The sequence below is a fragment of the Eleutherodactylus coqui genome, chromosome 11, assembly GCF_035609145.1.
Source record: "Eleutherodactylus coqui strain aEleCoq1 chromosome 11, aEleCoq1.hap1, whole genome shotgun sequence".
Taxonomy (NCBI): Eukaryota; Metazoa; Chordata; class Amphibia; order Anura; family Eleutherodactylidae; genus Eleutherodactylus; species Eleutherodactylus coqui.
Window position 1 is genome coordinate 123,277,781 of NC_089847.1, and position 144,179 is coordinate 123,421,959.

Below are 144,179 nucleotides of genomic sequence, written 5' to 3' on the forward strand. Positions count from 1 at the left end.
TTGGGCAGGGTGGAAAATTAAAAGACATGAAGTTATTATGGTATGGAGGTGTCTATATTGATCTGAGTATATGGATGACTTCCATCTGTCCATATCTGTATCTCATTGGTTGGAGAATATTGCAGTGCCAGAGGGCTCAACAATGGAGGATGTCCATATATCTCCTTCCTATCTGTGGTTGACCTCCAAATTCTCCAACCAACAAAGAGGTGGACCATATGCCTGCTTTCTTCCAAGAACAGCACTACTTGACCAGAGTTGAGTGTCTACAAAGATCATCTCTCTCTGAAGAACCTGTCCTGTATTCCACAGATAACCGATTGTCCGAATGGGCATTGAACAGCACTTAACTTCACCTGTGGAGGCACTGCAGTGAAATGGAACACTTACTACCGGGTTCTTCCACAGATTAGAGCTAATTGCTGGAGGTTCCATCAGGGAGCACTTCCAAAACAGACAACACATTTAATTTCCCCTTTGCAGGGAGCAGTTCTTTGGCGGGTGGTGGTATTGGGACACAGATTCAGGATACGATACCGCAGACAGAGTTACAAAAATATGCAATTTTTTTTTATGAACAAAGACATAAAAGCGTGTAACGTCATAATAATACCTTTTACTACAGATTTACCTGACACTAACTAAAGCTCAATGCACAATAACAATAATGTGGGAAACAGTATCAGTAATGCTGTATGACATGCCTGCTAACTACTATGTCCCTGACAGTGTGCACACCTAATTGTTGGAGGCTGACCCCACTTACGGTTGTGTTGCGTTGGGGGGTCACTACTTTCACTGCCTCACATGAGGAATACCTTCCACCGCATTGTTCCTGATGCTCTTGGTCACAGTCCTGATGTCTCCAGCAGGCTGTGGCTGTAGCATGGCTATTTTCTCCTTTTTGGAGCCCATTGGTCAGCGCTTTCTCTGGCTTCTGAGCCCTTTGGTCAGCGCTCTCTCTGGCTTCTGAGCCCTTTGGTCAGCTTCTCACTTCCAGGGATCCAGGCTCTCACTGTCCGTTTCCAGTCTTCCTCCGGCAGCATCTTCTCTGCAGACTTTTGCACCACTTCTCTGCACACTTCAGCAACACCTCACCTCTCATACACAGTCCCTACTGGCCTCAGTACAGCTGACACAGCAAAAATGGTCCTTTATATAGCCAGAGCTCCAGCCATCAGAAAGTTCCCAGTGAGCATGCTCCGTCCTTTTTGGAGCTGACATCTTAAGCCTGGTACACCCCGGCACTGCCATACCTTCAGCCCTTTCAGAGGCAGCATTAACCCCTTAAGGGCGAGTCCCTTACAGTTACACAGTTGACTAGTCTGTTCCTAGCTGACATGTGTAGGGCAGCTATAGCTGGCACTATAGATACAGTATCTAAAACTTACAGGGAGATCAGACTGGCACTTATTAGGACCCCTGGTTGGCACAATAGGGACACTGGCTGCCTACTAGAACTGCACCTTGTAATTATATGCACCTAAGACTGGCACCTAAGGGGTGCTGTGGTTGGCACAGTGTATTACAGGGGCCCTGTTGCTGCCATGTACAAAAATTATAGCTGCCCCTCATTGGAATAGTATCAGATACCTAAATTGAAATTAAACTGACTTTTCTGAGGCATTATGGTTGGCACAAAAGGGGTACTATGGTTTGCTCTCTTATGAGGGTACCGTAAGCTTTTTTTCCCATGGTGTGCCCATGTACGTGTCATGGAAGGTGGGTTATACCCATTTTTATTGGGAAGGTGTATATAGTGGGGCACATTACATGTGTAGCTGCAAGCAAGGTGCCCGTCTGCCAACTTTAAAGAAGGCAGTCTTCTTGCCGTCTACTAAAGGGATGATGCTAATGATTCCCACAGCGAACAATTACTAGCGAGCAGCGATCCGCCAGAGACGTCGCACAGATGACGGATTTGTTAGAGAAGTATGTGAAGCGCTCGATGACAGGCGGATTACCTGCTGGAGAGCGAGTGCCCACACATGGAAGGTGCCCCCGGTGTTTCAGGCTTCTTGGGCATCACTAGAGATGGGCACTGAGGCACCTTGTGCTGTCAGTCCTGAGGACTCTTAGAAATGACTGCAGACAAATGTGTTGACAACCTGTTTACTGCATGACAAGCTCAGTGGTGCAGCCCCTTCATGTTCGGTGTCTGTTTTTCAGGAGCTCCTGGGAGGTCCTGCTCTGGACGGTAGCCAGCGGCCCTGATTGATGAGTGTTTGTCAAACCTGAGGTCTACCTTGCCTGGAGCTTTTCGGCTGCATTGAGGTGAGCGACTCCAATACCCAACTAAGAGACTAGCCTGACGTCAAGTGTCTGGTGTAGTGGATTGTGTCAAATGCAGTTGGCACCCAGCTTTCCCAGACCCCTGAATGGTAACTCTGTCTTGTTGTGTAATGATAATGGAGTGCAGGGTGTATGATTGCAAAGGGAAGTGGGAAAGCGGAGTAATGTATGTACACAGTGACTCCACCAGCAGAATAGTGAGTGCAGCTCTGGGGTATAATACAGGATGTAACTCAGGATCAGTACAGGATAAGTAATGTATGTACACAGTGACCCCACCAGCAGAATAGTGAGTGCAGCTCTGGAGTATAATACAGGATGTAACTCAGGATCAGTACAGGATAAGTAATGTATGTACACAGTGACTCCACCAGCAGAATAGTGAGTGCAGCTCTGGAGTATAATACAAGATGTAACTCAGGATCAGTACAGGATAAGTAATGTATGTACACAGTGACTCCACCAGCAGAATAGTGAGTGCAGCTCTGGAGCATAATACAGGATGTAACTCAGGATCAGTACAGGATAAGTAATGTATGTACACAGTGACTCCACCAGCAGAATAGTGAGTGCAGCTCTGGGGTATAATACAGGATGTAACTCAGGATCAGTACAGAATAAGTAATGTATGTACACAGTGACTCCACCAGCAGAATAGTGAGTGCAGCTCTGGGGTATAATACTGGATGTAACTCAGGATCAGTACAGGATAAGTAATGTAAGTATACAGTGACTCCACCAGCAGAATAGTGAGTGCAGCTCTGGAATATAATACAGGATGTAACTCAGGATAAGTAATGTATGTACACAGTGACTCCACCAGCAGAATAGTGAGTGCAGCTCTGGAATATAATACAGGATGTAACTCAGGATCAGTACAGGATAAGTAATGAATGTACACAGTGACTCTACCACCAGCAGAATAGTGAGTGCAGCTCTGGAGTATAATACAGGATGTAACTCAGGATCAGTACAGGATAAGTAATGAATGTACACAATGACTCCACCACCAGCAGAATAGTGAGTACAGCTCTGGAGTATACTACAAGATGTATTGACATCAAAAGCTACATTAAAACCAAAATTCTGCCTTTGTACCTGTAATTTTAACCCCTTTACAGTAAAGTGTACGCTTTACTGTAGGATTCTGGAAAATATATTGCAGTCATAAGCTTGGGTCTTGAAGATTTTTGCTGTCCATTATATAGGTGAGACCAATGTCTCCTTCACACTGAACAGCGCCAGCCTTTATCTGATTTGGGACGGTGATGGTCACTCACATGTCTTAGACTTTTCCAAACTGTCACTATTAATAGTCGGAAGCACAAAGCATAAAACAAGCATATTGATACTGCGCACGTCCGGAGTCATATGCAAGGACTTCAGCTGTATTTAACGGAGTCATGAATGTAAGCAGGAAAGGCTTCAGGGACTTTCACCAATCATACCCTCATCACCAATCCTGCAGATAAGGGATGAATGTTACATTTGGCACAACCACGTCTGTGTGTCCTACTGTATTAGAGCATACTCCTGCCGTAGAGGAGGGGTGGTGCTGCAGCAAAACTGACTGGATGGGTGCCATATAATACCGCAAACTCCTGTAGGGGATATACATGGCTGCCGTTGGCTTCCATGACGATAACCGCTGATCCCCGAGGATTTCGGGTGGCAGTTGAACAGATGTCACTTAGGCGAGGAGTTGGGACAATGGCTTTAACAATGTCTATGGTTGACACGGCGGTGCAGGCATCTCAGATGGTTCAGCCCGGTTGACAGACAGATAGGTCTCGCCTTTGACAAAACACAGCTGAAATTAATGACCTCATGAAAGCCGAGCCCTACAAATGCAAAGGGATAATGGTCTCATAAATGAGATTTAGGAAGAAGTTGGAAAAAGATTGAGCAAGACTCCTGAGTGAGATATCGGAGACGTCTGAAAATGTCCAGAGCAAAGTGTTCTGCTTTGGTGTGACAGATTGCAGCGTCGCGGCCAGCTTCTACGCCGTGGTCACATACATTAGGGGAAGCGCAGCCAGCTGGCCTCATGACAGACATAACAAATCCTCTCCTTTCAGAGGGGAAAATAACTTACTGATGCAGGGAATTATTAGCCTGGACCATTTAATGGACTGTGGGACTCGGTGAAGGATACTAGTCACACTGAGGGAATGTACGAGAAGCTGCGGCTCGTTTTAAGTATGGGGCCAATTTGTATCTCCCGGACAATGGCCGATCCATCACTGTTAACCCAACCATCACTTGCAATAAAGACGTTGGGTTATTGAGATGAGACGGATCAGAGCTCAGCAAGAGAATCAATGAACAAGATGTTAAGAAGATGCCTCGAGTCGTGACACCAAGCCTACCCCTCTTCGAAGAAAGAGTTTTCGGCTCTGAGCTATCAGGCTTATAAAGACTTATGGATTAAAAAATAGATGTAGAACAGTAAGGAATGGCCAGTTTATAAGAGATCCCCATCTGGTAGCACGTTGGACCTCCTTTGGCCTTCAGAACCACAGAAGTTCATCATGCATCCAGTCGAAGGAATCAGAGGACACGGTGTGCTAAGAGAACATTCCCCACACCTTTTACTGCACCTCCACCAGCCTAACGGGAAGGGTCATTGAGTCATGTGCTTGCGCCAAATTCTGACTTCCCATCAGCAACAGAAATCTGGATTCATCTGACCTGGAGATGTTTTTCTACTGCTCAGAGATACAGTGTTTGTGCTGTTTTGCGCATTGGAGTCTCGCCTACCTGTTACTCTTAGATACAATGGCGCTGGAACTGGTCATCTGCTGTTATAGCCCATCTGTGCCATGGAACGGTCAGACACGTTAGTTGGCCCACCAACGCTGTGTTCAGCTGAAATTTGTAGTTCTCCGTACTCTCTCCAGTTAATTGCAGAAGCTTTTACAGGGATCCTCCCACTATCAGCATGTAGAATGCAACCGGAATAGATAAGCAGGGGTTGTTGGAAATGGACAACAAGTTTCCATATCCAAAAAATGATGAGTGCTTTTTGTTACAGTGTCTTCTTTTACACAAAGAGCATTTCAGTCCATTGCCACTAGAGGCAGTCACAAAGCCAGGCAAATCTATATATCTGCATTTGTGAGTAAGTGAGCCCTTTAGATTACCTGGACCTCTGCATTGATTACTAATCTGCTGTTGTATGCTCTGAAGAGTGATGTGCATCCCAGAAATATTGATGAACTGAAACATTTGCAGGGAGGAATGGAATGGTCCAAAAATGCACAAATCTTATTTGCAGCTACAGGAAAAATTTGGTGGAGCTGATTGTTGCAAAAGGGGGATTTACAAGTTATTAATTTCAAGGGTTCCCATACTGTTTCTTGCAACTCTCCACCTTTCTTCCTTCTTTCCTTCCCTCCTCCCTTTCTCGTTCCTTTTTTCTGTCACATCTCCTTCATACGTAAACTCGGTAACTCAAACGGGACTTGCAAACAGACATAAACCAGGGACTGACAAACACCCAAAACACTCACCTAGCATACCTGCACGCATAAACACATGGAGTAGATATGGTATGAGGTATTGGTTTGTATTTTGGCCAAGATACTTAAGCCCACGAGCCCGCCGACAAGGGTCCTTGTTGTCTCGTGGGTCCCTACTCTCACAAGACAATTTCCACATAAATCCTGCCTGCATGCAGGGTGATCATCCCAATAGGGATCGCCCCACACTGGAACCTAAGGACCTAACTTGCCCAGGATGAAAAACGATCCAGAGCTGAAGAGGACACAGTTCACACCAGGGATTGCATGCAACACAGAACAGGAATGTTTATACCTAATGTTTGGCACCCTGCACAGATACGCACCACACATCACTGTTCATACCTACATGCATGAATGTAAACACCAGGGGGAATGAGGAAACCTGCTACCTCTAGCCAGAGGGGCTGGTATTTATATGTAACAGACCTGTGGTGATTGGCTGGCTGAAGAACTCCCCACCCAGCCCGCACAAAAATGCCACACCCGTGGAAGTGTGCTCCTGCAAACCCATAGCACAACAGGTCCCAGCAGCACAACCTAACAGTTTCTTTCCCTTCATTCCCTTCTCTTTCCTTCCTTTTTTTCTTCCTTCTTTCTTTCCCTTTCCTTTCCTTCTTCCTTACTCTTTCCTTCCCTGCTTATTTCTCTTTTTCCTTCCCTCCTTCTTTCCTTTCTCTTGCCTTTCCTCCTTTCCTTCCCCTCTCTTTCCTTCTTTCATCTTTCTTCCTTCCTCTTTCCTTCTTTCCCCTTTCTTCCTTCCTCTTTCCTTCCATTCTCTTTCCCTTTCCTTTCTCTTTCCTTTCCTTCTTCTTTCCTTTTCTTTCCTTCTTTCCCCTTTCTTCCTTCCTCTTTCCTTCCATTCTCTTTCCCTTTTCTTTCTCTTTCCTTTCCTTCCTCTTTCCTTTTCTTTCCTTCTTTCCCTTTCTCTTTCCTCTTTCCTTTCTTCTTCCCTCTCTCTTTCTTCCTTCCGTCCAATCCTCAGTGAGCTAATCGGACACATTTTACTTACATTGCTACATTGTAATAACTGATGCAGACAGGTGAGAGATCTGTGCTGCTGTCGTCCTCCAAGATAACCGGCAGACATATTGGACGCGATCTATCTACTGTATATATGGGTGTATATGGAGATGAAGACGACAACCTTCTGCTGTGCAGTAAATGGCCCTGTGTTTGGTCCCCCTCCATAGTTTCGGGCCCCGTTGGCTGTGCCGCCGTTCCTCCTATAGACTAGATCTTGTTGGGTTGTGTTTATGGTTGGGTTATATTTTTATGCCCATTGCTCAGATGAATTATGTGTTTGTTTGGCGCTGGCTCCTTGTAATATAATTCCGCTGTCCTCCCGGATGAAAGGAGGTTTTTTCTCTGTAGATGAAGAATATCTCTGTCTGTCAAGCAGACCGGAGGCGACCTCCTTCCTCCCTGAGATGTGACGAAGGTGTTAAAAGAAGAGAGGCGGCTCGAGAACACCTCAATAAACAGGGATTTCAATGAACACGAGTCCTGCTGGCCATTACTATAGCAACAAATAAAACCCCTGACATAGAAAGGAGCCGAAAATAAGAAAAAGCCACCTATGAATACAGAGAGCTCTGGAGGAGTTGAGGACTTCTCCGGCCGCTTGCACAACCTTTCACCCTCTTAATCTACCCTGAAGGTTCTTGGTCGATATGGGTTTTCTCTTATGGTGCATGCAGTTAAGGGACAGTTATAGGGGGGGGGGGGGGGCGCACCAGGACCCAAGTGGTCTTCTGCCACATAAGACGACACCATTATGATAAATACCAACTATATGCAAATACTAGCTGATCCCACTCCTAAATCCGCGGCCACCACATTCTTCATCCTCGTCAGTGACTGTTTACGCGCAACCTTGTCTCCACTAAAGTATATGGAATGGGGAGAAATTGGTCAAATCCCGTTCAGCCAATCGGTGTGGATTCTGGAAGTGGTACCCTGTTTCCCTGAAAATAAGACATACCCTGAAAATAAGACATAGCATGATTTTCCAGAATTTTTGAGGATGCAAAATGATTTTTCAGGCTTTTTGAGGATGCTTGAAATATAAGACCTACTCCAAAATTAAGCCCTGCTAACAGTTAATTAAAAAAGTCAATTTAAATAGTGTCCAGGCAGCTATACATGTAAAAAAAAAAAGTTAAACCTTTTTGAACAAAAATTAATATAAGACACTGTCTTATTTTGGGGAAACACGGTAGTTATAGCATATCCGGTAAAGGATGAAATCACGTGTGGCGGCTGCGGCATGACTGAAAAGTGCGAACGATTTCTCGCCCGTGTTAACGGAGCCTTAGGCTACATTCATGCGGACAAGTATGATATGCGGGCAAGATATGGCGCTTGCCAACGTGCGTTTTTCATGGTGATGCAAAGCGTTTTGGATTCAGAAACGCCTGGCATCGCTTCCGTGAAGCCGCGATCCTCAGGCGTTTGTTTCACGCACATGAAAGGATCGGAGCCTAAGAGCGGCTTCACACGGTCGCATTTGCACGCACTAAATATGTGCGAGCGATACGTAGCGAATAGAACCCATTGATTTCAACGGGTTTGCTCACATGCGCCTATTCTCCGTGCGCATTTCTGGCCACACCAAAAATAATATCACATGCTCTATCTTTCTGCGCATTTGCGCACCAAAGGTCAATTGTTCATCCGAATAAAAAAATCGCCCGTCTGGAGATAACCTTAGACTGTAGCAGCCAACTGGCGACAGGGATGCGTCACGGGCGCCACGAGTCACATGACATTGATTGAATTGGCTTCTGCAGACGTGAAGCATGAAATGAAGTGAAAGCATCCCTATTAGAGCCGACAGATCGGCCGCGGTCATTATCAGAGTGTCGGATAATGGACGGTATGGCGGGGCGGCCGGGGTGAAGGGAGCAGAGGCGGTAAAAGCTTGGAATCTCTTAAAATGTTTGCCTTAGTCATCGTTGAGGCTGCCGTCTGCAAATGTTGATCTGCGGCCAACAGGACAATCTGCTGGCCATTATTCTAATGGTTTCCATCATGGCCGCTCACCCTATTACATGCGGTGACCGGTCCGCCGGCCCGTGGTTAATGCTCTGTGGGTGTCATGGAGCAGCTGAAGACACTTTGTATCCTCAGCCATCGAGGGGATGGGATTAGTAAGGAGCGAGGGAGATACAATCATCTGGAACAGACTTGTTAATTACGACATGACTTCACTTTATGGATTGCGGTGAGGTAGTTCGGTGTTTCCGTTGTATTGGGGTTTGATCTATCGCTCGCTCTCCGGGATATGAATACTTGGATGCTCTCTGGAGATGAAATATCATTTTGATTACTCGTTTTTTCTTCTGTGCTCTTACGGTGACTACTCACTAGAGTTTGCGAATTTGCTGCGGTTTTTTTTCAGGTGTCTATGGGGCTTTCCAATGTCAAAAACGCATAGCGACAAATCGCGATTTTGCACGATGCGATTTTAACATTAACAAGTCCCATAGACGCCTGGAGAAAAAAAAATCGCTGCGAATTTCGCAGTGAAAAAATTTACACGGGCAAGCGTGATAGCGGTCGGAGAAACGCAGGCGATATTGCACGTGTAAAAATGTGACTATCACTGCAAGGGCAATGTGATTTGCAAGAAAATCGCGTTATTGGACATGAGATTTTCATGCGTGTGAAAAGCTTTCATCGCCTGAAATTCGCATGTCAGATGTACGTGCGATACGATTTTTAGCTCTGTTTTCTGCCCCCCTCCTCTTCGTTCTCCCTACCCAATTAATGTAACCAAGACGCAGGTATAGTGGCCCCTCTTACAATCCTGACACAGGTATAGTGCCCCCTCTTACAATCCTGACACAGGTATAGTGCCCCCTCTGCAACCCCCACACAGGTATAGTCTCCCTCTGCAATCCCCACACGGGTATAGTGCCCCCTCTGGCAACCCCCACACGGGTATAGTGCCCGCTCTGCAACCCCCACACAGGTATAGTCTCCCTCTGCAATCCCCACACGGGTATAGTGCCCCCTCTGGCAACCCCCACACGGGTATAGTGCCCGCTCTGCAACCCCCACACAGGTATAGTCCCCCTCTGGCAACCCCACACAGGTATAGTGCCCCCTCTGCAACTCCCACACAGGTATAGTCCCCCTCTGCAACTCCCACACAGGTATAGTGCCCCCTCTGCAACTCCCACACAGGTATAGTCCCCCTCTGGCGACCCCCACACAGGTATAGTGCCCCCTCTGCAACTCCCACACAGGTATAGTCTCCCTCTGCAACCCCCACACAGGTATAGTCCCCCTCTGGCGACCCCCACACGGGTATAGTGCCCGCTCTGCAACCCCCACACAGGTATAGTCCCCCTCTGGCGACCCCCACACAGGTATAGTCCCCCTCTGCAACTCCCACACAGGTATAGTCCTCCTCTGGCGACCCCCACACAGGTATAGTGCCCCCTCTGCAACTCCCACACAGGTATAGTCCCCCTCTGCAACTCCCACACAGGTATAGTGCCCCCTCTGCAACTCCCACACAGGTATAGTCCCCCTCTGGCGACCCCCACACAGGTATAGTCCCCCTCTGCAACTCCCACACAGGTATAGTCCTCCTCTGGCGACCCCCACACAGGTATAGTCCCCCTCTGCAACTCCCACACAGGTATAGTCCTCCTCTGGCGACCCCCACACAGGTATAGTGCCCCCTCTGCAACTCCCACACAGGTATAGTGCCCCCTCTGCAACTCCCACACAGGTATAGTGCCCCCTCTGCAACTCCCACACAGGTATAGTCCCCCGCTGGCGACCCCCACATAGGTATAGTGCCCCCTCTGCAACTCCCACACAGGTATAGTCCCCCTCTGCAACTCCCACACAGGTATAGTCCCCCTCTGCAACTCCCACACAGGTATAGTCCCCCTCTGGCGACCCCCACACAGGTATAGTGCCCCCTCTGCAACTCCCACACAGGTATAGTCCCCTTCTGCAACTCCCACACAGGTATAGTGCCCCCTCTGCAACTCCCACACAGGTATAGTGCCCCCTCTGCAACTCCCACACAGGTATAGTCCCCCGCTGGCGACCCCCACATAGGTATAGTGCCTCCTCTGGCGACCCCCACACAGGTATAGTGCCTCCTCTGGCGACCCCCACACAGGTATAGTGCCCCCTCTGGCGACCCCCACATAGGTATAGTGCCCCCTCTGGCGACCCCCACATAGGTATAGTGCCCCCTCTGGCAACCCCCACACAGGTATAGTCTCCCTCTGCAACCCCCACACAGGTATAGTCCCCCTCTGGCGACCCCCACATAGGTATAGTGCCTCCTCTGGCGACCCCCACACAGGTATAGTGCCTCCTCTGGCGACCCCCACACAGGTATAGTGCCCCCTCTGGCGACCCCCACATAGGTATAGTGCCTCCTCTGGCGACCCCCACACAGGTATAGTGCCTCCTCTGGCGACCCCCACATAGGTATAGTGCCTCCTCTGGCGACCCCCACACAGGTATAGTGCCCCCTGTGGCGACCCCCACATAGGTATAGTGCCCCCTGTGGCGACCCCCACATAGGTATAGTGCCCCCTCTGGCAACCCCCACATAGGTATAGTGCCCCCTCTGGTGACCCCCACACAGGTACAGTCTCTTTTTCTCTCCCTCTCATCTTAAAGTGTAGTGTCCTATTCTGTGCCCCCACAGATGTAAAGTGACCCCTCTGTGCCCCCCAACCAATGTATATTGCCCCTCTGTGACCCTCTTAGCCATTGATATGTAACTCTGGCCACTAGTAGTGAGGGAAGAGTCAGACCAAGTAAAGATGTGAGTGATTAAAACTACTAGACGTTGCGGTGCGGTGCCGAGGTTGGGCCATGGCGATGGCGGTCCTGGTTGACACAGTGGCGAGTGGCGCCTTTGGAACCCTGGCTTAGGGGCCCAGTCACAATTGCAAGTTATCCGCAGGATAGGGGATAACTTTCGGTTCAGTGGGGGTCTCACTGCTGAGATCCTGGCCGATCTGGAAAATGGAACCACCATGACCCGTTCTGCCTTACACTGTGGGGGTCTCTTCCCCCCTGCGGAGACATCACTGTGAATGGAGCGCAGATTGAGCGTGCACGATTAGCGCTCCATTCATTTGAATGGGGCTGCCGCTTGGCTATCTCCGCAGCCTCACTGACAGTGAACGGAGCGCAAGTGCGCTTGTGTGACCGGCGCTCCATTCATTCTCCTGACTGCGGGGGGGTGCAGTAACCCCACCATGATGAGGATGGGGGACCCCTTTTCTTGAGATGGGTGGGGATCTCATCAGTGAGACCCCCGACCATTAGGACATGCTGCAATATTTGTATTTTATTTTTTGCTTGGTCGCACGATTTTGTCGCCCATGTGACACCGGCTTCGGACAGATCCAGGTCAGATTCCGCTGTGTGAGCGAGGCGTGATAGTTCCTTGGCAGCCGTTATGGCGGTCATAGTGGTTGTCACCCAGCTTTCCCAGATGTGAATATGGGGGTCAATAGCCGTGACGGTCCATCCCATAGAGGGCGACTGGGCTGACTCTACATTTCCCCATGTGCCAGGATGACCCGGACCACAGATGGCGCCGCTCCTTCCCCGGCTCAGACACTCTGCTGTAACCCGATAGTATAATAAGTGATCTGACAGCGGTTTTACTGGCGCAGTAATCTCGCTGCCGACCAGCCGGCCTCCCTGACAGATGAATTTTGCACCTATTAACAGCTGACAGATGGGCCGAGTCACCAAACCGGGAACAAAAAGACAACTCCGAGAATGGATTAGGTAATTAAAAGTTTATAGAAGCCGCAGCGGATCCAGAGCTGTCAGCAGAAGTGACTGTAAAACGCCGGGCATCCTGGGAATATCGCGCCACTGTCACTGCTGCTTGGGATTAACTAATTCTTGCTGAACTTGGATGTGGGTGAAAAACATCATACGGAGAAGGATGCCAGGGGACGGGCACAAAAATACTCACCGCTTGCTGCACTGCGAAAGCTAGCCTGTATTGGGAGGGGTACGGGGGGTAGGGGGCCACAACCTGTATACCACCTCCACTTACACAGGTCACACACAGCTACATATCACATTGAATAAGTTGGCAAAACTTTTTGTTTTATATATCAAAAAATATACATTGTACTCCATTCACATCCAAAGCTGCATCCAGGATTCTACTATTACCAGTGAGGAATGCATTATGGGAGTCTATAGGAAACATACTTAGCACACCATACACTATACTCAGTGCAGCCTGTTTCCAAGGGCAACCTGTAAAAGTTTGAATGCAGCTCTGGAAGTGACTGGAGTATTAAAAAGTAGAATAACTTTAAGTATTGTATAGCTGGAAAAATCGCTTTCCGATCCTACACTTAGTCATGTTATACACTGGTGTAGGTGGGTCAATGCTAGGGGTCTTCGAGGCTTCTTGCAGGCAATCTGTGTGGGGGCCCATTTTGGTGCCCACCCTATCATTGTAGGGCACTGATAATAACTCCCTTTAAAACATAAAGGGATGGTCTAGGGTTAGAGAAACATGGCTGCTTTCTTCCAAACACAGTGCCACCCTTGTCTATAGGGTTGTGTGTGGTATTGCAGCTCAGCTCCATTGAAGTGAATGGGAGCTGAGCTGCAATACCAGACACAATCTACGGACAAGGGTGGCGCTGTGTTTGGGGAAAAAAAGCAGCCCTGTTTTACTGACCTTGGACAAACTTTGAACCCTTGAGTGGCACACCTGGAAATTTTCCGGGAGGAGCTCCACTGCCCATAGCTATATAGCCCGGAAGCTTTCTGGACTGTTTCACTATGGGAGCTGCAGAGCACATTGCCATTAGCTGTGGCAGTGTGCTCTGCCTGCACAGACCCACACAGAGCAGTGCAGGACTTTGAAAAACAGAAGCAGGAAGATATTGCCGATCTGCCGGCCATCTCCCGCTTCTATTTTCAAACTCCTGCACTGCTTTGTTTACAGGTTGCCATGGAGACCATCGGCTTGTCAGAAGCCAGGGATGGTCTATGTGGCAGGGAAAGCTGATGCTTGGCTGTCAGAGGATAGCCAGGCACCAGCTCTACACAGCAGAGAATGGAGAAAACCTCCGGTCTCTGCTGTGTTAACCCTTTACATGCCGCGGTCTATACAACTGCAGCATGTAAAGGGCTATGTGGTATCCCTGCATCGTAATGACCCAGAGGAGGAAGTTAGTACATTGTTTAACCCCTTAATGACGCAGTCCCTTTTTTTCACCCCCTTTTTAAAAAAATCGTAACTCCTTTATTTATCCATCGACGTCGCTGTATGGGGGCTTGTTTTTTGCGGGACGAGTTATATTTTTCAATGGTGCTATTACATGTACCATATAATGTACTGAAAAACTTTTACAAAATACTTAGTGGAGTAAAATGAAAAAAATGACATTCCGCCATCTTTCAGTGCGTCTTGCTTCTACGGCGCACAAACAGTAACAAAAATTACATGATAACTTTATTCTATGGGTCGGTACGATTACTACGATACCAAACTTGTATATTTTTTTTTTTGCTGTAGTGGTATTTTTTTTCAAGGACATTAAATTTTTTAAATTATTTTCTGCTGCATCTTCTGCGCGCAATAACTTTTTTAGTTTTCCATCGATGTAGTTCAGCAAGGCCTCATTTTTTGCAGGATGTCCTGTAGTTTACGATAATACTAATCCGGAATACATACGACTTTTTGATCACTTTTTATTGCATTTTTTCTGGGAGACAGGGTGACTGAAAAAGTGCATTTCTGATGTTCTTTATTTTTTTTTCGGACTGTGTTCACTGTGCAGGGTAAGTAATGCACTACTTTGATAGATCGGATATTTACGGATGCGTCAATACCAAATATGTATTTTTCTTTTATAATTTAGTTTTTTTTTATTATAGATATAGCAAAAGGAGGGCGACAATTTGGTATGGGCATAATCGTACCGGCCTGTAGAATGACTTTAAAGGGGTTGTCCCGCGACAGCAATTGGGGTTAAACACTTCTGTATGGCCAATTAAATGCACTTTGTAATATACATCGCGCATTAAATATGAGCCATACAGAAGTTATACACTTACCCCCTCCGGTGCTGGCGTCCCCGTCTCCATGGCGCCGACCAAATGCCTTCTTCTGCCTGGATTAGATGTGCTTGTGCAGTCTGCCCTCTTCTGTCCCGCTCCCGCGTGCTCGCGCCGCACAGGTCTTCTGCGCATGCAAGCGCGTCTAATCCAGGCAGAAGAAGGCATTTGGTCGGCGCCATGGAGACGGGGACGCCAGCACCGGAGGGGGTAAGTGAATAACTTCTGTATGGCCAATATTTAATGCACGATGTATATTACAAAGTGCATTAATATGGCCATACAGAAGTGTATACCCCCACTTGCTGCCGCGGGACAACCCCTTTAATATATTATTTATACTGCTCAGACAATGCAGTGAAAAATAAAAATAAAAAACGTGCCAGAATTACAGATTTTGTTAACCTTCCCCTAGAAAAAAATGGAATAAAAAGCGATCAAAATTTTACATGTTCCTAAAAATTAGATAAATGAAGACTGAAGTTCATCCGGCAAAAACCAAGGCTTTCTAGAGCGCTGGTAATGGAAAAAAAATAATACGGCTCTTGGAATGTGGCGACACAAAAGCAAACCTTTAAGAAAAAATGTTTTAAATGTACAAAAATAGCAAAACATAAAAAAACTGTATAAACTTGGTATTGCCGGAATCGTACTGACTCAGAGAATAATGTTATCTCTCTATTTATTCTGCACGCTGAACGCCATAAAAATGAAATCCAAAAAATAAATGGCAGAATTTCTTTTTCCCCCAATCTCCCTCCAAATTTTTTTGCAAAATTATGCAATACATTATATATACCCAAAAATGATGCCATCAAAAAGTACAACTTGTCCCGCAAAAATCAAGCCCTCATATGGCCGTGTCAATGGAAAAATGAAAAAGTTATGGCTGTTGGAACGCGATTGGAAAATCAGTTGAAATTAAATGATTGGCCCATTTAAAAAACCTGCCCCGGTGGGTCTGACGGGGGAGGGGGGGGGGGGGGGGGGAAGAAACCCGCCACTCAAGGGGTTAAAGGGGTTATCCAGCTGGAAAATGTTGATGAGCTGTTCTCAGGTAAGTGTTAAAGGGGTTGTCCCGCGCCGAAACGGGTTTTTTTTTTTTTCAACCCCCCCCCCGTTCGGCGCGAGACAACCCCGATGCAGGGAGGTAAAGAAAGCTCACCGGAGCGCTTACCTGAATCCCCGCGCTCCGGTGACTTCTCTACTCACCGCTGAAGATGGCCTCTTCCTCCGTGGACCGCAGCTCTTCTGTGCGGTCCATTGCCGATTCCAGCCTCCTGATTGGCTGGAATCGGCACGTGACGGGGCGGAGCTACACGGAGCTACACGGAGCCCCATAGAAGACTGCAGAAGACCCGGACTGCGCAAGCGCGGCTAATTTGGCCATCGGAGGGCGAAAATTAGTCGGCACCATGGAGACGAGGACGCCAGCAACGGAACAGGTAAGTATAAAACTTTTTATAACTTCTGCATGGCTCATAATTAATGCACAATGTATATTACAAAGTGCATTATTATGGCCATGCAGAAGTGTACAGACCCACTTGCTGCCTCGGGACAACCCCTTTAATCTTACCTGTGACAGCGCTGAAAGCCGCCACTCAGTGCATTGAGCAGCACCAGCAGTCCACCAGCTCTACTGTTAGAATGAGCGGATAACTTGGCACACAGCTCAATGCATTGAGCTGCGGATTTCAGAGCTGACACCGCAGAAACAACAGGGGTGGGGGGAGTATAACACTTACATTACCGGACTCAGCGGGACACTTACCCTGTTTCACCCAAATATAAGACCTACGCTGAAAATAAGCCTTACCCTGATCTTTTGGGGATTTTCAGGAAGGCCTGGAATATATGCCCTACCCCAGAAATAAGCCCTAGCTGCAGGACATAAAAAAAAGAAATACATTACCTAGCAGGCCCAATCCAGGTCCTCCTGCGACTCTCTGGAGTTCTGACACGCTTCTTGCAGTCCTTGGCCGCCCACAGAAGATCGCTTACCCACAGAGATTCCAGGAGTCAATGGCTCTGACTGGTTCTCGAGCGCTGCTCAGCCAAGCAATCAGCACTCGATGAACCAATGCGATGTATGTGATTGGTTCATCGAGTGCTGCATTGATTGGCTGAGCAGCGGTTGAAGAACAATCACAGCCATCATGTTGCGGAGGCAGGATTTATGAATTGGCGAATCAATGCCACAGCTCAGCCAATTCATAAATCCCGCCTCCATAACACGATGGCTGTGATTGGCTCTTCATCCGCTGCACAGCCAATCAACCAATCACATTCATCGCATTGGTTCATTGAGTGGTGATTGCTTGGCTGAGCAGTGCTTGAGAGCCAATCAGAGCCTTCGCTTTCTGGAGGCGGGATTTATGAATTCTGCAACCAGCAAGTGATCATCTGTGGGTTGCCAAGGGCTGCAAGAAGCGCGTCGGAGCTCTGGAGGGACCTGAACCGACCCTGCGAGGTAATTATACTAAGACCTCCCCCGAAAATAGGATTTAGTGCCTCTTTTAGGGCAAAAATTAATATAAGACAGGGTATTATTTTTGGTAAATACGGTACTTTTGCCCATAAGTTTCGCTCATAGGACTAAAAGCCGGTGACAGGGTCTCTTTAAATATTGAATAAAACTGAATTGTTACAAAGTGGCAAAAAATGTAATTATCACAAAATTTATGACATTAAAATGTGAAATTGCTTCTTTCTTGCTGCAATAAAACCGTTTTTGAGCCCTGCTGAGTCTTTCATGTTCAGATGAATGGCTGCAGACACACACAGACGGCTCCACAAGGCAAGAAGGCAGCAATTGGGCCTCATCTGGATCCTAATTGTTACAAATTGCAGAGAAGTTTTCTTTAGATTTCCTTTAAGATGTTTTATATTCTTTACACGACAAGTTCTTATTACACTGGGAGGCGGCAGCTCCGACCCCGGCCGGCGACCCCGCGTCCCTGTCTCCATTCTCCCTTATCTATACCGCTGATGGTCGCGGTGAGCCGTCCGATATGCGCCGTACAGATTTTATACTTTCAAATGTTTCTTTTTCCCGCATCATCGATGACGCCGAATCCGCGACCTATCCGTAATTTTAAGTGCGGAAGACCAGCAGGTCGGACGACTTCCATTGACTTCACTAGAAGCCGTCCGCACAGAATCTGCGCAAAAATACAACATGCTACGATTTTTCCCCCGTGTGGAAAATGCGGTTTATTTGTGCTTGTAAAACAGAAAAACGCGCCTTTCCATAGCATGTAACAAACCGTATTTGCTGCGGGTCCGCGGTGTGGACGCCCTCCGCAGATTCCGCAATGCAGATCCGTTCGTGTGCAGGAGGCCTTAGGCCGCGCTCACACAAATATATTGGCGCACAATGTACACACGCTGTAATTCACGTCAATAAAACTACCTTGGTTTTAACCCTTTCCAATCCACTGTCTGACGTCTCAAGACATTATGATTTAAGGCTGTACAGCTCCGATGTTGGAAGACATCCGTCGGGGTTCTCTTACTGTATATTGCCAGCCCCTCTGCTGTCGTAGTCTATCCAATGTGTCACCTCATGCAGTACTGGCTTTAGCCAGCAGATAGCGCCGTTGTATAACAGCAGAAAAAGAGTAAGCCCCCTAGGAAAACCAGGATACAAATTGGATTGGAAAGGGTTAACAGGCGGAACTAGATGGACATTGTCTTCATTCAACCTTACACACTGTTACTATGTATGTTACTATGTATGTTACTATGTTGCTTTTGATTGTTGCACTCACACTTGCGTATATTTACGACGTATGTTATGCACCTTTAGGGCTTAGTCACACGGGCGTTTATTGCCGCGATTTGCGCATGCGCATGCGTCCGGCGACTTTTTAAAACCATTGCTTTGCAATGGTATCGGACACATGAGCGCTTTTTATGCGCTCGTCCGATAAATTAGAGAACAGAAATCGCAGATCGCACCTATCTGCGATCTGCGATTCCTGTTCTCTTCTCTATATGCGCTCAACGGGGCCGGCGGCAGCAGCGCCGACCCCATTGAGAACATATAGAAGACAAATCATTCTTCTCTGCCACAGCTGGAACAGCTGTGGCAGAGAAGAACGATGTTTGCCCATTGAATTCAATGGAGCGGCAATACAGCCGCTCCATTGAAAGCAATGGGCTGCCGGCGTGCGCGGGGTTAATTGTCGGGAAGGGGTTAAATATATAACCCCTTACCTGCAATGCATCCTTAAATGTGAAAAAATAAAAAAAAAGGATGTTCTCACCTGCTCCCGGCAGCTGGAGATCCCGGCGGTCGGCCTGCAGTGGGTGTGAAGGAGGTGTGACTCAGGCTTGCCCCTGATTGGCTCAGCCTGAGCCAATCAGAGGCTGAGCTCAGTCACACCCATTCATGAATTCATGAATGGGTGTGACTGAGACTTGCTTCTGATTGGCTCAGCGCTGAGCCAATCAGGGGCAAGCCTGAGTCACACCTCCTTCACACCCACTGCAGGCCGACCGCCGGGATCTCCAGCTGCCGGGAGCAGGTGAGTACATCCTTTTTTTTTATTTTTTCACATTTAAGGATGCATTGCAGGTAAGGGGTTATATATTTAACCCCTTCCCGACAATTAACCCCGCGCACGCCCGCAGCGCTTGCATTCAATGGAGCCGCTGTATTGCCGTCTCCATTGAATGCAATGCGCTGGACAGCTCCGGCCCGTTTCTAATGAAACGCGGCTAGGAGCAGATTTTCGGGCGATTTTTGGGCCGATTTTTCGGCGCCGGTCACGCGATTTGCGCATGCGCATCCGTCATGCGATGCGCAAATCGCGTGAAAAAACGCCCGTGTGACTAAGCCCTTAGGGCAGATTCAGACAAACGTGGTTTTCTCCCGTTTTGTGGCCGTCATTATCAGCAAAACGGAACCACTGATGTCAATAGGATTCCAGTGGTTTGGTTTTACTAGCTCTTTTCTCAGCCATTCATTGTACGGCGAAGCACAGATAGGCCCCACCGTGCAGTGAACACTGCGTGCTGCAAAGATCCGGCGGCGCCTGTCTTCCTGCGGCTTTTTTCAAATTCCTTTGCTCCAGTGCGACTTTGAAAAGCGGGCAGAGGAGAAGAAATTCCCCTCGTCTAGGCGCAACTGCGCTGTATACCGGTCAGTGTATGTGTGCCTACACTCATCTGAAACCGCCTTTAACGTGTATTATGTGCATAACCTCTATTGCAGTGAGTATATGCAATTACATTACATATGTGCAGGATTATTACACATACTGCCAGGAGAAATCAGAGAAAAATTGGAAAAAGAAGACGCCAGGAAGCCAATGCAGGATATAGGGGGCAGTATTATAGTAGTTATATTCTTGTACATAGGGGGCAGTATTATAGTAGTTATATTCTTGTACATAGGAGGCAGTATTATAGTAGTTATATTCTTGTACATAGGGGGCAGTATTATAGTAGTTATATTCTTGTACATAGGGGGCAGTATTATAGTAGTTATATTCTTGTACATAGGGGCAGTATTATAGTAGTTATATTCTTGTACATAGAGGGCAGTATTATAGTAGTTATATTCTTGTACATAGGGGGCAGTATTATAGTAGTTATATTCTTGTACATAGGGGGCAGTATTATGGTAGTTATATTCTGGTACATAGGGGGCAGTATTATAGTAGTTATATTCTTGTACATAGGGAGTAGTATTATAGTAGTTATATTCTTGTACATAGGAGGCAGTATTATAGTAGTTATATTCTTGTACATAGGGGGCAGTATTATAGTAGTTATATTCTTGTACATAGGGGGCAGTATTATAGTAGTTATATTCTTGTACATAGGGGCAGTATTATAGTAGTTATATTCTTGTACATAGAGGGCAGTATTATAGTAGTTATATTCTTGTACATAGGGGGCAGTATTATAGTAGTTATATTCTTGTACATAGGGGGCTGTATTATAGTAGTTATATTCTTGTACATAGGGGGTAGTATTATAGTAGTTATATTCTTGTACATAGGAGGCAGTATTATAGTAGTTATATTCTTGTACATAGGAGCAGTATTATAGTAGTTATATTCTTGTACATAGGGGGTAGTATTATAGTAGTTATATTCTTGTACATAGGGGGCAGTATTATAGTAGTTATATTCTTGTACATAGAGGGCAGTATTATAGTAGTTATATTCTTGTACATAGGGGGCAGTATTATAGTAGTTATATTCTTGTACATAGGGGGCTGTATTATAGTAGTTATATTCTTGTACATAGGGGGCAGTATTATAGTAGTTATATTCTTGTACATAGGAGGCAGGATTATAGTAGTTATATTCTTGTACATAGGAGCAGTATTATAGTAGTTATATTCTTGTACATAGGGGCAGTATTATAGTAGTTATATTCTTGTACATAGGGAGCAGTATTATAGTAGTTATATTCTTGTACATAGGGGCAGTATTATAGTAGTTATATTCTTGTACATAGGGAGCAGTATTATAGTAGTTATATTCTTGTACATAGGAGGCAGTATTATAGTAGTTATATTCTTGTACATAGGGGGCAGTATTATAGTAGTTATATTCTTGTACATAGGGGGCAGTATTATAGTAGTTATATTCTTGTACAAAGGGGCAGTATTATAGTAGTTATATTCTTGTACATAGGAGCAGTATTATAGTAGTTATATTCTTGTACATAGGGGGCAGTATTATAGTAGTTATATTCTTGTATATAGGGGGCACTATTATAGTAGTTATATTCTTGTACATAGGAGCAGTATTATAGTAGTTATATTCTTGTACATAGGAGCAGTATTATAGTAGTTATATTCTTGTACATAGGAGGCAGTATTATAGTAGTTATATTCTTGTACATAGGAGCAGTATTATAGTAGTTATATTCTTGTACATAGGGGGTAGTATTATAGTAGTTATATTCTTGTACATAGGGGGCAGTATTATAGTAGTTATATTCTTGTACATAGAGGGCAGTATTATAGTAGTTATATTCTTGTACATAGGGGGCAGTATTATAGTAGTTATATTCTTGTACATAGGGGGCTGTATTATAGTAGTTATATTCTTGTACATAGGGGGCAGTATTATAGTAGTTATATTCTTGTACATAGGAGGCAGTATTATAGTAGTTATATTCTTGTACATAGGAGCAGTATTATAGTAGTTATATTCTTGTACATAGGGGCAGTATTATAGTAGTTATATTCTTGTACATAGGGAGCAGTATTATAGTAGTTATATTCTTGTACATAGGGGCAGTATTATAGTAGTTATATTCTTGTACATAGGGAGCAGTATTATAGTAGTTATATTCTTGTACATAGGAGGCAGTATTATAGTAGTTATATTCTTGTACATAGGGGGCAGTATTATAGTAGTTATATTCTTGTACATAGGGGGCAGTATTATAGTAGTTATATTCTTGTACATAGGGGGCAGTATTATAGTAGTTATATTCTTGTACAAAGGGGCAGTATTATAGTAGTTATATTCTTGTACATAGGAGCAGTATTATAGTAGTTATATTCTTGTACATAGGGGGCAGTATTATAGTAGTTATATTCTTGTATATAGGGGGCACTATTATAGTAGTTATATTCTTGTACATAGGAGCAGTATTATAGTAGTTATATTCTTGTACATAGGAGCAGTATTATAGTAGTTATATTCTTGTACATAGGGGGCAGTATTATAGTAGTTATATTCTTGTACATAGGGGGCAGTATTATAGTAGTTATATTCTTGTACATAGGGGGCAGTATTATAGTAGTTATATTCTTGTACATAGGGAGTAGTATTATAGTAGTTATATTCTTGTACATAGGGGGCAGTATTATAGTAGTTATATTCTTGTACATATGGAGCAGTATTATAGTAGTTATATTCTTGTACATAGGCGGCAGTATTATAGTAGTTATATTCTTGTACATAGGGGCAGTATTATAGTAGTTATATTCTTGTACATAGAGGGCAGTATTATAGTAGTTATATTCTTGTACATAGGGGGCAGTATTATAGTAGTTATATTCTTGTACATAGGGGGCTGTATTATAGTAGTTATATTCTTGTACATAGGGGGTAGTATTATAGTAGTTATATTCTTGTACATAGGAGGCAGTATTATAGTAGTTATATTCTTGTACATAGGAGCAGTATTATAGTAGTTATATTCTTGTACATAGGGGGTAGTATTATAGTAGTTATATTCTTGTACATAGGGGGCAGTATTATAGTAGTTATATTCTTGTACATAGAGGGCAGTATTATAGTAGTTATATTCTTGTACATAGGGGGCAGTATTATAGTAGTTATATTCTTGTACATAGGGGGCTGTATTATAGTAGTTATATTCTTGTACATAGGGGGCAGTATTATAGTAGTTATATTCTTGTACATAGGAGGCAGTATTATAGTAGTTATATTCTTGTACATAGGAGCAGTATTATAGTAGTTATATTCTTGTACATAGGGGCAGTATTATAGTAGTTATATTCTTGTACATAGGGAGCAGTATTATAGTAGTTATATTCTTGTACATAGGGGCAGTATTATAGTAGTTATATTCTTGTACATAGGGAGCAGTATTATAGTAGTTATATTCTTGTACATAGGAGGCAGTATTATAGTAGTTATATTCTTGTACATAGGGGGCAGTATTATAGTAGTTATATTCTTGTACATAGGGGGCAGTATTATAGTAGTTATATTCTTGTACAAAGGGGCAGTATTATAGTAGTTATATTCTTGTACATAGGAGCAGTATTATAGTAGTTATATTCTTGTACACAGGGGGCAGTATTATAGTAGTTATATTCTTGTATATAGGGGGCACTATTATAGTAGTTATATTCTTGTACATAGGAGCAGTATTATAGTAGTTATATTCTTGTACATAGGAGCAGTATTATAGTAGTTATATTCTTGTACATAGGGGGCAGTATTATAGTAGTTATATTCTTGTACATAGGGGGCAGTATTATAGTAGTTATATTCTTGTACATAGGGGGCAGTATTATAGTAGCTATATTCTTGTACATAGGGGGCAGTATTATAGTAGTTATATTCTTGTACATAGGAGGCAGTATTATAGTAGTTATATTCTTGTACATAGGGGGCAGTATTATAGTAGTTATATTCTTGTATATAGGAGCAGTATTATAGTAGTTATATTCTTGTACATAGGGGCAGTATTATAGTAGTTATATTCTTGTACATAGAGGGCAGTATTATAGTAGTTATATTCTTGTACATAGGGGTAGTATTATAGTAGTTATATTCTTGTTCATAGGGGCAGTATTATAGTAGTTATATTCTTGTACATAGGGGGCAGTATTATAGTAGTTATATTCTTGTACATAGGGGGCTGTATTATAGTAGTTATATTCTTGTACATAGGGGCAGTATTATAGTAGTTATATTCTTGTTCATAGGGGCAGTATTATAGTAGTTATATTCTTGTACATAGGGGGCAGTATTATAGTAGTTATATTCTTGTACATAGGGGGCTGTATTATAGTAGTTATATTCTTGTACATAGGGGGTAGTATTATAGTAGTTATATTCTTGTACATAGGAGGCAGTATTATAGTAGTTATATTCTTGTACATAGGAGCAGTATTATAGTAGTTATATTCTTGTACATAGGGGGTAGTATTATAGTAGTTATATTCTTGTACATAGGGGGCAGTATTATAGTAGTTATATTCTTGTACATAGAGGGCAGTATTATAGTAGTTATATTCTTGTACATAGGGGGCAGTATTATAGTAGTTATATTCTTGTACATAGGGGGCTGTATTATAGTAGTTATATTCTTGTACATAGGGGGCAGTATTATAGTAGTTATATTCTTGTACATAGGAGGCAGTATTATAGTAGTTATATTCTTGTACATAGGGGCGGTATTATAGTAGTTATATTCTTGTACATAGGGGTGGTATTATAGTAGTTATATTCTTGTACATAGGGGCAGTATTATAGTAGTTATATTCTTGTATATAGGGGCAGTATTATAGTAGTTATATTCTTGTACATAGGGGGCAGTATTATAGTAGTTATATTTTTGTACATAGGGGGCAGTATTATAGTAGGTATATTCTTGTACATAGGGGGCAGTATTATAGTAGTTATATTCTTGTACATGGGGGTAGTATTATAGTAGTTATATTCTTGTACATAGGGGGCAGTATTATAGTAGTTATATTCTTGTTCATAGGGGGCAGTATTATAGTAGTTATATTCTTGTACATAGGGGGTAGTATTATAGTAGTTATATTTTTGTACATAGGGGGCAGTATTATAGTAGGTATATTCTTGTACATAGGGGGTAGTATTATAGTAGTTATATTTTTGTACATAGGGGGCAGTATTATAGTAGGTATATTCTTGTACATAGGGGGCAGTATTATAGTAGTTATATTCTTGTATATAGGAGCAGTATTATAGTAGTTATATTCTTGTACATAGGGGCAGTATTATAGTAGTTATATTCTTGTACATAGAGGGCAGTATTATAGTAGTTATATTCTTGTACATAGGGGTAGTATTATAGTAGTTATATTCTTGTACATAGGGGCAGTATTATAGTAGTTATATTCTTGTACATAGGGGTGGTATTATAGTAGTTATATTCTTGTACATAGTAGCAGTATTATAGTAGTTATATTCTTGTACATAGGGGGCAGTATTATAGTAGTTATATTCTTGTACATGGGGGCAGTATTATAGTAGTTATATTCTTGTACATAGGGGGCAATATTATAGTAGTTATATTCTTGCACATAGGGGCAGTATTATAGTAGTTATATTCTTGTACATAGGGGCAGTATTATAGTAGTTATATTCTTGTTCATAGGGGCAGTATTATAGTAGTTATATTCTTGTACATAGGGGCAGTATTATAGTAGTTATATTCTTGTACATAGGGGCGGTATTATAGTAGTTATATTCTTGTACATAGGGGTGGTATTATAGTAGTTATATTCTTGTATATAGGGGCAGTATTATAGTAGTTATATTCTTGTATATAGGGGCAGTATTATAGTAGTTATATTCTTGTACATGGGGGTAGTATTATAGTAGTTATATTCTTGTACATAGGGGGCAGTATTATAGTAGTTATATTCTTGTACATAGGGGGCAGTATTATAGTAGTTATATTCTTGTTCATAGGGGGCAGTATTATAGTAGTTATATTCTTGTACATAGGGGGTAGTATTATAGTAGTTATATTTTTGTACATAGGGGGCAGTATTATAGTAGGTATATTCTTGTACATAGGGGGCAGTATTATAGTAGTTATATTCTTGTACATAGGGAGCAGTATTATAGTAGTTATATTCTTGTATATAGGAGCAGTATTATAGTAGTTATATTCTTGTACATAGGGGCAGTATTATAGTAGTTATATTCTTGTACATAGGGGGCAGTATTATAGTAGTTATATTCTTGTACATATGGAGCAGTCTTATAGTAGTTACATTCTTGTACATAGGGGGCAGTATTATAGTAGGCATATTCTTGTACATAGGGGGCAGTATTATAGTAGGTATATTCTTGTACATAGGGGGCAGTATTATAGTAGTTATATTCTTGCACATACGGGCAGTATTATAGTAGTTATATACTTGTACATAGGGGCAGTATTATAGTAGTTATATTCTTGTACATAGGTTGCAGTATTATAGTAGTTATATTCTTGCACATAGGGGAAGTATTATAGTAGTTATATACTTGTACATAGGGGCAGTATTATAGTAGTTATATTCTTGTACATAGGGGGCAGTATTATAGTAGTTATATTCTTGCACATAGGGGAAGTATTATAGTAGTTATATTCTTGCACATAGGGGAAGTATTATAGTAGTTATATACTTGTACATAGGGGCAGTATTATAGTAGTTATATTCTTGTACATAGGGGCAGTATTATAGTAGTTATATTCTTGTACATAGGAGGCAGTATTATAGTAGTTATATTCTTGTACATAGGGAGCAGTATTATAGTAGATATATTCTTGTACATTGGGGGCAGTATTATATTAGTTATATTCTTGTACATAAGGAGCAGTATTATAGTAGTTATATTCTTGTACATAGGGGGCAGTATTATAGTAGTTATATTCTTGTACATAGGGGCAGTATTATAGTAGTTATATTCTTGTATATAGGGGCAGTATTATAGTAGTTATATTTTGCACATAGGAGGCAGTATTATAATAGTTATATTCGGGTACATAGGAGGTAGCAATATAGTAGTTATATTCTTGTACATAGTGGGCAGTATTATAGTAGTTATATTCTTGTACATAGGAGGCAGTATTATAGTAGTTATATTCTTGTACATAGGAGCAGTATTATAGTAGCTATATTCTTGTACATAGGAGGCAGTATTATAGTAGTTATATTCTTGTACATAGGGGGCAGTATTATAGTAGTTATATTCTTGTACATAGTGGGCAGTATTATAGTAGTTATATTCTTGTACATAGTGGGCAGTATTATAGTAGTTATATTCTTGTACATAGGGGCAGTATTATAGTAGTTATATTTTTGTACATAGGGGGCAGTATTATAGTAGTTATATTCTTGTACATAGGAGGCAGTATTATAGTAGTTATATTCTTGTACATAGTGGGCAGTATTATAGTAGTTATATTCTTGTACATAGGGGGCAGTATTATAGTAGTTATATTCTTGTACATAGGGAGCAGTATTATAGTAGTTATATTCTTGTACATAGGGGCAGTATTATATTAGCTATATTCTTGTACATAGGGGCAGTATTATATTAGTTATATTCTTGTACATAGGGAGCAGTATTATAGTAGTTATATTCTTGTACATAGGAGGCAGTATTATAGTAGTTATATTCTTGTACATAGGAGGCAGTATTATAGTAGTTATATTCTTGTACATAGGGGGCAGTATTATAGTAGTTATATTCTTGTACATAGGGGCAGTATTATATTAGTTGTATTTTTGTACATTGGAGGCAGTATTATAGTAGTTATATTCTTGTACATAGGGAGCAGTATTATAGTAGTTATATTCTTGTACATAGGGTGCAGTATTATAGTAGTTTTATTCTTGTATGTAGGGAGCAATATTATAGTAGTTATAGTCCAATAATTGGCTCATGCCAATTGGCTCATGGATCTGTTTGCAGTTTATTTTGGAGTGAAGGCCACACATGTGATCCCGGTGTTGTTTCACTACTAGTCTATATGTATATACAATAGTGCTGCATCATTCTAGAAATAGGAATCTGTCAGGACACTTAGTACTGTACTTTGGGATGATCTTTGACATGCTGTCCTTAGGGTATCGCTCTCCATGTGTTCTCTTGGTCAGCTAAGTCCTTAGTACACTCCATACCCCCTTACTCTAGGTGATGGGTTACAGTTGGACGGTGACATCTGGCTTACACATACCATTCCCAAGAGGAAACATGCAGCTGTCAAGTCTTTTTTGCTCAGTGCCCCTCCAGACCACTCCGGGGGTCAGGGCACCATGACCAAGGGGTCCATGCAGAGTTCCAATGCTCATATTGCTAATCTATTTTCAGGCTTGTAAATAATAAGTTTTGTTTTAAGACTTTTAACATTGTATTGAGCCACCTCTGAGTTGTCCTGGCCTTTTACATTCGTCTGCCACTAGAGTGTGCACTTTCAACTAACCCTGCCCCTCCTCTTGCTCCATGTGTCAGTATAAACTGCAGACCTGGCATTCTTTTCATCAACCAGGAATTGCAGGATGAACTTTTCAATTTGCAAATCCCCCCAAATCCCTGTTCTTGATGCACTTGTAACTTTCTTTATGCGTTCAATCCTTAAATAATTTCCGTGATTTAGATTTGTTCTTGTGGATTTGTTAATGTTCTTAATCTTTTCTATTTTCCTATTCTCCAGAATTACTCCACTCTCCAGGTATATTTGTCTGGCATTTGTGCTCCGTGATTACACAGTACCAATTAAGACGTGCTGAGAGGCCGTGCTGCCCACTGTAATAGATTTGTTTTGTGTGTTACATAAATTGCCATGGAAACAAAGTATGTTCTATTCTTGTATCAAACTGCAAAAAGCACCTCCACTTAATTCCCGCCTTGGAGGACAAGTGCTTGAGCTCTTCGCTGCGAGCTTTAACCACGAGTGCTGCCTGTTAACAGTAGAGATGCCAACCTGAGTCTTCCAAAACCCAACTGATATGTGCGGCTGTAGTAGTGTATTCAATCTCCAGAGCCCTGCACAGGTGATTGATTAGGGGCGGGGTTACCTAATGAAGGTCTCACAAATTGCACCTGTTGAACTTTCTAAACAAGAGACTCATTGCAGGAGTTACTGCTGCTGATAGCTAATGAAAGCAAACAACATAGCGGCTGTTGGAGAGTGGAGATGTGTGCTTGATTTTAAGTGTGGTTATTTTATGTGTGTGTGACTTAAAATCAGTTGACTTTAAATTTAGGGGACTTTAGAAGGGAGTCACTTAGATCTATTTACCATCCCCACTTAGAATGTGCTTCATGATTGACAATGCCATCCATTGTACATTTCGTGGCGTGTATACAGTCCTTGAACAACCATTCAAGGGTGCATACTGCTGAACGAGATGTGAGCACGTTGCACATTTGGAAGCCCACATCCTGGATCTAAATGAGCAGCTTGCAACACTGAGATCCATTGGCAATATGGAAAGGAGTGGTATTAGTGTATCTTGACGCCACTAGCAGGATAGGTGGAGACAAGAGACACCCCCTGAACCAATGCCACCAACTGGATTGGCTGCCCAAGACAATGGGTGGCCTTTATCTCCCCTGTTGGCTCCCATGAAATACCTCTCTGCCGCTCGCCATTGTTCCCTTGCTGGCTCCTGCGCTGTCACTGTCCACTGTGCAATCATTGGCGAGGAGACAGTGGGGGAGCATGGTGGAGTGAAGGCATGCAAGTGCCACAGCAGCGGGACACAGCACCGGTGAGCGTCAGCAGCACCAACCAGCACAAGGCCCAGCAGAGGAGTCACTGATCAGTGGTGGGGAGCAGCGGCACTGGCAGAAGCCCCAGCACAGGAGTGAACTGAGCTCCGGCACGCAGTCTGACAGCAGCAAGACACAGCCGTGGGGGGAGCGTCTGCAGCGGCACCACACCAAGGCCCTGCGGAGAAGTGACCGCCCGAAGCTCCGGTGTCCAGTCAGACAATGGCGGAAGGGTGAAACTGGCGGCGTGTTCTGCAGAAGGAGGGCAGCACTGTGCCGAGGACAGTAAGCAGCCAGGAGCGGTGGGGTAAGCAGGGGGGGGGGCAGTGACATAGACACTACACTGCCAGCACTAGCGGTATTATTGAGCCAATTGGGAGCTAGAGGTGTGACAGGGCGTTCTTCCTGTTAAACCCCTAGCTTCTGGTGGCGTCAAGATACACTAATACCGAAAGGAGTTTGCTGCTCACTGAGCGGATGCTCGCAGGGGTAGTTTGGGAGAGCAAGAAGATCAGGCAGCTAGCTGGGTGACAGTTAGAAGCGGTAGAGGGAGGATAACCAGGGAGGCTCCTCCTGAACTGGCACACCCCAACAAGTTTGCAAAGTTGGTAGATTAGGGGATGCCATTACAGGATTAGTGGTGCTGCAGCACGACATGCCCTCTGACCACCAGGAGGTGCCTGCTCCAGTAAGAAGGGGAATAGGAGAGCAGGGAAGGCTGGACAGGTCCTGGTAGTGCGGGACTCAATTATTAGGAGGACCAACAAGGCAATCTGCCACAAAGACCGGAATGTCGAATGGTGTGTTGTCTTCCTGGCGCTCGAGTTCGACACATTGCAGATCGGGTTGACAGATTACTGGGAGGGGCTGGTGAGGATCTAGTGATCATGGTATATACATTGGCACTAATAACAAAGTTAGAGGTAGGTGGAAGGTCCTTAAAAACTATTTCAAGGAACTAGGATGTAAATTTAGGGCAAAGACCTCCAAAGTAGTATTTACTGAAATACTACATGTACCACATGCCACACCAGAAAAGCAGAGGGAGATTAGGGAGGTAAACAAGTGGCTCCGGAGTTGGTGTAAGAAGGAGGGGGTTGGGTTCCTGGAGAACTGAGCTGACTTTGCTGTTGGCTACAGGCTCTACAATAGGGATGGGCTGCATATCAAAGGGGAGGGTGCAGCTGTGCTGGGGGAGAAGATGGCTAGAAGTTTGGAAGAGTGCTTTAACTATGGACTGGGGAAGGGGGAGAGGCCAGGAGGTATAGGGGAAGACAGTGTAGTCAGTGACCAGGGACTAAGTAATGGAAATGGAAGTGGATCAGCGGGAGGAGTTAGTACAGTTAGAACTGGCAGAACAATTAGTAAGGATACACGTAACAGAAAACATAACCAAAACCTTCTAAACTGTATGGTGACTAATGATAGAAGTCTGACCAATAAAGTAGATGAACTAGAATAATAATGTCTGAGGAAAACTACGAGATATTAGGAATAACGGAGACCTGGTTGGACGAAAGCTGTGACTGGGCGATGAACTTACAGGGTTACAGTCTGTTCAGAAGGGATCGTAAGGGTTTGCCTCTATGTAATTCCTGTTTAAAACCCACATTACAGGAAGATATATGGGAGGGAGATGAGCTAGTGAAGTCTATGTGGGTAGAAATACATGGAGGGAAAAACAGTAATAAAATCCTATAGGCCACCGAATATAACAGAAGCCACTGAAAATCTATAACTGAAGCAAATAGATGAAGCAACAAATCATAATGAGGTAATTACTATGGGGGACTTTGACTATCCGGATATAAACTGGAAGGCCAAAACCTGCGGATCTCATAAAGGAAATTAGTATTTGTCAATAACTAAAGATAATTACCTCACTCCACTTGTACAGGACCTGACTAGGGGGACGGCCATTTTGGACATAATATTATCCAACAGACCTGACAGAATAATAGGGGTGCAGATTGGGGGCACCTGAGAAATAGTGACCATAATATAATAAATTTTAACTTGCCTTCCAAAAGAAGAATTTTATCGGGGAGCTACAAAAATACTAAACTTTAGGAAGGCCAAGTTCAACCAGCTTAGTGATGCCCTTAACCTTAACTGACCTTAAACTGTTCTTCAACTATATATATAGTAGAAGGATTAATACTGAAAGTGTTGGCCCTTTAAAAAGTAATGAAGGAAAAATAGTAGAGGGTGATGAGGAGAAAGCAAAACTATTAAAGTTTTTTCACCAGCGTATTCACTCATCACTGTTAGCGCTATTCCTGGCATCAGCGCTCGTATCCTGGTCACCCTGATGCCAGGAGATTTAGCTAATACTACATCTATCTGCAGGATATATGGCTGCACTAGAAGCTTCCTAGCTGCTGGAACCAACATCGGGCGAGCTACCTCTGGAAGGGCTGGTCATCCCCTGTAAATATCATATTAGTGTAAAAATCTAACCAACTTTGTGAATGTTACAATTCTGTTGGCCACTAGACGGCACTTACCGAAAACAAGATTGCTACCTCTCTCCTTGGATACAGTAGCAGCTATAGGAATGTGCATTCAGCAAGCGCTACAATAACTAGTGGTGACCGTGAGCCACAAGACTAATAATATGTTGCAGGATTGCCTCTTGGTGTATCCTGAGTCCTCTGATAGCTTTAGATGGACGCCACAACAAATTGCTGTGGTTCTAAAGGCCAAAGTAGGTCCAACATGGTACTAGATGGGGGTGTCTAATAAAGTGGCTATTCAGTGTACATTTAGAGCAGGTTACAGCAATGCTTAGACTTAAATAACATATTCGGCTCTGCTACATCTCTGTATAATAGCATTTTCCTTGCATGTATGTTTTTGTTTAGCAGCAGTCTGGTTTGGTTTAAGGTTTATACATCTTGTACCTTTTCCAACAAATTCGATCTCCTCTGGGTCTTGTTGAGGTTTTGTAAGCCCCATGTCTCATAATAGATCAATATAGGGCCTTTACATGGAGCCTCCTGGGACTGTGTAAGAGTCCTGAGTGCGTCCTGGTTATTGGAGGGTCAGATATTGATTAATGGAATATAGTAACTTGGTGTTTGTTATTTTTGGGTGCAGATTGGTTTGCAGTGAGATTGTAAAGCGGATTTAGTCACAGAATGCAAATGGCATAAAGTGATAGACGGGGATATTACAGATGATCCTCGCCATGTGAGACCCTCAGGACATTTAATGACACTCAGATACAGAAATTTAATATCAATGGAAACAAAATCTCAAAAAGTTTTGTTGCACAACATCAAAAATATTTTCCCCATCAGCGGAGATCAATGTGACCCCCTAATGGACACACATGGAGCCTGTAGCCAAGTTCCTGACATACATGTTGTAGTGGATCACAACTGACTGGTGCAATGGATTCCGGGATGTGTCCTCGCAGACCATAGTGGTGGTAAGGGGGGCATGTAGACTCTAACACTCCCCCAAAGGCACAGCAGGGTATTAGAGCCTCCATGTCACCCTTATCACGTCTTGTATCCAAGCCAGAGGCAATACAACAGGGTACTAGAGCCTCCATGCCCACCAGTATCACATCTTGTATCCAAGCCAGAGGCAATACAACAGGGTACTACAGCCTCCATGCCTGCCGTATCACATCTTGTATCCAAGCTAAAGGCGTAACAACAGGGTACTAGAGCCTCCATGCCTGCCTGTATCACATCTTGTATCTAAGCTAGAGGTGGTACAACAGGGTACTAGAGCCTCCATGCCCACTCGTATCACATCTTGTATCCAAGCTAGAGGTGGTACAACAGGGTACTAGAGCCTCCATGCCCACTCGTATCACATCTTGTATCCAAGCTAGAGGTGGTACAACAGGGTACTAGAGCCTCCATGCTTCCCCGTATGACATCTTGTATCCAAGCTAGAGGCAGTATAACAGGGTACTAGAGCCTCCATGCTCACCAGTATCACATCTTGTATCCAAGCAGGAGGCGGTATAACAGGGTACTAGAGCCTCCATGCCCGCCCGTATCACATTTTGTATCCAAGCTATAGGCGTAACAACAGGGTACTAGAGCCTCCATGTCCGCCTGTATCACATCTTGTATCCAAGCTAGAGGTGGTACAACAGGGTACTAGAGCCTCCATGTCCGCCTGTAACACATCTTGTATCCAAGCTAGAGGTGGTACAACAGGGTACTAGAGCCTCCATGCCCAGCCGTATTACATCTTGTATCCAAGCTAGAGGCGGTACAACAGGGTACTAGAGCCTCCATGTCCACCAGTATCACATCTTATATCCAAGCTAGAGCCGGTACAACAGGGTACTAGAGCCTCCATGCCCCCGTATCACATCTTGTATCCAAGCTAGAGGAGGTACAACAGGGTACTAGAGCCTCCATGCTCGCCTGTATCACATCTTGTATCCAAGCTAGAGGCGGTACAACAGGGTACTAGAGCCTCCATGTCCACCAGTATCACATCTTGTATCCAAGCTAGAGGAGGTACAACAGGGTACTAGAGCCTCCATGCCTGCCTGTATCACATCTTGTATCCAAGCTAGAGGCGGTACAACAGGGTACTAGAGCCTCCATGCCCCCGTATCACATCTTGTATCCAAGCTAGAGGAGGTACAACAGGGTACTAGAGCCTCCATGCTCGCCTGTATCACATCTTGTATCCAAGCTAGAGGCGGTACAACAGGGTACCAGAGCCTCCATGCCCACCCGTATTACATCTTGTATCCAAGCTAGAGGCAGTACAACAGGGTACTAGAGCCTCCATGTCCGCCTGTATCACATCTTGTATCTAAGCTAGAGGTGATACAACAGGGTACTAGAGCCTCCATGTCCGCCTGTATCACATCTTGTATCCGAGCTAGAGGTGGTACAACAGGGTACTAGAGCGTCCATGCCCAGCCGTATTACATCTTGTATCCAAGCTGGAGGCGGTACAACAGGGTACTAGAGCCTCCATGTCCACCTGTATCACACCTTATATACAAGCTAGAGGCGGTACAACAGGGTACTAGAGCCTCCATGCCCACCTGTATCACATCTTGTATCCGAGCTAGAGGTGGTACAACAGGGTACTAGAGCCTCCATGCCCAGCCGTATTACATCTTGTATCCAAGCTAGAGGCGGTACAACAGGGTACTAGAGCCTCCATGCCCACCAGTATCACATCTTGTATCCAAGCTAGAGGCAGTACAACAGGGTACTAGAGCCTCCATGCCCACCAGTATCACATCTTGTATCCAAGCTAGAGGCTGTACAACAGGGTACTAGAGCCTCCATGCCCACCAGTATCACATCTTGTATCCAAGCTAGAGGCTGTACAATAGGGTACTAGAGCCTCCATGCCCACCAGTATCACATCTTGTATCCAAGCTAGAGGCGGTACAACAGGGTACTAGAGCCTCCATGCCCACCAGTATCACATCTTGTATCCAAGCTGGAGGCGGTACAACAGGGTACTAGAGCCTCCATGCCCACCAGTATCACATCTTGTATCCAAGCTAGAGGCGGTACAACAGGGTACTAGAGCCTCCATGCCCACCAGTATCACATCTTGTATCCAAGCTGGAGGCGGTACAACAGGGTACTAGAGCCTCCATGTCCGCCTGTATCACATCTTGTATCCGAGCTAGAGGTGGTACAACAGGGTACTAGAGCCTCAGTGCAAATGTTCAGTTTTCTGCAATAAATTCTTCTGCTCTGATAGTGTAATTACTTTTATATACAATCACACAGAGAAGGTTTCATCCAACAACTTCTAGGGGAGCGATGTTACTGACAATGAGTATATATATATATATATACTCCTTCTGGGGGAGGGGGCATACTGACAATGAGTGTAAACATCGCTGTAGAGTCTCTATGGGAGGTCTGCTTACATCCCTCAATACAGACGACTCACTTGTATCACCTGTTGCCATTTGGGACGCCCCTCTAACATCTTCCACTGATGTACAAATATAAATAAGCGCATCAGTCAGATCTGGCATACGAGGCGCGCCTGCTTGTGGTCATCATTGATGGATTATTGCCTGCACGAGGGGCAACCAGGGGGTCATTGAGAGTATCTGAAGCTGTGGGGGTCCGGACTCGGGGTGCGGCAGAAGCCCAGTAGGAGTCATCTGCTATACAGACGTCATTCACATCGGGATGGTTGAGTTGATGTGACAGTAGTTCATGGAGTAGAGCTGAGGTTGTCATTTGGCTCAACTCATCATAATATCAGACGGGATTATGTGTAGTTTTACATGGGACTGCAGGTATACCTGCAGCGTTACCTGAACCATCACGGTACGACGGTGTGAACTGGGAGGTCCTAATGACACATTCGGCTCTGCTACACTGTGGCGTGTGGAGACCTTGGTATTTGTTCTCTAGGTCCATATCGACACTTCGTAGCCTTTTCTGTTTTCAATAGCGATCTTTGCACTCAGCGGGGAAATTTATTATTGCGTTTGCACCACAATTTGTAAATTACGGCACATGCCGCCCCAAGAATTTGTGACTTTTTGCTGGTTTACGCTTCTCTTACCCGTGTTCAAATGTGGTGAGAAAAATGGGCAGTAGGTGCGATGCCTCTACGGGCAGGAGGTGCGATGCCTCTACGGGCAGGAGGTGCGGTGCCTCTACGGGCAGGAGGTGCGGTGCCTCTACGGGCAGGAGGTGTGGTGCCTCTGCGGGCAGGAGGTGCGGTGCCTCTGCGGGCAGGAAGTGTGGTGCCTCTACGGGCAGGAGGAGCGGTGCCTCTACGGGCAGGAGGTGCGATGCTTCTACGGGCAGGAGGTGTGGTACCTTTACGGGCAGGAGGTGCGGTGCCTCTACAGGCAGGAGGTGCGGTGCCTCTATGGGCAGGAGGAGCAGTGCCTCTACGGGCAGGAGGTGCGATGCCTCAATGGGAAGGAAGTGCGATGCCTCAATGGGCAGGAGTTGCGGTGCCTCTACGGGCAGGAGTTGCGGTGCCTCTACGGGCAGGAGTTGCGGTGCCTCTACGGGCAGGAGGTGCGGTGCCTCTGCGGGCAGGAGGTGCAGTGCCTCTACGGGCAGGAGGTGCGATGCCTCTACGGGCAGGAGGAGCGGTGCCTCTACGGGCAGGAGGTGCGATGCCTCTACGGGCAGGAGGTGCGGTGCCTCCACGGGCAGGAGGTGCGATGCCTCTACGGGCAGTCTGGTTATTATAGTTTGTCAGGAACTGCGGTAAATTATAGCGCAAATCTGGATCTCAATTTTTGGTGCTTCCCTAATAACTTTGGCACACCTTATGGCAACATATTTTGGCTTAAGAACATGAAACTCCAGTCTGAGAACATCTTCCTTAATGTAGAATACTGTCACAAACCTGGAAGTGGGGCTATGCACACTGGGCCACCCGGGAGGGAAGGCTTTATCTCTTGGGCCCGTGCTACTGAGACACAAGGGGGTAGACACTTGCACTCCCTTCTCCTCCGGGTCCTCTGCTGTGTCTGACAGTTGAGGACCTGACCTGCTCCTGCTTGATTGCCAGGGCAGAGGCTTTAATACCGTGTCTTACATCTGCTATCGACTGGGATTAAAACCTAGGACCAAGCATCGTATATTTACCATGCTTGGTCCTTAAGGGGTTAATGGCCCTTGCAGTAATGGCATGTCACAAATGTCCCTGAAGAACCCTGGCTTCAAGGCCTCCAATTCACCCATAGTGCCTACCTCAGACACCCACATCTTCTTTCTTATGCTCCCATAGTGCCTTGCTGCAATAGATGCCCCTAAAGGTCTTCAACCTCAGATTCACCCCTAGTGCCAGTCTCAGCTGCTCCCATAATGTGCCCCTCCGCAAACAGGTTGATTTCATGAATTCATGAATGGGTGAGTGCTGCCTCTGATTGGCTGAGCGCAGGGACCAATCAGAGGCAGCTCTCAGCTGTCATTCAATAGCTGAGAGCTGCCTCTCATTGGTCCCAGCACTCAGCCAATCAGAGGCAGCACTCACTCACCCATTCATGAATGGATGAGTGCTGCCTCTTAAAGCCCTTCCCTGAAGAACAATTACAGGATGCCGGCAGCTGAATCCCCTACTGCAGCTATCATCCGTGACAGCTGTGGTAGGGAAGTCTTTATTCCCACAGGGATGAAGAATTCCTTTGCTGCATCTGTCACAGATGTGGCAGGTGCAGCAGGGAATTCTTTTTCATCGCGGGGATGAAGGAAACATCGGCTACATGCGGCAGATGTGTTCTTCATCCCTGCAGAGTACACGGCAGCAGCGGGCAGGTATTTTTTTAATTTTTTTTTTCTTTTACACTAAAATTCTTGTTTTTCAGGGAAGAGCTTATATGTAAAGCTCTTCCCTGAAAAACAATTTCATGGGTGCTGGCAGACCATTGTCTTCAATGGAGCGGCCGGCTGCAGTTGCTGCTCCATTGAAGGCAATGTACGGACCTGCATTCACGCTTGTGTGAATCCACCTTTATCCACGGGACGGCACAGAGGGACGATATTACTGGAAAATGTTCTACTAACGCAAAAGTTTACTGAGCTGACGTTTTGGAAAGGATAGGTACTGTAAATAGAAGAAAAACACCGAATGACCCCTTTATTAGACCCCCATCTAGTAGCGCGTTGGACCCCTTTGTCCTCCAGTAGCACAGCGATTCATCATGGTGTAGATTCCACTAGATGATGAAATCGTTCTGCAGGAATATCGGCCCCTGCGGACAGGAAGCTTCTTGTAGGCACGAAAAGTTAAGTTCTGTCACACTATCTGCAGCACCAGCATTGTATTCAGCTACAATTTGCTGCGCAGTACCTATTCATCAGAACAATTCCTGACATCCTCTTCCGACCCCTTTCGGTGATGAGTGGTTTCTGCCCTCAGGATCCCCTTTCTCTGTATGTTTTTTCTTGATCATACTATTCTCTGTTGGTTTGCGGGAAAAGCATCCTTTTCCTGTCAGTTTCAGGGATGAGAAATAGGACATACCACTTCATGTGAACGTGTTAAATTGAGTTCGCTGTCACAGCCCATCCGTGCTAGGGGAACGGCGACTTGTGCATTCAGGTATCTTAATTGGAGCAGCAACATTGCATTCAGCTGGAATTTGCTTGACTTGTGCAGCTCCTGTTCATCAGATTCCTGACATCCCCTTCTGACCCCTTTTGTCGGCTAGTTATTTCTGTTTACTGAATCCCCTTCGCTGGAGGATGGATGGATGATGGATGGATGGATGGATGGATGACCTGACCCGGTTGGCTCTATGGGCCTAGTTATCTGTAATCACGCCATGTGTTTGCTGGCAGATGGAAATGCACTTAGGATCATTATTACCAGAGTTATTGCACCATCCATGTTTTTGCCATCTACATTGGGCCGGCCCCCCAGCAGTAATAAGCCCCCTCCATCCCGCACTCTTTCATTAAAGTTTCTGTATTACCACTTCAGCCCCTCTGGTAAAAGGCATATAAACAAGCAGCTGAGCCGCCCGCCGCCGCTGTAACACACAATGTACCGTACTCTCCGACCTTCTGGGCTAAAAGCTTTTCATTACTGATGATGGAGGCCGGCGGTAATTACACGGAGTAGTCCCGGCTGCGGCTGCTTTACTGCATTGTTTGTTTAATGGAGGGGGATTTTATTGACTACTGGGTAATTGGATCTATTTTTCTGTTCTATGGGCTGAGCTAAGTCGAAATACGCTCCACAATAAAGGAAGCGGATGGCTTTAATTTTTGATATGGGCTATAATGGCGGAAAAGTTGCTCTTTGGTATAATAACTACTTATTATGACTTGTCATTGGGCTCTATGAAGGGTCCAGTTCTCTTCTTGCCCCTTGAAGAGTTTCTGATCACTTTTTGTACACAGGTTTGCTTTCCATAAGGTGAGTCGGACTGTTTGCCTCAGGCAGCACCCTTTTCTGATTGGTCAGAATAATGATGCCAAGGCAAGAGTTTGGTGCCCCCGATTTGTTCTCTGGGTTCATCCACAACATGTTTTGCACACTCTCCATAATTCTCTTCATCCCTTATACATCATATACGGTCGCCTTCCACATATCTGCAGCTTCTCTCCCATCTCCATATTTACTCACTTCATTCCCTTGCGTTGCACCTCTCCCCAGTGGTATCCCATACATTTTAGATAGTTGCTGGACGGATGCTGAAAGCTATTCCTCCTGACTCCTCCGATATACATACATGCCGGTACGGGCGAGTACGCCTCTGTTCTCAGTGGGGAAAGGCAAGAAAGTCATTGCAAGACACCTCAAACTTATCTTTACTGATTATAAAAAAAGAATTAGGCATGGCCGACTCTTCTTGTCCCCAACATCTGCCGTCAGGACTACACGTGCATATTAGATGGGCGGCCAACAATCATTGAATGTGTATGGCCACCTTTACTCTTCCCAAGCCTCATCCCAACAAGAGGGAACAATAGTAGAGTTATCATTCCGCACAGACCCCTATCCAGGAACAGGAAGTCACATACTGTTTTGGCTGCTGGTCATGTCTGACAGCATTCCTTACCTCCTCCTTCTGTCAGGCCTGGTCAGCGCCGTGTCCACTGTGTGGTCTGTGGCAGACACTGTCAGTTTCCTAGTGCCTATAAGGTGCAAACCTGCCGTCTCTTGAAAGATCAGTGTGTGCTCCCAGCTTTCCCATCTCTAGCCTTCACAGCCAGGCCTCTGGCTGTTTAAGGCACCCTTCCCACTAGCAGGTGTCTGAGCAGTCAGATTCTAGACTGTGTGAAGGTGCAAGTATGTTTCTTTATGATCTCCTGGCATTTGATCTGTTCCTGAGTGACCCAGCTTTCCTGGCCTCTTCAATCCTGACCTTGGCTCATTATTTAACTCTGCTTTCCTATATCTCCTGCCTGCCCTGACCCTGGGCAAGGTCTGTATTGTGAAAATACTCAGCCTGCCTCGAGTCTGTTCTATAACTATGCCTCTAAATACCCCCTCGGGTACCACATTTAAGAAAACCTCACCAAGTACATGAGCTGCCTCTGTTTCTGCAGAAACAGTCTGGGGTCCCCGCAGCAAATACTAAATCCTAATTAGTAGGGTTAGAGGGTGAAAACCTGGGAACCCATTTACACGGCCCACGAAATGTGCCGCTGCGGCACTGAAATACGTAGCCTATACTAATAAAACTTCAAAACCAACCACTGGGTTTCCTCCTCCTTTCTATGGCGCTCTGGTCAAGCAGCGCTGTCCCCCTTTTGCCTTCATCCTGGCTTCTGCTCTGACCTTTAGCCTGATGTACATTGTGAAGGTGTTCCCCCTGCCGTGGCTCCGGCTGTGCTCTACAACCACGTCCCTGTCTACACCCTTCAATACCGCATCATGCCAGTTCTGTCAGCAGCCACATAACCAGGACTATTTCTGGGGTAATGGTTTAAGGTCTTCCACAGCAAAGCCCAGATCCCAACTGGAGGGGTTAGAGGGTGAAAACCAGGGAACCCGAAGTGCAGCCTGAGATCTAGCTCTAAGCCAAATCAGTTTTATGATGCAGTGGATCCACATCCACTGCCATGACATGTAGATGAGCTGCTGACCGTGCAGAAGGGAAGAGCGGACTAACCCACAGCCCAACTCTCCAATGTTGTCCGCCAACGCTATTCTTCACTGTGCTTTCCAGCCTTCTGCCTGGCATTGATTGCCACGCTGACCTCTGTTGCATTTGCAGACTATGTATAATGGGATACTTTGCGCAGTAGTTTTAGGTTGGCATGGTAAGGCTTGGTATACAAGCGCTGGGGTTCTGCACTCCAGGTATGAGGGTGCTGTTACTTTTGCAGCTTCTGCAGCCCTCCTTGTGACTACACCATACAGAACTAGAGATATCTTGTGCTCGGTACCTGCGCCACTTTCCCTGCTGTTGACCCTACCTTGCTTCAGAGTGGAGCTGATTGGAGTGCGGCACAGGCGGCGCACTAGTGGGGTCTGTGCCCTCTTGAGTCTGTTAAGTGGCATTAGCGGGAGGACTTGATTACCATATTAGTTATCTAGGGCTCAGCTCCACTTGCTGTGATTGAAGTGCAGGTTTTATCGGAAGTCGCTCTCACCGCACTGACCTGCGTACAAGTACCAATCAGCCGTATCCAGCGCTGCCGCACTTTTCTGCTGCAGGTACATCGTACGGGAAAATGAATTGCTACATAATTAAGAGCTGGGTTCTGCTAATCAATGAGTAGCTATCAAGAGCTTTGCACACCAAACAAGTCCTCAAGTCGTCCTGTGCTGTTAAGATGTTGACTATTCTGTTCAGCCGTTATACCTGTTTGTAGGAAAGACAGCATGGCTGCCGTTACAGCGCCCGGGGTTTAGTAGAGTCCTGATGTGCCTAGCGATGTAGTCGCCCATCGATCTGACTGTGGGTGGTAGTATTTTAATTCACTACTATTCACTTCACTGGTGCTGAGCTGTAATACCACATGCAACCTGTGAACAGGGGTGGTGCTGTTTCTATAAAAATGCTGTCTTATATGGTGGCTTATATTATCGCCCAGATATAGTGTGTATATACTGATCTCCCTCTACATTGCGTATGAAATCCACTGACCGTTGACTTCTTTGCCGTTTGCAGGAGAACTGACAAGATGGAGGGCGATAGTCTGAGCTGCGTCAAATACCTCATGTTCATCTTCAACTTCTTCATATTTGTGAGTATCTGTGATCGCCTCCTATAGCTTGTATACGTTGAAGGCGTCTCCAGTTTGCACCCAGTTCACATGGCTATGCAGGCGGAGCGGGACACCGCTGCTATCCCTCGGCGAACAATACAGCTGCATAAACAAACAGCTGTATTGTTCGCCATGATTATACCTCATGTCCTGCTAGGAATCTTATCAGCGCTGCCCACTGTGATAACAGCCTGCACCGCTGATAAGAGTTCATCGCTCAATTCAAGAAAACTAGAACTGAGGGAGGAATGACACGTGCACGAAAACTGCACGGTCTGTGCATTTAGATGCAATGGTTATCGCTCAAAAGACGGCTTTGAGCGAATTTTGAGCGAGAATCATTGGGTCTAATGGGCCTTTATTCCCTACTCTGTGGATTGGGAATAACTTTAGATTTTGGGAAAACCACTATAAGTGTCAGATTCAGGCTGGAAAGATCTGATGAGGATCTGCTACTTATTTAAGCCTTGTGAATGAGGCCTATGGGCAAGTTCACCCAGCAGAATCCGACGCAGATATTTCTGTGCAGATTCCACCTCCAAAGCCCATGGTGGTAATCCACAGCCGAGTCATGAACTTCTGCCGCAGATCATCACGCAGATTTTAACCTGTGAAGTGGCAAAATTGTCAACTCGCATCCACACGGATTTTGCCCATCCATAGGGATAAATCTGCGTGATCATCAAAATATGCAGCAGAAATTCGCTTCTTAGTCAGATTTCTGCCTCGGTCTTTAGAGTTGGAATCCGTGTGGATATTCCGTTAGAAAACCCATTTTCATGCACCCTAGTAGGGAATTCTGAGTTACCAGAGGGGTTTCTTTTTGTAGGATCATCACCTCATGGGCAGAGTGGAGAACGGGAAAAGAGCGTCTCTCACGCTGGAGGACCTGCCCTGTCCTGTCCCATCCAGACAACCCATTGATATTAATGAGCATTGTGTAATGCTTTGTTCCTCCTGTGGGGGAGCTGAAGGAGAATTGAACAGTTACTGTCAGGTTTCCCACGGATCCCAGTTGATCACTGGGGGACACTTTATTATGAACTTATTGCCCAGGGACCCTTCTAACAACCCTTTTTCCATCATTTATTTCCCATTATTGATGTAGCAGCATCATATCCTGCTGTGCACAGGAACGCCTTATAGGTTATTGCAGTGTGGGAGGAACCGCCAGTATACCCGCATCCTAGGGGCAAATTCAAGCTTAGGATCCCAATTCTATCGATAAGGATTATTACACTACATTGACTGATATAAGAGATGTGATTGAACTGAATGGTATTTTCTTCTTCCCCCCTCAGCTCTGTGGATCCTTCCTGCTTGGACTTGGGCTTTGGGTAATCGTTGACCCCACTGGCTTCCGGGAGATAATTGCCGCCAATCCCTTGATGTTTATGGGCGCTTATCTCCTCCTTGCTATGGGTGCCATGCTTTTCCTGCTTGGCTTCTTGGGCTGCTGTGGAGCGATCCGTGAAAACAAGTGCCTTCTTCTCTTTGTACGTACGATGCCTCCACTTCCTATAATTTACCATTAAACCCAGTATACCAGTGTATGTAGCAGGCTTTCAGAAGTAGGTACAGCGACATTCCCATAGGTCGCCATTGGCCAATAGAGACCATTCCAAGCACTAGTACTAAGTAGTAGCAGTGCAGGTCGTAGGTTAGATGGTACCCTGTGCTGCATTATTTTTGAGGAATATCGGAAAAGGCGGAGCGGCACATTATGAAATAAGATGGAACTTTGGATGGAAACTTTTAGTTCAACATATAAATCAATATCTGGTGCAAGAAGTTGTGCGCTATTAACATTGTGTCCTTTCGTCTTGCAGTTTTTCATGTTCATCTTGCTCATATTCCTGGCGGAGCTCTCAGCGGCTATTTTGGCCTTCCTCTTCCGGGAGAATGTAAGTGACTTCAAGTTGGGTTTTAGTGGCTAATGCTGGATCCAAGATTGGTTAGGAGTAGAGATGAGCGAGTATACTCGCTAAGGCACATTACTCGAGCGAGTAGTGCCTTAGCCGAGTATCTCCCCGCTCGACTCTAAAGATTCGGGTGCCGGCGCGGGTGACAGGTGAGTTGTGGCGGGGAGGAGAGAGGGAGAGAGAGATCTCCCCTCCGTTCCTCCCCGCTCTCCCCTGCCGCTCCCCGCCCCCCGAATCTTTAGAGACGAGCGGGGGGATACTCAGCTAAGGCACTACTCGCTTGAGTAATGTGCCTTAGCGAGTATACGCACTCATCTCTAGTTAGGAGTATTAGTGTTGGGGTGTTGGGGCCTGTGGAGCACACTTCTACAGTGAGTGGCCCCATGTGTCCATAAACATCCATTATATTATCATTGTAGATTATAGTTGGGGGTGTATGGAAATACACCAGAATTATTCTATTTTTGCAACCATATCACAGATCCTTTCAATATGGCATTTAGGCTGCAATCAGAAGTTGCACATTATTAGTTTCTTCCCAAAACACCTCTGCTTCTCATCTCCGTTAAAGTGATTTGTGCTTAGCTGCAATACCACACCAAACCTGTGGCCAGGTGTGGCATTGTTTTTGAAAGAGATCAGCCTCCTTTCTCTAATCCTGTACAATGATGATGATATTAGCAGTGTGAATATACCGATTATTATTGGGGATAACTAATGGTCGTTAATGTCATCTTGTCTCTTATAGCTGACCAGGGACTTTTTCACCAAGGATCTAAAAAGACATTACCGGGGTAATAACAGCACCGATGTCTTTACAACAACTTGGAATTCTGTAATGATTACAGTGAGTATGACTTGTTTTGCATTATAATAAAACTAGAAATAAGGGAACCGCGATGGGGTCTGACATTACCCCAAAGATCCAGGGAAGGGATTGCCAGGTTAATAGATCTGATTACAGTAATATTCCTACTGGTAGGACTATTGTACAAATACTCATGAACTACTAATCTATAGTGTCTTCACATCCCTATACACAGATTATGTCTATGCCATTGGAACATTCTGAAGTCACCCTTGTTTTGCCTTCCCATACAGTTTGAATGCTGTGGAGTGAACGGACCAGAAGATTTCAGCGGTGCTTTGCATTTCAAAACCTATACAATGTATAGTATACCGGAGGCCTGCTGCGGAAAAAATGTCCTACAACATGATGGAGAGTTCATTGGCAGGGCAGAATGCATGATGGGAAAAGAAGTTAACAGACAGGTAAAGAGGAAAATTTACACTATCCATCCTTAGAGTTCATTAAGCCAGCCCCAAGATGTAGACCGCCCCCCATCGTTCAAGTGAACCAAACTTAGAACCCAATGGATACATCTTTGTGCCCGTCTTACAGCGGTCAACCATAACCAACAGTGTAATAAGTGTAAAAAAAAAAAAAAAAAAAGTTATTGATCACTAGTCACTCTTTTTTTTTCTAGGGCTGTTACTCCACGATACTCAATTCCCTGGAACCATATGTGTATATTGCTGGAGCATTAGCCATTGGTGTGTTAGCTGTTGAGGTAAGAAACATAAGGGGGGTAAACGTGGCATTCTTTGCTATGTACTTTTTATTGATGCTGTCAGTTAGGGCTCATGCACACAGCCGAGCCCTGTCCATAGTATGGGGCAATGCTTGTAGTGAAGAATACCTCCATGCAGACTTAGTCCAATGGAACATGCAACGACATATGCAGGTACAGCAAAGGGCTCATATACAACACAGTGCCTTATTACAGCCATGTGCATGAGTCTGTAGCATATCGGTAATCCGCACTGCGATCCTTCTCTTTTCTTCCTTGTACACTGAATGGCCACTTTATTGGAGACCACTAGTTGTGTGTTGGACCTTCTTTGTTCTTTAGAACAGCAGCGATTCGTTGTGGCCAATTGTAGCTTCCATTTGGTATTGAAATACTTCTGCAGGAATATCGGCCCATGCGGACAGGAAACTTCTTGCAGTTGTCGCAGATTAAATGGAGGTGTGGACATGTTGGGAACAGCCCCATTCTGACCCTCCCATTAGCGTTGCCTCCATGTTTACTTGAGCCCCCTAAGGCCCATTTACATGCAAAGACAAGCTTTCAAACGATTGAAAGATTGACAGTTTTAGCGATTGTTTTGCATAAAGAGTTAATGGACACTACTGTCCATTAGCACTTTATTAGCTTCATTGCGTGTAAAAGGGCCTCTGGGAGTTGTTTGCAGAACATAGCATGTGGTTTGAGCTCTGCATACAGCTCCATTGTTCTCGGATGGGCTGCCAGCAGAATACAGTGTAATCTCCAACTCCCGTGCGAACACAGCATGCGGTTCCTGTTATCTTCTCTCTAGCTAAACAATGGATTTTAGGCTCACCTTAAAATCACTATTCAGCCAAAGAGTGAACAATGGCAGCGTTTACACGCATCGATTATCGCTCATACGCCGTAGTTTGAACGACTTTTGAGCAATAATCGTTGCGTGTAAACGAGCCTTTAGTCATTTATAGGTCCTGCTGTGCCCCACAATGGACATTTATAGGCCCCCTGATTTATTTATAAGCCCTACTGTTCTCTCTGAGAGTCTGTGCCCCGGCAATAAAATGAAATAAACTCACTCACCTCCATCACTCTCACATGGCATCCTCTGCCTAAGATCAATGACATCATTGTACCATCTGCATGACAGCGAAAGTGCCGGAGAATAGAGAAGAAAACGCTCTACTTCCTGCAGTGCCGCTGTCATAGTCAGTTGACTTTAACACATGGATACAATTGAGCGCCAATCATGAACGGGCCGGTGGCTCTACGCATGAGGCCATTCAGTGTGTATATCTTGGGCATAGTATTGACTTCAGTAGAGACCTCCATAAGGAGCCTGACATCTTCCTTGCTCTGAGCATGCTCCAACCATGTCCAACATATGCTGATATATTGGCAATGCAACTTTCTTAAGCTTTTCCCTTTTTCCTCTTTCTACAGCTTTTTGCCATGATCTTTGCCATGTGCCTCTTCAGGGGCATTCAGTAGCCAGATCACCGCTCAGGAACACTGTGTGCCAAATTGCGAGGGTCTTCTAACTCCCCCCCCAAAACCAAGAAAATTGTCTTATCTCCAAGCCTCCACTGCCAGAGGGTCTTGCACTACCCCTTGGGCCCTCAACAGCAAAAAGTGTTACTGTGAACACAATTTCCGACAAAGGACCCCCTCGCTGTACCAGCGTATTAACTCTATGAAGACTCCCAGCTTGGGGATGGACACTGCACTGGAACTGAATAACCTTGCAAGTATCAGCAGAGTATACATGGATTAGCGCCCTCTGTCTAATATGTATATAAGAGACTGGTCAGACACGATGTTGTATGCCCCATGCGGCAGCGGAGACTGCAGGGTAGTAGAAGGCACTGTACTTTTCATCGTAGAGAGCAGTAGACGTTTAGGATCCTGCCCTGTGTTTTATAAACCTTGTTTGTAGATTTCCTGTAGGAGTGAATGATTGTGTAAATATGTCACCTGACATTTAGGAGGGCAGATAACGGGCGCAGTCACGCTCACTAATTCAAAGTTGCCAATCAGAGGAACGGAGCCAGCAGAAGTGAGCTCCTTCATCAGAAGTTCTGGACTCTTCCCCTTTAAGTGTTGCAGGAAGTTTGCCATGTTCCCCTCTCCGCTCTGCTATGGGTCCAATCACACCCTCTACTTCTAAGCCACCCTAATGTAAGTGGTCCCAGAGCCCTGATTCCGGACTCTTGCTCTGGAGGACTTGGCTTCTCTATACATTACACATACAGCCCATTGGTTTTATTAACATGCCTGTAATACTACGTTTTTCCTGCGGAGGCACTGCAGCGGAATTGAATACTTACTTGCTAACAGGTTTTCCTTCAGGCTATGGCTTATCGCTGGGGATCTCAGGAACGGGACAACTTGTGATCAGTTTATTAGAGGGCACTCTAATGTTAAATAGCTTGTCCACTTCAGAAATCCCTTTTTTTGCTAAACAGGTGCCAACTTCACGAGGTTTTCCCAATCCAATTTTTTTTCCAATGGTCTCCAATGGCATCACATCCTGCATTACCAATCCTCTAAAGCAGGTTCATACCTCTTGCCCTGCTTGTACACCCCACTATTACCATTATTGCAGCTGCTTTGTCACTTCCAGTTCTGTCTTTCGGGGTCATTACCCCTCTGCAGCAGTAGCGCTGGCTTCTGTGCCCGTCCCTTGTACATAGAGTAGCATTTTGTCCATTCCAGATAGACCATGCACGATGATGCCAATGTATCCGCAGCTCCGGCACATCTGGCCAGGCAATGGCAGCCTAGTGAGGTGGTGTACATTGCCCGGGGTGGAAGTACTAGTTGCTGCGTGAATGTATCATCAGCAGAAACTGTGACAGGGGCCAGGGTGACGGTCATGTGACGGGGCGTCTGATCTCAGGCCGTAGATACATTGTATAACGATTGGGTTTTCTATAACCGGTGAGTTGGGATGAGGTTGGGTGAAGTTGGACAACCCTTTTAATGAAGGTCCTAAAAAGTTAGGGGCGCTGGGACGTGCTGTAGGGGTCAGTGCCTCTATGCCAGTTGGCATCAGCTGGAGTTTAGGTTGGAGGGCTCTTTCAGTTTAAATAAAGGGCATCTAAATTACACCTCGAAGACTGCAAATAGCCTCAAAGTCAGTTTTCACAATCTGGCAATGATGGTTTGGAGAGCCAGACCCCGTTCAATCAGGGGACACCAGGTCAGATCCCAGTAAGTTATTGCTCCCACTGAAAGACCCCAAAGACTGCAGACTGTGTGATGTGGGGACCCCCATCAGTGGCGGAGCTGCAGGCTCATGCACCCAAATGCTAATGTTCAGCTGGGACCCTCCGTGCTGCTACTTTACATGGCTACCCGCCCTGGTGTTCCCCAAAAACTACCTAGACACATTCTATATCATTACACAGCCCACTCTTACGAGAACCCTTAGAGCGTCCCAGTCCAGTAACCTCTATATAATGCCATCACCATAGAGTAGTCAGCGTCCAGCTCTACACCATGATAGTGATGACATTACCTGTGATTACAGGAAGTAATGGCAATGTGATCTCCCATTGGAGCGGTTGACTTTCCCCTTGGCCGCCATGGTGGCATAGTGGCCCAGGTACAACTGCAACCCTCATCACTACACCAATGGCCCCCTTGGCTCATCAGCTCTAGGGTAAAACCCATAGTTGCTACATCCAGCTCATTGATCAGCGCTTCAAAGAACTGTTAGGCCTACGAATTAAAGGGGTTGCTCACTGTACACACACACACACACGGCTATAGGATATGTCTGGTCACAGGGACCGGCTCAGATAGAACCATCCTTTCCATCACCCCTAAACCAGCCCATTATATAACGGCATTCGGCTAATCCAACCAAGGCGATCATGGTGTTTATAGAAGAGAATAGTCCAGCTTCTGGCCACCATCAATCAGTGCAGCTTGGTGTACTACATGTCCCATGATGCCTCGTCCAGGAATCAAAGAGAGATCAGATCTATCACAATGATATAAAATGATTCCTAACCGTGAGCAGAGAGCGGGTATAGGGCCCAGGAGAGGCCCGCTGCAGCAGCATGGCACAGGCGGTGTAATCTCCAGCACACTGCAGGGACGGGCAGAGATGACCAACTGGCGATCAGCATCCAGAAAGAGATTCAGTGACTACAGCCGATTACACAAGACGATGCAGGTCTGGGGATGTCGCCCCGCGCAGCTTCAAATTTTGCCTTAACTGTTGAAATGCAACATTCTACCCCTCGTTTTAGAATTCAGACCTACGTGAGGCAGGAGGGATGTCCGATATGTGATACTGCGGTTATCACCAGAGTTCCCCCCTTACTGTAAGTACCCACAGAGGGGAATATGGCGGCGTAGTATAATACAGAGGAGTAGTTTGCTGCATTCACTATATGGCTCAGCGCACTTCTACATGGTCACCATGATATTCAACTCTGAACTAAAAGCATCCCCAGGGTTACCGAGAACTTCACTCTAATCTTGTGCCATGTAACCCATTGGTAGGACTCCGATTCAGGTAGAACTTTGGTAAAAGTTTGGCTTATCACGAACCCGAACTGAGCTATTAGCAAAGTACTGCCCAAAACAAGGGTGTAGTGGTTCGATTCACTGATCGCTGGTATAGAACATGGGCAAAGAGCCATAAAAGCCCCGTATAGCACACTGAGTATTCTGCAGAGCTTTCATGGCTCCTAGTGTCATCCACCACTTTTAGGGGTTCAGTTGATCTTCTGGTTCAGTTCAAACTAATTTGAACACAACCAAACTTTTTGCAAAGTTCAGCAAAAAGGCCAAACTGAACTTTTCAAAAAGTTCACCCAACACTATTCAACAGCGGTTTATCCATCTCTGGTAGGTAACTGCATTATTAACATCAGACGATGCATTATCACCACCTAGTGGTAGAGCTGCAGAATTGCACTGTAGGAGAAATTGTTCGGCATTTCTGTATCTTTTACCATGTAAAGCAGAGGTGTCAAACATATTTTCACAGAGAGGGACACCAGCGTTATGGGTGCTTCAAAAGGGCCGTTTATAAGGGCTCAATAGGTAAAATGAAAAAAGTTTAGCAAGGAGAGTGCAAATAAGGGAGATGGAATAAAAGCTCCACAGTGCCACCTATTGGAAGGTAGCATTCCTTCAAGGCAAAGTCAGACTATACAAGCCCTTGTAACAATGACCAGGAATTAAAAGCAAAGCCAGACTCCATGTACAGACAGCTGTTTCAGGCTATGAAACGTGCGCATTCACTGCATGAAGGTAGGAGAAATCTGTAGGACCTTCTTCAGTTTTCTTTGCACACATGAAAATGGGGTCAGAGCCGGGTAGAGGTGCGCCAGAGCTCAGAATCCAAGATGGCACCCACTCCTTGTGCTGGCACTGCCCCCTCTGCCAAGCGCTGGCTGCATGCTCTGGGAAAGTGCGAGAGCCGGTCCTTCTGGACCTCATCATGGGCCACAGAAATGAAGGGGCGGGCCAGATGTGGCCCGTGGGTTTTGAGTTTGAGACGTGATATAAAAGGAATCACTTTAATCCACTTTTCAATGTCCTTGCAAAAAAGAGAAGCCGCTGAAATTAGCAGTTTTCTAGTTTTGCGCGGCATCAACCGTGTTGGTTTCTGCTGTCGTTACACCAGCTTTAGGCTTCCTATCTAGAACTGTCCAATGCCCACTCTGCAATCTACCACCCTAGGTGCCAGAGGAGCATGTTCATGTAACCCCAATTGTCAGAGACCAGAAAGTGAATGGGAGCTGAGCTGCAGTACCAGACACAACCCACAGCGGTGCTGTTTTTGTAAGAAAGCAGTCGTGGTTTTCTAACCTTGGCAGCCCCTGTAATGACCGATCTCTGTAGGATTCTGTTCCCCGATGAGGAAATGACAGACAAACATCACATTTCCAAAAGATCTTACTGTGCGAGGAGAAAGCTCTACTTGTCCCTTTGCTTTACACTGCAGCTTTGCTTGCTCAGATTGACTGCAAGTAATTGGTGCATGTCGTCAGAGCAAACCACACCGACTAGTGATATAAGTAAGGGGCTGTAGTCTACATATGCTGAGGAAAGGAGTCACAATTAAGGGGGGGGGGGGGCTTTAAATTCTGCAGTAAACCCCCTTAGGTTTAGGGTAGACCAACACAAACATACTGTGCCTTACGTCAGATCCACCTTCACCCACGAACCTAGGTTCACCACTAGGCTGTAAAGGGGTTGTCCAGGTTTAGGAAAACATGGCTGCTTTCTTCCAAACACAGCGCTACCCTCGTTGATAAGATTGTGTGCGTTAATGGGAGCTGTGCTGCAATACCAGGCACGACCCCCGACAATGGTGGCGCTGTGTTTGGAAGAAAGCAATCACAGGTCAACCTGTTTATGGGAGAATGACTGAATTATCTGCAACTCAGGAGAGGCTGAAGTTATAGGTTGTGTGAGGAAAAAGTTCTGTGTGCCCCTCTGACAACACTTCCTGACCCAGACTCTGGCAGCTTTCTATACCAGCACCACCCAGAGCTGTTCTTTTATTTTCTCCCTTCTGGATGGCCGCCATGAGGTTCAGTGGGGCTGCTTGACACTTTTCTTCCCTTGTCCAGTTTAACGATGTAACAAATGTATCAGCTGCCACACCCGGGTGATACCTGTGTCCCATCTTTACATATGGCTGAGAGGGCGAGTTATTTTGTACACCTCTAGGATTGCTCTTTGTGATCGACGGGGCAATAAAGTTGGTTCAAATAATCTCGTTACAATTTTTGGCAAAAATTGGCAAAAAATGTCAGCGTGGTGCTTGGGGCAGGGGCCACAGGGGCGGTGGCTGCTGCCTTGCACTGCTGGAGTTCTAGGTTCAAATGTGACCTTAAGAATTAAGGCAAGGGCCTGCTACTTGGGATCCCTACCAATCAGATGATGCTCCAGCCTACTGGCAGAGCAGCAAAACCAGAAGGCTAAGAAGAGACTTTGTTTGCATTGAAGTCAATGGAAGCGATGCCTTCTAATACACCTACAGCTCCCCCTTGTGGTCAGAGCTGGAAGTGTAATAGAAGACATCACTCCCCTCGCTTCCAATGCTGGTAAAGCAGTCTATTACACTTCTAACTATGACTACCGATGTGGACATTCAGCCTGGTTGCACTAACAACAAGCAAGGTTAGCATGATTCAGAGTGGTTGACCCCCACCAATAAACTGTTAATGGACCCATCCTGAGTTTAGGTCATCAATACGAAATACCCCCTAGAAGTAGGGCCAGATAGAAGGTGCACCAACAGATAAGTGGGACCACACCGATGGTATATCATTACTAGTGGCCCCACCAAGTACTGGGGTTCACTAGAGGCAGGGGTTGGATGGTGAGTGTGCAAGAACAAGTTGCTGCTGGAAGAAGTCATCATGAAGGTCTGGGCTTGGATAGAGAAGAAAACAATCCTAATTGGCCCTCTTTGCATTGTTCAAAATGTAGGAGGTATAAATCACTGAGCTAACAGTGCTGCAAAGCAGAAAGTGTTGTCACAGGGAGATAAGCAATGCTAACAGCAGCTCGGGTGTCTCCTTCCTAGTGCATGGAGAAGGGGGTGTCATGGCGGGGGTACTGCAAGACCTAATCCTGTGCCAGCAGTACTCATTTGTGAACTTTGTCTTACTGTGAATCTAGTTCTGTGGTGTTTAGTGTTTCAGCTGCATTTGTAGAGAATCTTTACCTTGTGGGCACAAGAATCTCCTTCTATCTCCTTGGAGGCTGCAGCTGATTGCAGTACAGTGACTCAGCAGCACCCTCTGGTGGAGGCCTTGTTTACTGCCAGCTATAGGATTACCGTCCTACCTGAGAGCAACGAGAGGCCGAAAAACCTGACATTTTGTAACTGTAAATATCTGTTTATTGGGATTACAGCCGTGTTGCCCCGTGCGGCCGGCGTCTTTTCTAGGAGGGCTTTTCGTTAATGAGGTGCGCGGCGGCAGGACGTCCGGACACTTATTTCTGTAAAAAAATAAAAATTGTCAAAGTAACAAATGCGCCGGCTTCTTCATTTCAGAGTAACAATACGCACCGCGGCGCTGAGACACGGGCGCTAAAACCGTGCAAGCTAACATGTACCGGCACACGCAGTCACCATCCTGCAGGGGGCGTGTAAGCTTCACCGAGCGAAGACTGTTCATTAGTTGTTGGCCGGTACATCGTGCAGATGACCCCCGACGGGGTACTTTAATCCCGTAGTCACCTTCTCACAGAGCTCAAACAAAATATCGAATCCGATTGCCCGGGCTCAGCTGTTTGATGGCCGTGGATCGCAGCTATTTAACCTTTTACATGCTGGGGGCAATGTGGCTGCCACCTGCAAAAGGCTGAAAGAGGGAAGGGGCTCCCTCTGTCAATCATTGGGCCCCTACAATGTCATTGCAGGGTGTGATGCGGTGTTATGACACCCGGAGGCTTAAAGATGGCCTTTAGGTCTTCCATCGATGGAGGCCCATGAGACTCCACTGCATAGACTGATAATACACTGCAGTACTTAAGCGTAATATCGGGTTGAGTTTCACGGCTCTACATCGGGCACGGTCACAAACAAGGAGGTGGAGGAGTTGGCTGAAGGGCACAGAAGAGGAAGCACTACAAGCTCTGCTGGTCTGGATGCCATAATGGTCCCCCTCCACTGTTATAAACCCGATCCCCATCTGTTAAACTACAACTCCCAGCATGCCCTACAGCGGTGTCATTGACCCAGTAACACTATATGGGCACGCTGCCATCGTATCCGGCGGCACTAATAACCAGCAGGAGCTTCCAGCTGTAATACAGGTAAGGGAATAATAATTGCTGCCGTCCGCCTTGTCGTTATTACTGTGACCGACTAATCTCCAGCGCCTCCGCTCTCCTCACCCGCTGATTGTCGCCCGCTGATTGGCGCCCGCCTCGCCGCAATTACATTGTGACAATTGATTTCATAATAACATCTTATAAGAGGCCGCAGCGCTGATTAACGAACGATCAGCTTCCTGCTTTACCACCACAAGGCCGCCGCGACTCCCATCGCATCACAAAAACTTCTGCCACTTTCTTCAACTTTGTAGAAAGCTTTTGCCGTCTTCAAGATCCGTGCTTGTTGTCTGTGAATGGAAACATGAGCTTGTTTGTATCCAGACTATAAAACTGCATGCCGTTATGAGGAAGTAGATATAAAGGGTTACAATCGGGATGACCACCCCAAACCCCCATGGTCTCAAGACTGCGGGCTCCTGCATGCCTAGTGGTGGTTGAGCGCAGGCTCACTCACATCACTGTATGTGCCCCATGTATTACGCATATGTACAGGTGTATTTGCTGCATATATATTAAATCCACATAGCCTATATCGCTGTTTATTACGCACCCATATAGGGCATACTGCAGCTGTGAGGAGTCCAGTGAAGATCTCTTAGCACTGTGTAATATGTGGGCAACATAATACCGTGTAAATGAGCCCCAACTCCAGCAGGAGGCATGCACATACAGGGACCCCCAGGACCTCCATTCCAGGGATCAGCGGAGGGCCCAGTGGCCACGTCTCTCTCTTCTATAGGTGCCTAATTGTTTGGTGCAAATTACTATTGTCTGCCAACCCCAGCCATAAGATGCCAGTTATGCCAACATATTGGCACAGGGTGCTTCACTCAAAAGCGCCATCAGTAGTTCAACAATATTAGTGTTCTGGACAAGGATGCCCACCTCGCTTCTGGGGAGCGCAGAGTCATCACAGAAGTCACTGGAAGCCGCCACCGCAGACCTCCGGGCACTTATGGAAAAGGAGTACATGAGATACAAGCAAAAGGGCGGTGCGAGTGCAACACCCCGACAACTCACCACGTGGATGGACCTGTGAAATCACAGGTCACACGACTGATCCTAATCCACCATTCATCAGTCAATGTACCATCATCTACCACCAATCTTACAAGAGGATGAGTGATGGATGATCAAAGTAGAGAACTAATCATCAAAATCAACCATCCTCCATATTTAATAGTCATCCATCACACTCCATTCCATAGTCATCCACCACAATCAGCCATCATTATGTCATTACTAAATCAAGCATTATCATTGCTAGAGCAATATGGATTAGGGTCATTAATGATATTTCACCAATCCCCTTCCAACATGAACAGCGATCCACTAGAACCAATAATCATCATCCATAATCAATAGGATAATCACCAACCACCGTTTATATTCCATAATCAGCCTGAATTAAATGCCATTATAAATCAATAAAGGGCACCAAGGGTCATCAGTGACAACGCTATGTCAGTCATCCACTACAATAACCCAATCAATCTTCCATAATTATCCACCATCATTAATATTCATTGCCCGCCTTGCCCCTCCCCCGGCCTGCAAGCACTTTAAGGTGGATACAAAGGTGATTTTCGTGTACGATTTCCGTGCATTGCGCGGCGCAGACATCACACCTGATTATTTTAAACGGGTTTATTTAGAGGGGTCATTTTTCGGTCTAACCGCCCAAGATAGGACATGCTGCAATATTTCTACTTTTGGGCAACTCTGTTCCATAATCGCCCGTTAATTCCTATGGGAGGCAAGAACAAAAAACGCAAACAAATCGCATCGTCCTCTTATGTAAAGGTGACTCATGTGAGGGCAATGCCTTTTTTTCATTTTTATTACTGAAAAATGCAGTGTTTGCAGCTGCCAGAGGGGGGAGGAGAATGATTGGGAGCTTCCTGAGGACTATATTTACAGGCTCAAGTCAATCATTTGTATAGGTCAGACAAGTCTGTTTAGAACTAAACTTTATGCTATGTGTATGTTCAGGCCTTACTGACTCGGGGTGTCAGATTTGCAACATTGTTGATAAGGAGGAGACTGACTGGGATCTACAGTATATTCACAGCTACCAGAGGTAGGAGGAGACTGACTGGGATCTACAGTATATTCTCAGCTACCAGTCTCCTCCTACCTCTGGTAGCTGTGAATATACTGTAGATCCCAGTCAGTCTCCTCCTACCGCTGGTAGCTGAGAATATACTGTAGATCCCAGTCAGAGGTGGGAGGAGACTGTATTAGTGTATCTTGATGCCACCGGCAGAGTGGGTGGTGACAAGATACAGCGTTTTTGACATGCCAGCCACTTCCCCGTCAGGTCCTGGTAACAGTACCCAATAGACTGTAGGCAATAAACGGATAAATGGATCATGTGACACCACCCAGCAGCCCACCCACAACAGTGCAGATTAGCAGGGACCACAGAAAAAAAGAGCGATCATGAAAAAGGACGATTTTGTAGGTTCGTTGCCTTCCAGGTCGTTTCCTAAGAACTTCATTCATAGCATAAGCCTTTAAATGAACCCAATCAGTAGTAATGTGCTCCAGTGCCATCCTGTGGCCAAATAGTGCAACTACCAGAGGAGACCTATAAACCTCAGGCGTCGGCCGTCTGTTGCTGAATGCATATTTTATTATGGAAGGTACTGAGGTATTACGTTCTTAAAACACAAAGAAAAAAAATACAACAGTCTTCACAAGATCACAACGCAGCGATGAGCGGAGGGTAAGTGCTCCTACGGGCTACACCAGGGGGGCTAATGTGATGCTGCCTCTGGGGCCCGCAGGAGGCTGAACCACCTAAAAGCAAAAAAAAAAAAAAAATCTCCATTTTGGCCGCCGCCTCACTAGTGACAGGCAGTGATTTGGGGGATAGGGGGTCACTAGCTGCTGGAAGAGGAGGTCAATGCAGGATTAAGGAGACTCCATGTTCGGAGGAGAAAGACTCTGAAATTTTCGAGGGGCCGGAATGTTGTGACCGATTAACAAATGCAACCTTTAACCCTTTGCTGACAAGTGTCGGGGCGCTTAGCAAAAATAACCGGAATGGGGGGGGGGTAAGTCTTTTCCTCCCATGATAAATCATATCCGCAGCACTGGTGCCTTCTGGGAATTGGCCGGCCTGGACATTTTCCAGCGTAGATTTCCTGCTCATGTCAGATCCATCCTGTTACACATCCGGGCGCGGAAATATCCTCTTGAGGACACAGGAAGCAGTCCGGTCCGTTATCTCCGCCTCACCTGCACCTGCTTGTGTCCCATCCTGGGAAAACCACCGACATGTCAGCTAGGAATGTGGCCATCTGTGAAAATCCCCGACACCTGCAGTACACCCGTCCTGACAGGAGGTGGCGCTGTGTATCACCATACAATCAACTGCACTCAAACCAATTTTTTTTTTTTTTTTTGCGGGGGGGGGGGGGGGGGGGGGGGGGGGGGGGGGGGGGGGGGGTGCACATACTTACTTAGGAATGTAACTTAACCCCTTGGCTGCCAGAAGGGGTAGAAGGCACTGCTTTGGCAGGCAAAGTTGTAGTTTATTTTTTTCCGGATGCAAAGCAGATAGCGATAGCAGCCATTGTGAAGTCTCTTCCGTTAAGTTGTGAAATATTACGTTCAGCAGTTATGCATCTCCTTTAAGAAAGCTGGGTGCAAAACTAATACGGAGGTCACTGCAGCTTCCACCCTGCTTCCCTAGACTCCAGAATGGCAAGTCTGTGTAGGGTATAGGTGCAGAGGATGTAGGATGGCATGACTAGGTAGTTTAGTCATAGAGGAGCATGGAAAAGCTGGGTGATAAGGCCATATTGGTTGTGACCACCCAGCTTTCCCAGGACGACTCAAGATTCTTCTATTTACAGTTGATCTTGGTGGAAAATGCGGGCAAGGGGGGAGCACAAAAATGAGAAATGAACCACATTCTTTGGGATAGGGATAGTTACGACCACCAGGTGGGTGGAGACATGCTAAAAACTGGCTACTGAAAAGGTTAATATACAAAGAGGGATGTTTCACACTGGAATGGTGGATATGGTAAAATGTGCTGTGTGCTTCAACCAGTCCTGTATGCACAGCCTGAAATTACGGACCTGGCTCCGGCGGCTCCTTGTGTGAAAAGGGAGGGGAGGGGTGCGATCGAGTCTCTGAAGACCAACTTGGCTACAGTTTTTGGCTACAAATTAAAACCGTACGACCCCCCCTCCTCCTGCAAGATGAGAAAACACCGAAAATAAGAGGGCGTCCTGGTACCAAAAGTCTGAGATTCAGAGTTTCTTGGGTCTTCGGCCGACTTGATAATAGAAGTAGACGCTGACAAGAACGAACAGGAGGCAACTGCAGACGAGGATGGACGAGGCGACGCTCGTGGAGCCGCTTTCGATGACGGTCACCGTGGTAACTGCAAAAGAGAAGTTAAGTAGATTTAGTGACCAGCACTACGGATAAAGACTATCCCTACAGGCAGTGAGATTCCGATAGTCCGGCTCCAATGAATGGAGCCATTAATGTCCCAACGCAGTGGGATCGAATCACTTACTGCCCGGACAATTGGATGCCGGATTATCAGAATGTAGCGGTCAAGAAAAGGACAGATTAAGGCTTTCTTCAGACATGGCGTGAACACCACGCAATTTTCCGAAAGGGATTTCCATAAAGGCTGTGGCAGAAATCTGTGACATGATCAAGGAAGGCATTAGGGGCATTACTATAAGGCGGGCAGTATAGGAGGAGGGGCTTAGAATGTAAATGAGCACATGTCAACCAATTTAAGGAGGAAGAGATGTCCTCTTTCTCTCCCCCCCCCCCCCCCCCCCCCTCCCGAATATGTTGTCGCCAAGTACAACCATCTAATGTCACGGAATAAGTAAATTTGATAGTTTTGTTTTTTTCTGCACCCGAGACCAGCGCCACTTATGTCCACAGGCCTTGCCTGGTACTGCAGACCATCCCCATCAGATGAACCGCCTTCATTCCTTCTACCCCCGGGCAGCACTCACCGATGAGCTGTATACCGAAATAACACGCTTCCGTCAGCAGCGTCCACCGGATGATCACCTTCTCTGCCGTGTACATAGAATTCCATATAATTAAGGAGATACCTGCAAAACACACAGGGAGGTGCACAGTGGTCAGCGACTAGTAAGTGTTCTACAAGTCTTATAATCCCCCCCAGCCCGCACTCACTGAACAGGGCTCCGCCGTAGAGACGGGTGGAGGTCTTACTGCTCACGGTGCCGTTGTCAAACACAACTTCGTACAGCTGATCTGGAAAGGTGAGAGCCTGCGGGACAAAGGGAACAGGTGAGTGCCGAGGGTGGAGTGACCCCGCTGGTCGGTACAGCCTGACTGCATGCGGCACCTGCAACCACCCCACATCGGACATGGTTTTTCCACACTTTACGGGAAAAAAAATTGCTTGTGTGTAAATCCCACTTCAATGTGAGACTGTGGAAGGAGGTTAAAGCCTAAACAGATCTCGGTTCTCACTACTGTAACCGATAGGTGGCGCTGCTGAGATAAAGATCCACCCACTGAGCAGAGATGCTGTTAATGGGTTAATCCAGCGATACTATACATACACTGTCCTACCAGAAGTACTTGGACACCCGAGCAAGAATCACAAGTAGCATTTACTTCTATACCTTAATACTTAGTGGGGCTCCTTTGGCCCTAATGACATCAGATACTCTCTGTGGTATACTTTCTACTAATATCTGATACACTTCAGCTGGTATTTCCCTCCAATCATCCTGCAAATATCTGGCGAGTTCTCTCAAAGAAGATGGACACTGACAGATGTTCGCAGGATGAATGGAGGGAAATATCAGCTGAAGTGTAACAAGTGTTAGTAGAAAGTATGCCAGGGAGAGCATCTGATGTCAAAGGGGCCGAAGGAGCCCCACTAAGTAGTAACATATGGAAACATACTAGTTTTCATACTTGCTCAGGTGTCCAATTACTTTTGGTAGGACAGCGTCTAGAGAACAACAGAGGGTTGTTGGGATGCAGCAGAGCTCATCAGAAGAGAGGATACAGCAGACAGCTTCTTGTACCCCCCCCCTTTATTTTTTGCGTAAACCGATGTGCGAAAAGATCCTAATGACCGCGCCGTTCCACGGGGTTAATGGCATTTCCTCTACCATGACCCTGAGGTTTACAGCTACAACTAGGCACGTGAAGACTTCTACGTTGGGGTGGGCTGCGTCTGATCACCGTCAGGTGGGAGAGGTTCAGCACTGCATTTATAAGGAGTAGCAGCCATCCCTGCGAGAAGCGGCGCCTTTACCACAAATTAGTTTTGTAGCAATTTGTGGCCAGACGTCTTTCTTCCAGACCTCCACAGCCGAGAGGAACGAGGCTGAAAGAAGTAATTGGGGGACTTCTAGAAGGTCCATGATTGGCTGAGCCGAAGGATGGGCTCCCATAGTAGCAGAGACCGGGACCTGCAGTTCACTGCCAGCTGGGACTTGTAGTGTCATGACTGCTGGAGAGCCACCGCTATACAGGGACAAACCACTTCATGTCCTACACGGTAGTCATACACAGGGGGCGCCTATTCCCGCAAAACTGCCTGCAGACCATCAACAACACCCCATCACACGCAGCCTTGTCACCACTAGGGGTCACCTCCCTACTAACAAAAGCATCAGTCCTTTCTGAAATACTCTGTACTGCGGTGTCCATTCCAGTCACCTGATTGCCTTCAGGGTGCGGCCCATACACAAGTATATATGTACGATACAGGCAGCCTCACATCACAAGGTCCAGACACAAAGTGCAGGAACATCAGCTGTAAAGAAGTAACATGGAAGGATTGTGGACGGGACGAGGAATGCAATTACAGGCGTCTGGTCGGAGCTCCGGACACGGTCACCTCACTGACACAAATCGGCGTTCTGAAGAATTAGATTTCCCCTTACCCTGTCAGATAAACGTCCCCGTCGGTCTTCACTGTGGCGCTCAAATTCTATTCCTAGGGTCAATGGGCTTTACGTGTATTACAATGAATCATTGTAGAATACAAGTTCTGCAGGTCTTTAATACACTTTAGTGCAATTCCTTGCAGTTCTCAAGATCTCTGCTTGCCGTCAGTGAATTCGAATAGCCTGAGCCTGTAACCGAGTACAGACCTCCGCTGATAGCTTGTTACAACTAGCCGATCTACAGTTTACTCCAGACCGATACATTGTAACCACCAGGTAGGACAGGAGCCAATATAGTGCAGCCCGGCGCAGTGCAACGTGATGTGACAGGTTCCACAAGTGGGCAGCCGCCCGCAGCTCCGGGGTCTTCGTAGGTGCAGATCTCAGGTGTGATGGACCTCTCCACCACATCCCATAAATGCTCCATTGGACTCGTGCAGACGGCACCATAGGAACGCTCCAGCATGCTCCTTGGACAAATTCTGGACAACTTGGGCCCGATGGCAGGGTGCATTATCCTGCTGGAATATCCCATCATTTTGGGGTATATGAAGACCATGAGGGGCTGCAAATGGTCACCAAGCAGTGTAATGTAGAGGGCACCGGTCAATGATGGGTTTAGTCAGCCAGTGGGCCCAACCCATACAGTAGGAACACACCATACTCCAGTATGGAGCCACCACCAGCCTTGCTGGCATCTGTGGTCCGTGGCTTCATGGGGTCTACATCACACATAAACCCAACCATCAGTCTGAAACAATTGGTACTGTCACTCATTGGACCACAACACATGCTGTCAGTCCTGTAGGGTCCAGTTAGTAATGTCACAAGACCAGGTGGGGCGCTGTGCCCAGTGTTTGGTTGATAAGAGTCCTCTGGTGGTCTTCTGCCTCTACATCCCATGGAAGCAACAGAATGCTGCGCTGACCTGCGGGATACGTGTGGGGGGTCTCCTGCATTGTATGTGATTTCTGCCGGAGTTGCTTGTCTATTCGCACGGACAATCCTAGACAGACCCCGCTGGTCGCCACTGTGGCTGGTAATACCCTCTACGTTATTTTCCCGGTGCACACATGACACTGAATCAAGGAATATTAAATAGCCGCACAACTTCAGCAATGGAACATGCCATCCGTCTGGCGCCCACCATTACGCATCGTTCCAACTCTACGCTTCGCCATGAGCACGCTGGACGGTGTTCAACCTCAACGTATGCAGAGGGAGGCATCCCTGAGGTTACCCCACCTTAAAATGTATTTACACACTGCTATCCCATGACTTTTGGCATGTCCATGTAGAAGACGGTCTAGACTGGATAGTGTTTTACCCAACCCGCAGCGGTGAGACGTTCTCCGTCTGTTCGGGAGTTTTCAGCAAGAACTTTACCATTCGCCGGCAGCAAAAATCTTGCAAACGGCGAGGAATTGAAACACGAACTAGATTAGAAAATCGCAGAACGTGTCATCATACGATTGTGTCCGCTCCCCCATATGGCGCCTTCGCTCCTCCTTATTACAAACTCCCTTTAAGACTTTTATAAATGCTGCCAAGAAACCCGGCCGACATTTTGCTTCACTTGTCCGCTAACCCCCAGCAGGTTCTGAGAGACGGCGACAACCCAGATTTGCGCTTAGACGCCCGCGGCGCAGCTGGCACACAGGAAAGAGGGTTGTTTGATGCCAGATCACTGGGATCTGAAGTGAATTATTCAGCAGCGGCCCCGGGGCCCGGTTCCTCTTCTGTCCTCCGAGAGGTCTTCATTTTGAAAGTCATCAAAAAGCTCCAGAAACTACTGTAGATCCCACAATCCTCTGCTCTACGTTCTATTAACCCCTTCAAGACCAGAGAGCTTATCGTTCACTGCAGGGCAGGCTTACTCAGAGTAACTGCACTTTTCTCAAACTTTTCATATGTCAGACCAGCATGTCAAAAGTTTAGATCAGTGGGGCTCCTGCTGCTAACACCCCGCTGATCACTCGTAGGCGGCAGCGGGTGCAGCGCTGCCGCCTGCGGCTGTCTTCGTTGCTTACCAGCTTCTCTCAGTAGCTGAAGACCGATGCATACAGGTCTATAGAAGATGTCTGTAGACCTCAGTAGATGAAGAAGGGATCACAGAGCAGTGAGCAAGCAGCGAAGACAGTTGAAGGGTGAGCGCTGCAGCCGCCTCCTCCTAGCGATCGGCGGGGCGTCAGCAGCAGGACAACCACTGACGTTTTTGACCTGTCACGCTCACATGCCAAAAGTTTGAAGAAAAAAAAAAAAAAAAAACCACCACATTGCGCCATTGTTTGTGGATTCTGTTTTTACAGCATTCATGGTGCAATAATAATGTGCGCGGTATTCTGCGGATCAGAACAATTCCGGCAACAAAGCTTTCTTCAATATTAAACAAATATATCTGCTCCCCGCTGCCGTATTCTCTGACCCATACGTCTTAGGGTTTTCTCTTTACATTTTGGGGTGCACACAACTTCTCATTAGTTATTCTACTTTTTGTGGGAGACCAATTTACTCTCCCAAAGGAAAAAAAAAAAAAGTGACATTTTACGCCCCGTTCATATAGTGGAGCACGGCTTGGATTCTTCCGGGTGGATTCCGCCAAAAAAGAAAAACGCGGCAGATTTGTGCAGCAGCCATGCAACTGTAAAGCCGCGGAGCCGCACGCCGATTTAGTCCTTTTCAAGAGGCAAGTCCACATGCAGAACGCCCGATGCCGATTCAATGGGAAATCAAGAGGCGATGCAGCATATTGGACTTTTTAATGTTAGTCCATTAAAGGGATTCGGTCATCAGATTCGTGCTTCCTGAAGCATGGGCAGCATGAACCCAGGACAGGGACGCCCCGGTGGGTGCTTCACTCTGACAGACACACATGCATTTTGACTTTTAGTGTTTCTAAGTCTAAAAAAAAAACAAAAAAAAAAAAAAACACTTTTATCTTTTTTTGCTTCTGTGTCCCTCTTGGTGCTGCTCAAGATCTCTGGACAGAATCAGTCTCCTCCCCCCTCTGGCAGCTAACATAGTCCATTTTTACTACCTCTGTAGAAGTCTTCTCAGCTATACAACCATGTATTACAGAGGCTGCCCTTTCCTGACAAGCAGGAAGACATTTGTATTGGCTGCCCAGCAGTGCGCAGAAGGTCGCTATGCAGATCTCTGGCTGTTGGCGGTGACTGAGCACGTCTCCCCCAGCACACTATATACTGTGACCACTAGGGGGAGCCGCACTAAGTAAATAAGTAAGTAGCGGAACTCTTTCTGGAAACATTATGATCTATACAATAAATGTGATACTTGATGGCAGGACGAGTGCGGTAGAGAATACTGGGGCCATTCCAGCTCCCAGAGGTCCTGCAAGGACAAGCCGTCTAGTGGTTAAGCACTATGGAATCTGGGATGCATCACTGCCATTAAAGGAGTAGTCCAAGGTTAGCGAAACATGGCAGCTTTCTTCCAAACAGCACCACCCTTGTCTGTGGGTTGTGCCTGGTATTACAGCTCAGCTCCTCAAATGGAACCGAGCTGCAATACCAGACAGCCTACGGACAGGCACAATGCAGTTTTTGCGAGCGCGCAGATCCTCTAATCCTGGGCGACCGCTTTAAGGAGTCTTCTAAAGCCGCGCGAGACCCCATGTGTGCTGGAACAGCCGCCATACTAGTAATCTCGCTTTTGCAGATATGTACGGCTCAATAGAATTCTTTAGAGAACTCGAATGAAGACTATGACTCATCCGAAGAGACTGCGCCAGCAAAGCCGGCATTCATACAGAGACGGTGGAGCAAAGTATGTGCCCCCTCCTCCCTACCACTCCTAACATCCCATTCATAAAGGTCTTTGACCATAAGGAGGGGAGACGACAGTACGGGGAGGGGGGGGGGGGGGCGGCTCTCCGCTCGGTCGCTCTATGGAACAGAACAAAAAACACTCAGACTAAAAATCAAATTTTAGAGATAAAGTTGAATAATCCAAAATCAAACAATAAGTAGCAAAATGTATCAAAGGGAGCGCAGAACAGCGGGAGGAGCGGCGAACCAGGAGCACAATGTGTGCGATAGAATCCGGGGAGAACATCCAGATAGAGGCGGCTTCAATGGGCTTTATTATCCAATCAAGTGACTCATATAACCCGCCAATCCCTTCAAGAGGCGCCGAGTCACAGGAGAGCGGCTGAAGTTAGAGGGCATCACTGATCTTGCCAACGTGGGGTAATACCCATGTGCCACTTGCCCTATAGCTTTTTTTTGCCCTGCCTCATTAAGGCACACGTACGATCAGTGAAGCCAGCTCTATTAGATCGGGCTCACACAGGTAGAATGAGTTGCGGAGTCCGGAATAGCCTTTCGCGATAAGACGCAGCATTGAGAGACGCTTTTTTGATTTTTTGTTCACACGCGAATATGAATAGTGTATTCCGCAAGTGGAGGAAAAAAAAAAATTTGATTCCGCATGGAAGGCCCTCATTGAAGTCAATAGACGTGATTGTTCGTCGCCCACTAACATTACGCATGAGCGGCGGAAACGCTCGCAAGTTCAAAGGAAAACTAGATGGAAAAGCCGTAATGCCGGCTGCGATCTTCGGCAATCACCACAATTACTTTCCATGCACAATGGCAGGTCTGCCGCAGCAGAAATCCGGAACCGACCCGTTTGTGCGAGCCCGGCCTTGGTCACATGGTGCATACCGCCACTGAGTTTTCTGTGCAGAACCCACCTAGAAAACTGCAGCAGGGATCAGCGGCTATTCTACCGTGGTTTTTGCCGCAGATCAGTTTGCGGATTTAGCCCTGTGAAATGGGCAATACACGCGTGTGGCATTTCCAAAGGATTTCTATGCGGAGCCGCGTGAATTGACATGTAACGTTTTGCTCGGAGGCTCAGGATTCTGCATTGTCCCTCCCCTATGCTTTACACTGCAGCTCTTTTTCAGATTGGCTGCTGTGCATTCGCAGAAGCTCAACATGACGTCCGTACACGGAGCAGCTTATTGCTATTGCAGACGCTACTGTATTACTGGACATAAACTGATGAAAATGGACCTCAATGGGGAAATCGGGACCACCAATATAATTCGTTCCACCCTCATAGCCATTCAGTCTTCCTAGATTTCAGACATAGAATCTGCTTGATTAAAAGGTTTCGTCCGAAATTTGAAAAAAAAAAAAAAAAGCCTGTCTCCCAGAAACAGTGCCACTCCTGTGCGTAGGTTTTATCTGGTATTGCAGCTTACAATAATTCATTTGATAGCCCTGTTAAACAGGTTGTCCCACTTCTGTCTGTTTTGCTGCAGGAAACAGTCAGCGCCGTACATTGCGCACTGGCCCAAGTTCATACGGCAGGCTGAGTCCTACTCACTTCAATAGGACTCAACCTGCACTACCAACCTGAGCCACTGAATAATGTGCGGCGCTGTCAGTCTTCCTGCAGCAAAACAGCTAAAAAAAGTGGGACAACCCTTCTAAAGAGCAAAGCATAAAGCAATGATTAGGCAGTTTTGCAATTCTGGAGAGATTCCGTAAAGAAAACTGCTGAATAGAAGAGAAATAAAAGCAAAATTTCGGTTTACGCCCGAGACAAGTCACAACTCACCATTACAGCGATTGCGGTGAACATCGCAGCAGAAAGGAACTGCCATACCCTGAAATGGAAAAAAAAAAAAAAAAAGTTCCAAATTACTTAAAAAGTAGCAGATCGCGAAAAGTTTACACCCTGCAAAACAATTTGTGGCCAGCAGGTGTCAGTGTTGAGTTTACAAGTGAGAAATGCAAATTCTGGATTAAGATTAGTAAATTTTGGCCAAATTTAAAACGTTGATTTGACGTAATTGCAATAGTGGATCTAAACAATCCGTGTGCCGACATCGTGCTGGAATCTGTGGTTTCACAATAGCTGGGCGGCCCGCGGGCGCCGATTACTGCTTCAGTTGTGCTTCGGTTTATCCTGAAGTCATTTGCAGAACCCAGAAACTAATTGTAATATGACATAACGTTATAATCCGGGGAGGAAGCCTCGGGGGATCGGCGTCGCTCCTTACATAACACAGCGACTCGATTGGATATAAATAGCATTGGGCTCGTTTTTCAGATAAATCCGAGCGCGGCGGGCGCACAATGGACGCCTTTCATACAGATCTCTATGATCTTTATAAACTGCGTCTGAACTCCAGAGTTTAGCCCTCCCTTGTCTCAGTATAGGGGAAGTCCAATTAAGAAAACCCACATTTCTATATAAAACAGAGAATTCTGCATTAATAGCAGGGAAGGGGGTCCTATAGACCATCTTAAATGTATTATCCAGAGTGGCTACAAAGCTCATCTCACTCAGGAGGACCCGGCCCATGTGACATACAACAGATTTCAATAGGAACTACATGTGTAATACTGAATGTCACCTGTGGAGGAGCTGCAGGGAAACTGAACATTTGCTGCTAAGTTCCATCATAGAGAAGAGTTAGAGACCTCCAGCGATCAACTGCGATCAGTGTATCATAGAGGGATCCATCCAACAAAGTGGACAATCCCTTTAAAGCTAAAACAGAACATCTCAATTGCCTAGTCAACCTTTTCTAGCTTCCAGTTTACATATAGAATTATTACACAAAGTCACCTAGTTAAAGGGGTTTCCTTAGAAAATAGTATAGATGACCGATCCTCGGGACAGATCAATAGTATTTTCCCTGGAATACCCCTTTAATACATTACATTGGAGCGTTTTAGCATACACCCAACTTTAAAACAATGAAAAGAGGGACAAATTTTAATGTCATAGTGTAGCAAGTTTTCCAACTGGTCACACCCCTTTAATCCAAGACACACTTTTTATGCCCCTCCCTCACAGTAACCATATACCTCTAAATAGTCAGATAAGAGCTCTACACAGTGATGGCAGTTACAGTGCAGCTGCTTCCAGCGATCACTGGCGATGTCATCCCTGATAGACCATGTTTTTTTTTGCCTTCATTCTCTTTGGGCCCAGACCGCCATGAAACCTGCTGTCAGCAATGATTCTTCTGTACACACTCTTCCAATCCTGGCACTATGCCTAGTGTCCTACTCAGTAACAACCTCCTAGTTATACTGGCCCCCTCTGTAACTCCACTTAGTGACCCCTCTTATAGTACCCCCACTTCACTAACTACTTTCATCTACATGAGCAAGAGAGAAAAAGGAGGAGTGGAGCCGTCCCAACAGAGGTCGGTGCGGTAGGAAGGCGTTTATTCTTGTCCTAGTTGGATGTCTTGATGGTTGGAATGACACGTGTTAAGTGCATGAAATACCCAGGAAACGTACAATCCTTCGTGGAAAAATATAGCATGGAACGGTGGAGAACAAAAAGCTGGGATTAAGGAGCGACCCTTCGATAAACACACACAAACATGGCTGGATAAGTTTCTCCGTTTTTATTGATACCAGTTTGAAAAAGGTGTTTTGAGGCAACGCTTCATCAGTAGTGCTGGGGAGGGTATACATCTATAAGGAACACGGGAGGGTAGGGGGAGACATGAAGGGAGGTGGTGCAGGTGATGTCAAGACTGCCTGGCACCTTCAGACCACGCACGCATGTGGACTTGGGTATGTCAGAGGCTGGTTGGTGCATTAGGGGGGATAGGTGCTGTTGACGTGGAGAACGAGCGCTGCCTGCTGCTATGGGACCAAGCGTGGGGATAGAAGAAGAGTCGGAATAGCGAGGGTTGTAGTTGTAATATGAAGTATGTAGGTCTTACAATAAACCGCGGAATAACGAAAAACTCATCTGAAATGAAAACAGTAAATTATAAAATAATTGAGAAGGCATGAAGGGAGGGGGAGCTAAAACGGCAAGGGAGCAAGGGGTTAAATATAAAGTGCGGAGCGCGGACATGATAAATAATTGAATGGGAATACATGATTAACAGGACGGGTAAGAGGAGGAATAAATTACTGAGTGGGGACAGACCAGGGGGTGATGTGTGGAAACTGAGTAGGGATGACAACTGAGTGGTACCGCTAAGAACATTTGGGGTGGGGATGCGGGGAGATGGCGGCAGGGACGGGGATGTTTGATGCAGAGTAGATGAACTGTTGTGAGGATTGTAAATGGGTGCGGAAGAGACGGGGGGGGGGGGGGGGTATGTATTAATATGAAGGCAATGACTGGGAAATACGCAACTGTTGGGGAAAATACATATTTGCGCTGAAATATGTTTTTTTAGCTCAGTCTTTTGTTCCCTCCATGTTACCTATAACCCAAGTCTTCCCTTACCCTCCCATTTCCGTATAGAGGTATAGTGTATCCAGCATTGTGCTTCTTTGAAACGCGTTTTAAGCCGGTAGCAATAAAAATGGAGACATTTATCCGACTATTTGTGTAGGTTCATCAAAGTGTCGCGCCTTATTCCCAAATTTTCGTGCTCCACCATTCCATCCTTTCATCTACAGTAAAGGCAGCCGGCTCACCCGCTGGTCCTGGCCGCTCTTTGCACACAGACCGTATAACTTCACTCCTCCGTATCCCCCAGTGCCATCACTAGCCAGAACCGTGTGCTGCCAGGACCTGCGGGCGATGGCTGCCGATACAATAGCGGGACAGCTGCCCGAATCCAGGACTGTCCTGTCGAACCTTAGATGGTTGGGACCACTGCTTTTAGATCATCCCAGAATGCAAATCAAGATGAGTAGACCCTGAAAGAGCTAGGGATGCTGGGATTTTTGAACTCAGATTTGCTAACCAAATAGGGGACTGACCTTTAAATTAAAGAGGTTCTCCACTTGGACAATTCCTACCTGCTAGAAGGGTCAGACGTTAATAAACTAATCACAAGTTTCCCTTTGCTTAAGCTGCCTCAGCAATGAGCTGGGAGGTTTGGGAAAGCCTGGCAAAAAGTACTCAATTTGCCTGCAGCACCTCCACAGGGCAAGTGTAGCATTACACAATGGTTATTCACGTCAATGGGTTGTCTGTAAAGCGGGACAGGTCCTGTAGATAAAGATGCGGTTTGTAACTGCCCTCCCCAATATCCAAAAGATGAACTAGAACAGAGGAGCCCCAACTATTAACATGGGTTTTTGAAGTGGATGACCCCTTTAAGGCAAGGATCTTGTCCTTAGTCAACAGGGATGCTTGGTGAGGGGGGTGGGGAGGGGGATTTGGCCAACAGTACATGTCAGAAGACAACTTGCGTCTTGAGACTGGGGGTGTCCCATCACGAATGGCGTGGCGGTCGCATATGCATATGGCTGCTCCATTCACTTCAAGGGGTGTGTTGGAGATCGCAAAGGTCAAGCGCTCAGCAAGGTTATGGTCCTTGCAGACCAGTCGAACTTCCCAGTGCTCAGCGAGTCACTCACTTCCTAAAAAGTGTTGAAAAGTTACCCCTTTCCTACGGATATTGGCTTCTAGAAAACAGATATGACCACCAGTTGCTAAGAGGCGGTCACCCAGCTGTCCTAGAATGCCGAATAGCCCAGCATTAGCCATAGATGTATACCCAGTGCCCGCGTCGCTGACTCCACAGGTAGGTTCTTACCTCAGACCCAGAGGTTCCCGTACAGCAAATTTGATTTCATTTCCTAGAACTTGGCTGATCTGCAGAGGAGAGACAAAAAGGGTTAAGATTTCCACCCTATTAATATCTTATAAGAAGGACAACGAGGGGGATTGTTAGAAGTACTTGGCAGGGACTGCGCCATTTTCATTATCCAGATTATCGGCCTCTTCAGCCAATCACCATCACAATGATTTCAATCGCTGTACTTAAAACCCTCGGCCGCCCGTGCCGCGGAACGCAGGAAGCGGCCACTTTATCTTCATGCCAAGGAGTTTTACTTCACGGGCAGCACAATATAAATACTTAAACGCAGTCATTACAAGACTGCCAGCGCACTACCAGGGATGGGATGGTGCCTGCACGCCTTAAGGGGTTAAAAACAAAAACACTTCAGTGATGGAATTCATTCCGACAGCGTCTGAGGAGATCCAGAGTAAAAAGGCAGCGTGGAGATGAGCGAGAGGAACCTGATGGGGAAGCGCCATTGGAGCAGAAAATCCTACCTTCAGGGACGGTCTAGAGAGGAGTGGGTGATGGGGCGGTCTGGCGATGAGAAGACAAAAGGCTAATGTAAAAGCAAGGGGTGAGGAGCAGCCCGAGGCTGTGCCAACCAGCTACAGTCAAACAGCTGAGAGGATTAGTGGGGGAAATCGCTGTATAAACTTGGCGCCAACAGCAGCTTAAAGGGGAATGACATGTTGTAGCTTATAAAATAGGTCAGCGAGCCGGCAGCAGGGAGAGGCATAGAGAACCTCCGTTTCGTGAGCCGAGCAACAGAAGAATCATTAGGGGGAGTTTTAGCACCTAAATCAAAATCAGCAACACGGCAAAAGATGCCGATTGCAAGTCATGGGTGGATCAGTTTGCCCATTTCTAGCTGCATGGCATGCCTAACATTGGCATATACATTTTATAACATACGAACATATCCCAGCTTTAGAAGTTTTCTCCGCTACATAGACGACGTTTATCTGAAATCAGGGGTGGAGGGTTTCTATAATGTGACATTTCATGTTTAACTTCCTCTGCAATATATAAAAACAGACCTGAGAATGGGAGAAGGCATCAGTACCCTCTACCACCCTACCGGTAGTGCCAGAGGACGGGCAGGCTCGCTACTGTTGTCATCCAACTTAGAATAGAAGTGCTCACTGAAATAGTGCAGGAGAGAAAAGGCGAGCTGGAAGGGTGCCTTTACATGGGGGGACTGCATAAGTGCCCGACAGCCATCCCAAGACTTGCCGCTCCTGTGCTTTCAGAGGAGCAATAGTCATTTAGTGATTGGAGGCGGAGGGTGCAGACATCAATTCTGGCCGTCCGCCTCCATTCACAGTGAACAGGCAGATCATAGATAAAACAACTGCCTGTTTACACTGAGCAAGAACTCTCACTAGTCGCTCTATTTCAGGTGAACTGAAACACTACGGAGCGCTTTCACTCTCAGTACCCCATCGGGTCCCGTATTTGCATTAGAGACCACTGGTGTAAAAAAAAAAAAATACACCCAAACAACAATTTTGTTTTGGCCAATAGTTGGCCTGTGTAAAGGCCCCCTCAGCAGTACCTACAGGTTTGAGAAGGGATACATTGGGGCCAGTTCTGCCACTGGCACATCGCCCTTATTTTAAGGCTAAAGAATAGTTGACCCCAATGTAAAGGTAAACAGATGGGGAACGCACACTGATCCCTACGGGCATTACAAGGTTTATGGACGAGATGCTAATAAGCTGCCCTCTTTGGAGGCGGCAGTAGAGGGCGCAACTGTCTGGCGGTTATGGGCATCTGTAGGGCATTATGCTTCCCAACCAAGGTTGCAATAATGAATCATGTGAGTGATGTATGTGTCCGAACAGAAGAGATGAGGCCAATACTCTCAAAGGGGATCAGCTTTGAAACACCAAAATGCCTAGTTTCTAATGCGATGTCCCCCCTCGGCTCTGTTGAAAGGGTATATCTTATGTAGTCCCTTGCAGCCAAGTAATAGAAGGTCACATGACTCAGTTTTAGCCTTTTAAAAGGGGTTGTACAGAATTAAACAAAAACATGGCTGCAGACGTCTCCAAACAGCATGAGGCTGGTGTTACAGCTCAGCTCGATTTGAAAAGACTAGAGCTGCAACACCAGACTAAACCTGTGGGTAGGGGTGGCGCTGCTTTCGGAAGACAAACAGCCATGTTTTTATTTTTTTAATTCTGTGCACCCTTTTAACCCCTTCCCGCTCCAGGACGTAAGGGTACTTCCCACAAATGTACGTACTCTTACGTCATGTGGATAGCGCAAGATCAAAAGAGATCTCGCGCTATCGGAAGCAGGAGTCGGCTGTCACTGATAGCCGGCCTGCCGGTGCAACAACAGGGGTGCAACAACAGGGGTGCAACAACAGGGGTGCAACAACAGGGGTGCAACAACAGGGGTGCATCGGAGAAGCGAACCCTGCTGTTAACCCCATCCTTGCTGCCATCTATGTAGATCGCGGCATGAGAAGGGTTCACAGAGGGAGCGCATGCTCTGATTACATTGGACTCTCAATGTAATCAGAGAGCCCGGCTGGTTGCCATGGTAACAGGACACCACCTACTACCTATGATCGCTGGCACGAGCGGCGTTCTGGCTCCGCCCCCTTCTAAGCGTCATCGCGTAGCTCCGCCCCATCCCGTGTGCCGATTCCAGACAATCAGGAGGCTGGAATCGGCACACGTGACGGGGCGGAGCTACGTGATGACGCATAGAAGGGGCGGAGCCAGAACGCCGCTGCTGCCGGACAGACCCGAAGGCAGAAGACCCTTCTGCGCAAGCGCGTCTAATCGGGCGATTAGACGCTGAAGTTAGACGGAGCCATGGAGACGAGGACGCCAACAACGGAGCAGGTAAGTGAATAACTTCTGTATGGCTCATATTTAATGCACAATGTACATTACAAAGTGCATTAATATGGCCATACAGAAGTGTATAACCCCACTTGCTGCCGCGGGACAACCCTTTAATCTATGTAAATGGCCATTAATGATCAGGCGGAGTCTTGCTTATAAGGCAGGGGGTGGAGAACACTTTCTAGTTCTAACTGGCCCTCTGGGACCATTTTGTGGGTGGAGCCAGTCCTAGCGATGTGTTCTCTTTAAGGGCACGTTTACATCGGGAGGAGATTCTGCATCCAAAACCGTCAGTCTTCAGCGGGCGCCGACTGCCAAAGGCTTCGGGGGTGAGCGCTGTAGCTGCTACAGTCAGCGCGGGCACACAGTTGATTTGGAGTCTAAATCCATACCAACGCTGAAGATTGATGGTTTTGAATGGTGAAATGCTGCAGGATTTGCGCGGCGGACATGGCACAGCATTTCCACCCGTGTAAACATACCCTAAAGGTAGGTCTGCGATTCCCCTACAAAATAACTACCCGCACTGACACGCGCGCACTCACCTTGGACCTGTGCACCTCCCCGTCGTCATCCTCTCCCCCCACACCGAGGATCTTGCGTGTCTTCAGTCGGCTCACAAGATCGGTCTGGCTGTGCTTTTTCATTAACGGTGGAGGCGACTTGGCCGCCATTGTCAAGGCTGTCGGTCTCTCTTCAACTAGCAGCGGTCCTGCGGAAACACAAAGTTACGTGACGTCAGTGCCTTGAGAAAGCGAAAACACTCCTTTTAAAAAGTGGACCTTTTACACCAAATCGTTCTGCACAATCAGTGGAATTTGGCGCTACAGAATTCTGCACCCAAACCTCGTGGATTGTGATGCCGGATTACCAGAAGAATTCTGCCATTTTTTATTTCAGCATCAGCCTCCATATATCAGAAGTGCAGATTCTGGTGCCCAACTTTCTGCAGGATGGCAAACTCTGCTGTGCCCTGTGTAGCAAAGCCGCCCGTGTGAAAGGTCCCCAATTGTTCCATTCCATTAGTTCAGCAGTTGATACTCCGGATGTCCTGCCAAACCGGCATGCAGCACCCAGTCCCGTGCCGGGGGAGCAGCGATATATACTATATACGCACACATACATACAGAACAGCGTCCAGAAGTTTGAGATGTCCAATAATCCGGCACATCCTGAGGATGCCAAATTATTGGACCCGGGGACACTTCCTGACAACAACCATTATTTAGCTGATGAATAATCGTTCGCTCATCGCTGATTGGCTGCAGCTCTACGCGGGTCAGCGATCAGGAAAAAAATAAATCTGTTTCCGTAAATGCTCTCGCCCAATAATCAGCTATGAAGAGGGCCCTTAAAGGGGTTCTACCAAAATACAGTTATTCCCTATTCACAGGATAAGGGACAACTTCGTGATCAGTAGGATCAGTCCGCCAGGTAATCCCCCCGATCCCCGCGGCAATGAGGCAGCATCAGCACCACCGATCCCTTCACTTCAACGACTGCATCGGAAACTGCCAAATAGGCACGCCACGATCCCCGGCGCAGTCATTACAGTGAATGGAGCGCAGCGCGGTTGTACGAAAGCCACTTCATTCATGCAGGGAGTGTCAGGACCTTGATGGGCAGCGATCGCAGCGGTCGGACCCTCACTGAAAATTTCATTCCTAGCCTATGGACAGGGGGGGGGGGGGGACTTTACATTTTGGTACAGCGCCTTTAAGGGCGTCTTCACACGTCACTGATTTGCTGCAGATTTTGGGGCCACTCTGCAGCAGATTCCACCCTTTCAACTGAATACAAATAGATGGGGTGAAATGTGCTGCAGATCTGCGACCCCAAGAAACATGTAGAGAACTAGTCATCGTGTGTGAAGCCTTCTGGAATCGGTTCTGTTGGCTTCTTAAAGGGGAACTGCTCTTCATTCCACCATCAGCTTGCTGGGGATACAGAACTGAAGCCGGGCTCACATGAGCGTATCCTGTGCACGGACACCGCTGTAACCATCTCCCATAGGCAGCCATGTTACCACTCACACGAATGGCGCAAGAGACACACACAAGGAAAATTGCAGCGGGCCCCATCTTGGTGCGCTTTACACATGCATACACGCTAAACTAGTACATGGCAACGAGCGGCATGCAGCAGATACCCAATGTCATTGCGTATAACTCACCACCCTGGAGATACGGTCGTGTGAGCCTGGCCCAATACTTCTCACAGCTGAGGGTTTGCTACAATTGAATCCAGTCTAGACAATCAGTGACTCCAAACTGCTACAATGTAACGAGAGAGCCTTGTGCTGCGGATGTATTATTCTCACTGATTATCCAGACTGGATACAATGTAACAAACCCTCGGCTGTGAGAAGTATACCAGGAGAGGCTTCTAGGTGGGGCTGTCAGCGGGGGGCAGAGTTCTCCTAGGACTTGTACACGTACGGCCGTCGATCTCACGCTGCGGCCGGTAAGGAATGTTTTTGTGGGGAGCGTCTCGGTTCCTGCCAAATTCAACATGGACCGACTCCATCCCCTCCAGCGAGAACAGACGGGTATTGTTGGAGAAGTTCTGTATCTGTCATCCTATCACAATAAATGATTCGCCGCGATGCTACCGGCGCCATTGATGGCTGAGGCAATATTGGGAAAGACAGAGATTCGTACCATCACCAGCCTGAGCCTCGGCACGTAGTCCGAAAGCAGCGCAGCTCCATACAAGTCAGCGGGACTGAAGCAGCTAGACCAGGTACAGCACTGTGCCCGGTGGGCACCGAGGAGGCCGCGGCGCTCGCCCGAGCACTGACGTCACGGCAATCAGCTGATCGACTCATTTCAAGCGGTGGATCTCCACCAGTCAACTACTGATGACCCATCCTGGGACCACACCACCATTAGTTTAGTCCCGGAAACCCCCTTTTAGGGCAGATTTTCCACGAGGGGGAAAAAAAAAAAAAAAGGAAAAAACACACATTTGGTGCAAATTTGTAGATTTTTTTTCTCCCCCCCTGCAGAAACTCCAAGTGTGAACGGTAACATACAGACCATTCAGGAGGGCAGAATTCAGGAGCCGGGGACAGCTGGGTGCCTCTAATTGCAGCCTTACTGGTTTAAGCATCTTATCAAATTAACCAATATACCTAATTCTGCAACTCTTCAGGAGTACGGGATAAAGCTAGAGGGATCTGCCATGCAGAAGCCCGGGAAAGTTGTGTGACAAACCCTGCTGAACCTGTAATGGCAGCTACGTGGGTAATGACCCAGCTTTCCCTTAGTCCTACATGGAAAACCTGCTTAAATATGCAGGGACGTGCTGGAGATCTCAGCAATACCAGCCAGACCATGCCATTCAGGAGTCTGTGAAAGCTGGGTGAGGAGTGCACTTGGCCCTGTAGTCATCATTACCAATTCTTTCACCAAAACATTAGTTAAAGTGACCAGCAGCCAGTAAACAGAGGGGCGCCAACGGCAGCCAGACCCTGCGCCAATCACTGCTGCCGAGTATCTGGTAGCCTCCGTCGGCCGAAATCCCGTTGCGATGTGCAGCACGACGTAAGCGGAGGCGGTCTGACAAATAGAAGTCACGCTCAATTTGTGGCGCAAAACCCCGCGATGCAACGAGTCGATTCTGTGGCGAAAATCCACACACCGATTTTCGCGTGGATTTAGTCCACGTGTGCCCGCACCCACATCAGCGCACCCCCATTACATTCTATGGGGGCCGTTGGCACACACAAAAGACAGAAAGAGCTTTTTCTTCACGATCAAAATGCGGGCACAGAATTCGAAAATGTGAACAAACTGAAATCAGCGGGTTCTATTCTCTGCGTGCAAATTTTGCTTGTGCGATACGCCCGTGTGATGCCAGCCGAGATGACGTGTTGGGCACCTCAGCACCTGGCAGTCATCTCTGCGGTAATAGTTCGTGCGCTTTCGTATATAGCAAGGATCGCTCAACGAATGGCGGTAGAGCGGGGGGGGCAGAGAATTCCGGCCGGCCGCCTCCATTCAGTAGTTCAGTGTAAATCCCGGCAGCGGCTGAACGATCATTCAGCTCCCTGCGATACCCTGAAGGAGCGGCCGTGTACGGGGGTCTTTACGCCATTCTCAGGGGATACAGTCTGCATCCCAAAAGTCTGACCCCCATGTCTATGGAAGACCGCAGCATAAACCGCGTTGTCCGCAGCGGATCAGCATGCTGAGTAAAACTTCACAGGTCAGTGCGACATGTCAGAAGTGAGATCAGTGGGGGTCCGGGGGTCCGTACAGGAGCTGCGGCGCTCACCTGACTGCTGTGCCCGTTGGCGGTCTTCATGCTCTTGGCAGAGAGATCCATCCGTGAGGCGTTCGCAGGCAGCAATGACAGACTAGGCACTCTGTGCTCAGATGAGTGCAGCAGCCCCTTCCATCCAGCAGTTAGAGGGGTCTCAGCACTCGGACCCCCGCTAATCAACACTTGACATGTCGCTTTGACATGGCAAAAGTTTTTAAAAAGTGCAGTAATTGTAGTCGATGCCGATAACCCGCGTGCGGCGTCCCGACCAAGTGAACAAAGTGAAACGTTGCTTTTCCCAATGCGGATTTCAAATCTGAGGGTGGCAAAAATCTGCCACAGGCTACAGTGCGGTCTTCAATGGGAAGTGCAATACCAAGCCTCACCACTGCAGTGGGAACGGAGCAGTTTGCTTCCTGCAGAGATCAGCTCAGTGCATGAGCCAACCTGTCTGGTGAACGGCTGATCAGCAGGGATCCTGGGTGGCAGACCCCCTCATCCTACTACTGATGGTCTAACCCAAAGACAGATCAAAAGTTTAGAACCCCTTTAAACATTGGACCACCATTCAGACTGGGCTTCCCAATTCATCAACAGGCCACCATAATTTCAGTAAAGACCAAAACAAAAATGAAAAGAAAGGGGAGTGGGGGGGGGGGGGGGGGTATGAAACCATGCATAAGAATACAGTCATATGCCAATCGGGGTCAGGGGCACATTAGGTGATCGCCCCTATGGGCACTGGCACTTGGGTAACTGGCATCCTGTGTAGATCAATACAAATGCCTGAACACAATATATATGGTTATTTCTAGTGGAAATGGGCAATATCCGCTGTGCGAAGCCCGATTTAAACCAGTCCATTAAACACGTGCCCGTGTGCCGCTGGCATCACTTCATTTCTGCTCTCCTAACGACCTACAAGAATGTAACGGCCACGTGTCCTGCGTGCGTCCAACGAGCGCCGTATGTCTAATTAGACTCCCTGCGACGCTCAGTCTCTTACCCTTGTAATAAACCGTATAATTAGGCTTCACGCCCGGCGCCCGCGCCCCCACATAGCTGGGAGAGGCCAGCGGTTGGCATAGTCCTGCAGCAAAAAGCACACTGGCACCGGACCTTGGTAGAAGTAATGGCATTTTTCATCAATGCCAGTTTAATAACACCGAGTGCCCACGGGGCCCGGGAACGCAAAGCCGCGTTATTACAGCGACGGGAGGAAAAATGTGGAAAATGCATAAACTGCAAGGGAAAAAAAACAAAAACTTTGTTTCTAAAGCCTTTGCTTGCTGTCAGTGAACGAGAACAACCTTGTTTGTATGCCATAAACACTGGCCTGTCCTAGCTCTGCTCACAGCTGGAGGTTCGTTACAATGGATGAGTCCAGGCAATCCTCTGAGCTAATAGCAGCGGCACGAGGCTCTAATATCCTCCATGACGGACACTTAGGCGCAGACCCGGCACAAAATAGCGCAGCGTGCTGAAGGGCAAGACGGAACCCAAACAGACCCCATTATAAAGCAGCAGACCGCTCTGTCCGTATAACAGCGGCGCGGGTCGTTACTGCATCGAATACAATGGGAGCTGTGCCTGCAATACCAGCCATGGCCAATATAATATGGACAGCGCTGTCTGCTTCCGGCTCTGTGGGCAGTGACGGGGCTCAGCCAACAGCTGATCAGAATAGTTCCTATATAGCGGAGGCCGGTCAGCAGCAGTAAAGCCCCGGAGGACCCCTTAAAGGGGTGTCAGGAGCTCCTCTTTTCGGTAATAGGCCAGATCCATATTTCCCACTCCCATAGCAGAACAGAGCGGTAAGCCAGCTTTACGGATACACTGTGACAAACTGCATATGTGAATGGTTTGTAAGAGGGGTTTTCCTGAACAAACCCAATGAGGACTAACAGGACGGCAGAAAGTCCCAACAGAAGCGTGGACCGATTCCCGAGCAGCCTGTAATACGTCTCACAGCAGCGGGTTTGTTACAGTGGAGTATCCTCCACGCCGCCGGCTTCCCGGATACCGAGCCTGCCTGGAAACGCACTGGAATGCGCTGATGTACACTTAGTGGACAGCACATCTCAGCATACGGCGGTCGTAGGGGGTCACCATCCACTTCGACTTCTGCCCAGCCGCCGTCTTCCAAAAAGATCAGAGTCTTAAGTGATGCCGGAGATCAGTATCTGCTCTCAGCGTACAGGAGACGCTCCTCGCATCGGGTTTCAGATGTTCAAGCAAAAAAAAAAAAATCAATTTCCTGCCCCGGCAAAATCCAACACCTCAAGATATAATACACGAGCGGACGACCGCACAGCGGGGGGTACAGCACAATACTGGCACCGCTTAGAGTCCATCATGGACCTCTGCAGCAGCAGGGGTCTGCCATATAAGATCGCCAGTGACCAGCTGATCTACAAATCCGGTGTCCGTGCTGGATGCAGACAGCGCTGTATGTACTGCAGTGGCCATGATTGGTAGTGCAGCCGCAGCTCCCATTAAATTCAATGAGTACTAAACTGGGCGGCTGCACTACAGACAGTGCTGTCAGCGGCTGGCGGATCCTGAGCGGCAGATCCCACCGATCAACTATTAGTGAGCTAGGATAGGAAAAGTCCTGGACAATCCCGGAACCAGAATAGCAGAATGGGATTTGTGTTAATCAAAGATGTTCTGCAACAGCCAAGTAGTGTATTTTATAACCCCCTGCCTTAGCTGCTGCAGAACCACTTTATAAAAAAAGAATGAAGCGCTTTGACATCGAATTCAATAACATGACGACTGGACTATTACATTGCCGCAGCTGCTGCAGAACCCCTTTTAAAAGTTTCATATCAATCATAACCAACTGACAAATTCAGTACTATTCTGGGTAAAACCGTCGTTCCAGGACAAAGCAGCGGTCGCCGGTCATCATTCGAGGATTGATATACCCCCCCCCGGCGGGACTCCGATGGCTGCAGAGGGTGCATATAATTTAAAACCCTGGATAGAATTGAATGGGTTAACTAAGCTTAAAATTAACAAACCGTTAGTTACACTCGCGGCAGGAACCGCCGCCGGCTTAATACCGCCGCGGCTAAAAAAAGAACCAATTAAAATGACTTTAATTGCCTTTTTTTGCAGTAGCCCCTCCTCACGGCGGGAGATCAGCCCAGCTAATTGCACAACTCGCTTCGCTTTTCTCACCTGACGCGTTCCCTTAAACTACGCCTAAAAGACGGTTCTCTTTTTCTCATACCGCCGCCGCTGTATTTACCGCCCTCGCATGCAAGATAAGATACATTGTCCGTGCAAATGATTTCCGCCGCTCTAGCTTGATATTCCTGAAGCAGACAGCTCTGGATGAGCAGCACAGGCCCATCCGGGGTGTTCGCGTTCACGCAGTGCAATCAACATATCAAACAAGAAGCCTTCTGTCGGCGCGAAGGAATTGCGCGGTGAAAAATGTCCGAGCCTGACAGGTTGATTGACAGAATCCCATCAGACGCTCCATTTTCTACCGGTGTGAATCTCCGGCAGCGCTAAAGCGCCTAATGGGCGAGACGATGGAAAGGAGCGGATGACGGGGACTGCAGATTCGCGTGTCCTCGGTCACATCAGGTGAGGTGCAGCGGTGACATGTGACCTCGCAGCGCCCCACTCCCGGGACTCCATGGCAGAAAGCACACAAGTGCCATCTGTCGTGTTCAACGCGGAGGCCTGAAACGCGCGAGCGAAAATATAGAAGAGCGTGACAAAGAGGCGAAGGCGATCCCCGCCGGACTCCCAGCGATCCGTATACGGCATGGAGCTGTATATATAGAGAAGCCAGCTGCTAGACAACAGACTGCAGCAGGAAGCAGAAGACGTCTTGCAGCTTCAGTATAAGGAGTCTTAGATAGCACCCCGATACTAAGCAGCCCCCCATGTAGGATAGGGGTGTGATTGGCTGTTCGCCAGTACTTTGCCCCTCACCATATAGCATTTTGCGGGGAACTGGTGTAGCAATAGGACCCTTATCTGGGATTTCGGCAGGATGGCCGATTCTCGAATTCTAAGGGGGCTCCAGATTAATGAGGTCAGGGAAAAGTTTAAATTTCGACACCCAATCCTTTTGTCTCTCCTGAAAGGAAGCCGCTGCCAGAGGTGTTTGGCTACAGATTTTTTTATTACTGTCCAAGGTAAACACATTAGCATTCGCCGAACTGAGCCCTCCCGTGTCTAGGGGAGCAATAGCACTTGGACGAACAAACATCTGGCTGCCAAATTATACATTTTTTTCTTTATCCAAAAGGATAACTTTATAATCACGGGGGTCCAGAGAATAGAGCGGAGGTCCACAGAGCGGTCAGACCTCTACAGAGCGGGCAGACCTCCGCAGATCAAAGTTGCCCTCTATGCTGTGGATGACTTTGCAAACCCCTTCTAGGTGCCATTCGCAGTTTATCGGAGACCTCCAGTTTCTCTAATTTTATTAAACCCTTTTTCTAAATCCTAAAGTAGCGCCACTCTTGCCCATGGCGGTGTCTGGTATTGCAGCTCAAGTGAATGCTGCCGAATTGTAATACCAGATGCAGCTCACAGACATGAGTAGTACTATACATGTATATATCCCTTCTCCTGATTTTGGGCAACCTGGTTCTCGGAGAACCAGGGGAGGAGCAGGAACAGTCCTTGTACTAAGTAGTTGCCGCTCGTCATGATCGGCCGGGGCAGTTAAATTGCTGTGTGCATGCAGACACTCAGCGGTGTGGAGGGCTACAAAAGAGGGAGGGGGGCACAAAAAAAAAGGAAAAAAAGTAACAAAAATAACTCTTGCAAAGAATCAGCATAAAAACACAAGAGGGACAGATTGCGCTGCGAAGTGCCGGCGCCTCTCATACAACAGCCGCCGCTTCTCACGGACGGCCCACCATTCACACTCTGTAATTAGCAGCTGTCAGATTCTTTATGTTCGCAGCTCCACAACGAGCCTCATTAACATAATCCCAGCTCTGCGAAAAATAAAAACCCCTTCGTATCATCTCTCACTTTTCATCGCTGCAGCTGGGAAGCATCTCTGGCAAATCCCAGCATTAACCGTGCGCACAATCGGCGCCTTCCCGTACGGCGCGGACACGAGAGACTCGCTGCATCTGCAGGGTTATTATTGCCGGGAACAAGAGCTTCCGACCATGAATAATAAACAGGCGGACCGAGCCGCGGTCCAATATATCACGGGAGGGGCGCGGGTACAGTAACAGCCGCCTTTGGAGATCACTAGAAGAATGGCGCAGTGCAGACGAGTATGCTGCCTGCCTCTTAAAGTAGTGCAATTAAAAAAAAAACGGGTTTCAGAAACTTGTCCGAGTGTGTTTGATGATGAAGGTCTGAGTGTGACCCCGGAGTCACCAGTATGGGGGTCCGATAATCCAGAACCTGCAGTAGCCGACAGGTTACAGGGACCCTTAAGACCTCCAGAGAGAACGGGGCGGACAGACTTGGTTCCCCAACAAGTCTGGAGCATTTGGTTTCTTAGTGCTCCATGTTGTACTGTTCCTCCTGGAAATATATGACAGCTGGGCGTCACCATTCCATTTGACAACAGGGTGTGACAACCCTCCAAAATCTGGCAGTCATTAATGATTGGACAGTCAGGCACCGCCCCCTTGTCAGTGGAGCATATAACTTGTCAATTAAAAGGGGTTTTCAGGAAGTTACTACTGATCTGCTGTATGGCTAATCCTCAAGGCCGCTGTCTGGGAGGAAAGCCGCCTCCGAGACCTCCAGCTCCGACCTGATGAAATCCATCCCCACTGCACTAACGGCGGGCCAGAAGATCAGCCCATCCCAGGGATCCACTATGGATGACCCATCCTGAGGACGGCCCATCAACACTACTCGCCCGGAAACCCCCTTTAGTACTGCAGCCCGTTGGCACTTTAATGACCAACTAACTTTTCAGACGAGGGTCTGTTGCTTGCAGGACCAGCTGTACCCCAAAATGAGGGGGGGGGGGGGTGCAGTTTGACATTTTTCCACTTTTGTCATTTTCCACTTTTGTCCCACTAAAATACTTGAATATCGCCATCCTTATAATGCACTGCTATACTTCAGTATTGCGATGTATTATAGAGCCCACAGAGCTCAGCCGGATGCCCGTGTCAGGCTCCTCATACAGCACTGTAAAAAAGGCGCATGCATCAGAATAAAGGCTGCCGCATGAAGGAGTGTGGACGGCTAGTTAGGGGTTAAGGCTAGGGATACCTTGTGACTGCAGCAAGGATCACCACTAAGCCCTGTGACCTTGTGCTACTATTAGAGGTAATGGGATTGCAATACAAGCCAAAGGATGCTGCAACCTGCAGGTCATTACGAAAAACATAAAAATGGGGGGGGGGGGGGGGGGGGTGCGGAACAAAAAAACAAAAAACAACACATTGGGGTTGGATATTTGCAAGTCATGTTTGCTGCAGCCTGCAACATGCACTGCGACCCCATTGACTTGCATGGAAGCACAAGGTAGCGAGGCGATCTTTGTTAGTGCAGCCCCCATCGTAGCCGGATAACTCTAGCCTTACTCATTTTCAGGAGGAACAACAGAGGAACGTCATAATTCAGATTAGATTACTAAAACTAAGAAGCATATGAGAGCTCACTTATAAAGGGGAGAATCTTCAGTAAGACCAGGCTGGCGGACGCTGGGGGCCCTCCCCGATCAGTAGAAGGGGCCCCCAGCGTTTCCTTGGTCCAGGAGCAGCGGCACACCCATAAATAGTCTTAATTATAGCACATCAAGAAAACAGATTCTCCAAGATGACACCTGGTTATTAGGCCGACCCCCCCGCACGCCTCAGCGCGGCGTACCCATGGATACAGTATGTATCTCCCCCTTCCTACTGTATGCGGCCGCCTTTCTGACAGCTGCTAGAATTTGCAGGCATTATCTATGTAACCATCCGCAGGACTCATCGCATATACAGACCTGGAGCAGCTGGGAGCGGTGCGGAGAGACGGCGGAGCGCACAGGAGCCGCCATGTACCCATACACCGGTCAGACTACAGACCCCTCCGATATACTTCACTGCTGGCTGCACTGTCCTACTGATCTAACCAAGTGTCAGTCCATACTGCAATGTTAGAATTATAGCAACAGCAAGGTGGTGGGTCCATAAAAATTGTCCGTGACGGACTTCGCTGCGGTATTCCGCTTGGGGGGCCAGTCACGGCCATGTACATAAAGGCCTTAAGGGTCCACAATGGTAAAAAAAAAAAATTGCTTGTAAATTGCCTACGCCAACCCCCCCCCCCCCCTCCCCTAATGCCAGGTCCTTCACAGACATTCTTGCCTAGAAGTTTTCAGATGAAACTGTGTGTGATTGTAACATTATAAGTGATTACACTATCAGTAGAAGGATTATTGTGGAGAACCGACCCCTTGTAGGGAGGCTCTAGTACCCTGTTGTACCACCTCTAGCTTGGATACAAGATGTGATACAGGAGGGCATGGAGGCTCTAGTACCCTGTTGTACCACCTCTAGCTTGGATACAAGATGTGATACAGGCGAGCATGGAGGCTCTAGTATCCTGTTGTACCACCTCTAGCTTGGATACAAGATGTGATACGGGCGGGCATGGAGGCTCTAGTACCCTGTTGTACCACCTCTAGCTCGGATACAAGATGTGATAGAGGTGGGCATGGAGGTTCTAGTACCCTGTTGTACCACCTCTAGCTTGGATACAAGATGTGATACAGGGGGCATGGAGGCTCTAGTACCCTGTTGTACCGCCTCTAGCTTGGATACAAGATGTAATATGGGCATGGAGGCTCTAGTACCCTGCTGTACCGCCTCTAGCTTGGCTACAAGATGTGATACAGGCGGGCATGGAGGCTCTAGTACCCTGTTGTACCACCTCTAGCTTGGATACAAGATGTGATACAGGCAGGCATGGAGGCTCTAGTACCCTGTTGTACTGCCTCTAGCTTGGATACAAGATGTGATACGGGTGGGTATGGAGGTTCTAGTACCCTGTTGTACCACCTCTAGCTTTGATACAAGATGTAATATGGGCATGGAGGCTCTAGTACCCTGTTGTACCACCTCTAGCTTGGATACAAGATGTGATACAGGCGGATATGGAGGTTCTAGTACCCTGTTGTACCACCTCTAGCTTGGATGCAAGATGTGATACGGGCAGGCATGGAGGCTCTAGTACCCTGTTGTACTGCCTCTAGCTTGGATACAAGATGTGATACGGGTGGGTATGGAGGTTCTAGTACCCTGTTGTACCACCTCTAGCTTTGATACAAGATGTAATATGGGCATGGAGGCTCTAGTACCCTGTTGTACCACCTCTAGCTTGGATACAAGATGTGATACAGGCGGGCATGGAGGTTCTAGTACCCTGTTGTACTACCTCTAGCTTGGATACAAGATGTGATACGGGTGGGTATGGAGGTTCTAGTACCCTGTTGTACCACCTCTAGCTTTGATACAAGATGTAATATGGGCATGGAGGCTCTAGTACCCTGTTGTACCACCTCTAGCTTGGATACAAGATGTGATACAGGCGGGCATGGAGGTTCTAGTACCCTGTTGTACTACCTCTAGCTTGGATACAAGATGTGATACAGGCGGGCATGGAGGTTCTAGTACCCTGTTGTACCACCTCTAGCTTGGATACAAGATGTGATACAGGCGGGCATGGAGGTTCTAGTACCCTGTTGTACCACCTCTAGCTTGGATACAAGATGTGATATGGGTGAGCATGGAGGTATACAAGTTCTGTATGGTATCCTGCAGCATATCACTCCACATTTACTGTAATTGAGCCTCTAGGATCCTGCAAACTTGTAGGATGTGGAAGTTGGCGTCCCACATGGTCCCATACATGTTCCATTGGTGATGAATGTGACGACCAGGCTGATCACCTTGTGTGCCTTCACACATCCACTGGTCCAACACCCCCTAACAGTCTGGTCAGAACGTCTGGTGGGGGACAATTCATCACTACGACCATCCAGCTTCTCACATCCCAATAATACGCCCCTCTCAGACTCTGGTAACGGGGTGAAATCTCTTCTCTGCGTCGTAGAGGCATCTAGTGGTCAACAAGCTTTACACAAGCGGAAGAAGAGGTCACTACACACAAAACCTCTGAGATCCTCTTATAGGCCAAGGGGGAACCACTTTTAGGGTCTCCGGTGACAAGACCGTCCATCTAATTACCCCATAACTCTCATCATTACAGATCTGCAGGACGACAACTTATTCTAGAGGGCGGGATTGTAAAAAACAAAAACACACAGTGTATAACCACAAGGCGGCGCAACATTTCTGTCCGGTGTAAAAGCCAGTTATGGAAACCGTACAAGACCGAGCCAAGAGGTTTCCGTCTCACTAGTGGTTCACATGGGCGCACGTCACACGGTGCTGAGGCCAATGATTTGTATCGGGCCCCTCACCAGCGTTCCATAACTCACGCCATTTCCTAGTACTCAGGATTACAGGCGATGGGGATTTACGTACAGAACAGACGCCCATCTGCTGCGCACGGTGTATTTTCCAAGACCCGGGACCCCACGCCCCGGCCAGCGAGCCGCTCGACCGTATTCACAGCGGTGACTTTTTGCGCAAGTTCTGTCCTAGTTCCTTCCCCAGCGTTTTCTGCGGGATGGATTGAACCAGTGCTAGATCAAAAAAAGCGCTGCGCAGGAAGAGCCTTAAGGCGCCTTCACACTTACGGTTTTCTTGCACGTTTTTGCTGTGCTTTTTTAACCCGAAAGTCAATAAACTTACTAATGCTAAAAGCAAATCGCACCGGAAATCACAAGGAGTCGGCACTATTAGGAAGTCCCACTGACCACGGAAAAAATAAATATCGTGCTTTGCGCAGATTAGATTCTACACAAAGTTTTGGGATGCAATTTTCTAATACTTTGTGCATAACTTTTCCACCTTCTTCAAGAACTCTGCTTGCAGTCAGTGACTAGAAACGTTTCCATCTAGGAGGCTGAAAACCTTTTCTTCCACCATTAAGGGCCATATTGCCGCTCACATGAATTGCATATATTATGTGCACAAAAAAGATGGCTGCGTGTTCTACCCAACACAGTACATGGCGATGGGCACCCTGTATGCAGTTTCATGGTGTACTAGCTGCATGCATATATATCCTACAGCCCATACGCTGAGAGACGCGCTGGTGAGCCCCAGCCTTGGGGTGCGCACACACGCAGCAGGTCTACACTGCAAAATGCTGACTATTAGACTAGTCCAGGTGTGGAAAACAAGATACAAAAAGGCAGCAGCTTGTTACACTGTATCAGTAATCAGCCGGATCCGAGGACAGGGACTTCACTGTATTTAGCTCACAGAGGATTACCGACACATTGTAATAAGCTCTTAGTCGTGTGACCGCGGCCGCATGGATAGTCAGCCTCTGCGTCTATAATGAGGAGGTTTACACTCAATGACAGCAAGCCAAACACTATATGTAATCCCCTCTGCCAGGCTCCCTCCGACAACACTTCTGTATCTCCTCATTGGATGCCAGGGGGCGAACAAGCTGCAGCGAACACCCCAGTGACTTGTGGATGAGGGTATGGAGCCAGACAACGCTTCTAGGTCAGGATTACAGCAATATCACAGAAGTCAATGCAGTCACAATGCAAGTAGCTGCGACCAAAGTTGGATTTGGGTGTGATTTTTGGGTCATGGTGCCTTGCAAGCCGTAGTGTGCCGCCATGGACCATTACATGACCAGATCGCAGGGCTACACGGATCTGTGGTCACATAGCTGTTGTATAGCCCCGGCTTCATCCTACGATGCGGACGGCCAGTTGGGACCCACAAAGTGTTGTGAACTCGGAATCACCGGAACGCACAAATGGAAGAACTGTCATAGTTGCATAAGACTCAATGATGCTGGGGTCAGGCTGGGGCATAAATCCGTACCACGGATACCAAAAGAGCAGCAAAAATGCACTAGGTGTCCAAGCCTGCTTACCCGCACCCCCCCCTCCCCCCCACATGAATATATTTTGGGCCGTGTGTATTAAAAGGACAATTTCCTGCTATAGCACCAAGTGCCTTATACTTACCCGTCCTCTGCCATGGGGACCTGGCACCATTGTCCCACCGTCCTTCTGGCAATTGCTGAGAAGGTCACAGAAAGTCAACTGACCACTACAGCCAATCAGAGGCCGTCCTGGCATTATGGCGCCCAGGATGCGAGCGCTCATGCCAGAAGAACAAGCAGTGACGCTACAGCGAACTGGTGGCTTCTTGTGACCAAACAGTCCCCGGGAGGACGGCAGGGTGACGGCGCTGGAGCCCCGTGGCAGAGAACGGGGATTAAAGATCGCTCATGTAAGTTAACCCATTGAAGTCACAATCTGCCACTCACACACCCGGCTGATCGGGTGCCCATGCCATCAGCACCGCCACGCACAGGGGACAGAGGGCAAGCAGCTGCTCTGACCCGTGTGGTGGCTGGCGCTTGTAATGGCAATAGTAGGTGTGCCTGGCCAACCCCTTTAAGGCACAGCTATAGCAGGAAAGTTGCTTCATAACCGGACAACCCCTTTAATCCACGGTCAGCACTTGCCCCATTATAGGCCTATGACATTCATTTTCCCATGAATTGCTAAAACCGGACAGCGAATGCGCTGGTGTCCGTGGGCGGTCCGATGCGACCTGCGCCCGAGCGTGTGCCTAGCCCATGAATGCTTCTCTCCCAAGTAGGGGATTGATAGTCAAGTAAAAGATCCACCAAACAGGGCAATCCCTTAAATTGGATCAGCGAGCGAACGGTTTCATCTATGTTCCCCGTCTACAAATCCCAAATCATAGAGGCCCCTTAGAAGAGACGCATGATGTCCTATGAGGCTGCACTACAACCTCCTCCTCCTGATCGTTACTCACGTAGAAGAGTCCTTGGCAGACGAGACGTCTCACCAGTTCCTTCCTCACAAACATTGGCGCGCACTTATGCGGAGACATTCGCAGCGCGCGGAGCAGATGTACACAAACAGCTCTTCAGTCTCCTCCTAGTAGGGCGCACACGCCAACAACATAGGAAGCCCGGCGCGGTGAATCACGCATGGGGAAGGATTTCCTCCGACTCCGGGGTCCCAACAATGCAGCAGTCACATCGATTTTCTACGCTCTGTATTTAAGCCTCTGCTAGCGAAAGCTGCAGCAGAGCCGAGTTTGCCATTTGGCACAAGTCATTGTGCATTGAACTCCTTCGTAAATGAGCATCACTGCCACAGATGTAGCAGAGCTAATAATGCATCAATGCTGCCTGGTTTGTGAGAACTCACAGCATAAGAGAAGGCTTATCTGCAGTCCTATGTAAAAACAGGTCATGGTAATAAATGGGTTAGAGAGGACCTGTCAGATCTGTTTTAGTAAACTGTTGGATTCCACGTGCTACAGAATTGCGAAAGTATCTCGTCTTAGAACTCTGCATTGTACGGTTCTCACTATTCCTCCTGGAAATGTAGGACTAAACTGACAACTGGGCGCCACTCGAGACCACGGCCAATCAGCGGAGCGGAAGTAGTGCCGACCCGTGTTAGTGGCCACTGCTGGTATTTGAAAGCTGTGCCTGCATCGATTTCAATGAGCGCTGCATCGGTAATTACCAGCACCGATCACCACACAGGGGTCGGCACCGCTCCCACTCTTCACCCCTGTGTGTTGTGATGCTGCTAATGGATGCTCAATAAGCAGGGGTCTCCAGTGACGGACCCCAGCTGATCAACTATTGATGACTATACCGAGGATAGGCCAATAGTGTTTGCCTGGAAACCCCCTTTAATGCGTGTATGCAGGAGAACACCGAATACGTTTTACACTTGCACAGCCCTCCTATATGGTTAGCTCCTAGAACCCTCCTACAACCCCTCCTGGTAAACCACAGTCACTTCCTATATTGATTTCTATTAAAAATGTTCTGCAACTTTCTTATGCAATTTGAGTTTTAATCCCTTATCATTAGCAAACATCTCTACTTGTGGGCAGCGAATGGGAACATGCTGGGTTACATCTGGGGACTGAAGACGTGTCCGGACTTCATAACTCACCACTAAGGGTCTGCAATTATTCTATCCAGCCTATTGGATCTATCCGCAGTGCTAATCTGTAGCCGCTCTCACATCTGGGTTTGTCTCCATCGCAGATCTGGCTCAAAATACCAAAAAAGAAAAGACGCTGCGAGCAAGTAGGGCTTGTGCCCAATAGCCGGGCAGCTAAGCAGAAACAGAACGGACCCCATTATAGTCAATGGGGTCCATTTGGTGCTGTTCAAGTCCATCCAGAGACAGAGCCATTCGGATTCCCCTTTTGTGCTCCCAAAGCAGGAAAGTGGAATCCCCAGTGCAGGTGTGGAAGCAGCCTAACAGTTTGTTACAATGTATCAATGCAGGCAAGATATTTACTGTTTAGCTCACAGATTGTCAATACTGGATACAATCATCATAAACGTAGTATTAGGTCAGCACCATAAGGGGATATTCCAGGCTTTCTGAACAGATGACCAACCCATCTTCTGATTAGGTCATCAGCTGTTGATGGACGGGTTCTGCTGCCCATGAAGCATGTCCACCAGCTGACCGTTTGGCTCGCGGTCACTGCAGCGGGTCAGATGATGTCAGTGATCAGGGCGGCTTCGGTCCTATTGAAGTCATTGCTCCTCCTTAGACCGGGCTAACATGAGCATACGCTGTTCCAATCTCCCATAAGCGGCCATGTTGCTGCGCACACAAATTGCGCAAGCAAAAAAAACCTAAAATTGCAGGATGTTCTACCTTGGTGCATATGCGCCCATACACGCCAAGATACTGCATGCCACCAATCGCCATGAGCGAAGTACGCAATGTCAATGCATACTTGCTGTGTGCCACGTCCGTCGCAGTCGGCACACCGCGAGAGGCTCATGTGAACCCAGCCTTACGGTCAGGACCGGACTCGACTAACAGGGCAGCAAGTGTGATAGAAGCTGGCACTCTTTCTACTATGACCACTGATTACATCTCCCCTGCTGCACTGGCATCGAGCTGGACAATCAGGTGATGGACGGGGGTCTCAGAACCCCCAACGATCAGATATGGATGAGGTTTCCTTTAGGGTAGCTCATGGACACTGGAGTCTCCAAAAAACCTCCTTAAGGAAAACTGAAGACCTTCCCAACCCTTTGTGGACATTACATATTCCAATCATTAGGTGCCATAGCTGAGGCACCGCCAACGTCATGCCCCACCGATATCTACTCCACATATAATGGATAATTGTGACATCTGCCCGGGCCGCGGCACAGAACTCCTGAGCAGTATGTGGGATGATGGCTGTCATGCTGCGACATCTGTTCAGGACAAGACAAAGTGCAGGACGGATAATAAATGTCAGCACTTAATCCAATTTGCTGCTACAAGGCCTGTGGCTTCGGAGAAGTCAGCTCCAGCGAGTATCCCTTGTGTCCTTGCGCTCCTATACTGGGGATCTGCAGAAGTGACAATGCCCTAATTGACTTCTATCACTAAAGTCACTGGTAACTGAGCGGGGAAAGCAAACTCCGCTCATCAGCAGCAAACAGGGTACAGGCTGCCACAGAGCGGCCATTACTCCGCTAAGGACTGATCCTGGTGGTAGAAGTATACTATACTAAAGGTACCCTTAAGAGGACGGCTGTTGGGCGCATAAAGAGCCAGACATCTGTCCCACGGGCTACTGCCCGACTATTGCATTGGTCGCGAATGGAGGCGGAGAGGGGGGAGGAGGGGGGGGGGGGGATAATTCCAGCAGCCCACCTTCATTCACAGCAAACAGGAGGCGTTCAAACATTGGTACATCAGGCCAAGGACCATGCAATAGGACTTGGCCTGCAGTACCAGCCCTGGCCACTGTGCAATGTACCGAGCTGTCCACTTCCTGCAGCAAAACCATTAGTGAAACACCCCTTTTAACTAAAAAATTCCCAATTAGCCTACTTGTGGAAATACAGTCTTCATAAACCAAGCAGGGATCCTCCGCAGAATGCCGGTTGCCATTTATGAATTCTGTCAGTCTACAGGCCCAGGCTGTCATAAAGCAGCTTGTATCCCCTGATGGCCTATTTTATGGAACTGTTATTTATGGAATTGCCTAACATTTAGATGCAGGTTTGTCAGAGCAGCAGAGCCGGATGGAGCTCGGAGCTGCCTCATGGTTGATGCCAATGTCAATATTATGCCCGGCCTCCACGTGTTTACTTTTATCCCCCATATAAACCCTTGCCATTTGAAAGCTACGTGAAATCTGAGCGGCGGCGGCGGTGGCGCACGCGTCACACGTGTTTATATTCAACGGCTGCAAAGGTTACCTGCGGTCATCAGCCACACGGCCCCCTCCCTGCTATACTGAAGCTCACTTACAGGAAACCAACTCAAAACACTCATTCACAAAGATGGCAACCAGCGGCGGCGGTTACACGAATGCCGCTCATCCAGGAAGGGGTTCACTTTTTTTTTTTTGTTTTTAGCAAACTGTCAGCAGTGTGTGGGGAGAGGGGCAGGGGTGTAGCTTCATCACAGCTGTGAGCCCGCCGTCACATCATACGGACCACATCCTGCACCCGGTTTCCCTTGCACTTTTGCCCCTTTCATCTTTTGTATATACTTTGTGCTTCTCACCATTTACAAAATCTCCGCTAGCTGTTAATGAATGGAAACCTTCTCGCTTCCATTCAACGTCCTGCTTATACGGCCAAGTACAGTACCAACACTGATACATTGTAACAACTAACAGGATCGCCTGCATCAGTGATCTCCAAGGCTATGGTCACAGAGGATTTCGATGTGGTATCCATGTCAATTTCTCATCGAACCCATGGCTAGACTGTATACAAACTGGTCCCGTTGCCTTTAATGGCAACCCCTGGGATTCTGCGTTTGCATCACGCCCATGGGAGTTGAGATAAATCCATTCTTGGTGCAGATCCGTTCCATTGAACTAGGCTAAATCCACTGCAGCAGCGGCATGTGCAAGTCTACGGCTCAGCAGTGTGTTCGTGTCAGATCCTTTCAACGCTGAGGAATCCAGAGGGTGGACGTACCCTTAGGACTCGTTCATGCTGCCATTTTGCTTTCCAAAATATTCTATGGAAAGCCAAAAACTATTTACCCATCCTATGTTAGAACCAAATGGCCATAGAGGTGTCCGACATCCCGTTTACAACTTGGGGGGAGCAATATGTTGAACGTCCAGCATGCATCCGTATTGTCAGCTGTCTGTAGCTGGGAGAAAAGGTTGACCATAAGCCGTCTCGATAGTCACCAAGGGCTCATGCACACGGATGTACGAGTTGCACTGAACACTGGCATTGCACAACACATGGTCCGGTTCATAAAACACCCATGTGTATAACCCAATTGGCTATAAACGGGTCCGTGTGCCATCTGTGAAATACATGGATGGCACGTAGATGCCCATGTGAGTGAACCCCGATACGCAGCGCTAGAAACATTCAACGCTTCCTCCTTTCCGCCAGCTGTACATCACATCTCCTCCAACCCATCATTAGACTCAAGCCGATCAGTCAGTCTGCTGATGGATTTTCCAAGAACCTTAGTCCTCCAGCTTGCAGAGTGTTGGTAGACATTGCAAGAACAGTAGAGAAACTTATGAATTATTTAATCACAAGTTACAAAAGTGATTCATATGTACGCAAAAAAAATATGGATCAATACAAAAAAAAAATTCCAAACACCGGCACCCATAGCATTTAAAGAGACAGACTATAATATCCCTCTAACATTTTAGGAGGTCCTACAGCGAGTGCTGTCTTTGGTACATCCACCTAACGGTTCCTGTACGTGAAGCGGTAATACGCTGCATAGCAAAACCGCAAACCGTGTTACCAGGAACTGCCATAGTTTGGCAATGAAGTTATGAAGGGGTAAAGCGGATGGATCCAACACGCTCATCCGAACTCCCCGGCTCCTTCAGAGGTTAATTCCACACAGGATCTGTCAGTAACACTCGGCTGGCAGACACGTCGGCACGCGACTATTACCAGTATTTGATTGCTTTACGCGACGACACGATAACAAAAAAAACAACAAAACTACTACTGGTGCTTTGCAGACAGGAATGATAATCCACGCAGGAGAGTAGAACACGGAGCCGGACAGAAAGAGGAATTTGGAAAGTCCCCTGTACCTGCAACTTGAAACTATGGAAAGTATAGGTGAAGCACGGCAATCAGCAGTAAATCGCATGCCGCGTTTTCCAACAGCCTTAGGGTATGTACGCACGATAGCCAATAACTGTGCAGGAAGGCGAGCACCTACCACCGAACGCCGATTGATGGCCACCTTCATTTTGAACACATTGCCCCCGCTCCCCAGTGTGACTCTACCCTGCACAGATGCCGAGGGGAGAGGTCAGACTCCGAAGGGACCGTCACCGCCGGACCAGAGCTGCAGGCTGGGTGAGTGGAATGCCTGTAGGTATAAACCAGAGACCACTATGGGAGACCCCTGCAGACCCTATAGCTACTGGGGCCACTATTACTATACGGACACCCCTAATTTAGACTAGTTGTTCCACATAAAGCCCCCCCACCTTAGGGTGCGATCACACACCGCAGATCTGTAACAGATTTCACCCCTTTGATTTGAATTCAATTAAAATTGTGAAATCTGCTGCAGATCTGCGGCGTGTGAACGCACTTTAGACTCTGACCATGCAGCCCGACCACTCAGGGAAAGCTGGGCGACAACCACTTTAATGGCGATGAGCCCAGAAAGCGATCTAAATGCCGGCTGAGAAGAACCAACGAGGAGCCAAGAAAGTACTTTTACAGAAATCTGCATAAATTAAAAGAGTAATTACATTTGTGAGATGAGAGCTATTAACCATTAGACACGGCGGGCGGCAGAGTCGCCTCCAGCACCATTGTACAAGTCCTTGGGGACCCTCAGCCTATAACTCCAGGCTGCGAGAGGCTTTTATTAAGGATTGCCAGTTTCAGCCCCCCTCGCCCCCTCCTCTGCTCCCCTGAGAAAAATCACTCAGTACTTCATTAGACTATTGAAATCTGGATGTTCTCCAGTCCGCGTGTCGGATGCGCCGTTCTTACAGTCGCCTCCCAAATTCAGTCTCCAACTAAGACTTCCCGATTTTTCCCCAGTCCTGGGAGAGACAAACCGCACGACTGAGCCCTCAGGGGGTCTCACCGCGCCACCACAGGACCGCTTACAAATCCGGGTTTTTAAAGTTGCTAAATTCTGTCCTAGATCTGTTTCAGGCATAAAATTACAGAAGTGCAGTATAGACCGACACAAAGCTCTTAAAGGGGTTTGACCACTACTTAAAATTGCTTTACGGCCACTCTGTCCTTCCAAGTTGCAGCTGACCAGGACATGTGACTGCTGCAGCCAATCAGTGGCTATAGAGGGTCACTGCTCAGGCGCAACAGCTGAGCGGTCAGTCCGTGGGATGGCTGTCGAGCACTTATGTGCCCAGCAGTCCTATGTAAAGGTGCTTTTAGACAGGCGAGTGAAAGAGGCGGCCACTATGAATGAGGATTTATAGGTCATTGAGAGCCCACGGAGAGTTGAGTGACCCTACTGAGGCAGAATAAAGACCGCCAGCGACTAGTGGTTGGCACCCAATTCCGGGGGGAGGGGGGGGGGGGTAGGAAACGGTCAAAGAAAAAAAAATTTTTTGCAGTGGAAAATCCACATCATTGCTTTGGATTTTGATACAAATCCGCAGCAATGAGAAAAAATAATTTGCACCGATGGAACGGACTTCGCACCTATTGCGCTACATGTGGAAGTACCCTTAGAAAGTTTCAGAAGTCTTCTGTTTGATTGAGACGCAAATAGATTAAAAGGCTCCATAAGTTAAAGGGGTTGTGCAGAATTTCAAGTTCTCTTCTAGCCACAGGATAGGGGGCAACTCCCTGATTGACGGGGGTCCCTGCTGATCTTGAGAACGGACCTCCCATGTCCAGCTCTTGTCACTGCAGGGTCACTTCGCCTCCCGCAGTGACATCACTCTGAATGGATCCGTAGCCGCACACATGCGTAGTCAGTCCTCCATTCATTTCAATGGGGCTGATGGAGACACCTGAGGGGGCGCCGGCGGGGCATCCAGGCAGTCCCACAGAGAGAATAGAGCGCTGGTGCGACCAATGCTTTGCTCTCTCCTCCTCACAGCAGGGGGTGCAGTAACGCAACAGCGGATGACGGGGGACCCGGGATCCCCGTTCCTCAAAATCAGTGGGGGTCTCAGTGTTGAAGGATGGCCAACTCCACTATTCTACACTCCAGATATAGAACAGACACAGTTAGAAGTCTTGTAAATCAGACACCAAAAGTGGCGCTTGTTTCATGAATGCAAGAAGAGACCCGTCATTTTAACACGCGAAGACATTAGTTTCCATGGCGGAACTCCGCACTTCTATTTTGCCCTCGGACAGGGCACTTTTTGCATGCGGATCCGTGCCGAAACCAGCAGATTGACAGTTTTTGAGTCAGACTTCAATGCTGAAAATTCTGTAGCGAATTCCGCCATACCCTAAGCAGGGTCAATGGAGAGCCATGTATAAAGCAGCTACAGCAGGGATGGGATGGTCCAGGATTACATACACATGGCTGCCTTGTTCCAGAAACAGCGCCACACCTGTCCATAGGTTGCATCTGGTATTGCAGCTCAGCTCCTCTGCAGTGACTAGGGCTCGGCTGCCGTACCGCCTCTGTATATAGTAGACAGCAGCCAGGCTTTTCTCATTGTGGCCAGTTTCTTGTGAGCGGCGGGCGCACAATACAGACAATGTAGTGACCCGACCGCGACTAATGGGCCAAACTCCATATCGCAGGAGTCGGTGAGGCTCTGCAGCTAGATACTAGTTCGGATTATGGATGTATAAATGTGGCCGTGATTCGCTTGTGTGAAACCGGTCTTTGCCAACCCATCGGACTTGTAAGTTATGTGCCCGCAGCGGCGGAGGGGGCGTACCCAGGATTATTTGCGTCCGCTCCAGCCGTCAGTCACCTGCGAAGATGTTTATATGAAGCTATAAGTTCCCACCAGAATCGCTCCCGGCGGACGGGACTGGACATCTTCCTAGCTAAGCATGATACACGGAGTAAAGCCATTAATCAACCTACGACAGCGAACCGATCCCAGGAGGCGTCCCACCGCCCGGACAGTCCGCGCCATCTTAAGACATCAGGAAGATTCACATCCAAAGCTGCATTCAAAACATCAAAGCATGGGAACTCATGTGGCAGTTACACAGTGATAAGCGGGTCGGTCACATGACTCCAGGTCAACCAGTTTGAACATGGGCATCCAGACATTCTGTATGCAGCTTTGGCTGTGATTGGAGTAAGTTACTAAAATGTTAAAAGCCCAGTTAACCTTCAACCATACTGGTAATGGTCAATAATATAGTAAGTAGTCCGTAACCAAGCCCTAGGGGCTTGTATGCTCTTCTGCGCTTGTGCCTCTTCAAGGGCTTGTCCAATTGTAAACTACTGATGGCCTATGCTCTGGCTAGGGCATCAAATCGTAGCTCAGCGGGGGTCCATAGGCTGTTTGGGAGGGTTATGCAATTTTGCATGGAGATATGTACATGAAGCACACAGCTCTGTTCCCACTGCAGTGGCTAGGCTCGATATTGCAGGCTATTGACTTCAATGGGAATTTTTGCATGCAATACCAAGCATGGCCACTGCAGTGAGAACGGAGCTGTGTGCTTCTTGCAGAAATCAGCTCCGTACAGAAATGTAATGACCCAGAGAACAGCTAATTGACTGGGGTCCCTGGCAAAGGATCCCTGCTAATTTTACAGCTGGACAACCCCTTTAAATCACTTACAGGTTTCTCAGCTCTCTATGCAATTCCATATAATCCTTCCAAATCACCAAAGGCTCCTAACATTGCAATAACCATATATTACATTGACATTTCTAAGGCCGCACTTTTTGAACGCTGTCTATTTTAGAGTGTTTCGGCAATTAATGCACCCGATTGATGGGGTGCGTTAAAAACGCTTTCAAGTGGGTTTAAAAACGCAGTAAAACTGCTGCGTTTTCAAACAGCATTTTTACTAACACCTGCAAGACTTCACTCCAATTGAAATCAATGGCAGTGATGCGTTCTATTACACTTCTGGCTCTGACCACTGAAGTAGATGTCTGGCCCCTGCGATCTTGAGGGATCCCGAAGAGTGGACCCCCGTTGATCAACTATTGATAGCCTGCACCGAGAATAGGTTATCAATAGTAAACGACTGGAACACCCCTTTAAGGGTCCTTTTAAATGGCAGGACTATCAGCCACTTCAGCACCCAACAGTGATAATTGCTCCTGTGCTTGCACGCTGGAATGAGGATCGCTCAGTGAATGAGCGCTCCTCTGTCACATCCCACGGCGCTTCAGGTTGAAGCAGGACCTTGGTGGTTTGACCCAGTTGGGAGCGTGATAGAGGTATTCCTCCTGTCAAACCCCTAGCTTCCGGTGGCGTCAAGATACACTAATACCTGACAACCTTCAGCTTATTGGTTAACTAGAACATTTTCTGCTTGAGAATAAGTGAAGGCATCCTTCTGCAGATGCAGTACAGACCCGATCCCCGTGCAGGACGTCACCGGGATGATTAATGACCACGTCTGCTGCTCAGCTATTTATATCTGATTCACTCAAAATCTGATGTCTAGCCAACCCCCCTGAGCACAGAAGCAACGAGGAGCAGATAACCAACCCATTCAGTTCCACACTCTCAGTTCCTCCTAGTAGTTGCGTTTCATTCGTAGATCTCATTCAGTTCCTAATAATTCCATTGCCAAAGTCTCTCTAAATGCCAATATTCACTCATTCCTGATACCAGCGTTTGCTCCCCAGTAGCACTGGGCACACTCCTGATTCCAGTAATTGCTTCCAAGACTCCCAGTATCGATAGTGTCTACGCGAGTCTCCTCGGGTTCCCATTTACTGATTGTACCAGAATTTCCTACAAAGTCTATTTAAAGCGTACCCAGTTTTCTAGTTACATCAGGTTTCCTTCACCTGATTATTTGCACCTTGTTTCAGGTCTAGGTTTTGATTTTCAGGTAGCCTTCCCCATTTTTCTTACCTTTCTGTTTACAAATCCACTTTTTTTTTTTTTATAAGAGGGCATTTAGCAAGCCTAGCATTCTGCCAGTAGTTCACTGCCCTGACTTCCTTGCCCCAACTTCCCAAGCTGCATTGCACAGACTGTGATCCAATCAGCAGGTGGGAAGTATCTGAATGCCCACCCCTCTGCTCTCCAATGCCAATTCAGACATTCTGGCCAAATAGCGAACCCAATATAAAGGTGTATACACACAGGAGAGGCAGAGATTATCGATATCTTTATGTCATATCTGCAGATTTGTCAACCTGCAGTCACTGAGTGCATGGGAGCAGCCTTCTGAAGATAGCAATAGGGGGAGAAGCTAAGGAAACGTCCCTGTATCCTTAGGTACACAGCTTCTGTAGTAACAACAGACAGTGGATTGAAGAGAAGCTAAAAGGAAGACCCCAAGTGGCATCCATGTAAAACATTTATAAAGGGCAAAGCAACACATTGTTAGTGCAAGTATATTACAGAAATTAGGAAACTAACAAGCGAGGAGATGAGAAGAAGTTGTCTGAAAGCTAGCGTCCCTTAAAGTTCTCTCTCAGTAATAACACTTTCCTCCCAGTGCCACTTCTTGGTTAGAACTCCCCCTAGGTTCCAGTGTTCTCCTTGTGTTCCCTCCTTACAGCAGTCTTCCTGTTCAGTTTCCTCAAGGTCTTCCCTTACCGGTCTCCTCAGTCTCTTCCTGCCTGATTTCTATAGGGACCCATGGAGCGCAGAAGTGCACAAAAATGGAGGTGCTTCTTGTGATGTATACACGTCCACTGATAAATAGTTTCTGATCTGTGTATTGCATGTGCAAATACGTCGCTGTGTAGCCACCCCTAGCTTTCCTCAGTTCTCTCCTGATGCCCGCCTTCTAATGCCAGTGTTCCCTCCTAAACTTCCTCATCCCAGCAATTCTCTATATTACCCTCTCTGAAGTCTTAACCCTGTGCCATTTACCAGTCTATAACCATCTGTGCCCCCTGCAGCAGCTCTGCCACCTTCCTTCACCTCGCTGTAGGTGGATGTCTAGAAGCTGTGCGCACATCGCGGCTCTGCTGGCTTTTAGTATTGCCGAGTACAGCGGATGCTGCGGGATTGGAGAAGTTCTGCAATAAGAAGCGCGTGGGGCGATATATTATTCTGCACCTGGCACTCTGCTCGCTGTTAACCTTTTCACATCCAACCTAGTCAATTCGAGGATGGCAGCTGCTCCTTATCACATTCACAAACTACTCATCCACCCTCAGAAAACCAGAGCTGGGCAGACGCTCGGTGTGTAGTTGGCTGCAGCGTTCGCCATCGTTATACAACAGGTATAGATGTAGCAGAGTCGAGTCTCGTGTACTAGTGACATGTCATCTAGCATTTTACATAACACATGAACCACCGCAGCAATAAGCTATATACAGCCCATAGATACAAACTATATACAGCCCATAGATACAAACTATGTGGTTCGGCATAGATGGCACAGAGCTGGTACCTTGGCATCCATGGTCTATCATTAGTGAGGTCCTCCAGCCAAAAACGCATCTGCTATGCAGCAGTGCCCATATAACTGCTGCAACATGATTACAAACCCTTCAGGTGATGCGTTCCCCCATCCTGTGTGACCGAATAGTCTATTTTAGCAACACAGGAGTCAGACAATGGAAGCACACTGTCGCCTCGTAGGCATCACAGGTGGTCTCTCAGCCACCATGACATTAGATTACAGATGACAGCGGCTGCCACGGCCCGAGGGAGCTTCCACGGCGCCATGCAAGACGTTTTCTACACGGTCTTAATGCTGGCAATTCATTTTTGGTATAGAGCCCTTCTGCTGCTTGCCATCAGTGAATGGAAGCTTTCAGCCCCGATTAGGACAGCACAGGTGCAGAATTTGCTACAGTGTATGCAAATGAGATTGTCATTATGTGGTGCTGACTTCCTATCATAACAGCACTGCTGTAACCAATTAACCGCTGAAACCCCAAGGCGGTCTGGTACTGACGATGGACATGATTACACACACCAAATCCAGACTGGGGGCTTCCAAATCTCTTGAGCCCCCCTGAGAAGGAACAACAAGAAAGACAAGGAGTCTTTAACCCCAAACAAGCAGCGGGATACTGCAATGCCCGTGGACAGGGGGCCTTAAGAATGCCTTAAAATTCATCCCCGAGAACCCCTCCATTAAATCTTTCATAGGGCTTGTCACACAGCTTTCTCAGACCCCAGAACGGCAAATATGCAGTAATATATTCCACATTCACTAAACAGTTACCCAACTGGGCAGTCTGCCATTCTGAAATCTAAAGAAGCTGGATGTAAGGCTGGGTTCATATGGGGCGGAATAGCTGCGGCATTGCTGTGCAGGAAGTCCGTGCGGCAATTCTGCCCACGGCTCCTAATCCCGGGATTAGCCCGCAAACTGGACGAGATTTTGCAAAAATCTCATCTATATGCTGCGGCCAATCTGCATGAAAACTGACATGCGGTGCGGAATTCAATTCTGCGGCCATTCTGCGAGAATTCCATCCGGTGTGACCCCACAGCCTAAAGGTTCATAGGTCATCATCCAGCTTTCTCGGGCTCCTGAAAATGGTAACAAAACTGTGCAATAGTATATCCACATTAAAAGGGATTCGTTAAAGACTTAGGTCATCAATAGTTGATCAGTGGTGATCCGCCGCTTGGGACCCCCATTGAACAACTGTCTGTGACAACATCAGGCATATGATGTTCTGTTCATCGGTCAGAGCCCAAGAGGCGCTCAGTCCCATCCAAGTGAATAGGATTGATCTGCTCCACCAGGCACAGCGCTGTGCCTGGTATGGACTGAAGCTTACCCAAGCACCACTGTAACTCCAATCAGCTGATCGCTGGGGAACCCGAGTGACAGTTCCCCACCTACCAACCACTGATCTATCCGAAAAGTTAGAGCTATGCCTGCAGTTACAAGCGCCAGCCACTACACAGGGGTCGGAGCAGCAGCTTCCACTACGACCCCGGTTGTAATTGCAGCAGTCAGCTGGAGTCCCAAGCAGCAGACGTCCTATCCTGAGCATAGGTCATCAATAGTATTTTTCCCAGAAAACCCCTTTAAGTATATCGCTACCAATGCATGCTGGTTGCTATCCCATCAGAGTCAGGCTTACTAGTTGCCACCCAGCCTTTTTGGACTCCTGATAGTGGCAAATACGCAGCGATCCATTCCTCAGTCAATAGATTACCTATCCATGCAGGGATCTGGAAAAGCTGGATGACGGTAACTATTATTAATGGTTCCCCCTTTCATCCACCCAGCAGGCAGTAATGGAGCATGATACGTCACGTATACAAATATGCAGGATGTTGGTAAACAGATGACACATAATAGAGCTGTATGTAAACATAGAAGAGGTATTTAATAAACACTGGCCTCAAAACAGTCCAAGAGACCCTCAGCAGTCACTGTGACTGACGTCTATGGGAGAAGTCACCCCCACTTCACAGGGCAGCACTGTAGTGAAAATGTATACAAAGTCCCACAGAATCAGAAGGAGCTTTCCCCCACCGAGGAGTCTGGGAGGTCTTGAGACGAGTGACAGTTTCCGATCTCTAACCTCGTCTATAGATGTAATTACGGGGGTCTTACAAACATATAGCAGCCTGACAAGTGCAGATTTAACATGACAGATGTTTGCTGGGAAGCCAAAACAAAACTGGGTTAACCGCTTCATTACCTGCAGATGTAGCAGAGCCCAGTTTGTCAGTGTGAAGAATGACGGTTTTACATACTGAGCAGGATATACATACGAAGATGACACATTCAGCTCTGCTACATCTAGATACCCAATAACAAACTACAAGATAACTTGGCTTTCAGCAGTCGCAGATGTCAGCCGATAACATCTCAGGGATGCAAGTGTTTATAGACACCGGATACAATGTATCTACGTCAGTATAAAGCATTCATTCCGGAATACACGATCACTCCTCATCAGGGGAAAGGGGAACGTAGATTATAACTAGATGCTACACAGCGCACCAACGTAATCCCACACATACGGGGTCTTGTGGCATCAACGAAGATGTCAGCTTACATTAGGGCTCTGGATGCAAAGACGAAAAACAAAATAGACGCGAGAGCGGGCAGCGAGGGATGGGGCGAGGGTGAAGTCACAAAGTGCAGCACCCACCTGCCCGCAGCCTGAGAGGGAGAACAGGGGGGCAGCACCCACGAACATACAGTGAGGGCATTGGGTCAGTTGGTGTAGTACAACTCCTAGTTGCCAGGAAAGGGGTGACAGCTGCATGAAGAGGGGTGCAGCACAAATAAGTTGCTGGCAGGTGTAAGAGGTGCCCAACATCCATACTGAGGGGTGCAGCATCCAGGGTCATGGAGGGAGAAGTAACAGTCAGAAATAGTGGGCTACACGCACTGTATGCAGTCAGAGGGGTGCAGCGCCCACACACTGCAGCTGTATGTAGTCAGTGTGAGGCGCTCAGTACCAGAGGCGTCCAAGAGCTTACATTCAGTGGGGTACACCATCCTGTTATAGAGAGGGAGGGGGTGCAGCACCCATACAGTCAGAGGGGGGGGGGGGGGGGTGCAGCACGCATGCTCAGAGGTGGGGGTTCAGAACTTGTAAGTGAGAGCGGAATGCAGCAACATAAGGGGAAGGTATAAAGCATGCAGTCAGAGGAAGGGGGTGCAGCACAAAGTGGGGAGCAAAATAAAGAAACAGGTGGTGCAGCGCGCAGTCAGAAGTGGGGGGGAAAGAGGGGGTGCAGCACCCATACAGTCAGATAGAGGGGGGGGGTGCAGCACCCATACAGTCAGAGGGGGGGGGGTCAGATAGAGGGGGGGGGGGTCAGATAGAGGGGGGGGCGCAGCACCCATACAGTCAGATAGAGGGGGGGGGGGTGCAGCACCCATACAGTCAGATAGAGGGGGGGTGCAGCACCCATACAGTCAGATAGAGGGGAAGGGGGGGGGGGTGCAGCACCCATACAGTCAGATAGAGGGGAAGGGGGGGGGGGTGCAGCACCCATACAGTCAGATAGAGGGGAAGGGGGGGGGGGGGTGCAGCACCCATACAGTCAGATAGAGGGGAAGGGGGGGGGGGTGCAGCACCCATACAGTCAGATAGAGGGGAAGGGGGGGGGGTGCAGCACCCATACAGTCAGATAGAGGGGAAGGGGGGGGGGGGTGCAGCACCCATACAGTCAGATAGAGGGGAAGGGGGGGGGGGTGCAGCACCCATACAGTCAGATAGAGGGGAAGGGGGGGGGGGGTGCAGCACCCATACAGTCAGATAGGGGGGGGGGGGGGTGCAGCACCCATACAGTCAGATAGGGGGGGGGGGGGTGCAGCACCCATACAGTCAGATAGGGGGGGGGGGGGTGCAGCACCCATACAGTCAGATAGGGGGGGGGGGGGTGCAGCACCCATACAGTCAGATAGGGGGGGGGGGCGCAGCACCCATACAGTCAGATAGAGTGGGGGGGGGGGGCGCAGCACCCATACAGTCAGATAGAGTGGGGGGGGGGGGGGCGCAGCACCCATACAGTCAGATAGAGTGGGGGGGGGGGGCGCAGCACCCATACAGTCAGATAGAGTGGGGGGGGGGGGGGCGCAGCACCCATACAGTCAGATAGAGTGGGGGGGGGGGGCGCAGCACCCATACAGTCAGATAGAGTGGGGGGGTGCAGCACCCATACAGTCAGATAGGGGGGGGGGGTGCAGCACCCATACAGTCAGATAGAGGGAGGGGGGGGGGGTGCAGCACCCATACAGTCAGGGGGGGGGGGGGGGGGGAAAGCACCCATACACACAGTGTGGGCACCAGTAAGACGGTTGAGGGGGCTGCGGGTCACGTTGTCTCAGAGAAGAGTTCAGAGCCCGGGGGAGAACTGGGGTGTAACGTCTGGCTGCAGACACAAGTGGGGTGCCCAGGAGGTGGGGAGCAGCTACAGCCGGGGAGCCCCGACCCCTCCACAGAGTGCAGCCCGCAGCGGCACCGACCTGTCCGGCTCCTCTCCGTCCTGTCCCCGGTGCTCCGCGCTCTCTACCCCGGGCAGTGCTGTGCCATAGGCGGCCGTTGCTGGCGGTCAGTCCGGAGCTCCGCAGACACAACTACTCCTCACCGCGGAGTAATCAGTGCGCGGACTAAAGCGACCATGAGGTGTGAGGGGCGGGGCCGAGCGCTGCCCCGCCCCCTGCTGTGACCGGACTGGAGGGAAGCGGCAGGCCGTCCGGTTGAATCAGGGAACCCAAACAACCAATCAGGTTGAATCAGGGAACCCAAACAACCAATCAGCTTGCTGGAATTGTGAATCCGAACCAATGAGGTTGCTGGAATTGCTCCATAGTGCCGAACTTGAGTGTAATATAGATAGATGCGTCTTTGGTCTTTCAGCTTTAGTTTGGCCTCCTCTCCTTTTTGTTTTCTTTGGGAGAGTTGTGTTTTGCACTGATACTATTTAATGTACTGAAAAGCATGCAATGCGAAAAAAACCACAATTCCGCTATTTTTTTTTGGGGGGGGGGCTCTTGTTTTTACAGCATACGCACTGCAGCACAAATTCCATGATACCTTTATTTTGTGGGTCGGTACGATTAAGACTATACCAAATTAATTTAGTTTATCCACCTTTAAAAAGCGAAATATCAAAAAAAACTAACTATTTTCTGACCACAATAACTTTTTTAAAATTTTCCGCCAATAATGAGTAAGGGCTCATTTTTTTTTTTTTATGACAACCTGTAATTTCTATTGGTACCATTTTGGGGAACAGTATTAGTGTATCTTGACACCACCGCAAGCAAGGGGTATGACAGGAGGAACTCCCCTCTCACACCCCCAGCTTCCGATTGGCTGCATTCATCTAGGTACTGGAAGGTCCTTTACCATTGCAGCTTCCCTGCCAGGTCCCTTGCTCCCTCACAAGCCGGTGGTCAGTTAACCCCCCCCCCCCCCATAATACTGACAAGGGGTGTGTGGACATCAGCTGAGAGGGCAGAGGCGCACATGCAAGCACTGCAGCGGCACACTTACAGCTGCGGGGTTCCTGGACTGCCGACTGCAGCACATCACAGCACAGCGCAGACTGCAGTCCGGGGTGTCCTCTGAGCCGACAGCCGCAGAGGGCACGATTGCGTGCATGGGTGACTTCCAGTAGCGGGGTTAGCAGATTGCCAACAGCCGCACATCACTGCACACCGGTGAATGTATTCACAGCCCGCAGCCACACCGGCCATCACAGCGGGAACGGTTAGATCGCTATCCTGATGCTGCTTAAGGACCTTCAGGAATGCAGCCAATAGGGAGCTAGGGGTGTGAGAGGGGCGTATCCCTGTCAAACCCCTAACTTCCTGGTGGCGTCAAGGTACACTAATACCTTGGGCAACATACGACCTTTTGATCACTTCTTGTTACATTTTTTCTTGAAGACAAGGTGACCAAAAAAGTCCAATTCTGCCATTCTGTTCTTACTAGAGTTTTTAAGAAAACCTTTTATCCTTTTTCACAATAATTCTTTTCACTTTTTTTTACTATACTACTACTGTTTGATCGCTTACATCATCTAACATCTGCCGACATTGTATTAAGATGTGCTGTAGGCATGTCATAATAGACAGAAATGCATGGCAGGTCTGGGGGCCTTCAGAAGGTCCCCAGCTGTCAAGGCACCCAGATGGAAACCCTTGAGATCGTGGGGGTTGTTCAGCACCTTCCGGTTTCCTCCAGCTTTCCTAGACCCCTGGTTGACACATCTTTCTATGTATTTCCACGTGTTCCCGAAGATTTACCACTCAGGGATCGAGGAAAGCTGGGTGACTATCAATAATACCATAACACCTCACACAGGGACAGTCACCCAGCTTTTCTTAAAAGGGCTGTACGAAGATTGCAAGTTATCCCTTATCCATAGGATAGGGATTTAATTGTTGATCAGTGGGGGTCTTTGAGACCCCAACCGATCTGCAGAACGGGACTCCCGTGTCCTGCCTGTCACTGGTGGGGGTTGCTGCTACCCCCATAGTAACGTCAGAATGAATGTAGCGCTGGCGGAGTATATGTAGTCAGTGCTCTATTCATTTTAACGGGGCTGACGGAAAATACTGATTGCTCGACCAGCGCTTCATTTAGTCTCCTACTCACTGCTGGGGGTGCAGTGACCCTGTAGTGAAGAGGAAGGGGACACGAGACCCCAGAAGTTTTTGACTATCCTATGGATAAAGGATAACTTGCAGTCTTGGTACAACCCTTTTAGCCACTGAATGGTTGACCTGTTATGTGGCATGGTACTGGTGCAGTATGTCTACACTGGAAGTATGGGTGGAGACATGGGTGTAGCCGGGTTGAGATACAAGGAACAGGCAGGTGATGCCCACGGGTGCTAATTGGCTGATGCATGCTGTCACTTTTCCCGCTGGGATCCCATCTCCTCTCTGGACCCGCCCGCTGTCAGTGTCCTATCTGCGCGACTGACCCTGCTGTTAGTGTCCCTGCTAACTAGCGCTGTCATGTGTGGCGGCGCTCCCGGCCCTGCTGTGACTCCTCCCGCCGGCAGCGGCCTCCCAGCTCCGCTGTCACTCTTGTTCCTGCCAGACTCCTATCTCCACTCCCGGCCCCACTGTGACAGTCCCCGGCACCCTGCCATGTGTCCGCTCATGGCCCCGCAGTCAATTTCCCTGCTGGCCTCCCCTCCTCTGTGCTCCCAGCTCCGCTGTCATTCTCCTCCCTGCCATCCTCCAATGGATGGATGGCCAGCTCACACCTTCGTCCCCTGCTGGGCCTCAGCCACTGTCTTCTGCTGCCGTGATAGCCGCTGTGTTCAGACGCGCTGGCAAGGTGGAGTCAGCGCTGTCTTCTGCCGGTGGATGCATCATGCCACCTCCATTGCTACGCTGGGTGTCAGCCACTGCTGTCTTGTAGATGGATCCATGGGGAAGTCAGTTGATGTCTTCAGCCGCGGCAGCCGGCCGGCAAGTAACAGTGCGGACGGGACAGCAAAGACCAGGAGCCAATCGGTGTGATCGGGGTGTTACCTCCAGCTAAGGCCGGTCAACCCCTAGCTTCCGGTGTCGACATATTGCACCAGTACCATGTGGTATTACAGGGACAGCCTTTATAGGGGGTGCAGAGGTAGCAGTCACACCCAGGAGGGGAATAAATGGCCCATCTAACACGTACTATAAATGGCACATGGATGATGGGGGTCTCGTTGCAGATTTTGCATTAGAGCAGAAGAGCTTCAAGTTACGCCTATGACAATGGGGATGGATCATGGCATTACTACACAGACTTGCCATTCATGGGAAAGCTGGGTGAGACTCTTTAAATGAAGCCAGATATATCTATGGTTTAAAATAGCTTCCAAAGCACTGGCTGTTCCCTCTAACTCATACTCTATTCCCATGTAGACATGACTGTATGTTCCTAACAGACCCAAAGGCAATGAGAAACAATGTAACAACTGTGCAGGTCAGATGTATTCTGAAATGTTGCAGTGCATTAGGCCTTGACATTGGTGGCGGTGGGCAGTGCCAGGCTTCTATGGCTTGTGTTGCCTGGGGCATCTTCAGTACATTATGCAGCTTTATTCAGACTCATTCAGGGCGGCTTCACTGGGCGCCACAAGATCTTCATGAGAATCCACATAACCCGGGGGCTCAGTATACAAGAACATGTAGGTCAAAAAGTCTCAGTACTGGTGTCATATAGTATAATAACAATAGCGTACTTGCATAGGAAGGCATGCATGGTATGGTGCACGGGCCCATGGGGGCCCCGGAACATGGATTTTAATTTTGCGCTGTGTAAGAGATAGAGATTAAAACCCAATTGCAAAGTTAAAGAGTAGCATGCGAGAAGCAGAAATCCACTTTCCATGTCCCTCTAAGTCCTGTGGGACCGCGGCTATGACTGAAGTAAGGAAAGCGGACTGGAAGAGGCCTCCTCCTGCTACAATAGGGGGCGATCATCCAGGAAGTCATCCACCGTCGTCTGCAGGAGATTCAGTACCGATCCACGCTGAGAGTCCCTGGAAGGAACACGGGTCTAATGAGGCGATTGCAACAAATTCAGGATGAGTTGTACCTTTCATTGTTACCATTTATAGACCCATACGACTTTTTGTTCACTTTCTATTGCATTTTTTGTAAGGCAAGACAGGCAAAAATACAGGCTATTTTTTTCACCATGATTTTGTGCTTTTTTTGCTCGTTACCGTTACATACTAAGATGGAAAAGTGGGAAAGGTTTTGATTTTATTTGTATTTTTTACAATTTTTATCCCTTTTTTTTTACTTTTTACTGTACCGCTACAAAACATAAATTTCACCACTTCTGATCGTTCTTATAATACACGGCTATACTCCATCCAGAGGCTGAGACTCTTAAGCCACCATCGCTGGCAGCACCCCCCCCCCCCCCCCCTCCCTTAGGCCATCATCAAGCCTCTGGGTGTCATAGCAACCCTACAGGACCCCATGATCACATCGCAGGGGTCCAATGGGTGAGCATTGACCACGGTCATCTAGCAGCTGAGCTCCCACAAACCTTGGAATGAGAGACCCATGCCAGGCTTCTGATGCAGCCCCTCAAAAAGTTGCATGCATCAGAATAAGGACCCTGTAAAAAAGCATATGGGCGGTTGTTTAGGGGTTAATCTTACTTTTGTATTATATTTAGGTGAGATTTTGGGGTTGAAGAACCAATTACCAGTTTTCCATACAATATTTTCAGTGGTTGCCCCGGAATCAGTTAGTATTGTATGTTGATGGACCTCCCTCTGTTCAGTTCCTGGCAAAGCTGGGTGACAATCCATTATTATTACAGCTCCTATAGGGGTTATCACCCAGCTTTCTCTCAGTCCTATGCGGTAAGTCTGCTTAGTTATGGAGTGATACAACCTACTTCAGAACATAACTAAATATGTTTGCCATTCAGGACTCTGGGAAAGCTGAGTGACGATGCCTATGTGAGTCTATGTTGTAATCCAGTTTGCCTATCTGTCCAGCTGTCTATGTAATCTATGTATAGATATGAATACGTATATTTCTCCATACCTGACAGGGCTGTCACTGCTGTAATGTCAGCCAGTGATCTGATCTGCCTGAGCCCTAAGGGAAGATTAGGGGCTGCAGACAGGAGCAGGAACACCGCGTCCCTCCACTAAGACAGTGTCAGATTAACGGAGCCCACATATTGATTGTGTCTGATCAGCTAATTACACGGAACAGCGGCTGACAGACACACGGCGTCCGCAGAGCTCCCTGGCATTCTCTTTGGGCACCAAGATTTTCCATTAAATGCCCAATCTGTCTTCAGTGAGCAAAACCCCCAACCACAGCCTGGTAATAAGAGACGATATCCAGGATGGAGGTTCAATAAAGGGCTGCTCATCGGAATGCAGGAAAGGGAACATTTCTCATTAAAACTTAAAGGGCCACTTCAGCTAAAACACATGTTTCCATTCTTCCCCCTCACCTGATTGACTGTCATACTTTTGTAAGGCTTCTCTGTGTATTGCAGCCACTTCCTTGCAGTGCAGCCTCCTGTCTGATGCTTATTGCTCACCATCATGATGCTTAGATTTTTTGCTTTCAATGTCACATCAATCCCATGATGCACCAGCACAACATTAGCTAGAGGCTAAACCAGCTCAAGACTTCCTCTTCCTCAATCAGAGATTGACTGAAATAGAGAATCAGGACTCGAAATAAGGCTGCATTCCCACGAACGTATATTGGCTCGGTTTTCACGCCTAGCCGATATACGTCATCCTCATGTGCAGGGGGGGGGGGAGGATGGAAGAGCCAGGAGCAGGAACTGAGCTCCCGCCCCCTCTCTGTCTCCTCTCCGCCCCTCTGCACTATTTGCAATGGGGAGAGGCGGAACGGGGCGGAGCTAATTCTCAAAATTTAGCCCTGCCCCGCCTCCTTTCATTGCAAATAGTGCTGAGGGGCGGAGAGGAGGCAGAGAGGGGGCTGGAGCTCAGTTCCTGCTCCTGGCTCTTCCATTCTCCCCCCCCCCTGCAGATGAGGACGACGTATATCGGCTCGGCGTGAAAACTGAGCCGATATACGTTCGTGGGAATGCAGCCTGATACAATGTTTTTCAGCCAGAGTAATTAGTGTTCTCTCACCCATTCACACGACTGTTGAGCGTGGTTTTTAGCGAAAAAATATGTCGCATCCAGGAAAACCCTCGCTCGGCTTTATTCCTCTGAATGACTTCTAATGCCTACATCTGTAAGCATTTCGCAGCCTCCCCCTCCCTTTTTTTCCCCTGCTCCCATAGAAGTCTATGGAACCCGCCGGCGTAAATCGGCCAAAACATACTTCCAGAACTATTTTAATGCCCAACGTATATGCGTCGGCGCTAGAGATGAGCAAGTATACTCGCTAAGGCGCATTACTCGAGCGAGTAGTGCCTTAGCCGAGTATCTCCCCGCTCGTCTCTAAAGATTCGGGAGCGGCGGGGGAGAGCGGGGAGATCTCTCTCTACCTCTCTTCCCCCGGCTCCCTGCCGCAACTCACCTGTCACCCGCGCCGGTCCCCGAATCTTTAGAGACGAGCGGGGAGATACTCCAGGTTCGCCATTGTTACGCACCGTATATTCGCCGGTGAACGAATGCATTGGAAACCAATACCACAGATGGTCGCATATATCGGTCGCCGTTTATGCGCTTGTGTGAAAGAGTCCTAATGGATAAGATCTGGAGAAGCAAAGACAGAAGTGTTGTAATGGAATGCTGGATAGTCAATATTATCATCTTCCCAATCCCTACTTAAGCCCTTCTTCACACGACCGTATACGTTTTTACTTTCGCCTGTACGCACCGGAAAATCGCATGAATGTATATTTGCCGTGATTGAGGCCCAATCTGTATTTACAGTCATTCACGCGGCCGCTGCGGCGTATTGGCAAAAAATATGCAGAAGCGCGGAAAACCATCGACCGCTGTAAAATGCTCAGAATGACTGATAATGCTTAAATCGGGCGAGCGGTCTTCGTCTCCCAGCGTTGTACGCCAGGTAACTCCCTCCCTCTCCATTTTTTCCTGCTGTCATAGAAGTCTATAGGAGCTTCCTGCATATTTCGGCAAAAGATAGGGCAAGACCAATCTTTTAACGCGGCGTATAAAATCAGCGCAATTTTTTTATGCACCCAAAAATCATTCATCTGAATGAATCCATGGGAATCCGATACTTCGGACGCCGTGATTTATGGGCGCTCTTTTAACGAGGCTAAATACCAACGTCAACTTTGCATCATTTTTCCACACCTGCCTAAAACTTTTGCACAGTTCTGTATATAATGAGGATGTTTTCGTACATTTGATGGAAATGCGCTGTAGTGAATGCAGGTAGCATGGATTATAATGGAAAGAAGCGGCGACCTCAGTTGCTTACCGCCCATCTCCTATAGCTTATTGCAGCTTCCACTTAAGATGCAGCAAAACAGGAAAAGCAAGAAGCGGAGAGGATACAGAAATGAGATGATTTATGTAGATTTTTATATTGAGAGACTCGCACAAGAGCCGCTCCCTCTACCCCCGGATGATTAAACGTCTCCTCCTCGGCGGTGAATCTCATGTATTTGAATAACTAGCGATAATGCCTAAAATAAGAATATCATGATTGGAAGCGTTCCGTCATAAGCGGGAGGATGGGAATCAGAGGTGGATCGAGATCTGGGCGAGATCTGCAACCAGGCCCCCCATCTACTGTATAATACGGGGGTCTTCATATGTGACAAAGGGCCATTGATCCCCTTCAGGTTCGACTATGACCTCTGCACCCCCTACAGGTACACACCTGCAAATCCTTCTTTACCTGCTCATGGCAAAGATTTAGGGTCCTTTTATAACAGACGATCATTCGGGTGCAGATGCCCAACAGGTCGTCCCAGTGATGATCGCTTCTGCGCTTTTACACAGGAACGAGCAGCGCTCAGTAAATAGAGGCGAGCGGGACGGAATCGTTCGAGCCCCTCTGCTTCCATTCACAGTAAACAGGCAGTGGTTCATAAAGGAGTGACTGCCAGTTTGCACGGAATGTTCTGTCATTCAGTTCTCTGCATGCAGAGAATGAAAGACGAACGAAAAGCGAAAAAAATTCTCATTCGCCATTTTGTCGGGACATGCATTTATACTGAATGACAATTATTCAGGTTCCTGCTGGATGGAAGGATCTGAACAGTTTATCAGCCCATGTATAAGGGCCCTTAGGGTGAATTCACATCTGCTTTGTAACCTACAGTTAGAGGTTCCGTCGCAGATCTGGGTGAAAATAGCGGAAGATAACGCACCAATGGGATCCAGAGGTTGAACCGTTCGGACGCAGGATTTCCCTTTACTGCTCCCTGAACAGAGCAGGAAAGCAGAATCCCCGCTGCAGATTTGAAACCACCCGGCTGCACACGGCAGAGACGGATTCTGCATGTGGGTTCTCGAAGCGGAATCCGGCTGTGACCCTGCCCGGCGATTCCGCGTAACTGCTTTTTCTGTACTGCAGATTACCGTGGACGCTCGCCGTCGGTCATGGGTAGCACAGATTTTTTTTCAGTTTTATTTCCCTCCCACGCTGCGCGTCAGACGGCTTCCATGGTCTTCAATGGAGGCTGTCTGCGCAGAGTCCACAGCATAATAGAGTGTGATTTTACATCCGCTCATGGAATACGCAATTCGTTTCCGCAAGTGTGGAGGAAAAAGCAATTTTACACACATTTCAATGCATTCTATTTGCTGCGGATCCTCTGTGCGGCCGCCGACCGCAGATTCAGTATCAATCAGCCCATGTGAGGCTGGCCTTACTGTTATAGTAAATTTGCAACATTGTAACAACTTGTGTTTCCTGCTTGATACATTTTTTCTCACACTAGGAAATGTGTCATCCAGTGTTTATCCAGGACCTATCACCCTTTCACTGTGCTTCCAGTCCCCCTCCGCTGACCTGCTCCTTTCCTCTCTGGTTCCCACTGAAATAGGAAGTAATGACATCATGTTCATCTCTCATGTGACCGCTGCAGCCAATTGCTGGTCTCAGCGCGATCTGCATAAATAACATGTGACGGCTGCGGCCAACGATTGGCTGTAATGGTCGTACAATTGATAAACCTGATGTTCATGATTTTCTTTAAAGGTCCTAAAACCCCTTTAAATGCCGTAGGTAGGGAGTGTTCCCTCTGCAAATAGATGGGGGCATATGTTAATAGGGTTTCCAACACAAATACTATTCATGGCCTATCCTCAGCTGATTGGGTGTCTGCTATCAGTGCTGCAGTCAGAGCGTAAGCATGATATCGATCATGCGGGTTTAAGGTGGGCTTCACATCTACGTTAGACCCTCCGTCGCAGATCCGGCTCAAAATACCAGAAGAAAAATCGCAGCATGCAGCTCTTTTTCTTTAATCCAAAAGTCGGACAGCTGGACGGAAAGCGAGCGGACCCCATTATAGTCAGCGGAGTCCATCTGGCACTGTTCAGTTCCTTCCAGAAACGGAGCCGTTGAACTGCAGGGACTCTCTTTTCCTGCTCCCCGAACGGAGCAGAAAAGTGGAATTCCCAGCGCAAGGTATGAAACCCCCCTTACCAGGGTATTTACTGTATATCAAACTACTAACGACCACTTGTCTGTTTGTATGTGAGTGGGTGAGTCTCATAGTTCGGCTCCCTGGTGATGTAATAGCCCCGCCTATGGCGACGTCATAGCTCTGTGCCCCTGGTGCCGTTATGGCAGGTCCTAACACACTGAGAGAGCAGACACAACTCAGCGGTCCTGACACTTACCTACCGTCACCACAGAGATACTTCGGGCTGAAGGACTGCTGTGGGAGGAGCCATTCTGCAGTTTGGTAGTACTGTATATTGGATAAGCCAACAGCAAGTACAAGACCTGGAATGATGTCACCATCATGTGATCACTTGTGTGGGTGGAGTCAGAGATCACATGACCAGGGGCTCATCACTGTATCCAGGAGCTGTGTGTGTCATGTGTGCAGTCAGCATAAATGTAGTAGAGCTGCAAGTGGCTGTTTGTCTAATGTGTATAGTCAGCATGGATGCATGTCATGTAGTACAGCTGTGTTTGTGACGTGCATGTCATGTACAAGAGCTGAGTTTGTACCGTGCGCATGTCATGTCTGTCAGGCGCATATCATGTACCAAAGCTGTGTCTGTGACGTGCATGTCATGTAGAAGAGCTGAGTTTGCAACATGCGCATGTACTGTGGCACAGTTGTGTCTGTCATGCGCATATAATGTAGCAGAGCTGTGTTTATACCATGCACATGTCATGTACCAAAGCTGTGTCTCTGACACCCATGTCATGTAGCAGAGCTGAGTTTGTAACATGTGCATGTACTGTGGCACAACTGTGTCTGTCACGCGCATATAATGTAGAAGAGCTGTGTTTGTGCCATGTGCGTGTCATCTACCAAATCTGTGTTTGTGACGAACATGTCATTTAGCAGAGCTGTGTCTGTCAGGCACATGGCATGGCTGTGTGTGTGATGTGCATGTAGCAAAGCCATTGCGCCACCAGAAACACTGGTACTATAATTTCCTAATAATTACTAGCCCCCCTCCATGTTTTTTGCTGCTTCTTTCAGTTGTGTTATATCCAAGCCAGTATCGGGTCTGACAGTATCAGCCATCGTGTCCTTTGGTGGCCGGGTCTTCTTTTGCCGCTGATCTGTCCAAACATTATAGATTTTTCTAGCGACTCTGCTCACCTTACATGGCCAAATTCGTGATTATGAGCCCAGCCATCTAGTCCTCCGTGAGTCTGAGTCAGGCCATCTTGTCCTCTGTGAGCCTGAGCCCAGTCATCTTGTCCTCCGTGAGCCTGAGCCCAGTCATCCTGTCCTTCGTGAGCCTGAGCCCAGTCATCTTGTCTTCCGTGAGCCTGAGCCCAGTCATCTTGTCCTCCGTGAGCCTGAGCCCAGTCATCTTGTCCTCCGTGAGCCTGAGCCCAGTCATCTTGTCCTTCGTGAGCCTGAGCCCAGTCATCTTGTCCTTCGTGAGCCTGAGCCCAGTTGTCTTGTCCTTCGTGAGCCTGAGCCCAGTCATCTTGTCCTCAGTGAGTCTGAGTCTGGTCATCTTGTCCTCAGTGAGCCTGAGTCCGGTCATCTTGTCCTCCGTGAGCCTGAGCCCAGTCATCTTGTCCTTCGTAAGCCTGAGCCCAGTCATCTTGTCCTCAGTGAGTCTGAGTCTGGTCATCTTGTTCCCCGTGAGTCTGAGCCCAGTCATCTTGTCCTCTGTGAGCCTGAGCACAATCATCTTGTCCTCCATGAGTCTCAGTCTGGTCATCTTTCCCTCCAGTGAAATATTGGGTCTTATACGATTCAGGACTTCTCTGTTTGCTCCACTCACCGTTCAGGGTATATGCAGCAGCTTTCACCCGCACCACAGCTGCAAAGCATCAATCCTCCTCCTATCAGCTTCGCTTGCAGTCCAGCTTTCACATCCATACATGGCTCTGGGGGAAACGGTGGTTCACACTATCCTGCGTTTAGTTGCTATACCGATATCCCTACTTTTCCAGATTTTGCTTCACCCCAATGCTATACAACATTTTATCTCTGGCATGGATTCTCCACCCTCGTCAATTTGTAAGCCAATGAAGATGAAGTCTCGCACGCATTCTATGACCTCATTGACTTGAATTTGACCATTTTTTGCAGTTGTCATAATTTTAAACTTCTTTAAATTCAGGCAGAGGCCCATTTTTTACTTTCAGTTTTAATCTTCCATATCAGCTGCTTCAGACCGGCTTCTGTTTCTGTAAGTAGAGTTGTGTCATCCGCATAACGGAGATTGTTGATGTTTCTGCCACCCTGGGGAGCTGCCTAAACAACCTTAAAGCTGGGGTCACACGGGATGGATTTCCAGCGGAATTCTCATGGAATTGGTGATAAATCTGGTGAACGGGCAGCCATGGAAGTGTGACAATGTTTGGGGATATTTCTGTGACACCCGTGTAGGTGCAGCCGTGATTATCCTAATAGAAGCCGCCATGAGAGGAACACATGTGGATGCAGGATGTCCTGTACATATCGCTGATCTGTCATTGCCCCTCGTACCATTACTAGGGGTGACTGACTGTCGTGTGCAGTGCCCCCCAGACCATCACACCAGCAGGGGGCAGTGTGCCACTTGACAGCACTGGAAGAATTTAGACACTCACCCCGAGGTCTCCAAACATGAAGACCGCAGTTGTCAGTGCCCAAACTTAACCTGGCCTCATTGCTAAAGACAACCCGTTCCACTCCTTAGTGTCCAGTTTCATGGTTCACAACACCCCTGCAAATGGAGTCACAAGTGGGTGGGTATCAAAAACAGTACACATTATGGGTGCCATAAGACCAAATGTCCTTCAGCCAGTCACCTGGAAATGGTTCCAACAGACACCGGGGTGTGATTATGGTGCCCCCTTTCTCTGGATGGTGGACAACCAAATAGCTGGAGCTGCTTATACTTGTCAGATGATGAGACAATCCTCTCTGGTGGTCTGTCGGGGATCCTGAGCCCGATCGCCTTGTAAGTCCTCCACATCCACTGGTCCCAACATCTCCTAACAGTCTCGTCAGACGCTCCTCTCTACTATGGGGTCTGTAGGGGGCATCCTGAGCCCGGCCACCTTGTGTGCCCTCACACATCCACTGGTCCCAACACCCCCTAACAGTCTCGTCAGACGCTCCTCTCTACTATGGGGTCTGTAGGGGGCATCCTGAGCCCGGCCACCTTGCGTGCCCTCACACATCCACTGGTCCCAATACCCCCTAACAGTCTCGTCAGACGCTCCTCTCTACTATGGGGTCTGTAGGGGGCATCCTGAGCCCGGCCACCTTGCGTGCCCTCACACATCCACTGGTCCCAATACCCCCTAACAGTCTGGTCAGACGCTCCTCTCTACTGGTGGTCTGTAGGGGGCGTCCTGAGCCCGGTCACCTTGTGTGCCCTCACACATCCACTGGTCCCAACACCTCCTAACAGTCTGGTCAGACGCTCCTCTCTAGTGGTGGTCTGTGGGGGGCGTCCTGCGCCTGGTCACCTTGTGTGCCCTCACACATCCACTGGTCCCAACACATCCACTGGTCCCAACACCTCCTAATAGTCCAGTCAGAACGGCCGGTGGGGGACAATTCATCGATACGACCATCCAGCTTCTCACACCCCAATAACGCGCCCCTCTCAGACTCTGGTAACGGGGTGAAATCTCTTCTCTGCATCGTAGAGGCGTCTAGTGGCCGACAAGCTCTACACAAGCAGAAGAAGAGGTCACTGCACACAAGGATCCTCCGAGAGCCTCTTATAGGCCAAGGAGGAACCACTTCTAGGGTCTCCGGTGACAAAACAATCCAACTAATCACCCCATAACGCTCAACATTTACAGATCTGCCTGAGATGGAACTGCAGGACGAGTTTTACAACAAAACGGCAACTTCTTCTGGGGATGAAAGTGTTTTTTTGACAATGAGTGTATTTTTGAAAGGTTTGAGCAAAGATGAAAAAGTGACGAGCGCAGTAATGGGCACACGTTAGTCATTGAACTTGGCATTATGTAACTTAGCAGCAGCTCCGCCATTGGTTGTTCACTAACAGAACAGCCGCCATCTCCCCTGGTAATACCGTCAGTAATAATACACGGCAATTTAGTTTTTTATTACTTTATCTCCAGTTTTATTTTTCCTCTGTGTTTTCTGCAGAATAATCTTTTCCAGTGAATCACAACGTACAATTGTTTTAAATTATTTAGCAAGGTTTTCTGCATAAATCATAATCTGTTATCTGGTCGTCTTCCTTCCACTTTACCTCTAATGGTTCTTGTCTTTAATGACAGGATGCACTTTTAGTGTAAAGGACTTTTCCCACAACTAACATTTTAGAGGATGGCCTCCAATCAGTTTTTTTCCAAGTGTTGCAAAAGATAGGCTGGGAGTTTAGAATTGTTTAGAACCCTAGTCCCTGGTATCTAGTGGTTTAATAGCCTATTGTCCTATGTCAAGTGGTTTAGCACCCTAGTCCTAATTGTCCCTGGTGTCCAGTGGTTTATAACCCTAGTCCCTGGTGTCCAGTGGTACAGCACCCAAGTTCCTATTGTTCATTGTTTTCTAATCCTAATCCCTGGTACCCAGTAGCTGAGGTGTCCAACTGTTTAGAACCTTAGTCCCTGGTGTCCAGTGGTTTATAATCATAATCCCTGGTGAACAGTGGTTTAGTACCCTATTGACCTCTGCCTAGTGGTTTAGCACCCTAGTCCCAATTGTCTGTTGGTTTATAATCCTAGTCCCAGATGTCCCGTGCTTTATAACCTGAGGCACTGCTTCTAGTAGTTTATAGCCCCAGTCCCTGATGTCCAATGGTTTAGCACTCTGCTCCATTGTTTATTGGTTTGTAATTCTAGTTCTTGTTGTCCATAGGGCTATAACTCTAGTCCCTGGTGTCCAGTCACTTAGTACCCGAGTCCCTTTTGTTTACTGGCTTATAATCATAATCCTTGGTACCAAGTGGCTGAGTACCCTATTAACCACTGCCACACGGTTTAGCACCCTAGTCCCTACTTTATTAGTTTATAATCCTAGTTCCTAATGTCCAGTGGTTTATAACCTAAGATGCTGCTTCCAGTGGTTTATAACCCTAGTATGGTGTCCAGGGGTTTAGCACTGGAGTCCCTATTCTTCATTGTTTTATAAACATAGTCCCTGATGTCCAGTGGTGTAGTGCCCAGTTCCTCTTCCCCTATCTCTAGTGGTTTATAGCTCTATTCCCCTGTGTTGAGTTGTTTAGAACCCTGTTCCCTGGTATTTAGTGGTTTAGTACTATATTGCCCTATGTCAAATGCTTTAGCACCCCAGTACCTATTGTTCATTGTTTCAAACTCTAGTCCCTGGTATCCTATCCAGTGATTTAGTACCCTATTTATCCCAGTCCAGTGATTTAGTACCCTATATCCCAGTGTCCAGTTGTTAAGAACTCTAGTCTCTGATATCTAGTGGTTTAATACCCTATTCCGAAGGTCAAGTGGTTGAGCACCCTAGTCCCTATTGTTCATTGTTTCAAGCCCTAGTCCCTGCTGACCTGTCCATTGGTTTATTATCCTATTACTCTAGGCCCAGTCATTTAGTACCCTATTCCCCATTGCCCAGTTGTTTAAAACCCTATTACCTTATGTCCAGTGGTTTATAACCCTAGTCCCTGATGTCCAGTGGTATAGAAGCCGAGTCCCTATTGCTCATTGGTTTATAATACTAGTCCTTGGTGTAGAGTGGTTTTAAACCTGAATCCATATTGTTCATTGATTCATAATCCTAGTGGTGTCCAGTGGTTTGACATACTATTGCCCTATGTCAAGTGGTTTATAACCCTAGTCCCTGTTGTCTAGTGATTAAGCACCTGTGTCCCTATTGTTTATTGCTTTATAATCCTAGTGTTAGGGATTTGATGTAGATCCGCAGTGTCGCCCAACCAGTACATGGAACAGACCGGCAGAGCGGACAGCCGACTCTAGAAACCCAAATGCTCACCACTGGAAGGCGTGACTTGGAATGCAAGTTGACCAGGGGATCTAGCCCAATGCTGGAAACAGGAGATGGAAAGTCCTTGCCTATCAACAGCAAAGAATTCGCCCTGACAAGGGCGTCCCTGCGTGGGAACCTAGGTGCTGATTAACCCTGTCAGGACTGGTCACCAGGAAGTTGGATAACACCACGCCGTCTGCAGAACCAAGGAGTGAGCAAGTTCAGGACCAAGCTGGAAGTACTTGAGCAAACTGAAGACCAAGCATAAACTGCAAACACAGAAACAAACAGGATCAGCTGCGACACATGCATATATGAGGGCTCAAACACCAACACTGCAGCAGGGGCTGTCAGGCCTGAGGCCTCTATATAGTGGTGAAGAGATGATCAACAATCTGCAGCTGGGTGGAAGAGGCAGAACCAATTTAACCATGACAGTGCTGACCTAACATCTAGTCCCCGGTGTCAAATGATTTGGAAACTATTACCTTAAGTAATGTGTTTTAGCACTTTAGTCCCTATTGTCTATTATAACCCCAGTCCCTGGTGTCTAGTGGTTTGGTACACTGTTGTTTTATGTCAAGTGGTTAAGCACCATAGTCCCTCTTAGTATATAACCCTAGTCCCTGGTGTCTAGTGGTTTGATACACTGTTGCCTTATGTCATGTAGTTAAGCACCATAGTCCCTCTTGGTTTATAACCCTAGTCCCTGGTGTCTAGTGGTTAAGCACCACGTCCCTATTGTTCATTGGTTTATAACCCTAGTCCCTGGTGTCTAGTGGTTTGGTACACTGTTGCTTTATGTCAACTGTTTAAGCACCATAGTCCCTCTTGCTATATAACCCTAGTCCCTGGTGTCTAGTGGTTTGGTACACTGTTGCTTTATGTCAACTGTTTAAGCACCATAGTCCCTCTTGGTTTATAACCCTAGTCCCTGGTGTCTAGTGGTATGGTACACTGTTGGCTTATGTCAAGTGGTTAAGCACCATAGTGTCTCTTGGTTTATAACTCTAGTCCCTGGTGTCTAGTGATTTGGTACACTGTTGCCTTCTGTCAAGTGTTTAGCACCATAATCCCTCTTGGTTTACAACGCTAGTCCCTGGTGTCTAGTGGTTAAGCACCATAGTCCCTCTTGGTATATAACCCTAGTCCCTGGTGCCTAGTAGTTTGGTACACTGTTGCTTTATGTCAAGTGGTTTAGCACCATAGTCCCTCTTGGTTTATAACCCTAGTCCCTGGTGTCTAGTGGTTTGGTACACTGTTGCCTTCTGTCAAGTGCTTAGCACCATAGTCCCTTTTGGTTTATAACCCTAGTCCCTGGTGTCTAGTGGTTTGGTACACTGTTGCCTTCTGTCAAGTGTTTAGCACCATAGTCCCTCTTGGTTTATAATGCTAGTCCCTGGTGTCTAGTGGTTTAGTATCCTATTCTCCAATGTCCATTCATTTAAAGCTCTAGTATCCAGGGCTCCTTACCTTTCTACTCACTCGCGATGTCCTTTTTTCCTCACACTACCAGGACTCTTCATGTGTTCATCCTATCAAAGTCTGATTCCAGGAAATTCCCTCGTTCTGCTCTGATCTCCGGCTCAGGAAGGAAGACACAGATCAAGTCTCATCTGAGTGTTTGCATCTCCCAGGCAGAGAAGACTCAGCCTCCCTTGTCTTTAACTCTTCCCAGCTTTTGCCGGGGACTAAGTAACTGGGGCAAACTCATTAATGGCAGATTTTACATCTCTGTACATTTTCAATTACTGGCTCAGCGTTATAATGGAGTGCTGCAGTCATAATATAACACTTACCTTGGTTAAAGCATCTGATGAGACCCATTAGCTCTTTACTTGTGTAAGACAACAAGCGCTCCTGCACTTACTGCCCTCATTCAGCTTAAGTGGCTGCAATAGAGCGAGATCTGATGATGACTATTGACTTTTCTTAATTATAGGCTGTGAACCGGTGTCCACTAGAGATGAGCGAACGTGTTCTTAACGAACACTTACGCACCCAGACACCGGCTTATCCGAGGACTTCAGTGTCCGCGCGTAAGTATTCGGCCGGCGCCGGGCGGCGGGGGGAGGTGCGGCGGCGCGGGCGGCAGCAGCGGGGAACAGGGGGGAGCCCTCTCTCTCTCCCTCTCCCCCCCACTCCCCGCCGCACCCCCCCGCGCTGCCACGGCGACCCCCGAACTTTTTTCGCCCGAGCACGGAATTGCTCGCAAAGTTCGGTGCTCGGGTGAAAAGGGGCGGAGCCGAACACGTTCGCTCATCTCTAGTGTCCACCTTTCGCTCCATGTTGGTGTCACAGATTGCATTGTGGGTAGCAGCGGGTCACAGGGACATTGACAGAGCACTTTGCGCATCATTAGTTTGTTTTCGTAGCCTATATCCTCTACTGTCATACACCTTTAATTTCCCTTGATTGTCAATGCTACGACTTCTGCATGAAAAATGTGACAAGGTCCTGCGCATATCCACATCCTGTCGCTATCATTTCCTCAGAGCAAGCCAAGGACACCCAGAGATTAAAGAAGGGAGGGGGCTGCTATGAATATTGCAACAATTTCACTTCTTTGTCTCAATTCATGGAATTGGCTGACATTCACATTTCCAGGGAAATTCCTTGCAATTGTTTAATAGTGACCATTCCAAATTCTTCCTATACGGATGATCTGTGCCACAGTTCTCCTCAGTAGTCATCAGCAGAGCCATAACTTGAAGCTCCTGGGTCCCAATGCAAAATCTGTAAGAGGGCCCCCAACTATCATGCTTTATTCATACTACTAGGCTTACTATAAGGAGAAGAGAGGCCTTATGGGCTCAGGAGCAACTGCACCCCCTATAGTTACGCCAGTGGTTATCAGTCCTTGAGTTGTCCTAGGTGACAACTAATATGGCCACCAAGGGGTTGTCATCCAGTTTCCATAGATGGCACATTTCACTGCATAACTTCGTAAACTGGCCGGTGAGGACTCCAGAAAAATGGATGGCAACCCTTTTGAGAGCAGTAATGGCGGCCAACATGGTAGTCACTCAGCTTTACTAGAATCAGATATAATTAAAAGAGTTGTGGACACCTCAGGAATTTCCATATGGTCTGTTAGGACGAATGAACGCCATGGAGGAAGGGGTCCACCACTTAGAGCTCCAACTGTATGAACCAGAGTAGAGAGTCGTTAACAAAGACTGGCCCCCACTTGGTCCGGGTCTTACTAGTGTCGCGACGCAGATTCTGAATATGATGCAGCAGATGGATAACCAAAACATATAATCTAAGGCCGTGTTCACACGAGTGTTTTATCTATTTAGCCAAGATCAAACGTCAGAAGAAAATAGCGACCATCTGAAGCACTGGATTTCAATGCATTCGTTCAGATGGGTGACGCGTAAAATTGGCCGGCTGAAAAAGATTGCACATACACTGCCGAATCCGGCGGATGAACTTTGACGAACCGGCAAAAATAAAAGTTGCCCTATCTTTTGGTTGGAATACGCTGGCGGCTCCCTTAGACTCCTATGAAAGCCTATGAGAGCAGTGAGAAAAAGGAGAGGGAGCGAGTTTAGCAGCGGCGAGACATGCTATCTGGCTCTTTTTTAAATAATAGAAGCCATTATGAAAGTAATTCCGGGTTGTGGCGTACATACGCTGCACTCGGCTGTGTGAATGAGGAAGAAAACGCAAGATTTAGCCGCTACTTGGTCGTGGCTTTTTTTTTTCGTTCATGTGATTTTGCGGCACGATGTTACCTTAGATACAAAGGAATGCAAGTGAGCAAAGTTATGATGGCAATTAGGCAGTTAATCTTTTACCTTAAAATGGCTTGTTGTTAACTATCGCTAGCTAAATCCCAGGATTTATACTACTTTGTACTTATGCAAATCACAGAGGAGGGATAGATCAATTCAAAAAAAGTCACAGAATGCGCCCATACTTACTGATATACTAAATACAAGGACAGGTGTAGAACCACATCCTCCAGCATGCAGACAGGTAGATTACTATATGGAGGAGCATTGTACAGGTACAAGATACTGATGACCAACCACTCACCTACCCACCATATATTGGGAGGGGAGGGCTTCTTAGTATTATACTCAAGGGCGTAACTATAGGGAATGCAGAGGATGCACCTGGGCCCAAGAGCCTTAAGGGGCCCATAGGGTCTCTCTTCTCCATATAGGGAACTCAGTGCTATGAAATATCATAATTCCCCATTTCAGTCATATCTCTGTACGAGGTCCTCCGATCAGGCATATATGCCTTATGTCATATTTCTGGTCATGATTTTATCTATTCATTGATATCAAATATGTCCCGGAAATTATAACAACGTACGGGAATACAGAGTTTGAGGTTTTTCTGGGGCCCATACTGAAACGTGGGTGCGTTTTATTCAGCTGGGCAGCCTAATTCTGAAAACATATTTCATATTGGGCTAGGACCTACCCATGACCAAATATCTTTTTATTAAAATATTCTCCCATTAATCTTCCCCGAAGTCAGCTGGTCTATGGGAAAGGACAGAGACATCGACCCTCATTGGCAGGTGGTCAATTGGCATCCCCCTGTCACTAGCTAGTTTTACTCAACAAAGGATTTCCTGGCCTCTTGTACATCAAAAGACCTGGACAGATGCAAGGGAACGGGAGAGAAATATTAATGAAGTCCACTCAACTTTTCTGGTATCCTGAGCAACAAGTTGCTATGGATAGTTGAAGGACATTTTATCCATATTTCTATATCACAGACTTCTACTCAATCCCATCAGCTGATTAGCAGGTTCCTGGTGGTCAGACCCCCACAGATGATACATTGATAAAGTATTTAATTTTATGCAACACTTGTTGTATCTGTATATCAAAAAAGTCGTTTGCGGATTGAGCCTATCCTTGTAGTCAAACTGTCTTCCTCAGCTAACTATGAGCTGCACATTCCTCCTACTCTCTAGTTAGATAATAGAGGCTCGTTCCATCACCATAAAAGCTGTCTAGTGTGGAAATAGAAGTTGAGCGGATAGTTCTCTGATTAACTGCCTGGGAATGTTCTACACGTTTACGTACATAGAAGAGCCACAACGCACATTATATTTCACCATCCATTGAACTTCTCTCCTGGTTACAGAACAGATTGATACGCTGACATTAAAGACAAGTCACGTCCTCGGTCGCCTACAGAATACCCAGGCGGATCCCTGTGTACACAAGTGATTCTGGATATGTCTCTTTACTTGCTTCACTGAACTCATCCTGCCTCTCGCTCTATCTTCTCAGCCTTAAAATTAATCCCTTGCGCCTTAATAATGTCTCTCTCTAAGATAAAGCTCGTGGCATTTTCTGGGCACCTGGCATTCTTGGAATCAAATAGGATTACTATGGCAGACAATGACATATGAAATGTACTTTTTTTGCTTCATTTTAGACAGAGTTCTCAATTCTCAATGATTTCAATGTATTTGCCGATATGAACCCTCCTGCAACTTTTTCTAAATGTACTCAGAACTTTTTATGCTATTTGGAAGTACAATGCATGTTAGTATTAGTTTGAACCCTCCTGATACTTTTTAAGACACAAATATTTGTATTTGGCTCAATTTCTGTAAAGTAATGTGGTCCCCTCTGTGACCCCACAAAGTCTAGATGTCCCCTCTGTGACTTCACAAAGTCTAGATGTCCCCTCTGTGACCCCACAAAGTCTAGATGTCCCCTCTGTGACCTCACAAAGTCTAGGTGTTCCTTCTGTGACCCCACAAAGTCTAGATGTCTCCTCTGTGACCCCACAAAGTCTAGATGTCCCCTCTGTGACCTCACATAGTCTAGATGTCTCCTCTGTGACCCCACAAAGTCTAGATGTCCCCAATGTGACCTCACATCGTCTAGATGTCCCCTCTGTGACCCCACATAGTCTAGATGTCCCGTCTGTGACCTCACAAAGTGTAGATGTCCCCTCTGTGACCTCCCATAGTCTAGATGTCTCCTCTGTGAACCCACAAAGTCTAGATGTCCCCTCTGTGACCTCACATAGTCTACATGTCTCCTCTGTGACCCCACAAAGTCTAGATGTCCCCTCTGTGACCTCACAAAGTTTAGGTTTTCCTTCTGTGACCCCACAAAGTCTAGATGTCCCCTCTGTGACCCCACAAAGCCCAGGTATTCCCCATCCTCTGTGGCCCCACACAGTAATAGTGTCCCCACTATGACCCCTGAAGTTTTTAGCCCCCTCTCCTCACAATGTCTGGCCAACCGCAGCACAGATCTGTCTCATAGGTCAGGACATTTCCCACAGTCAGTGCAGGCTGCTCTTCCCCCTCCTTCCTGCTCTCCGTGTAGTACTGCTGAGAGAGGGGGAAGAGCAGCCTGCACTGACTGAGAGAGCAGTTGTCCTGCTTGCTAGATTGTAAGCGAGACAGACCTGTGCCGCTACTGGCTGGACATTTAGAGGAAGGGGGATGCCACACAGTAGTTGGACAAAGGTAGAACCGTTTGACCACAGGCTACCCTATTCCATGTTTCCATGGTCCCCATAAAGCAGAATTCAGATGATCATGGGAGTGCTGGGATTCAGTCCCCGTCACAATAGGCTATCAATATTTAAGTTTCAGAAAACAACTTTAAGTATGTGAATAGCCAAATACTTGCACATGCATCGCCGTCCCTAAAACCTGAGTTTTGGGGACTACATTTTGAATTAAAGTACAAGTTATGTAGGAGGGGTTAATGTGATGAACACTAAAGTCCCTATGCAGGAGGAGGAGTCCAGAGGAAAAGTGCAGGAAGAAAAGAGAGGTTATAAAAGGGAGTGACAGAGAACAGTTAGTCAGACTCAGCCAGGTGTGAGTAAGGAGAGGTTGCAGTTCCGTTGTTCGAGAGAAGGAGTCAGTTTCATCACATTTGTCACCCGAGGTAGAGTGAGGTGAAAAACCCGCTCCCTTGGCATCTTACAGCAGAGAAAAAAAAGAACCTTTCTGAGGTCCATCTTCCACAAACAGTGAGTTATATAGCTACCTGGTGAAATCAAAGCCAGGATTAGCATTACAGCCACTTGTCCCTCTGCTTCATAAATCCTTCAGCTTAAATCCACTCAAGAATTCATCTAAATCCACTCGTGGGGAAATTGCCTAGTTAAACCAATCTTCAGCAAAGTAAGGGAGAGAGCTTTGAAGTCAGCGTATCCCCAATTGAATACTGCTACATCTTCTTGTCTTATTCAAATTGCCTGTTTATTGCTGCAAGTACGTTTTTTTTCAGAGAACTGTTGTCTAAATTGTTACTGCTGATTTTCAAAGATAGTAAATCTGCAGTCTCTCAGATCATTAAACTACTATTGGACTTGTTTCTGTTATTTCTGCGGCATATCATCCTGAGTGTCCAATTAGAGTGTTGGCGTCACGTGACAAGGATTAGGCCTCCGGCCATACTGACAGTAAGTTCATTGGGGTGTTACACAAATTTGAGGTTTGTAGCAGATTTGACCTGTTACAAAGTCCTATAATGTTCCAGAATACGGGTTCTGCAGGTTGTACTCTTGACGGGGTATAAAAAAACAATGCAATGGCAAAAGCCCTTTAAGAAGAAACTGGCGGCCTGCAGATGTACAAATAGACACGGACCACATAGAGCGTACTGTACAGCCTAATCCCACGATGACAGAATTTAATGAGCACAGCTGATTGTAAAGCATGATGATAGGGAACCAGAGGATGGAAGATAAACCCTCGATTGTCTTCTTCTAAGAGGGATAATATTTTCTAGACTCAACCTGAATGTTTAATGATCCGTGTGGGATGAGTCACTTTCTGGAGAAAGTCACAAGAAGAATACAAATGTATCTGCAGGATAGTGAGCCCGTCCGGGGCCATTGTGAGACTAATAGCCGGGGGTCCGAGATACAAATGTATCTGCAGGATAGTGAGCCAGTCCGGGGCCATTGTGAGACTAATAGCCGAGGGTCCGAAATACAAATGTATCTGCAGGATAGTGAGCCAGTCCGGGGCCATTGTGAGACTAATAGCCGAGGGTCCGAGATACAAATGTATCTGCAGGATAGTGAGCCCGTCCGGGGCCATTGTGAGACTAATAGCCGAGGGTCCGAGATACAAATGTATCTGCAGGATAGTGAGCCTGTCCGGGGCCATTGTGAGACTAATAGCCGGGGGTCCGAGATACAAATGTATCTGCAGGATAGTGAGTCCATCCGGGGCCCATGTGAGACTAATAGCCGAGGGTCCGAAATACAAATGTATCTGCAGGATAGTGAGCCCGTCCGGGGCCCATGTGAGACTAATAGCCGAGGGTCCGAGATACAAATGTATCTGCAGGATAGTGAGCCCGTCCGGGGCCCATGTGAGACTAATAGCCGGGGGTCCGAAATACAAATGTATCTGCAGGATAGTGAGCCCGTCCGGGGCCCATGTGAGACTAATAGCCGAGGGTCCGAGATACAAATGTATCTGCAGGATAGTGAGCAAGTCCGGGGCCCATGTGAGACTAATAGCCGGGGGTCCGAGATACAAATGTATCTGCAGGATAGTGAGCCCGTCCAGCAAGTGGGTCTATACACTTCTGTATGGCCATATTAATGCACTTTGTAATATACATTGTGCATTAATTATGAGCCATACAGAAGTTATAAAAAGTTTTATACTTACCTGCTCCGTTGCTGGCGTCCTCGTTCCCATGGAGCCGACTAATTTTCGCCCTCCGATGGCCAAATTAGCCGCGCTTGCGCAGTCCGGGTCTTCTCCTGTCTTCTATGGAGCCGCTCGTGCAGAATGCAGGCTCCGTGTAGCTCCGCCCCGTCACGTGCCGATTCCAGCCAATCAGGAGGCTGGAATCGGCAATGGACCGCACAGAAGAGCTGCGGTCCACGGAGACAGAGGATCCCGGCGGCCATCTTCAGCGGTAAGTATTGAAGTCACCGGAGCGCGGGGATTAAGGTAAGCGCTCCGGTAAGCTTTCTTTACCTCCCTGCATCGGGGTTGTCTCGCGCCGACCGGGGGGGGGGGGTTGAAAAAAAAAAAAACCCGTTTCGGCGCGGGACAACCCCTTTAAGGATGGGGTCCTTTTTTCATTTCGTTTTCTCCTTCCCAAATCATAACTCCTTTATTTATCCATCGACGTCGCTGTATGAGGGCTTGTTTTTTGCGGAACGAGTTGTATTTTTTAATGGTACTATTTAATGCATTTTTTGCGAATTTTGAATATTCTCCTATCTGATTTCTCAGTTTTACACACCCAGCTTTCCTCCGATAACACACTGCATTCTATTTAAGATAAGTTGAAGGAGGAGGAAGTGAGGAGTAGGCACATCTAGGGCGCCCAAGTGACTCTGTGATAAGAAAAACGTCCCACCCAGCCCATAGTTGATGGAAATGACTTAAAATAACGCTCCAGTTTCAAGACAAAATTCTGCCCTGGGACGGGAGGTGGAGGGGGATATGTTCCTGACCTTATTCTTCTCTGCTGATCCTCGAATCTGCTGTTTTTGGGTCTCATTTTTGGCCATCCAGAATGGACAATGCGATCTTCAAACTACCTAATCCCTATAGTACATGGGTTGTGTGACTACCAACGCACTACACCCACTTTCTGATTAACCTGAGCTGCTCACATGATTAACAAGTGCCAATCAGAGAGCAGTGCACCGTGAGCATTAGGTGGTTAGACAATGTGCAGAATCCGAGGAGTGGTTAGACAATGTGCAGCATCAGTTGAGGAGGCAGCAGGGTAGAGAAATACCTAGTCATGGGGCTCTACGATCATTCCCCTAAGGGTAGCTCCGGACCCGACCTCGTTACCGACAGGGGGAGATCACTAATTAATAACAGTGTGTTACATCTGCAAAGGATATGCTGGATCAGCACCTGCAGACGTGCACAATACTTGCTCACAGTGCGGTGGCCAAAACAAACTGACAAATAATAAATGGGAAGTCTTTCCCTAAATACGTAACAAACGAGGGAGAGGGCCCTGCCTGACACGGCAGACTGATCACGTCAATAGATGCGGGCCTGCACTCGTACCTGGGACCTAAGTAACCCTACTTGGCCAAACTGCTAAAGGACAAAACAAAATAAAACACAGCACTTAGCTTTAGTAGAATAAGCCGTAGCACACAGAGCCATCCGAAGTAAGGAACTGTGGACACCACGTTGACCACGGGAAACACTGACTGCCAGTTCAGACAGCGAGCAACTGGCAATTTACAGCACTTTAGCTTCCTATCCATCCCAGCTAAATAGCCAGCTAATCATCCACAGATGTGAGCAGATAGTGTCACATCTACTAAGCTAGAAGGTTCAGAACCATGTCTAAAACCCGCACCCGCCTCCATCAACCCGACAACGATCCCAGCACTGCTTGAACACTGTGGTTACCTGTAGTCCTGTTTGTCACTCGTGACGCCAACGTGCCATTCTCTGCAGTGAATCTTAGTAGATGGAGTAAAGTATTCCACGCACACAGAGTGTCTTTTCTGAACAAGAACCAGGAATGTTCAGTTCTGTCAGTTTACTTAAATATCATCAACAAATAACAAGAAACAGTTCTTACAGTGGTGAAGCAAGGAGGATTCACGGGGTATTTGTACATCCACAGTCCTAGTTATCTGCAGGAATGCCCTCTCCCGGCAACTCTCTCTCCTTTCAATCACTCACTGGGTTGCTTGCTCTCAGACAGTCTCTCTTTCTTCCACCGGACGCACGCAGTTCCTACGTGGCTTTTCCTAGGTCCGGGCTCATGCACTTCTTGTGGCTAACAGCTATGGATAATATCCTAACAAAGGATAGGCCTAAGTGGGAACAGCAAACCCCCTTTCCGCTTCTTCCATGACTGTTCAACTTTTTCTCCAACTCCAACAACTACTACTTACTAACTCGCTCTAACATAGGCATGTGACTCTCCTTTTTTTACTGCACACAGGACAAAACCATACATTTCCGGACATGACCAGACATTAACCCATTCATGCCTGCAAGCACCCAATATACATACATGATGTATGCAACAAACAAGACAATGCACGAGGCAAACATAAAACATGCATTCTGAGGTGCTGGAGGGGACCCCAAATTGTGGGTCACTACAAATGTCTACACTAAAAGTAACAATAAAGGATCCCAGTTAGGCCCCCTGCACACCGACGGAAATTCTGCAGAATTTACGCCCGTGGCCGCTGCCATAGGATTGTATTAGAAAACGCAATCCTAGGCAGACGGCCGTGATTTGTCTCCGTGAAATCACACGCGGAAAACAAATCGCGGCACGCTCTATTTCTGTGCGGGTCTCGCAGACGGCGGCACAGAAATGTCAGTGAAGACCTGCTGGCTCCGCTCTGTGCATGCGCCGGCAGCCGACACATCACAGAGCTTTGGAGACACCAGGAGCGGGTGAGCCGCAGGCCTCTGCAGGGGCACGGGTCTGCATCTTGCTGCGAGAATTCTCGCAGTGGGATCCGACCCGGCCGTCTGCAGGTGGCCTTACTGATTCCAAGCTGAGATCTTGAGAGCTTTCATTATACAAGGGAAGCCCTTTATTTACACAAACTAGAATACGTCTTTAACCCCTTCTTGTCCCAGAATTAAAGGGACATCCTGGCTGGGAAGCACTTCCTGCAAATAGACATACATTTATGTCCTACGGATTGAGCTGGCTCAGAAGCTGAGCCCGTACCATCCACAGCTGTGACTGACAGCTGGCCTCCTGCTGCAACAGCAGGGATCGGAGTGCTGGTTCCGCAAGCGCACTAACGGTCCATTGATTTTCAATGGGACTGCTGAGATCCTGAGTGGCACACCAGACTTCGGTATTCTCATCACTCCCATTGATATGAATGGAGCGCTGAATGTGCATGGTTCGCCAGCACCTCATTCAGAGTGATGCCAATGTGGGGGTGATAGAGAAGCGACTCCCGAAGTGACAGGAGAGCAGGGCACAGGACCTCTGTTCTCCACATTGGCATGGTTAGATCCCCCAGACCGGCAAGGTATCCCCTATCCCGTGGATAACTTGATATTCTAGTTCATCCCCTTTAAATCCTGATGATCATCAGTTCATAGAAATCATCACAACTCGCTTCTTGCAGAATTCTATGGAGGTTCTTCATTAGTGCCAGAAAATAATTCCCCACAGACGGGAAATGTTAGTGAGCCGTCATCCTTCCGTAGGATCTCCAGCTCCAACATCGTCTTTCAAGACTGTATAAGTGAAGACAGGCAGAGATATCATATCCAATAACTCCTGCTGCAGACAAGGGGGTTACTGTGGCCCCCCTGAGAGAACATTCACCTGACATAAGAAACGGCCCCAGAGTTTTCACATTTTTTTCCGCCAACTCTGAATTGGCTCCTTAGATCGAAACAGGTGCTAAGTGAGAATTACCGTTACTAAGAGCTATCAGTACAGCGCTGATGGCAACTGTCACAGACCATGACAGATGATAAATGGATAGATATGAGATAGATAGATAGATAGATAGATAGATAGATAGATAGATAGATATGAGATAGATAGATAGATAGATAGATAGATAGAGAGATAGATAGATATGAGATAGATAGATAGATATGAGAAAGATAGATAGATGATAGATAGATAGATATGAGATAGATATGAGATAGATAGATAGATAGATATGAGATAGATAGATATGAGATAGATAGATAGATAGATAGATAGATATGAGATAGATAGATAGATAGATATGAGATAGATAGATAGATACATAGATAGATATGAGATAGATAGATAGAGAGAGAGATAGATATGAGATAGATAGATATGAGATAGATAGATAGATAGATAGATAGATATGAGATAGATAGAGAGAGAGATAGATATGAGATAGATAGATATGAGATAGATAGATAGATAGATAGATAGATAGATAGATAGATAGATAGATAGAATACCATATTTACAACTGCTGTGTTTGTTCTGGGGAATATCTCTTTAAAGTAACTGCTCTTTCTTAAATCATGCCATGTCTTAGGGCTTCTGAACCCCCCACTGATCACAAGAACAAGTTCGCTGAAGCACTCATCCAAGCACTATCACTGCTTGCTATCTCAAGACCGCCTCATAGACTTCCTTTTGAGTCTGTCTTCACCTAGCAGTGCTCAGATGAGCGTTTCAACTAGCTGTCTCTAGCGATCAGTGGGGGGTCAAAAAAGCTGATTTTGGTAGAACCCCTTTAATAATACATTGTATCTGGTCCCTCCAGCACTGGTGGATTATGGGAACAGGATAGCTATAACTGTATGATGAGGCAGTGGCAGGCTGCGAACATTTGGCTGTTCAGACATCACTTCTCAAGAGGGAATTCAGAAGGGAAGGAAATGTTATTTAAGAAACAGCACATGGACTAATCACTTGTGTCATCCCTCCTGGGTAGAATACCGCAGAGCAAGTTCTAATATTTGGATGCTGTGAGACTCATCTGCAAATCAAGAAATCTGTTACTTCATGTCTGCAAGGGGGAAGACATCACCCAGCTTTTCCAGGGTCCATAGGAAATCTCACTAGCTCTGCACTAATGAGGAGCCGGGGATGTACTGCTGTATACATAGGCATATGCACTTTAGGAAAAAGTTTGGTTTGGTCGAAAGTAGTTTGCACTGAACTGAAAACTGACCAATACCCCTAAAACTGGTGTATAAAACTGTCTGAGGGCTTATTCGCAGAAGCGTATATTGGCCGCTGTTTTCACGGCCGTCCGATATGCGCTACCATCTGAGCTGTCTTCCACCTTCCCTCCCCCTTGCCAGCTCTCTGCCTCTCTCCTCCCCTCCGGCTGTTTGCAATAGGAGGAGGCGGAGCTAAGATCCCCATCCCTTGTCCACAGCCAGCAATGGGAGGGGTGAGAGGGGCGGAGCTTAGCAACCTTCCCATCCCGCCCCCTCCCATTGCAAAGAGCCGGACGGGAGGAGATAGGCAGAGAGCCGGCGAGGGGGAGGGAAAAGGGAAGAAAGGTGGTGGTGTATATTGGCCGGCCATAAAAATGATGGCTGATACGCTTATGTAAATAAGCCCTATGAGCCATAAAAGTCTTCCTCCTCCTAGTGCTTCTGGGTTCCTAGGTTTAAAGGGGTTGTCCCGCGGCAGCAAGTGGGTCTATACACTTCTGTATGGCCATAATAATGCACTTTGTAATGTACATTGTGCATTAATTATGAGCCATACAGAAGTTATAAAAAGTTTTATACTTACCTGCTCCGTTGCTGGCGTCCTCGTCTCCATGGTGCCGACTAATTTTCGCCCTCCGATGGCCAAATTAGCCGCGCTTGCGCAGTCCGGGTCTTCTTCTTTTCTGAATGGGGCTCCGTGTAGCTCCGTGTAGCTCCGCCCCGTCACGTGCCGATTCCAGCCAATCAGGAGGCTGGAATCGGCAATGGACCGCACAGAAGCCCTGCGGTCCATGAAGACAGAGGATCCCGGCGGCCATCTTCAGCAGGTGAGTATGAAGACGCCGGACCGCCGGGATTCAGGTAAGCGCTGTGGGGGTTGTTTTTTTAACCCCTGCATCGGGGTTGTCTCGCGCCGAACGGGGGGGGGGGGTTTAAAAAAAAAAAAAAAAACCGTTTCGGCGCGGGACAACCCCTTTAAATCTGACCAAGGGCAACATCTACATGGAGTTTGTATGTTCTAATGTGTTCATATGGGTTTCTTAAAACTCATCTAAACATTTATACAAACTCCATGCAGATATCGCCCCAGCTCAGATTTGAACCTAAGACCCAGCACTAATGAGGAGGAAGAACTTTAGTAGGCTCAGCCAAGACGAACCGCTCAAGGCAAGCTTAGCAATGCATGACCTGAAAGAGGGTCCGACTGTTTCGGTTCGCTCAACACTAATCAGGACATAAGGAAAGGCGGTGGTATTGGGATGAAGGGGTGGGGGTGGGGGGTGACCTCTCCCAGTAGTAGAAGTCATTATCAGGGGCGTAACTATAGAGGGTGCAGGGGATGCGGTTGCACCCGGGCCCAGGAGCCTTAGGGGGCCCATAAGACCTCTCTTCTCCATATAGGGAACCAAGCACTATAAGTAAAGCATTATAGTTCAGGGCTCTGTTCCAAGTTTTGCATCGGGGCCCGGGAGCTTCAAGTTACGCCTCTGGTCATTATTGTTTGGTGGTCACCAACTTTTCCACATACAGGTAGGACTTTTCCATGCAAAATGGTTTATTCCAGTTGGAAATGCTTCCGAAAGCTTGGTGTGAACATAGAAGATGATTAAATCCAATGCAGCGTGGAAACGATCAGATGAGGAGCGACACTAATGTTGCAGACGGAAGCTGCTGGAGTCTCTCATGGGGCAACATCAAATGTGGCCGAGCTGAAAGTGACGCAGCAGCAGATGCTGAGAAGCTCATTTGCAACTTAAAGGGCGCTGAAAGTAACCCCTTCAGGACTGAGCAGCTTCATGTTTTGATACATTCTTATTGTTTGGTTGTTGTTTCCCTGTAAGACTTGTTTCCTTGTGATTTGGGGTTTACTGATTGATGCAGCGTAGTATCATTCTCCTGTAGATATCACACAGAGCTTTGTTGGCCTGCAGTGTTTTCAGTAGAATGCAAAAACAAAGAAACAAACAAATAAGCAAAAAAATCCAATTCTGCGATTGCTTATTTTTTATTCCATTTTCTTCCAAACACTCAAAGTTACATGCTAAGGGGAACCTGTCACGTCCCACAGTAAGGCGGGCTGTCCATGGGCGGTGCGATATACCACCGCAGGGAGTATTATGTCACCGCGATGAACCTATTATTATGGTAGGTTCATCGTGGAAAATTGCGGCATGCCGCGATTTTTTAATGCAACCAGAAAATCGCTGCGATTTTCCGCTCGTCTACATCTATCATTCTATGGAAAGCGTTCATTACGTTACCTGCATGCAGATTATCGCTGCGGGTAACACAGTGAAATATCGCCCGTGGACAGGAGGCCTAATATAAACTAAGTAATGGTGCTGTTAGGGACGTGACAGGGAACTGGGTGATATATTTTTTATACTTACCCGCTCCTACAATCTAGCAGTGCACCCTTTGAAGTCGGACCGCAGCACAAAAATCTGACTCCCATGCTCATGCTCTCCTATACAAGTCTATGGGAGAGCGCACACACAGGACTCTGGAAAGAGTCAGATTTTTGTGCCGCATGCCGACTTCAGAGGGGAACAGCGCGGGAAACAGGGAGCGGGTGAGTATGAAAAATGATATCACCAGGCTCCGTCACGTCCCCGAACAGTATCAGGACTTAGTTTATATTGCACTTTACCGGTTCCCTTTAAAAAGCAACTTCACTTTTGCAAAACTTTTGGTATGTCATAGTTTTGAACCGTGGGGTTCTAGGGGCTGAGACAGAGGCGTAACTTGAAGCTCCCGGGCCCTGATGCAAAACTTGTAACAGGGCCCCCAACTATAATGCTCTACTTATAGTACTGGGTTCCCTATATGGAGAAGAGAGCCTTATGGGCCCCCTAAGGCTCCTGGGCCCGGGTGCAACCGCATCCCCTGCATCCTCTATAGTTATGCCCCTGGGCTGAGACCTCACTGATATTATAGTATTAGTATTCCCCCAAGTGCTGCACCCCTTTAGTTGTAATCGTTACTTCTCAGCTCTATAGACTCATAGAACTCTTTAGAAGTCTGTGAGTAAGGCCGGGTCCACATGGGGCTGATTTCCAGCAGAATGTACAGGTTTCATCCCAATTCCTGTGCGAATTCTACAGCAGAGGTGGTGATAAAATTGACATGATTTCAATTCCACGCGGCAGTCAATTTCCGCACGGGTTTATTGCGGGTTATTTCCGCACGGGTTTATTGCGGGTTATTTCCGCAGCTTGAGAACAAGATTTTCAAATTCTCGTCCACTTTGCTGCTACTGTAAATTCCACGGCAATTCCCCTCCGTGTGAGCGCTACCCACAGCCTCAGTATTTCTTTCTCTTCAATTCTGTGATCAGAACTTGGACCACCCATCCTTGGATTTTTTGGGACGTGTGGGTCACAGTCGCAGCAACTTACGAGTTTCACTGCTACCCCATTGTCCTCAATGGGAGCGAGAGGTTGCACGGCTACACAGCGATATTTGATCACATGACCCCTGTTGTGGCCAAAGTCAGTGTGTAGCCCTAGCCTTAAAGTGCCTTTCCATGCCTTGACAAATAAATATGGCCACACAATGTCTCTGACTACCTAATGCACCGTGCATTAGTATGCATCAGTAGTCTAAGACACTACATTGCTGCTCTGATTGGCCGTCTTATAACGGAACCGAACAGCGCCAAACGAACACCATTGACTATAATGGGGTCCATTCGGTTTCCACTCAGTTGCCCGGGATCTGGGCATCACTGGTTAATCATGATACATACTAAGGGCGCTATTCCACAATCGCTAGCGGCAGCCACTAGCACTCACAATGTGTGAATAAGCAGACAAATCTAACGTCCGTGCACCCGTTCAGATGGCCCGACCCTGGCGCATATATGCCGAGCCTGCAGTGCCGTCAGGCAGGGAGAGACAGTTTAGCTCTACTAAACAGTTTTCCCCTGCCTCCTTTCTGTCCTTGTCAGCAGTGAGCAGCGGGAGGGGGCGGAGCTTAGTAACTAGCTCCGCCCCTCTCATTGCAAACAGCCGGCAAGGGGTGGAGAGAAGGGGAGAAAGGGGAGGGAGTTTAACAGTCACACTGCTAAACTCCCTCCCAGCTTACTTCTCCGGCCGCTGTCATTAGCAGCCGCCAACATATGTTCCAGGACTATCTTTCGCGGCCGGCGTAAAAGTGCGCGGTGCTATATTGGCCATCCGGGTACTTTTACACCGCGGGAATACTCCGGTCTCAAATGCATTGGATTTCAAAGCATCAGATGGTAGCATATATCGGTAGACCGTGGAAATGGCGGGCTCTATACGCTCGTGTGAATAAAGCCTCATACAAAGTGTGCATCAGGCAGTCAGAGAAGCTGGTGTGGCCATCTTTGTTTGTCCGGACCTGGAGGGTCACTTTAAAGGGAATCTGGCACATCCTATGCACCACATAAAGTTACAGGCTCATAGGAGAGGGCCACCGAGTCCAGATGTGTGGATCTTTCTATTCACCTGCCTCCTCGGCTCCCCTGCGGTCTACCCGCAGCCGCCGCTCATTGCATGCACAGGCTGTCGCTAATGAAAAAACAGAGTGCAAAATGCATAAGTGCGTCTATTAGACCATGCTGAGAGTTGTAGTCTTGCAACAGCTGATGAGCAACAATTTGGGGACAATTGATATGAGTCTCAAACTCATCAGCCTCACAATATGTATCTCATTTCTTCTATTCCATCTAGCAGATAATTGAGGTCCCCGCAGCAGTTGTTCTTCGGTCTCGTTCTGTATTACATCGCTGCCCGGGCACGGCTGCTTATTTCCTTCCCCAATTCAGCTGGGCGGTCTCATTGGTTTAGTGTTTGCTGTAGACTCTCTGCTTCTGCTATTGCAGCCCTATAATTATGCACACAGGGAGCACAATGCTCGGCGCCATCACTCTCTGCCAGAGATTACCCCTAAGTTTACAATGTGACATCTGAAGTTCCTTGCATACAGATGAGTGTTGCCCACCCGAAGACCCCCGCCTGGTAGCAAGACTAGAAAGGTCAGATGCTAATGCTGAACGCTGCAGGATGAGTGGAACCTGATGCTTCTCCCTGCAGGATTTACGCCGGCTCACACCAACGGGTCGGATTCCGCAGCGAAGACCTATGATACATTGTAGAAAGTAATTGCAAATGATGGCGGATGTGATCGTACACACAGCGTATCGTCCGCGAGGAGGAAAGATCTCCCCCTCCCCTCCAGCCGGCATTTCTGTGTATTTCCCTATCGAGTGTATCCGCCACTCATATGCAATGATAATTACGTATGGGCCGCGGATCGCTCACACGTATAGACATCTATTACGGCGGTTACAATAGAGCGCGCTGCGATTGTTATGCTTGTGGATTTCACAATTAGGGCTCCCACCCACTGGCGATATTTTCTCCACTGCGATGCGATTCTAAAGTTAAAGTCTCGCATCGCAGTGCGAGAAAAAAATCGGCATGACGCCGGGATATCGGCATCACGCTGACATATCGCCAGTCTTTTCAATGGGGCCAGCGGCAGCAGCGCTAGCCCCATTGAAAAGATATGGAGAATAGCACTGACTTCTGCCACAGCTGTTACAGCTGTGACAGCTGTGGCAGGAGTTTCCTTCATCCCCGCGTGGACCGCGGGGATGAAAGAATCCTCTGCCACAGCTGTCACAGCTGTGGCAGAAGTCCGCGGCATTCTAGCCCATTGCTTTCAATGGGATCCCATTGAAAGCACTGCTTTCTGCCAAGCCCCGCGGAATGATTATCGGGGAAGGGCTTGAAATATAAGTCCTTCCCCGATAATCATCAATGAGTGTGTAAAAAAATAAAAATTTTTATTATGAATGAATAGCTAAGGGTTATGGGTGATTGGCTGAGCGCTCAGCCAATAGCTAAGCAGTAGCTGCTATTGGCTGAGCCCTCAGCCAATCTGCACAGCCCTTTCAGGAGGCGGGGATTTTTAAATCCCCGACTGCTGAAAGAGCTTAATAGCAGTGCAGGGGAGCCAGCAGGAGGACGCGGCTAACAGCAGGAGAGGTGAGTAATAATTTTTTTACACACTTATTGATGATTATCGGGGAAGGGCTTATATTTCAAGCCCTTCCCCGATAATCATTCTGCGGGGCTTGGCTGAAACCATTGAAAGCAATGGAATTGAATGCCGCGGACTTCTGCCACAGCTGTGGCAGAAGTCTGTGGCGCTCTCCCTATGCTTTCAATGGGGCTAGCGCTGCTGTCGCTGGCCCCATTGAAACCACTTGCGATATGCCGGTTCTATACCGGCCTCTTTCTTGCGCTGCGATGCGAGATTTTTCTCGTGCTCTCGCAGCGCAAGAAAGAAAATATCGCTAGTGGAAAGGAGCCCTTAAGTGGGAAGGAAAACGCAAAAATACTTGCCTTTCAAATCCTGCGTTTTACGGTGGATCTTCTGAGCGGCGATTGCGGATTCTGCAATCAAAATCGCGGAGACCCCCCCTTAGTGTGCAGTCAGTGCTTCTATCACGTTCAAAGTTATATCAGCAGCAGCACTTTAGGGACAAATCAAGGTCCCCGGAGTCTTTCAAAGCTGTATTACAAGGCGAGGAGGGAAAAATTGCAAAGCCCAGCCTAGGTCCGGATCATGACAGTCAGTGCTTGTAGTCCTGTCCTAGTACAAGTGTGAAGCAGGGAGAGGCAGATTATGGTAAAGTCTGGGGTGGATCGAGGTTTACAGAGGCCATTGGGTAAGGATGGCTTTACATGGGACAACTGTCGGCCAAAGAAAAAAAAACACTCAAATGAGTGATTTTGACCAAAAATTGTCCCTGTAAACGTGGGACATGATGGCGCTCTGAGCGAGAAATCATCCGGTAGTCTCTTATTGCTTGCTGACTACAGAAGGAGTTCTCGCTCCGTATAGACAGGCTGTCGCTCATCACTGAATGGCTGCTTGCTCTAATGTATCCCTAGTATATAGTACTTACATAATACTACAAGCCACATAGATATTTGCCATATAGGTCCTGCATGGTGCCATACAGTAAGCATGTAACAATGCCATGACATGAACATATAACACAGTGTACATACAGCAGTTGTATATAGTGAATATAGAGTAGTGCCATAACGTGAACATATAGCAGTACCATACAATGAACTTAGAACAGTGCTATAACATGGGCATGTAACAGTATTATACAGTGAATATATAGTAGTGCCATACAGTGAAGATATCATAGTGCCATAACATGAGCATGTAATAGCACTATACAGTGAATAAATAATTGTACTATACAGTGAACACATAACAGTACAATCCAATGAACATATAACAGTGCCATAATGTGACAGTACTATATAATGAATATATAGTAGTGCCATACAGTGACATGTCAGTACCATACAATAAACATATAATAATCCCATACAGTGAATATATAGTAGTCTGATATATAACATTACCATACAGTAAACATACAGTATCATAGAGCTATACAATGAACATATAATAATACAGTACTACCAAAGCCATATAGTGCCAAAATAATGGCACCACGTAGCTTCTAAGTAGTACAGAGGCTAACAGCATGATGTTGGGTAGGGCAGCGCCCCATACTGTATACTATATAGTCCAGCTCTGTGGATGGCCCAATGCCCACGGGCGTATTTGCACTGTGGGATCCGGAGCAAGCGATCGCCTCCGGATCTCGCAGCAAATGCTGCCCACAGACATGCTATGCAAAACGCTTTTCCATGCCCATGAGCGGAAATCGCTTGCGTTATTCCGCTTGTGTAGGGAAAATCGCAGCATGTCCTATTCTATTGCGGCTTTCATTGCAGTCAACGGAAGCCGTCTGACCCGTGTCGATTGACACAACATTTTCTGCACTGCGCATGCGCGGTGGTGCGCCAGCCGGCAGAACCGCTGCACAGAGAAGAAGATATCGGACCGGTACACGGGGGTCACCGCCGCGGCACAGGGTCTGATTCCACAGCGAGATCTCGCAGTTGGAATCCGACCCGGCCGTGTGCATTCGGCCTGCAGCAGACAGAACGTCCTGTGACTACTTGTGGTTTACTAACATGCGGGGGCGTAATATGAAGCCGCTGGGCCTGATGTACAATCTATAATGCTGTCATGTTTCATTCTTAGTCCTAGTCTCCCAATATGGGGAAGAGAGACTTTATGGGCCACCTAAAGCTCCAGGGCCCGGATGTGACTGCATCCTCTGCAACCCTTAGGCCGGGCTCACATGAATGGATTTGAATTGCGAATCCCACAAACGCCCTCCGCACAGAAGATTCGCGGTATAACACGGGTATTGAAAGGCATCTATTTTCGGACTTTCCTTCACATTTGGGGGCAGGAATTGTGTATTCCGCTAGTGGAATGAAACTCGCAGCATGCTCCATTTTAACGCGGATTCCGCGCTGACGACCTCCATAGATGTCTATGGATGTGAGCAATCCGCAGCCCATACACAATTAACATTGGCCTTATAGTTACACCATTGCTAATTGGTAATAACCTGGTCGTTAGTGATCATCACCTCTAACTTTACTC

The 144,179-nt window shown here is 47.4% G+C and overlaps 2 protein-coding genes across 4 annotated transcripts in view; one reads left to right on the forward strand and one right to left on the reverse strand.

Annotated features, from left to right (window-relative positions):
* The window catches only part of TSPAN18 (tetraspanin 18), a 115,781-nt gene extending 67,814 nt beyond the window's left edge, over positions 1-47,967 (forward strand). The window contains exons 2-9 of one of the 2 annotated variants that reach the window (XM_066583472.1): positions 2,170-2,274; positions 42,444-42,519; positions 43,842-44,036; positions 44,370-44,444; positions 45,211-45,309; positions 45,564-45,734; positions 45,950-46,033; positions 47,474-47,967. In XM_066583472.1, coding sequence (XP_066439569.1) covers positions 42,457-42,519; positions 43,842-44,036; positions 44,370-44,444; positions 45,211-45,309; positions 45,564-45,734; positions 45,950-46,033; positions 47,474-47,521 — 735 coding nt within the window. In that variant the 5' untranslated portion in view covers positions 2,170-2,274; positions 42,444-42,456 and the 3' untranslated portion in view covers positions 47,522-47,967. The remainder of the gene's footprint in view (positions 1-2,169; positions 2,275-42,443; positions 42,520-43,841; positions 44,037-44,369; positions 44,445-45,210; positions 45,310-45,563; positions 45,735-45,949; positions 46,034-47,473) is intronic. The other variant, XM_066583473.1, reaches the window with a different exon arrangement.
* Positions 47,968-58,299: 10,332 nt separating this feature from the next.
* Positions 58,300-106,695, reverse strand: TP53I11 (tumor protein p53 inducible protein 11). Of its 2 annotated transcripts, none has more exons than XM_066583474.1 (7): positions 106,534-106,695; positions 74,715-74,881; positions 71,279-71,337; positions 67,363-67,411; positions 60,035-60,131; positions 59,848-59,949; positions 58,300-59,249 (listed from the first exon to the last, which is right to left on the reverse strand). In XM_066583474.1, the coding sequence occupies exons 2-7, from the start codon at positions 74,841-74,843 to the stop codon at positions 59,116-59,118; spliced, it is 570 nt and encodes a 189-aa protein (XP_066439571.1). In that variant the 5' UTR covers positions 74,844-74,881; positions 106,534-106,695; the 3' UTR covers positions 58,300-59,115. The 2 variants fall into 2 exon arrangements, with proteins under 2 accessions (XP_066439571.1, XP_066439573.1); XM_066583476.1 differs by lacking the exon at positions 106,534-106,695 and adding an exon at positions 90,321-90,424.
* Positions 106,696-144,179: the final 37,484 nt, after the last annotated feature.

Bases quoted from the DNA above. Each gene is read 5' to 3' on its own strand.
- TP53I11 (XM_066583474.1), bottom strand. From the start codon at position 74,843: ATGGCGGCCAAGTCGCCTCCACCGTTAATGAAAAAGCACAGCCAGACC. The intron at 59,950-60,034 runs GTGAGTGCGGGC...TGTGTTTTGCAG, and splicing joins CTACGGCGGAGCCCTGTTCA to GTATCTCCTTAATTATATGG. The intron at 59,250-59,847 runs GTGAGTGCTGCC...TCTCTTTTGCAG, and splicing joins TTTCGGTATACAGCTCATCG to TTACCACGGTGACCGTCATC.